The sequence below is a fragment of the Dromiciops gliroides genome, chromosome 1 (assembly GCF_019393635.1).
Source record: "Dromiciops gliroides isolate mDroGli1 chromosome 1, mDroGli1.pri, whole genome shotgun sequence".
Classification (NCBI taxonomy): domain Eukaryota; kingdom Metazoa; phylum Chordata; class Mammalia; order Microbiotheria; family Microbiotheriidae; genus Dromiciops; species Dromiciops gliroides.
Genome location: NC_057861.1, coordinates 73,214,990 through 73,359,168, shown reverse-complemented (window position 1 = coordinate 73,359,168; position 144,179 = coordinate 73,214,990). Strand labels below are relative to the sequence as shown.

General features: G+C 42.3%; 5 protein-coding genes across 7 annotated transcripts in view; 2 read left to right on the top strand and 3 right to left on the bottom strand.

Moving 5' to 3' along the window:
• Positions 1 to 25,217, bottom strand: part of LOC122745599 (DNA (cytosine-5)-methyltransferase 1-like) — a 42,589-nt gene extending 17,372 nt beyond the window's left edge. The window contains 18 exon segments of the mRNA XM_043990971.1: positions 1,296 to 1,312; positions 1,450 to 1,627; positions 3,234 to 3,295; positions 3,298 to 3,333; positions 3,335 to 3,370; positions 3,485 to 3,686; positions 5,943 to 6,055; positions 6,964 to 7,111; positions 7,976 to 8,073; positions 10,840 to 11,026; positions 12,918 to 13,105; positions 13,399 to 13,550; positions 15,269 to 15,361; positions 16,294 to 16,412; positions 20,235 to 20,344; positions 20,430 to 20,507; positions 24,381 to 24,441; positions 25,153 to 25,217. Of these exon segments, the coding sequence (XP_043846906.1) occupies positions 1,296 to 1,312; positions 1,450 to 1,627; positions 3,234 to 3,295; positions 3,298 to 3,333; positions 3,335 to 3,370; positions 3,485 to 3,686; positions 5,943 to 6,055; positions 6,964 to 7,111; positions 7,976 to 8,073; positions 10,840 to 11,026; positions 12,918 to 13,105; positions 13,399 to 13,550; positions 15,269 to 15,361; positions 16,294 to 16,412; positions 20,235 to 20,344; positions 20,430 to 20,507; positions 24,381 to 24,441; positions 25,153 to 25,217 (1,943 nt within the window).
• Positions 25,218 to 50,241: 25,024 nt separating this feature from the next.
• LOC122735397 (DNA (cytosine-5)-methyltransferase 1-like) lies at positions 50,242 to 98,390 on the bottom strand. The gene is given in 37 exon segments (XM_043976916.1): positions 50,242 to 50,331; positions 50,695 to 50,811; positions 51,225 to 51,332; positions 51,334 to 51,389; positions 53,272 to 53,335; positions 53,337 to 53,357; positions 53,359 to 53,469; positions 53,780 to 53,948; positions 55,456 to 55,640; positions 58,021 to 58,162; positions 60,520 to 60,802; positions 60,998 to 61,129; positions 61,583 to 61,673; positions 62,614 to 62,672; positions 62,675 to 62,805; positions 63,515 to 63,736; positions 65,597 to 65,770; positions 66,215 to 66,348; positions 66,461 to 66,662; positions 67,142 to 67,257; positions 69,787 to 69,934; positions 70,467 to 70,564; positions 71,480 to 71,669; positions 72,303 to 72,490; positions 72,751 to 72,902; positions 74,389 to 74,481; positions 76,469 to 76,587; positions 77,956 to 78,065; positions 78,760 to 78,843; positions 79,926 to 79,974; positions 81,538 to 81,578; positions 85,000 to 85,084; positions 85,499 to 85,571; positions 86,272 to 86,515; positions 86,731 to 86,838; positions 88,332 to 88,374; positions 98,071 to 98,390. Coding segments are annotated over 37 exon segments (4,497 nt in total). The 5' UTR covers positions 98,151 to 98,390; the 3' UTR covers positions 50,242 to 50,256.
• Positions 98,391 to 103,999: 5,609 nt separating this feature from the next.
• On the bottom strand, positions 104,000 to 113,039 carry S1PR2 (sphingosine-1-phosphate receptor 2). 2 transcript variants are annotated; one of them, XM_043975665.1, is made up of 2 exons: positions 112,878 to 113,039; positions 104,000 to 106,767 (listed from the first exon to the last, which is right to left on the bottom strand). In XM_043975665.1, the coding sequence occupies exon 2, from the start codon at positions 106,659 to 106,661 to the stop codon at positions 105,609 to 105,611; it is 1,053 nt and encodes a 350-aa protein (XP_043831600.1). In that variant the 5' UTR covers positions 106,662 to 106,767; positions 112,878 to 113,039; the 3' UTR covers positions 104,000 to 105,608. The 2 variants fall into 2 exon arrangements, with proteins under 2 accessions (XP_043831600.1, XP_043831601.1); XM_043975666.1 differs by lacking the exon at positions 112,878 to 113,039 and adding an exon at positions 109,210 to 109,322.
• A 10,607-nt stretch (positions 113,040 to 123,646) lies between these two features.
• MRPL4 (mitochondrial ribosomal protein L4) lies at positions 123,647 to 130,420 on the top strand. 2 transcript variants are annotated; one of them, XM_043967349.1, is made up of 10 exons: positions 123,647 to 123,954; positions 124,182 to 124,321; positions 124,741 to 124,798; positions 124,882 to 125,044; positions 128,805 to 128,856; positions 128,950 to 129,067; positions 129,207 to 129,313; positions 129,534 to 129,643; positions 129,994 to 130,067; positions 130,211 to 130,420. In XM_043967349.1, exons 2-10 carry the CDS (start codon positions 124,313 to 124,315, stop codon positions 130,354 to 130,356), a joined length of 837 nt encoding a protein of 278 aa, XP_043823284.1. In that variant the 5' UTR covers positions 123,647 to 123,954; positions 124,182 to 124,312; the 3' UTR covers positions 130,357 to 130,420. The 2 variants fall into 2 exon arrangements, with proteins under 2 accessions (XP_043823284.1, XP_043823198.1); XM_043967263.1 differs by lacking the exons at positions 123,647 to 123,954; positions 124,182 to 124,321 and adding an exon at positions 124,483 to 124,624.
• Positions 130,421 to 133,366: 2,946 nt separating this feature from the next.
• Positions 133,367 to 141,451, top strand: LOC122737109 (intercellular adhesion molecule 1-like). The gene is given in 10 exon segments (XM_043979553.1): positions 133,367 to 133,523; positions 134,145 to 134,420; positions 138,503 to 138,568; positions 138,571 to 138,837; positions 138,983 to 139,273; positions 139,384 to 139,626; positions 139,775 to 140,020; positions 140,721 to 140,776; positions 140,778 to 140,819; positions 140,821 to 141,451. Coding segments are annotated over 10 exon segments (1,641 nt in total). The 5' UTR covers positions 133,367 to 133,456; the 3' UTR covers positions 140,908 to 141,451.
• The last annotated feature ends 2,728 nt before the right edge of the window (positions 141,452 to 144,179 follow it).

The following is a 144,179-nucleotide window of genomic DNA, read 5'->3' as shown; positions in this document are numbered from 1 at the left end:
ACCTGCAGGAAAGAAAAACAGTTAAATCTATTTTATTATCAGCCAGACTTTAGAATTTAGAATTCCGTGATAGAGATGCTATTCTATAGTCTCGAGACAGTGGTCAAAATAGCTCAGCAGTACTTTCACAGGGGGCTATCAGCGACTGTGTTGACTCCTATTCAGAGGATTGTCATTTTTTGGTATTAAGTTGACCAAGGTCCATCAGCTAAGTCAGGATATGTTCTGAATCTTGGGGGTGGGGGCAGGACAATCCTATAACAAGTACTTTGCTGATTCTCAGTTGGACTGGATTCAGTGGCACAAATGACAACTTTATGATTTTTTAAATGTCTAAGTAGGTCTTCTTTCTTGGGTAAGGTCTCAAGAGTTCACACTATTGGGGCAGCTAGGTGCACAGTGGATAAGCACTGACCCTGGATTCAGGAGAACCAGAGTTCAAATCCAGGTTCATACACTTGACACTTATTAGCTGTGTGACCCTGGGCAAGTCACTTAACCCTCATTGCCCTACCCCCCCCCCCAAAAAAGAGTTAACACTATTGATTTGATTGGTTTTTATCTGGTCAGTCAATAAGCATTTAGTAAACACTGTGTTCTAGGCACTGTGCTAAAGGCTTGGAATACAAATAGAAGCAGACAGACATACTACCCTCAAGAAGCTTACATTCTTATGGTAGGATGAACGTTTTATCTGATTTAAGTGAAACTCTAATTTCCTTCAGGTTTCAAAGAAACTCTATCCCAGCAAGAGTTCATTGGGTCTCTAGAAGGATCTGTCCTCTAGAGTCCTTCACTCACACCTTGGACATGGATAGGACATAGGACCCATAGCCCTGAGACACGTGATTTACATTGGCTGAAGAAACTTTTCTAATATTGCCCTCCCAAAATGGCAACAGGAGTAGTTAGAAAAGAAACTTATACATTTAAAACTCTGACTTGGCTATTTCACTCCCAAGTCCTGGTTTCTTCAGGAATCAAAAGGAAATAACCCCTCATACACCATCCAGAGTGGTCAAACACAATAATTGCATTCATGTGTGTGGAGAAAGTGCTACATAACAGCTAAACATTTATATAGCACCTACTATATGTCAGGCACTGTGCTAAGCACTTCCCAATTAGTATTTCATTTGATCCTCGCAAGGACCCTCAGAGGTAGACATTGACCACCAGAAAAGGTCAAATTCCGAGTCCTGTTGCTCAATTTCACCATTGCTCTTTTATACAAATTCTAATCAGAGCCAGTTCTTCAGGGAATCCTAACTGCTTGGATTTATTTTTGACGTTACATAATACTTGATAGGAGCTGCCCAAGATATGTAAAGGTAATCTATGCCAAGTTCAAAAATGATTCCTGATATTGGACAGATACTACAAACCAATGCTTTCCCATCATGACTGTCACAGAGATACCCAATCAGATAAGTTAAAATAAGTGAATACTAACAGAAATCCAAAAGCCTCAGGCATTAAGAAAATACTATCTCCTCTCCTGTACTGTACACCATTGTGCGTTGCCAGGTTGTAGAATATTTTGCCTTCGACTTCCTCTAGAGGCTCAAAGACGCTGCGAGTTGCCATTTCTCTCATTTCAGACTGACGGACACAGCTTGCACAGAATCTGAAAGCAAGGAAAAAGACACTTGGTGGTCAAGCTAAAGATTTAAGTGGAGGAGAAAGGAGAATAAGCATCCAACTGTTTTTAACTAGAGCTTTTCACACCCTCCCAACCTTGATTAATGTGGCTAAAAAAAATGTTCCATCTGCTCCTTTATGAAGTGAAAATGCCTCTAGTTCCCAAATCAAAGGTATAAAGAATTCTTAGGTACCTCTATTGAATCAATTTTGTAAAATAGATATGAATTTATGTAAGCAGGTAAGACATAGAAGTAATTGAAGAGAAATTAATTGGTCTCCTGTGGGGATTAGATAAGACAGAAAACTGGTTTGTAATCAGAAATTCTAACAGGAAGCCAACCTGGTTGTTGAGCTGGATAAGCCTCCAAGAGGGAATTGTTTAGGATGGGGGGGGGGAGAGAAACATTCTTATGGAATAATATCCCTGATCTTCTAGGGGAATTTTTAATAAAAACTGTTCTTACAGATTGAAGCATACTATTTTCACGTATGTAGATTGTTGGGGTTTTTTTTAGTCGTTTATTGTGTTTTTTCCCTTTTGTTCTGATTCTTCTCTTATATCATGACTAATGTGGAAATATGATTAACATGAATGTAATTTCTAATCTATATCAGGTTGCCTGCTGGCTTTAGGAGGAGGGAGGGAAAGAAGGGTGGGGGAAAATTTGGAACTCAATCTTTTTAAAATGAATGTTGAAAGCTATCTTTACATGTAAATGGAAAAAATAAAATACTGAGAAAAAACTGTTCTAATTATAGTACATCAGTAACTAGAGTAACTAGGTGGCACAGTAGTTAAAGCATAGGACTTATAGTCAGAAAGACCCGAGTTCAAATCTAACCTCAGACACTTACTAACCATGAGACCCTGGGCAAGTCATTTAACCCTGTCTGCCTCAGGTTTCCTCATCTGTAAAATGAGCTGGAACGAAGTGGATAGAGTACCGGCCCTGGAGTCAGGAGTACCTGAGTTCAAATCAGGCCTCAGACACTTAACACTTACTAGCTGTGTGACCCTGGGCAAGTCACTTAACCCTAATTGCCTCACTAAAAAAAAAAAAAAAAAAAGAGCTGGAGAAGGAAATGGCAAACCACTCCAGTATCTTTGATAACAAAACCCAAAAATGTCCGTCACAAAGAATTGGACCCCCACTGAACATATGAACAACAAATATCTCCTCTCCAAAAAAGGAGAATTTGTCTGGCTAGCTGATAATCACTTTGGGAGTAGGAGAAAAACCATTGTGGATGAGTGCTCATCAACAGTACTAGAACCTACACATACAGATTCTTCAGGGTTACCTCTAGAACCCTAATGGGAACAGTAACCAACTATGGTTCTGGGAGACCCTGCTCACCAGTGCCGTGGGGATGGGTAAAATAAACCTCGGTGGGGGTAGTTCCTTTTCACCAGAGGTAGGCAACAACTTTAGGAACTGTTAAATCCCCTTTGCTATCCTGGTATGTGCCTGATAACTTTTTTCTCTTGAGATTTTCATCAATGTCTATCTTGTTCCCAGAAGCCTATAGCTTTGTGATGGTACAAAGGAGCCTTTGACAGTGTGAACATTCATTCTGGTAGACCTCACCCATACTCGTTTTCCTCTGGAGTTTCAATCTTTGGAGGAGTCCTCAACCCTTGCATAGTCTGGGGTCATACCACATCTGGTAGAAATAGGTTTTGCCATCAGTCTTCAATCATTTTGAGCTCTACTTCTGACCCCCCCTGTGGAAATTTTTTTAAAGTCATTTTTTTTCCTTCCATGCATCGAGTTAGAATTTTTAAAGTTATCATAACTAACTCGAACACCCATGCTAAAATCATAAGGTTTGTGCTTACCTCCATGGACCAGTTTTCTGAGGGAGCTTTATAAATAACATTCACTTTGCTATGGATATAGCAGAGCTGCATATCCTCACATTCATCTACCAAGAAGAGCTCCAGAGGGTCTGACGTTGCCCCAAGGACAGTATCTGCCCCAGTACAGAACCAGTGAGCATGAAACATCTGTTCGTTGTCTTCTTGCCACAATGCAGTGATTCTAGAATCAGAAAGACAAAGTCAGATCTTTAATTTAGCATACCGTGCCCTTTCAAAGCAAAGGTTCTTCCTTCCCCACTTAAGTGGTATAATTCTTGAATAGAAGTAATAACTATGAGAAATAAATTCAAAGCATGAATATAAGCAAAGAAGAGACTTATCTCCAGTTGCTGATGTGATTTCTGTAGGTGCCCCCAAGTCAGCTAAGAACCTAAAAATAGCAGGCTACCAAAAGACAATCACTACCATCCAAATATAGTATTTCCATATAGCCATCACAGAATCCAGGAGGAAGTGATAGGAAGAAAAGTCCTATTCAGACCAACTACAAATATACAAGGTATCTGAGAATCCATCTACCAAGACATTGAATGCTTATAAATACATTATATATTATATGTGTATATATTCACACTCTTTAAAGAGATTAAAAAAATACAAACAATCTTGAGGTTTCACCTTAATTCCTGCAACTGGCAAAGATGACAAGAACTGTGGGATGATAGGCATACTAATACATTGTTGGTGAAGTTGTGAAATGGTATAACCATTGTGAAAACAATTTGGAATTATTCAACTAAAATGATTTAAATGTTCAGACACTTTGAACCAGAAACTCCCAGTACTAAAACTTATACCCCAAAGAAGTCATTGATAAGACCCCATATACACCAAAACATTTATAGAACCATTTTGTGATAGAAAAGAATTGACAGGGGGCAGCTAGATGGTGCAGTGGTTAAAGCACCGGCCCTGGATTCAGGAGTACCTGAGTTCAAATCCGGCCTCAGACCAACTTAACACTTACTAGCTGGTGACCCTGGGCAAGTCACTTAACCCCCATTGCCCCCGCAAAAAAAAAAAAAAAGAAAAGAATTGACCAAAAGAAAAGAAAAGAAAAGAAAATTGAAACAAAATAGAAACTCTTCAAATGGAGAATTTCTAAAAAAAGATTTTTGTGGTACATGAATATAATGGTATATTACTGTGCTGTGAGAAATGATGTGTATGATGAATACAGGGAAGCAAGGAAGTATCTACATGAATTGATACAGAGTGAACTAAGCAGAGCCAAGAAAACACACAATAACTATAATAACATAAATGGAAGAACTGCACACCAAAAAAAAAATCAGAAGCTAATGTAACAAAATTATAAAAGATTAAGCATGACTTGAATGAAGAGATTATGAGAGAACATCCCCAACTCATCTCTTCATGGATGTAGGAAGTCCATAGGTGCTATACCATTGCTCACATTTTTTAGAGTTTTTTCAATATGTTGATCAGTTGTGTTGATTTTTCTTCTTTGTGTCTTTTAAAAAAAGACAATTTGTTATTTAAGATAGCTCTTTGTGAGGGGACTCTGGGATAGCTCTGATTATATAAAAAATCATCAATAAACTTATTTTGAAAGAATAAAAAATAAAAAATGACTTAAAGACATTCAGCACTGTATGGTTAGGCTGTGCCCACATGCTACAAATGTTCAATAATACCTAGGTTTACAGATTTAGTCATATGCTAAATTACCAAAGGAACATTCTTCAGTTAGACAAAAAAATCATTCCTATAATCTCAAGATGGCCTGGGGGAGTTGGAAAATGCTCCCAGATTTCTAATTACTTAATAAAGCTGTAAACTATTTGGCACCAATTTTAAAAAACTCAAATAGTTCAAAGAATCTAAACAAGGAATACTAAACAGAACTCAATTACTTAGTCTTCAACGAACCCAGAAATACTTTTCGGGGAAGAACTCCTTAGCTGACAAGAATTACTGTTAAAACTGGAAAGCAATTTAGCAAAATTATATAAATGTTTAGGCAACATCTTGTGCCCACAACAAAAATAGATATACTAGAACACTAGAAGGTTTTACCCTTGAAATGTTATAAGATAGAACAGAATCCTTGTGACGACTGGGGGAAGGTTTTTAGCTAGGCAGTTACAAAGATAAATTAGAGATATTTTTATGTGAAATCAAAAAACTGCCTATACCAACAAAGCCAAAGCCACTAGGACAAGAGGGAAAGAAGTCAATATCTTTTCATCAAGTATTTTATATCTAAAATATGTAGTGACCCTGGCAAACATAAACCCCATAACCATTCCCCAATAAATGGTCAAAGAATATGATTTTTAAAAAAGAGTTACTTAAGTGTTTTCCCTGCCCAAGAAATATGTCTAAACACTTGGAATGGGGAATACACAGCATGGGGAAAAAAATAACTGGAGATGAGGCATAAGATACAAACCTAGCTAGCCATAATGGTTTAGTGGGGTCATCAGGACTGATGGTTACGCAATCTCCTACTTCCAGTTTTTCGGAGTTAACGAATACCTTCTTATAGTAGTTTCTCTCTCCGTCCTGTAAAATAATATCACCAGATACCCAATTTTGTATTAATTCAGTAGAAAGCTTCAAGAATTCTGCTTCTGATCCCATATTGGATGGTCTTCTTTCTCTATCTCTTATAGAAGTTGAGAATTTATAGCTGTCCTTTCCAATTTAAAAGGCTCAGGATCGCAATTGCCAGATGCCAAAAAGTGATATGGGCCCATTTCTGAAATGGATTGGTTTGATGTCTAAGACAAATATTTCTTCTCCCCAGCTACGTATACGGTATGGAAGAAAGCCTTGCTCCCCCTTCCCCCTCAAAACAAATGTTCTGAAGTAACCTTCATTAAACAAATAATTTAGTGTCCCAAAGGAAGACTGGCACTCAACCAAGTTCCTTACTCTACTGCCAACTCTGATGCAAATAACCCAAAAGGAAAGAAGAGTTAATTTTCTAAGAAGTTGAAAAACAAAGCAAAACAAAACTTGGCAGCCCAGAAAACCCTCATTTAAATTCATCTTAATTCCATTTCTATGGCTATTCACTTTGTCTGAAATAAGGTTTGATTTTTTTTTAATTATCAATAGCAAGTTGATCTCATCGTACACCCTTCTCCCCTTCATTTGTACAGGTCAATATAAGGTTTGTAAAATATTTTCCTTACAACAATTCCTGTGAGGTAGATAATGCAAGGATTATCCCCATTTTTGTTTAAAGGTGTACTGACAGAGCTGGTGAGCCAAGTGACAGAACTTCAAAGAAGGATAGATGGGCCATGGGCTAGCACTATTTTTATGGCAGAGGCTTTGTAATAGCCTACAAAGATACTACTCGGCAGTTATGCAACCTTAGGGTTAAAAGGAATGGGTTAAATTTGGCATGATGTCTTTTGTTAAAAAAAAAAAAAAGTAACCACTGATAATTTTCTAAATATTACATTGATTGGAGCTCCAATCCAGAAGATCTTAGTCTTGTTCGTTTCTTTTCTTCGGTTCGTATGTTTTCTTGGGTATTCTTCTATAAGAACATCCTCATCGAGTTCTTCTTCATCCTCTTCTGCCTCTTTCACAGCTAGATTTGGGCACCTAGAAGATCACCAGTACTCATGTTTAGTTTTGAGAGTGGTCTCTGGAAATTGTGACCATCAATAATCTGACTAGGTTTTTTTTTTCCTTTTAAGTCTTTATATAAATAGACATCATGGCTAAAGAACTGGAGAATTGACCTCAAAGTTGGAAACACCTGGGTTCAAGTCTTGTCTCATACCCAAGGTATGACCTTTGGCAAGTCACTTTCAGTTCTCTAGACATCTTTGTAAGATTATAAGTTGCTAAGAAACCTACACTGGTAGAAGTTTCTAATACCAATGACATCACAGGTTTATTTCCCAACTTTTTGTTATTTTTTTTTTAAATAAAAGTCTTATCGAGGAATGTCATACTGATCTCACTCCACATGCTTCCCTGGGAACGCATTGCCAGGGCACCAGGTTCTCAAAGCTTCTACTAGCTGAGTAAGGATGAACACTAGCGTATCCTACCACACTGTACAGCCTTCAAATAGAGACCCAAGGATGGGCTACAAACTGATGATCTAAGGCCAGCCTAGTTGAGAGAATCCACCCCCCATGTTTATCCTCAGGATAAAGTCTTTACAGACAGTTCTTGAACACTGTAGAATCAGCTTTAGAACTGGAAGGGACATTCAAAGGTCATCTACTCCAGTCCCCTCATTTTATGAGAAAGGAAATGGAGGTCCAGAGATGTTAAGTGATTTGTTCACAGGTCACACACTGGGTGACTTAGACAGTACTTGGGACCCAAATACAGTATTCTATCCACTGCATCTTGCCATTTGCTAAGGCATAAAAAGACCACCAACTTCATTGGTGAAAGGAATATCCATGACATAGGTGACTATCAAGGAAACCCAGATTGTTACAAACTTACCTTCTTCGTAGGCAAGCCTGCTTGCTGCGCCCGCTGCCACCAAATTTAACCATATCCTTGCAGGCTGTGCATATTCCACAATCAGCCTGTTGGCAAACCTAAAAGAAGCAAGGGTATCTATAGTGAATAAACCATAACTAATAAAATTTATATTAAAATTTTACATATGTCTATATTTCTATTATATCTTGTACCGTGTGTGTGTGTGTGTGTGTGTGTGTGTGTGTGTGTGTGTGTGTGTGTGTGTGTGTATGTATGTCTTTCTTGGTCTGGAGTGGCAACAGTGACTTGGAAAATCATCTTGAGACTCATTCTAAAGTCCTCTTTGGGAATGGATTGGTCTCATTTTCCAGAGTAGAGTTGTTCACATCGTATGTCTGGATCTCCTTGGGCTGTCTGGTAAAACCTATGGACCTCTTCTCATAAGAATGATTTTAAATGCATGAAGTATAGAAGATTTCAAAGAAAACCAATTATATTGGAATAAAGATGTAATTTCCCCCCTATCCACATTCCCCCGAAACCTATAGAATCCTTCAAATGATGATTCTAGATGAACAAATCTCTCATCCTTTTGTGAGGAGATCCTTTGGCTGGGGCTGGGGGGGGGAGGGGCACAAAAAGTGGTGATCAAATAGAGAGATACAGACCCCAGGTTAAAAACTGTTCTAGACCACTTAGTACATTTGGGTTTTTTTTTTTTGAAGTTGTATGATACTGTCATTCAAGATTCCAAGATTAATAGATAACACATACACCCCAACCCTTTCCTTAACCATAAGCATCCTAGTTTGTTTTGTGGGCACTGGGATGCCCCAAAATGGTCGATTACATATTAACTAAGCTTTTAGGTAGCTGTTTTTAAGCAAATTGATGGCATAGTGGATAGAAAGGTGCACCTGGAGTCAGGAAGACATTGGTCAAATCTCTGCTTCAGTCTATTAGTAGCTATGTAACCCTGGGCAAATTACTTCGCCCCAGTTTATCTCAGTTTCCTCATTTATAAAGTGGGGATCATGATAGTGCCAGCCTCCCAACGTTGTTGTGAGGATCAAATGAGATAGTGTGCTTAGCACAGTGCCTGACACATAGTAGGCACTTAATAAATGCTCATTCCCCTTTTCTTCCCTATTTTTCATATCAATGTTTGAGAAGTTTGTTCATTCAGAACCACAGAACCATAGTTTGTAATAAATAACCTGCATATATCCATTCAACATTTAACATAGGGATATCTATGTGACCTAGAGATACAATGCCACCAAAAAAAAAAAAATGCAAGAAAGGAGACCCAAGTCTCCCTTATAACTATGATGTCAGTGGGTGAAATTCTTAAAGGATAGAGATGCATTCCAGTTACATGGAACTGCATGAAAGTCATTATTAACCATGTGAGCAGCTAACTTGGAATCAGAAAGACTCTTCTTCATGAGTTCAGATCTGGCCTCAGACACTAGCTGTGTGACCCTGGGCAAGTCACTTAACCCTGTTTGCCCCAGTTGCTCATCTATAAAATGAGCAAGACAAAGAAATGATAAACTTCTCTAGTATCTTCACCAAGGAGATCCCCATATGGGATCATAAAGACTTGGACAAAATGGAAACAACTGAACAATGTTGTTAGCCAGAAGGAAAAAAAAAAGCCAAATGTGTTCAAATGTGTGGAAGGTAGGGGGTTGAGGGAGCTATAGTTAGCCTTTATAATTTCTTTACCTCCAATTCTGTGATTCCCTGGTATTAGGATTCCTTTGACAGCTTCTTAGCTAGTCTCTGTCTACAATCCTTTCACTTTTTAACTATAGTGATAGCACTGTCTTTATTCTTTGTCACCACCCTACGCCAAAGGATTTTAGTGTTGAAATGTTTATGCCCTCTGGCCTAGAGATCTCACTACTATGCATGTGCCCCAAGGAAGATGAAGATAAAAACCAAAAGGTCTCATTTATATAAGAGTATTCAGAGTAATATTTGCTGAGGCAAAAACTGAAAGCAAGGTAGATGCCCATAGACGGAATGAATAAACTATTTGTGCTTCACAAAAGATGATGAAAGTGACCAATGCAGAGAAGCATAGGAAGATTTATATAAACTGATTTAAATTCAAGTAGAGGACCAGGAAAACTTAGCACATACACAAACCCCAAGTAAATGGAAAGAACAACCAAAACAGGATTTTTGTGGAAAGGCTCCATGTACACCAATATATTTATAGCAGTACTTTAAGTGGTAGCAAAGGATTGAAAGCCAAATAGATGCCCATTGATTGAGGGAATGGCTAAACAAGTTGTGGTATGTAAATGAAATAGAATATTACTATGTTATAAGAAATGACAACCATGATAAACATAGAGAAGCATGCTACCTGATGCAGAGTGAAGTAAGCAGAACCAAGAAAATAAGACGTACACACAAAATCAAAAGTGAATGTTGGGGGGCAGCTAGATGGCACAGTGGATAGAGCACCGGCCCTGGATTGGGGAGGACCCGAGTTCAAATCAGGCCTCAGACACTTGACACTTACTAGCTGTGTGACCCTGGGCAAGTCACTTAACCCCCATTGCCCCGCAAAAACAAAAAACAAAAAACAAAAACAGAGTTCGCAATCTAAAGGGAGGACACAATATGCAGATAACTACATACAAGCTACATGAAGGATACATTTATGTGGTATGCCAGTTTTTTTCTTAAGATTATCCTGTAGGAGATTCTACAGGGAAAATGTCATACTGCCTGATGAGCTACTAAAGCCAATTGATCGGCCTTAACTGTTATAAGGGAGAATGCCCCAAAAAAGTAGCAGATGTAAAAGCCAGAGATGTATGGGACAGAAGGATTCTCCACAAACCAAGTTAAATGTACATTACCTCACAGATACCACAGCGCCAACGCTTCACCAAAGACTCTACATCTTCTTTTCCCTTCTTGTCAATTTCCTCCGAGAAGACACTATCAAAAATCTGGTAGACAAGATTGGTGGTGGTGGCTTTGGTGGGAGTTTTCCCCTTTTTCCCTTTGGTAGTGTGCTGCATGGCTTGCCGCCTTGCAGCTCGTCTAAGAGGCAGAAGAGACAGGGACAGACACACACACACACACACACACACACACACACACACACACACACACCACGGAAGCAAAATGAAAAGTATGTTTTGGTCCATGGGTAACAAAGGGTCAACATGCTAACAACATTCAAAGAACAAAATACAGCCCAATAAGGAAGGAATTGAGGAGAAAAAAGCCTATTCTTCTAGATAACTAGTATTTTTTTTTCTACAATGAGAAGATAGGTCTATTTTATTTCATCTAAACCACAATTAGGCCAGAAAGATCATATCTTATCATATTCTACCCAGAATGGGTTACAGGGGAGTTAGAAGGTTTATCCCAATATGCCAATGCCAGGGAAGCGGACATAAACTTCCATCTTCCCCTAGAACAGGTGTTCTCAACCTTCTTTGTATCATGGATCCCTTGGGCAGTCTAGTAAAGCCCATGAACCCCTATTCAGAATAAGGATTTTTTTCACTGAAATTTTATAATTGAAGGAAATGCTAAGGTTTCAATTAAAGGTTAGTGAAAAAAATCAAGATGTAAAATTTTCCCCATCAGAGTTCATGTGCCCTTTGGGAAGATTCCCAACTAAAGCTAATTTGATCAAATTTATTCCCATGCTGATAACTTACCTGATTTTAAAGCATAGTTTGCAAAATGAAGTTTACTCTATGTACCTGCTAGTGATCAGTAATGATGCTGGAGAATAAATAAGATTACTTTCAGAGGGGAAAGGTACTACTAGAACAGAATGTCACATATATGATCTAGGGTCCCTATAATTTTGTGAGAAGATGGCATGGGGTTCATCTATGTTGGGAGAAAGATTTTTCTAGAAGTGACTGATCCCCCCTTTTCCCCCTTTTCCCCCGTTATACCACTAACACACAAATAATGTATTTTAGCCAAGTTAACAAAAAAGGTGAATGCCAAATGCTGGAGGTGCTGTGGGAAAATAGGCACACTAATGCATTCTTGGTGGATCTGAATTGTTCCAGCTAGTTTGGAAAGCAATTTGAAATTATGACTAAATAGCTATTAAACTATTCATGCTGTTTGACCCAGTGATCCCACTAGGTATACTCAAGTTATATTTATAACAACTCTTTATTGGTGGCAAAGAACTGGAAACTGAAGGAATGCCCATCAACCAGGGGATGGCCGAACAAATTTCAGTAAGTGTGATGAATGCTATTGTTCTATAAGAAATGAAAAAGAATGGGGGAAGAATAGCTAGGTGGCACAGTGGATAAAGCACCAGTCCTGGATTCAGGAGGACCTGAATTCAAATCTGGCCTGAGACACTTGACACTTACTAGCTGTGTGACCCTGGGCAAGTCACTTAACCCTCATTGCCATGCCCCCCCCCAAAGAAAGATAGTTCTAGAAAAAACTGGGAAGACTTGTATGAATTTATATCAAGTGAAGCAAGCAAAACCTGGAGAACAATTTATATATGATAACAATACTAAAAGGACAAACAACTTCAAAAGGAGTTAGAAACCCTGATACAATGGAACCAATAATAATTCTAAAGAATTTCATGATGAAACAACCTACCCTACTAGAGAGGGAAACGATGGATTCAGAGTGCAGATTGAAGTGTGTGTGTGTGTGTGTGTGTGTGTGTGTGTGTGTGTGTGTGTGTGTGTGTGTAAAATACACACATATGTATGTGCACAAAGGTATACTTACACAATTGATCATGATTGATGTGGAAATGTGTTTTGCTTGACTATACATTTTCATAACAGGTTTGGGTTTCCCCCACCCCTTCCTTAATGATGAAGGCAGGAGAGGTAGGATGGAAAGAATTCAAAACTGAAAATAAAATTGAATCTAGAAAAAAATAAGTTAAAAACTAAATGATCTAAGAGGTTACATTGCTTACCTTTGTCCCAGGGTAACACCAGCTAAGCTAATCACTTCTCTCATGCAGGGTGCAATAATGATAGGCTCCTCATAAACGTCTCTGGCCTCATCATAACTTTGTACTTGATCAACTATAAATTGGGAATGACGAAGAAGGGAATCCTCTGTGAATCGACTAAAATTCAGCCCAGGAGGAGGAATTGTTGACTTTATAAAAGAAAGAAAGTAAAATGTTGGGTGGAGGGGAGAGAAGAGACAGGAGTCAAGAATGAACCATTTTCCTTCGTCAGAAAAGGAATCATACTATATCTTATTTTTAGTTGGGGGTGGGGGGAGCGGGAATCCATACCAAGCCCCAAAGGAGTTACCCTGGGACAATATTTGAACTTCTCCATTTTGATTTTCAAACTAGAAAAACAGGAACATTTGAAAGCTCAAAGTTGTACTGCAACTTTCTAAAGAATCTCCATAGGAGAGTGTTAAGGACTTGGGGCACTCACTTCTATCTCACAGATAAGGTCTTCATAAGAGGCATTAGAATTTGTCTGCAAAAATTCCACAACTGTTTTACTCAGATACATCTTCTCATGCATCAGTGAAAAGATGGGGTCATATTCCTCACTGGGTTCCATCAGAATATAATCAGCAAAACCTGGAAGAGTGGAATTTTTAAGGATGCATCAAGAGAAATTATATCATGGGGCAGCTAGATGGCACAGTGGATAAAGCACCGGCCCTGGATTCAGGAGGACCTGAGTTCAAATCTGACCTCAGATACTTGACACTTACTAGCTGTGTGACCCTGGGCAAGTCACTTAACCCCCATTGCCCCACAAAAACAAAACAAAACAAACAAAAAAAAGAGAAATTATATCAAACATTCAAGAGATCAGAATTCAGATCGAATTGGTCCCAAAGGACCTTGATCACAGCTTCTCAATTGGAAGGTGGCAGACCATCAATACAGATTATACAAGCTGTCGGATAGGGTTTTTGTGTTTGTTGGCTTGCTTTAAGTGTTTGGGGTACAAAGGGAGAGTTCTAATTGGGGAGGTGAATGGAGGAATTGGGAAATAGATAGCAATGTAACAAAAACAGAAAATATAGGGGTTTGGGTTCTCCCTATATCACCCAGGCTGGAAATATAATGGCCACTGCAGGGCCCAAAGCCAATGCTGATCAGCATAAAAGCTTTAACCTGTCCATTTTTAAAAGTAAGCCAGTTTCAGTGGATAGAGCACCGGCCCTGGAGTCAGGAGTACCTGAGTTCAAATCCGGCCTCAGACACTTAACACTTACTAGCTGTGTGACCTTGGGCAAGTCACTTAACCCCAATTGCCTCACTAAAAAAAACCCCAAAAAAACCCAACAACAACAAAAGTAAGCCAGTTTATTCTTCCTTAGCCTGCCTGGTAGCCTTCCACTCCCTGGGAGAATCATCATATTTGTTCCAGGTTTAGTATGGACACCCAGTCAACTTGAACCCTATTGTAGCTCAGTTCTCCTAAACTCAGGAAATCCACCAGCTTCAGCCTCCCCAACAAAAGGGGCTACAGTTGTGCATAATCACTCTTGGCTCCAAAATGTGTTTAAATTTGACTTTTAAAATCCAATGGGGGGGCAGCTAGATGGCTCAGTGGATAGAGCACCGGCCCTGGAGTCAGGAGTACCTGAGTTCAAATCCGGCCTCAGACACTTAATACTTAACTAGCTGTGTGACCCTGGGCAAGTCACTTAACCCCAATTGCCTCACTAAAAAAAAAAAAAAAAAAAAAATCCAATAGGGGAGGGGTAGCTAGGTAGCACAGTGGATAAAGCACCGGCCCTGGATTCAGGAGGACTCGAGTTCCAAGCCAGCCTCACACACTTGACACTTACTAGCTGTGTGACCCTGGGCAAGTCACTTAACCCCAATTTCCTCACTTAAAAAAAAAAATCCAATAGGAGGACTATGTAGAAGAAGGACAGTTTCATGGTTGTCATTTAAGCAAATTAGAGTGAATATTTAAATAGTGGAATTGTGGAAACATAGCTCAGAACCCATCTTTGAACCACTATAGTGTCTAAACAAATGCTTAAGAACCTAGGCTTCCATTCAGGAAGTCAAGGGCATAGTTTCCAGGTAGAATTTGATTGTTATTTGAATAGAGGGAAAGTTTGGCTCTTGTTTGACACTTTAGTTTCAGTTTATTGATAGGTCAGAATTCTGAGACCGTCAAATTGTCCAGACATGATATATTTTGTAACTCCTGCATGAGTTCTTTTTTGGACATTAAAACTATTTATTGAAATGTTTCTAATACCCAGGAAGGTTTAAAGGACTTTGTATAGATTAAAAACTTGGACCTTTGAAGTCCTCTTTCAAGATACCTGTTGTGAAGCCAATAAAAGCTTTATCTCCCCCATCATAACCAGTAATCCACCATCCATTTATAGGACCAAGTTTTTTGGCTCTGATACCACCTAAAGGAAAAAAAAACAAAACAAAAATGCATACTTAATACTTTTTCTCTTTTAATAAAGAGAAAACCTTAAACCTCAACTCTGATATGAGCCATAAGTCAAATGGCCTAGGTTTTGAGAGCAGTAATAACTGATACTAAAGTACAACTGTGATACTCATATTCAGCTGGTAGAAGTACAAGAGAAACAAGAAAACAATGCTGGCAGGGCTGTGGAGAAACAGGCACATTATGACATTACTAGTGGTGCCATGACTTTGCGTAGCCTTTAAAAAGCAATGTGATAACATGGAAGAAGCCAATAAATTGGCCATAGACTCTAATCCACCAATCCCTCAGATTGAGACTATGCTTTAAAAATGTTATTAAAAAGGAAAGGGGAGAAAAAAAAAAGGGGGGGAGCAGCTAGGTGGCGCAGTGGATAAAGCACCAGCCCTGGATTCAGGAGGACCAGAGTTTAAATACGGCCTCAAACACTTGGCACTTAACTAGCTGTGTGACCCTGAGCAAGTCACTTAACCATCATTGCCTTGCAAAAATAAAAAATAAAAATAAATTTTAAAATATTTAAAAAAGAAAGGAGTGGGGATAAAGGGAAGGTGGAGGTGAAGGGTGGGAAAGTAAATAGTGTACTACATAAGAATAGAATAGGTAGTACTACGAATGACAAACATATTGAAAAAATAAGGAGTGAAGTTGTATAGAACAAGTTTTATGTTGTTATCCAACCACTAGCTACAGATGCCAACACCAACAGTAACCAAATCCAAACATATATCAATTGACCAAAAAAGGACACAGAAATGACATTTGTAACTTAAAAATCCAGAATTACGCTTCATTTGGAGTTTATGGCTTTGCATTATTTCTGGTTTATAGTTCGTGCTTGCTTTTATTGAATAGTTTAAATGAATGTAAAATGTGTATCCTTACCCTCTGGACTTGAGTTTTCATCATAGATTGGTTTTACTATACCACTGAAGAAGAGTTCTATGTTCTTCTCAACTAGGCCTGTATCGAAGGGGCACAAATGGCCCATTGAGTCATAAACACTGGTGAGTGGGAAGGAAAAAAAAAAAAAAGACACATGTAACAACTCACAAATTTAAATCAAGTATTACATTATATAAGTTAGCTCCTTTAATTTTTGTTTTTGTTTTTGTTTTTTTGTGTTTTTTTTTTTTTTTAGTGAGGCAGTTGGGGTTAAGTGACTTGCCCAGGGTCACACAGCTAGTAAGTGTTAAGTGTCTAAGGCCGGATTTGAACTCAGGTACTCCTGACTCCAGGGCCGGTGCTCTATCCACTGCGCCACCTAGCTGCCCCTGAAGCTGGATTTGAACTCAAGTCTTCCTGACTCCAGGTGTAATACTGTATCTAATTCAATACCCACATGCCCTTATCTCTCTTACTAGGTTATACCGTCACCCAGAGCAGGGATTGTCTATTTGTTTTCTTACTCCCTGTGGTACCCAGCTTGGTATTTCACCTAACAGTAGCCACTCAAACATTTGACAAATGAAGAATTCCTAGCACTGACAAAAGGAAGGCAACCTTCAGCCTGCAGAGAGGAATTTGGCTCTGTTACATCCTTGGGCTTCCTGGGCAAGGACCAAAGAAAATACTCTGGTTTATAGCAATTTTTACCAGAGAAAATTGAATATAGTGACATTATCCTTAAAAAAAAAATCCACATGGGGGCAGCTAGGTGGTACCGTGGATAAAGCACAGGCCCTGAATTCAGGAGGACCTGAGTTCAAATCCAGCCTCAGACACTTGACACTTAGTAGCCGTGTGACCTTGGGCAAGTCACTTAACCCTCATTGCCTCGCAAAACAAATTAAAAAACCCAAAACAAAAACCAAAATCCACAATAAAAGGGTAGTTTTCAATCTAAGTCCTTTGGGAAAGTGTCCCTTTCTTTAGTTCTCATTTTATAATGGCCACAACTTTAAGTAATTTTATAGTTCATGCTTGCATTTATTGAATAGTTTAAATAAATATGAATTTATACAAAGATAGTTTGAGAAAAGAATCTAAGTTTTGACTTAAGCCCTGAATGTCCTACCACCTCCTTTCTTCCTTGGGTTATATGACCTTTATCAGAAAGAAAGGGAGGATTAGTGGGGGATTTGAGTCTCCTATAAGAATTAAATAAATCTAGCCACAAAATTAAAAAGAAAGAAATTAAGGAGGTGAATAGGATGCTAGAAAGTTTAGATATGATAGATGTCTAGAGAAAATTGAATAGGGAGAGAAAGGAATATACCTTTTTCCTCAGTGGTACATGGCACATATTCAAAAATCGACCATGCATTAGGGCACAAAAACCTCATAGTGAAATGTAGAAAGGCAGAAATAGTAAATGCATCCTTCTCAGATCATGATGCAATAAAAATTACATGTAATAAGGAACCGTGGGAAGGTATACTGAAAATTAACTGGAAACTAAATAACCTCATTCTAAAGAATGAGTGGGACCCAGCAATACCACTTTTAGGTCTTTTTCCCAAAGAGATCATGGAAAGGGGAGAGGGACCCACATGTACAAAAATACTTATAGCTGCTCTGTACGTGGTGGCAAGGAATTGGAAGTTGAAGGGATGCCCATCAATTGGGGAATGGCTGGACAAGTTGTGGTATATGAATACAACTGAATACTATTGTGCTGTAAGAAACAATGAGCAGAGGGGCAGCTAGATGGCGCAGTGGATAAGCACCGGCCCTGGATTCAGGAGTACCAGAGTTCAAATCCGGCCTCAGACACTTACTAGCTGTGTGACCCTGGGCAAGTCACTTAACCCCAATTGCCTCACCAAAAAAAACCAAAAACAAAAAAAAAAAAAAAAAAAAAGAAAGAAACAATGAGCAGGAGGAGTCCAGAGAAACCTGGAAGGACTTGCATGAACTGATGATGAGTGAGATGAGCAGAACCAGAAGAACACTGTACACAGTATCATCAACATCGAGTGTTGACCTACTGTGATGGACTATATTCTTCTCACCAATGCAATGGTACAGAAGAGTTCCAGGGAACTCATGATGGAAGAGGATCTCCAAATCCAGGGAAAAAAAAAAAAAAAAAAAGAACCGTGGAGTATAGATGCTGAATGAACCATACTATTTTGTTTGTTTTCGGTGCTGTTTTTCTATTTTGAGGTTTTTCCATCATTGCTCTGATTTTTCTCTTATAATATGACTAATGCAGAAATATGTTTAATGTTATTATGTGTGTGTATGTATGTATATATATATATATATATATATATATATATATATATAGCCTATATCAGATTACCTGCTTGTCTAGGGGAGGGGAGAGGGAGGGAGAAATATCTGAAATTGGAAAGCTTGTATAAACAAAAGTTGAGAACTATCTTTACATGTAACGGGGAAAAAAATACTTTATTAATTAAAAAAAAATAAAGAATGAGTGGGTCAGACAACAAATCATAGAAACAATCAATAACTTCATCCAAGAATGACGATAATGAGACAACATGCCAAAACAAAGAGAAAGAGAAGATCAATGAATTGGGATGCAACTAAAAAAGCTTAAAAAAAAAAAAACAAACACCAAATTAAAAATCCCCAACTGAATAATAAATTAGAAATCCTGAAAATAAAAGGAGAAATTAATAAAATTGACAGTAAGAAAACCATAGAATTAATCAATAAAATTAAGGGCTGATTTTACAAAAAAAATAAAATAGATAAACCTTTGGTTAATTTGATTTTTAAAAAAAGAAAATAAAACCAAATTACCAGTATCAAAAATGAAAGGGGTGATTTCACCACCAATGAAGTAGAAATTAAAGCAATAATTAAGAACTATTTTAGGGGCAGCTAGGTGGCACAGTGGATAAAGCACCAGCCCTGGATTCAGGAGTACCTGAGTTCAAATCCGGCCTCAGACACTTGACACTTACTAGCTGTGTGACCCTGGGCAAGTCACTTAACCCCATTGCCCCGTGCAAAAAAAAAAAAAAAAAAAAAGAACTATTTTGCCCAACTGTATGCCAATAAATTTGACAATCTAAATGAAATGGATACATAATTACAAAAATACAAATTGCCCAAGTTAACAGAAGAGGTAATAAAGTCCTTAAATAAGCCCATATTAGGAAAAAAAAAATTGAACAAGCCATTAATGAACTCCCTAAGAAAAAATCTCCAGGGCCAGATGGGTTTACAAGTGAATTCTACCAAACATTTAAAGAACAATAAATCCCAATAATATACAAATTTGGTGGAACTCCTTCACTTATTTTCCCAAATTCCTTTTATGACAAATATTGTGTTGATACCAAAATCAAGCAGAGCCAAAACAGAGAAAGAAAATTATAGACCAATTTCCCTAATGAATATTGATACAAAAATCTTGAATAAGATATTAACAAGGAGATTACAGCAAGTGATCACCAGGATAATATACTATGACCAGGTGGCATTTGTACCAGGAATGCAGAGCTGGTTCAACATTAGAAAAACTATTCATATAATCAACCATATCGATAAAAAAAACTAACCAAAATCATATGATTATCTCAATAGATGCAGAAAAAGCTTTCGACAAAATACAGCACTCATTCCCAATAAAAACACTAGAGAGCATAGGAATAGGTGGAGCTTTCCTTCAAATAATAAGCAGTATCTACCTAAAACCATCAGCAAACATTATATGTAATGGAGATCAATTAAAGGCCTTCCAATAAGATCAGGTGTGAAACAGGGATGTTCATAATCACCAGAAAGAAAGGGAGGAACCCATTATATGTTCAGCTAGCTATTTGTAGGCGTCCTGAATACTTGGGCTAATCAATCCAAGCACCAAAGAACCACCTACCTCCCCTTTCCTCACCCCCACTCCATATTACCTGAAGTAGGTTATTTTATGTTGTGGGAAATAGTCGTAGCTCTCAGTGCCTGGTTTGTCATCTTCAAAAATGCATAGCAGTTTGTCAGCCAACACCTCTGGTTCTTCCAACTGAGAGAAGTTTCAGAGTTAGACAGAAGAAGGGCCAAGATGGAGATCTGCTGTCCCCCTCCTTCCAACCCACAACCAAACTCACAGCATCATTGGGGTCTCCCAGGAAATGTTTCAGATCAGGGTCATCCAGATACTGCAGACACTGTGGACACTGAGGAGACTGAAGAGAAAGGTCACACACAGCATTCAGAAAAATCGAGTTGCCATTCCCTACTACAAAGCACTGGAGCCGGGTCCTGTCTTTAGGTAAGCCCAGCTCATTCTGATTGTCAGTCACTCACAGCCAGTTGTGTGTAGGGAATAGTGTGGATCACATTTCAAATGTACTAAAGGGTACATTTTGAACAATATAAATCTTTTCCTAAGAAAAGGAGCCATCCTCCAAGTTAGTCCTTGTTCCAATCTTTTTTCCCTTATAGTAAGGTACTTTTCTGCAATGGAACCGATTCAGAAAAAGGGGGAAAAAATGTTATTCCTTATCACCAACCCCTTAGCCTTAATTTTAAATTTGTGATCAAATTGCATTTCGATGTAGTCAAGGCTTGGGAAAGCTGTCTGAATCAAACTTCTGAAGTTCTTCTAAAGAAATTGCTAGCCCGTACAACAAGGCTATACCTAAGGGTTACACCCCTATTTTCTACCACACAGATATTTGCAGGGAGAAGAGAATAGCTAACATATATGTAGGCTTTAAGTTTACAAAGTGCTTCACATGTAATCTCATTTGAACTTCATGACTACCCTGTGAAGTGGGTGCTATTATCCCTTTTCACAGATAAAAAAACTGAGGCACAAAGAGCTCCTTATCCAGGGGTCACACAGCTAACAAGTATCTGAGGCAGGTTGGGCTATACCATCTAAGTCCCATATAAATATTGACCCTTCTCCCAGACTCCCCTCAGTGGTCTTCAGCTGCTTCCCAAGCCTTGTACCTTGTGTTTCTTTATCAGTGCCGTACTTCTACGTGGTTTGGTGGCAAGGGTGGGGATGACTGGGGAGAGTAAGTCAGAGGGAAGGATCATCTCAGAATATCCACTCCAGGGAGTTTCATTCTTCACAGAAAGAGCCTGGGCAAAGGAAGATTTCCTCCTCCTCCTCCCTGGACAGGCAAGGGCCTCTTGCCTAGAATTCCAAGGGGCCTATGTCCCCAGAAATAAACAACACCCCCAATATATTCATACTTGTGTAGTAGGGAAGCTTCAGCTTGTTTTGCTTCCTAATGTAAAAACTCTATTATTTTGTCCCTTTACTTACTACAGCATTAGCTGAAGGGGTGGAGAGGGAGTTATGAGACCGAGCTAAAAGGGCCCTTAGATAGCCAATCCAACCCCTCATAGAAACTTCTCTAGCACCAGATATTAAGCAACTTGCCTAATGTCACAAATAGTGGGGGGGGGGGTACCAGAACCATCTAAGGAATCAAAGTTAAGGTTCTAGGGTCTAGTATACCAGGGTGCATTAATAGTGAGCAGTTAGAAAAGTACTTTAAGGTTTGCAAGACATTAAATGTACCTTTTTTTTTTTTTGTCCAAGGCAATGAAGGTTAAGTGACTTGACTAGGGTCACACAGCTAGTAAGTGTCAAGTGTCTGAGGTTGGATTTGAACTCAGATCCTCCTGAATCCAGGGCCCATGCTTTATTCACTGTGCCACCTAGCTGCCCAAATGTACCCGATTTTGTTTGATCCATACTACCCTGGAAGGCAAGTACTATAATACCCATTTCATAAATGAGAACAGTAGAAATCTATCCCTCCTAAATTCAGTGTCACCCAAATAAGAAAAAGCCTACCTCTCTGGATGTTGAGGCTTTACTGGAGGGAGATTTTTTTGGAGGAGGTCTGGGAAGAAAAATTCAAAATCAGTGCTGAAGATACAATAGCTTGATGGAGGAGCTATTTTGAGTGGTGAAGTCTAGTGTTCTAGTCTGCTGGTGCCTTGCAAAGTCTGTTTCTGTGCTTCAGAGTCAGGCAGCTCTCCTTAAGTGCTTTACTATGTGACATGCCCCGTGCTTCAAAGAAAAGTGATTTGGTTACACTTTACCAAATTTGAAGTTTAGGGACAGAAGGGTTTGGTGCTTTAATGGAACCTTATCCTGACATAATAGATGGGACCCTGGTTCTCAAAGGTTCAAGGCCTCAATTAGTTTTAGAGTCAAAACCTAGACCAACCAGTCAAGCACAAGCTCTGGCAGCTTTTACCAAGTGCGGGGAAAGGTTTTGAGCATGAGAGAAGCTTGGCGAGTCCACAAATAGCAACTTTGCACTGATCAAGCTTTGCATTGATGGTGGGGATTCCCTAGGGCCATAAGCATTCTGTGCTGTGGGAAATGGCTGTAGCTCTCAAAGCCCCATGTCAATTAAATAATTAGTTGTGTCTAAGAAAAAAATTTTAATTTATGGTTTTGTTTTGGTGATTATCACCTTGGGAAGAACTCTGATAATAGCTAACATTGGTACAGTACCTTAAGGTCTATAAAGAACTTAATGAGTGTCCTTTTCTTTTTTTTTTTAAATCTTAAAAACTGAGGTACAGGTTATTATTATCCCCATTTTCCAGATGGGGAAATCGAGAATATGCCCAGAGTCACCTAGCTAGTCAAGACTCAGGAATAGGATTTGAACCCCCTCTTCCCTACAAGTCCAGTTCCTTGTTCACCACATCACCTAGCTGCCAATAAGAATTTTACCAAATGAAAAGAGAAGTCCAGAATTGGCTACAACTTTACAACTGTCTCAAATAATCTAGTTCCAATTTAGGTCTGAACCCCCCGATTCTCTGACTGCCTCTTCAAGTAGTGCAGTTTTAATACCCATGAAATCATACAAGAACCAAGGATATGTTCGCTGTTCTTACCTTTTCTTGGCTTGAGTCTTCATTTTCTTCTCATCTCGTCCCTGAAAGGAAGAAAACAAGTACATGTTAAGTGCCTACTGTGTTCCAGGTACTGCCAAGTCATAAACGAACCCAAGTCTTCCTAATTCCAACTCTCCTGTTCTATTCAGAGACACCTAGCTGCCTCTTAGATACAGGGACATGGTCCGTTTTCACCTGGCCTCTGGCTAGGCTCTCATTTCCTTTGGTCAAGAGAAATTTGTTCACACCTTAAAGAGGTCACAAGGCATGGATGCATCTTCACAGTTAAAACACCTTGTTAGCTTATTAATACTCCAATGTATCTCTTATCTGTCTTTTGCTTTTTCTGTCTTCAGTTGGAAGAGGATAAGTCAGTTGGTCAGATACCACAACAGTCCCATATACAATGTACTTCCAATAACCTTTTTATCATTTAGCTGGTTTTCTTACTCTTTAACTGAAACACTTCGAGACTTCTCTTCTTGGGAATTTTCCAGATACCTTTCCCTACTCCCCAAAAGCACCAGTGTAAGAAAACCACAAGACATGATCCAAGTGACAAAAGATGCTTGGACAGCAAGTTACTCACCCTAGAAGTCTCTTCCTCTGCTGAAGAGGAGTCTTCAGAAGACCATGATACCTTTCTTTTAATGACCCTGTCATCCAAAAGAAAGTCCTTGTTTAAAAGGAGGCATATTCTGCATAGCTACCAGCATCTTAGCTACTAACCAAGCTAGACACCTTTCTACCTAACTAGTTTTTCCAAATGTCTAGCCTATTTCACACAAAAGGAGATAAACCCAATCAACTTAGGAAGGCATGGTACAGTTTGCCTCTTCCCACCAACCAAGCCTAACCTCCCCCTCAAAAAAAAAAAAAAAAGTTTATAAAATGAAACCATGTAATAGCACTTGAAGATCTAGTCACAAAGCTCAGGCATCAATCGATCTTTGGAAGCAGAGGATCAACATGCCATGTGGCAGACTTGCTGGGTGAAGCCCAGCAAACACCCAAAAAAAAAAAAAAAAAAGTGGGAGAAGAGGAACAATGGAAACTGAAACTAGATTCGCCAGAGGTTGTCAAGATAACTGAAATTCTAAGTTTTCTACCAACATTCTAAACCAAAATATGATTTAGATCATTGCCTAGGTAAGACAGACCATTACTGATATACTCACCCCGAAGATCTCCTTGGTGTAGGAGAGCTCTTGGTGGCTTTTGAGAGACGTGGTGAAGACCCTGTTTAAAGAAGGCAACACAAGGTCATTGTTTTGTTATTTGTGGGGTGGGGTTTAGAGACTCCTACTCCCCTGACAGAGGAATACCAGCATGCATTTTCTAATGCATGAAGTATACTGACCCATCCTCTTTTTTTTTAATTTTTAATTTTTAGTGAGGCAATTGGGGTTAAGTGACTTGCCCAGGGTCACACAGCTAGTTAAGTGTCAAGTGTCTGAGGCAGGATTTGAACTCAGGTCCTCCTGAATCCAGAGCCGGTGCTCTATCCACTGCGCCACCTAGCTGCCCCTCCCATCCTCTTTTTTAAAAGAAAAATATTGGCTGATATCATTCTATACTTAAAATATGCTGAGAGTAACTACTATTGGCACTCTTGGCATATAAGAGTTCAAGGGGGAAAGGACTTGAATACTAATAGAAAGTATACTCTATGACAGAGTATTTAAACCCATTTTATTACATTTTATGTGACCTTATGAGCTCTTCCCAAATATGGTTAACTCAACTATGTCCTAGGAACTTTGTACATCCTACTAGAAGGCAAGTTTTATGTCTAAAAGAGCTCTATGCAGGGTAACTAAGGCTTAGCCCTAGAGCACCAACAGCACTAGCCATCTTTGAGTAGCTTAGAAAGAAGCTTTTGCATCAAGTTGGCAAGATTTATTACAATGGGAATCTATCAGTGCTTGACTTTTTCCTCCCCTGTCCTACCATTCCAATGAAGGCACTTGCTCTGGGTGCTGTTCATAGTGGTTGCCCCAAGAGTAAGAAGCCATAATTCCATCCGATACCCAAGAAGTTCTGTACCTGAAGTCACAGGAACCTAGGTCACAAATAATACAAAATATTCTCTCTATTCTTAGAATAAAGAGGGAAAATTAGTTCCTACCAGGATGAATGCTAGAGGTAGAATTGTAGAAATCTAGACAACATTTCCCCTGGATCCATTTGGTTGAAAGCTAGAAGCTTGCTCTCTCCTTCAAAATCAATGTCACATAAGTGGTCTTGAACATCAGATACACCAATGTTTAAGAGCCATTCCCAGGGGCAGCTAGGTGGCACAGTAGATAAAGCACCTGCCCTGGACTCAGGAGGACCAGAGTTCAAATCCGACCTCAGACACTTGACACTTACTAGCTGTGTGACCCTGGGCAAGTCACTTAACCCTCATTGTCCCACCAAAAAAAAAAAAAGAAAAGAAAAAGAAGTACTCAGAAGAGCCATTCCCTTTCATCTCACCATCTCACTTACTTCTGGGTAAAGACTGGAATTGAATCTTTTTTCCTCTTTTCCAGTCCATCTCTTCTTCAGAGCTTGAGCTTGAGTCTGAAAGCATTGCAGCACTCTTTTTCTAAACAGTCCCTTTTCTGATGACAACTAGGATCTTTTCTCCAAGGCCAATTCTTTATTTGGTGAGAATTTTACTTGAAACCAGTTATCCTCCCCTAGAATAGGGGAGAGACCATTTAAAGAGTAGTTAGCATGGCAAGCCAGGCAATTTTCTTCTGCACTAAAAGGAGGAGGGAGCTGTGTACCAAGTTGGACAGTAAAGACAGTTTCAGACAGTTTCTCTTAATCATTTCCTACCTAGCTACTTTCCTAGACTTCATCTCCAGAAACTCATTCAACAAGATGAAATCAACTCAGATTCACACCTCTTCCATATACCCTGCCCCTAGGATGTCCCCCCTTCCCTCTAACTGGAAGGGATGGAGGATGAACACAGATCAGATCCACCACTATTTAAGGAAGGAACCCAGTGAATTCTCATCATATCCCACCTGGCTGCTTTTCTGGACTTCATCTCCATAGATTTATTATTCCACAAGATTTTTTTTAAACCCTCAAATTTATGCCTTGTCAGATCATTTCTCTCCAACTTCATGATTAGTTAATGCCCCTTAGCCCCCACTTTTCAGCTTCTTTTTACGTGTTGTCTTCCCACCTCACCCCCCCTTTAGGCTCCTTGAGGTCAAGGATTGTTTTATGCCTTTCTTCATATCTCCAGAGCTCAGCACAATTCCTGACACACAGTAGGTGTTTAATAAATATTTATTAACTTCGATGCAGTTTAGACTCATAGTCAGACTGATGTGCTTACAGAAACTCATGCAATAGACAATTTCTCCTGAAGGGGAAAAAGGATAATCAGAGCTCCTCAAACTTGCAATACATGGGAATACAGAAGAGAAATTCAGTATTAGCATATAGCAACACTCCATGCAGACACAGAGGCACTCAAAATCTTGCTGGAAATGTTGCTGAACTGACAGCAAGTTCAACAGAATGAATGAAACCACAAGACACAGTAACAAGGTACTTCGGTGTGGATCACCACAATATCATAGGTGGAAAGGATTGAGATTACCACACCTTCCCCAGGCCTCAGTTTCTCCTCTGGTTAGAAACCAAGGGAAAAGTCTAAGGCTATGGGAAATCACATGCCTACAATGACTAGACTGACATAAAAAACTTAAGACCCCGAAACTCAGATCAATTTTAATGACTAGTCTCAGTCCTGAAAGATAAATTAGAAAATATACCCTTCTCTATGAGATGGGGAAGAGATATGTGTGTCCAGTGGCTTGGGCTGTTTCTCTCTTACCAGGAGGGCTATGAACAAGAAGGGACATGTAAGAACAAAGAGGTTAACAATACAAATATCAAATTAAATGAGAAACTGAACATTAGAACAAAATCGGTTTCTCTGAATAGAGTTAAACGAGTTAGGGTACTTATATCAACTGATTCATGGTGAAGTGAGCAGAACCAGGAGAATTGTGCAGTGACAGCAATATTGTTTCAATGAAGAACTATGATAACTAGTCTCAGCAACGCAATGATACAAGACAATCCCAAAGGACGAATGATGAAGCATAATATCTACCTCCAAAGAAAGAACTGATATTGATGGAACACAGACTGAAGCATGCTAATTTTCACTTTCATTTTTTTTCTTTTATTCAAGTTCCTATATAAAATGACTAATATGGCACATGTAGAACCAATATTTGATTGCTTATTGTGACCTTTTTTGAGGTGGTAACTGGCCCAAGAAAATGAACACTAATCTAGATCTGCTGGTCTGTTTTAAGACCATATTAAGCTCTTGCAAATTAGTTACTTGGCAGTAAGCTAGAGTTCCCCATAGCATAAGTTCCAGGGCTTACTGCCGTGGCTGACATATAGAAGGTACTTAATAAATGCTTGCTGACTTGCCTTGGTATAGGGTATTTGGAAATTCTGTTCTCTTTGGGGAAAAAAAAAGATGGCTCTGGAATTAGCTCTTAAGAAAAAAGCAACAAGGACAAAAAGAATAGTGCTTCAAAACCAAAAAAGCTTAGTATGGGAAAAAAATTCATCTTAGATAATTCTACCAGATATTATTCATTAGATACATGAACACCTTCTTGGAGAGAAGGTTAATGGCAGAATTTTCCCCTGCTAAATCAGTGAAGATCTCAAGCAGTTTTTTGTTTTTGTTTTTGGGGTTTTTTTGTTTGTTTGTTTTAGTGAGGCAATTGGGGTTAAGTGATTTGCCCAGGGTCACACAACTAGTAACAGTCAAGTGTCTGAGGCCAGATTTGAACTCGGGTACTCCTGACTCCAGGGCCGGTGCTCTATCCACTGTGCCACCTAGCTGCCCCAAGCAGTTTTTAATTTACATTTTATGGTAACTGACAAAGATGACAAAACCCTACAGCAGCAAAGCTAATGACTTCTAGTTTCAGTTTAGCGTAGTTTTAATTTAATTTAATAATTCAGCTTAGAATTATTTTTTTAAACCATCCACATTAATGTCAGCATTTATTTTGATATGATTTTATCTTCCAGGTAAATCACTGGTCCTGATCTTACAGAACCCCATGTGACACCCCTGGAAAAAGATTTTCTTGATTCTCACTGTTTCCTCCAGCTAGAGAGATGGGACGGCGCTATCATTAGGCTGGTCAACCACAAATATTGCATTTTTTTGGACAAAACAGGCACACTCACTATCTTGATTAAATGTCCTATTCAAGGTCTTTGTTCTAGGCCAACAGGGCATTGTGAGATTGTTCACAATATTTATGGCACCACCATGGTCTGAGATGTGTACCTCCCTACCAATTAGCTACAAGTGGGTCCTATATCGGGAGAGAATAAACTTATCTTGGAAGGAATTTCCTTTTCTGTTAAAATAGCCTCATCTTCTGACCCTTAAAGGGACCAAGTATACTTGTTAGAGTGCAGTTAGTTTCAGGTGCCCAAGGCATATCTTTTATTCAGCACAAAAGAAACTTAGGCAGACCCCCAACAGGATTATCAGGCCAGGAAAGGCTAGCAAAGGTAACCTCCCTATGTAGATTAAGAAGACGACCCACTCAATAACAAGTCAATATCAAGAGGTGACTTGGCACTAGTCAGTCCTTCATGAACCATTTGGGACATCAAGTGCTTCTAAGAACATCGGCAACTTCTTGGCACTTAGGTACCATGAGCAAAAGTTGGAGGGTAAAACAAACTAGTTGGGAAAAAAGAGCAGCATTTCCCCTGATTACTTTAAACCTCTAACACCTGCTGGCTAAATTATTCAACAGCTGTGACATGACTACAAATCACCTGAAAGGTTAAGATATCATAACTGTCCCATTGTCAGTATAGCCTGGTCAACACTTGGGAGGGGCAGAGGGTGAATGGAGTAGATGATTTACTGGTTGAGTGGTGATGACATCTGAAACCAAGAAGACAATAACCTAAACCCATTTCACTGTATATCACAAGAACTTCTAATCAACATTGAAAGTCCCTGCTACTGACAAATATGCTAAATTTCTCTACTATACAAATTTTCCTGTTCTCCACACTCAGTAGAAGTCCTGTAATATCTAGTAGTCATTATTATATTTTAAAATTCCACCTGTTGACCTTTATCTGTTTTGCCTCATTAAAGCATGAGGGTTTTTTTTATTTAAAGGGCCAACAACTATGAGGAAATAAAGTTTGCCATATTAATTATGAGGCTCTCAAATGCCATCTAGATAAAGATTAACATGGTGAGTGTTGAGTGCCTCAAAATGAAGATGAAGATGTGGACAAGCTACTGAAGAAAGAAAATCATTTTATAGCCAAATGGCACATGCCTAACCTGGATCTAGGCTTGCTCTAGGTAATTATACACCACAGCAACATTGTCCTTACACATAAGCCTACCACCTTGTCATAAGTAGGGTTTTACATTCACATGAAATCACCAGGGAGTATGGGGAGGGGAGTGGAGAGTGGGCTTTCTATGTATAAAGGAAAGCAACTGGACCTCAATGGAAATATCAATAGCAACAGTCTCATCCTGCTCAATTAAGTGAGTTAGTACCAGGCCCTAGCTCAGAATGGTCTTTATCCTGAAGAAAAGTCAATCACAGAAGTAACTAAGTACCAAAGAATCAACCTGCTGATTAGATCAAAGGAGTCTTTAGATGTGCTGAATACTCCAGTGGTACAAAGTGCTGATTATTGGAACAATTGATAAGCTATGTGTTAAGAGGCAACTGGTGTATGATAAAGTGATCAACCAGCTCCAGAAAATTCCATCTAAAAAGACATTGAACATGAGAGTAGATTCCATACAAATCTTTTCTATAGAATTTGTTTAAGGAAAAGGACTGGCTCAATTAGAAAGATTCAAAACTTAATGAGCTACTGGGAATAAGTTAAACTTTTTTTCTTTTTAAGGAAATTGGATCTCCCTATATCACCTAGACTGGAAGTGCAGGCACCACTCAGGCCCAGACCACAGTGATTATAACAGAAGCTTTAACCTGCTTCCACTTCTACCCCAGGCTAGTTCACTCCTCCTTATGCAGCCTAGTGGGCCCAGGCTCTCCAAGGTTCACTATACTATACAGGTGAACAAACACCCGATAGCCTTAAGCCCTACTACAACTCGGAATTCCTGAGCTCAAGCTATCCACCGGCCTCAGTCTTCCCCTCTCAGCATCAGGGGTTAGAAATATACACCACCATACCATGCCAAGTCACGTCCTGGGACAGCTAGGTAGCTAAGTGGATAAAGCACTGGCCCTGCAGTTGGAAGGATCTGAATTCAAATCTCATCTCAGACACTTACCATGTGACCCTGAGGAAGTCACTTAATCCCAATTGCCTCAAACATCCAAGGCCAATCCTTCCCACTGGACCCAGATGACTCTGGAGGAGAGTGAGGTTGGTGACCTTGCACAGCCCTGCCTCACTTAAATCCAATTCAGTGCAAGTTATATCACCCCACCCTCTTCAAGAGTGGCAAATGAACAACATCACAAGTTATGTGTCCTATAAACACCTCTTTCTTCATTTTTCAGGACAGATCCAAGGCTCCAAGTTAAGATTCCAGCTCTACTCTACTTGCTATGTCAGACTTTAGGCAAGCCAATCCACTTCTTGGGTTCTCAGAGTTGTTATACAAAAGAAAAAAGGGATTGAACTAGTTTGAAGCCCACTGTCTTATTGACATAAACCAACTGGTACAATCAACAGTAGTAGTAGACTGAGGTGATGGTACTCGGCACCCAGACTAAGTAAAACCTATCACAGATTTGGCCAAAACTACTCAAGAATCCAGATGAACCATCAGCTACATGTTTGACTGTGTTTGTGGATTGTAACGAGTGTAGAATATCTGAAATGACGAACCCTTCAGAGAGCTCTGAGACATGCAAAAGAATGGATAAGGAGAACCATTGACTCAGCTCCTTCTACATGGCATGTCTCTGCCTAAGGTTACCCGACCAGTTATTGACAGAGAACATGCACTTCAACTCTGGGCTCAGCCAGTGGACCAACCTAGGAAACCTTTCAGGATGAGTTCCCTCTTTTTTGGAACTAGGTTGCAAGGTAACCACAGCATAAGAGGGAAAACTGGACATTGCTAGGGGCAGCAGTTCCCAAAGAAGACCTTCACACTGCAGAGAAACAACAGCAAGGTTAACAGGCTGGGTTTTCACCACTCAATCCCAATAGATGTCAGGAACACCATTTTCATTAAGACCTTCCTAGTGACAGCATGCCTCTTAGAAGCAAGACAAAGAAGTTTGAATAGAACAGAAAGAGCCAAAGAGCCACAGACCAGAAGGGCAAGCTAGTATTCCAGGTCTTTGTCAATCTTCCCTACCCCACCTTCCAATCTTTTAAACACAGAATAGGTAATAATTAATAATGAAGACTTACTTACTGCTCTAGAATTTCTCTAATTCCTTGATAGGTTTCTAATTTTTTTTAAAAAAAGAGTGTTAAAATGCCCAATAGAAATCCAGCCAAGGCTGAATAACTGATTCTTTATCAAAGTGATGGGTGCCAAAAGGAAAATACCATCAAAACCAAAAACAGCACAGCTTCCTCTCGACTCCACCACCAAAAATATAGCAAAACTCAAAATCCACTGGATTAACAACTTGTAACAGTCTTGATGGGGCCTCTGCCCTGGTGGGATTTTAAGCTCATAGTGTCACCCACACTGGGGGCAACTCCACTTCCCATTGGCTACTGACCTTCCACTCAAGGTAAAATGCCATTCACCTGCATCTAGTCTTCTTCCTCCCAGCTGAAAGCACTTCTGTTCTAGCACTCTTAAGAGCCAACACAAGCCCTTCTTCCTCTTTGGAGAGAAACATTGCAGGACTGGGTCTCAGGGATCAAGCTACTAATATCACTTCTGTTTGACATATTAGGGTGGCTAAGGTGCTTTTCCCTGAATTCCTTGAAAGCAGGGACTGGTGGGTTTTTTAGTTTGCTTATTTTTATCAGTTTATTTATTTGCCTGTTGTTTTTGTTGCACTCCTAGCACTTGGTGCACATAGTAACTACTTAAAAAACGTTTGTTGACTTGACAACATTACCCCCTTGGCTTCCAGTCCTTGGGAGAATATAGCTCTTCTTTCAGTAGGATAAGCATTTAAAGCTAGCTGGAGCTATGGGCAAGAAACTAAGCTTGGGATACAAATAAATAATAATAATAATAATAATAGACTGATGTGGTCTACTCTAGAGCTGCTTATGTGCTAGGAATATAACATATAAACAGAAGACAACCTGATAAAGGAATGAGATGGACTTACAGCCCCTAGGGCATCAAAAAAGTTCCTCTTCCCATAGGAAGCGAACTTCACCTGAGATGAAGTTGAAGGAAGCTGGGGATTCTATAGTAACTCGGGTTCCAGAAGTACTGTACTTACTGTACTTGTGTGCTGTGTGTCAAACTGTGCTAGGTACCTGGTGGGGGGGGGGGGGTCACCGGAGAGAGAGAGAGAGAGAGAGACCAAAAACACAAAGTCCTTGCTCTGGAGGAGCTCACACTCTTCTGGGAGTCGGAGGATGGTCCCTAGATAAATAGAGATGAGAAGGGAGTAGATACCAAGCATGGAGGTCAGTCTGGGCAAAAAAGCAAAAGATGAAATCCTGGAATTGGGAAAAAGGAAGGAGGTTCCTTTGACCAGAAAACAGGAGTACCATAATGCAAAATCGGCCTGGGGCAGACTGGGAAGGGCTTTGTTGTTTGGATTTACATATTAAATTGAAGAATTGGTCTTCTATCTTAGAGACAGTAGGAAGCCACTGATGCTTCTTGAACTGGTCTCCCCTCTCTGTGAGGAAGGGTCTGGAACAACCACAATTCATTCATCCACTGGATTTGACAACACCATGGCTTGGTGGGAGTATCTCTCCTCTGCCCCGTTGCCTCCATTTTCATCTCCTTTGTAATGTGTTGTCTTCCCCAGTTAGAAGGTGAACTCTCCAGGGCAAGGATTATCTTTCCTTTTGCTTGTATTTGGATCCCTAGTGTTTAGCACAGAGCCTGGCATGTAGTAAGCGTTTAATAAATGCTTGTGGACTTGACTGTGTAAATGCTGAAGGGATTTAGAGCTACTGTTCTGGGCTGATAAATTTGAGAGGTGTAGATGATGAACTGATTTTACCTTATTCCCTGGATTAGGGTCCTAGAGGGAGCAATGGGGAAAATATGGAGTCCTCATGAACACCAATCCTTTCAGAATGTGAGCAGTCAAGGTATATTGTTTGAAATAGCCCTCATAGGGGACGGCTAGGTGGCGCAGTGGATAAAGCACTGGCCCTGGATTCAGGAGTTCCTGAGTTAAAATCTGGCCTCAGACATTTGACACTTACTGGCTGTGTGACCCTGGGCAAGTCACTTAACCCCCATTGCCCCAAAAAAAAAAAAGAAAAAAAAAAAGAAATAGCCCTCATAAATTTGGTTTATTAATTATTTAATGTATGAGCCTTCCCTCCTGGCTTTAATGACATCAGGACTTTTTAAAACAATCTTATTTTTGTTGTTGTCTTTTATTTTTGCCACTTTCACTTTCATTTCCAAATATCTTCCTCTCTCCCCTATGCAGTGACCCAGCTCTTGTATTTTACATATATATATATATACATATACATATACATATACATATATATACACACACACATATGAGGAGGGGGGGAAAGTATTTTGGCAAAGCAACACACCAACTCTTTCTGTCAGTTTCTGTAATATTTCAATTCTATAATCTCCACCTCTGCAAACAAGAAAGGTTCATTTTCCCAACTATTTGCCATGACCCAGCTCTGTCATAATTACACACTTGTATTTTTTTATGTTTGTTCTTTCCATTTACATTATTATAAATCACTTTCCATATTGTTTTCCTAGTTCTGATGACTTCATTCTTTATCACTTAATTTAAATCTTCTTCTTCCTATTCCTGTTTGTGAACACAGATACAATTTGTCTAGAACATAGTGTAAGGAGCAGTAAAAAGAAGTAAAGTAGGCTGGAGCCAGATTAGGAAGGGCTTTGTTATTTGAATTTATTTTTTAAAAATCATACACACACACATACATTTCAGTCAGCAAAAATCTACATTTTCTTCCTCACACTCCAACACCCTTCCAAATTAATAATGAAAGAAAAATACCCCCTCCCCTTTATAAACATGTATGGGAAAGCAAAATTAATTTCCTTATTAGCTGTATCCAAAAAATAAAAAAAAATTCACTCTGTACTCTGAATCCTTCATCTATCAGGTGATAGGTAATATGTTTCATTATTAATCCTCCGTAATTATGGCTGGTCATTATACTGATCAAATTCCCTAATTCTTTCAAAGTTGTTTGTCTTTACTATATTCTTGTTATTGTATAAATTCTCCTGGTTCTGTTCACTTCACTCTGCCTCAGTTCATGTAAGTTTTTCCAGGTTTCTTTGAAACCATCCCCTGCATCTTTTCTTGCAAGACAATTGTACTCTATCACATTCACATACCATAACATGTTTAGCTATTCCAAAGTTGATGAGCACCTCGTCAGATATACATTCTTTGCCACCTCTTAAGAGAGGATACATGTGAGGTTGTGGTATGATGCTGTAAAAATGGTGTCAGGAGTACTCAAATTTTAAAAGGTCTTTTTTTGTTGTTGTTTAGCTATGTTGGGAAAAAGAGGGAGGAGCAAAGGAGAACTAGGTTTTCTGCCTGGGGAGTATAGAATAATTGACAACTGAAAGAAGGTAAAGCTGTTCAACTCTTACTTTGGTTCTGGTTTCTCTACCAAGAAAAAGGATCTTTGGGCTGAAAAGAACAGAATAAAAAGAGCAAACAGGAAGTTGATGCCCAAGATAAGTTAGGCATCACCTAGTTAACCTTAATGAAATCAAGTCACCTGGCCCAAATGAACTATATCCTGGCAAATGGGATGACTGGACCATGGCCAGTGATGTTTGAAAGATTATGGAGACAAGCAGTGTGGAAGAATTGGAGAAGGGTAGATATCTCTTAAAAAAAAAATAGGTTTTGGGAAGAAGAGTCTGGAAAGTATAGACTGGTGAACTTGATATCAATTCCTGGGAAAATTCTAGAACAAATCAATAAAGTTGTTACTAGCAGGTGTTGCTAAGGAGAGCAAAATTGGCTGGTGCTCTCCCTTCTTATTTTCCCCTTCCTCCAGGGAAAGGAGTGAAATGGATTCCTCCCAGACCACATCTTTCTCCACCCACTAGGGCAGGTTCAGCTCAGGGCCTTCTCTTGTGGCTGTCACTCTCTCCTCTGATTTCTTCCCTCCCTTCCAATAAGAGGCAGAGACTTTTTGCCTCAGGGACCGTCACAGCACCATGATGACTCTGCCTCCATCTGAGCCATACTCAGCTAATAATAGCAGGATCATTTATGCCCTAAGGTAAGAAAGGGGGTTATTTTAAGAGGCTGATGTAGATGGGTAGGGAACTCATCAAAAGCTTAGATTTTTTAAAAACGTCCAAAAGATACATACAGAAGATATATTTAGAAGATACTAAAGCCTTTCTTTGCCCTTTGTGGGAATTTATAGTATTATTAACAAAATTAAAATAACAGCTCTTTATGCACTCAGGCAGCACCTAGCAGCCAAGCTGAAAAGGCTACTTTCCAGTCAGTTACATTCTGTAGAGACAAACAACCAGAACACTTCCCCATTTGGACTCTCCCTCCAAGACCAAATATAATCAGGAAAAATCACATTTCTAGGTTGATCACATATGCTTTATGTGAAAAAAAAAAACAGAATCAGAATAAAAGAATAGTTAGGATAAAGAAAAAAATCATAAATGGATGCTTATAAAACAAACAAGAAGTGGGGGGAGGGAGCTAGGGAGATGGAGAAAGAGACAAGGAGAAACAGAGACACTGACAGGGAGATGGAGAGGAAGAAACCTGGTTGAATTTTCTCATATGTTCAGTTCACCCACATTTCCTAGAGATATTTCTTCATGATCATGACCTTAAGTGGGGAAAAAGGCAAACTTCTATGACCATGGGGCAGTCTTATCCTTTGTTTTCCCACTTTATAATTTAATATTTTATACTTCCCCAATTCCATGTAAGAAGTTTTCAAATTTTGAGTTCCAAATTCTCTCTCTTCTTTCCCTCCCCACTGAGAAAACAAGAAATTTGACAGGTTATATGTTTGCAGTCATGCAAAATATATTTCCATGTAAGTTATGTGAAAGAAAACAGACCAAAAAAATAAAGAAAGTATGCTTCAATCTGTATTCATATTTCATCATTTCTTTCTCTGGAGATGAATAGCATTTTTCATCATGTCCTTCAGAATTGTTTTGGATCATTGTATCGCTGAGAATAGTTAAGTCATTCACAGTTCTTCATTGAAAATTATTGTTGCTATTATATACAATGTTCTCCTGATTCTGCTCATTTCACTCTGCATCAGTTCGTGTAAGTCTTTACAGGTTTTTCTGAGAGCATCCTGCTTCTCATTTTTCATAGCACAATAGCATTTGATCACAATTACATATAATAACTTTTGTACAACCATTCCCCAATTGAAGGGCATCCCCTCAATTTTCAATTCTTTGCCATGATTAAAAGAGGTACTATAAATATTTTTGTGCTTAGAGGTCCTTTTATATATATATATTTTGTGAGGCAATTGGGGTTGTGACTTGCCCAGGGTCAGACAGCTAGTAAGTGTCAAGTGTCTGAGGCCAGATTTGAACTCGGCTCCTCCTGAATCTACTGCGCCACCTAGCTGCCCCCTTTTCTATTTTTTTTTTTTTTTATCTCTTTGGGATACAGACCTAGTAGTGGTATTGCTTGATAAAAGGTATGCATAGCTTTATAACTCTTTGGGCATAGTTCCAAATTGCTTTCCAGAATGGTTGGATTAGTTCACAACTCTACCAGCAGTACATTAGTGTCTTAATTTTCCCTCATCCCCTCCAACATTTGCCATTTTCCTTTTCTGTCATATTAGCCAATCTGATATATGTGGGGTGGTAGCTCAGAGTTGTTTTAATTTGCATTTCTCTAATCAATAGTGATTTAGAGAAATTTTTTTCATATGACTATACTTCATCTGAAAATTGACTGCTCATACCCTTTGACCATTTATCAATTGAGGAGTGGCTCTTATGTCTATAAATTTGACTCAATTCTCTATATTTGAGAAATGAGGTCTTTATCAGAGAAATTTGCTATAATTTTTTTCACAGTAATGATTACTATATATTTACCTCTATCCTATCCTATCCTTTTTTTTTTTTTGAGGCAATGAGGGTTAAGTGACTTGCCCAGGGCCACACAGCTACTAAGTGTCAAGTGTCTGAGGCCAGATTTGAACTCAGGTACTCCTGAATTCAGGGTTGGTGCTTTATCCACTGCGCCACCTAGCTGCCCAACCTCTATCCTATTCTACCCATTTATTCTATTCTCTCTCTCTCTCTCTCTCTCTCTCTCTCTCTCTCTCTCTCTCTCTCTCTCTCTCTCCTTTTATCCTGTCCATTCACAAGTGTTTTACTTCTGACTTTTACCACCCTCAATCTGCCCTTGCCTTCTCTTATCCCCTCTCCCTCCTACTTTCTCGTATGTTAAGATAGATTTCTGTACCCAACTGAGAGTGTATATTATTCCCTCTTTGAACCAATTCCAATGATAGTAAGGTTCACATGTGCCCCCAGCCCCACTTCCCCATCTTCCCCTCCACTGTAAAATCTTTCACACTTCTTTATGTGAGATAATTTACCCCTTTCTACCTCTCCCTTTCCCTTTTCCCATTGTATTCTTCTTTCCCACGCCTTAATTTTATTTTTTTAAATAATCATCCCATCATATTCAACTCACACCAGTGCCTTTGTCTTTTTTTAGCCCTTCTCACTGTCCTAATCATAAAGTTTTTAGGAGTTACAAGTATCATTTCCTCATGTAACAATGTAAACAGTTTAACTTCATTGAATTCCTTATGATTTCTCTTTCCTGTTTACCTTTTTATGTTTCCCTTGGGTCTTGTATTTGAAAGTCAAATTTTCTATTCAGTTCTGGTCTTTTCATCAGGAATAATTGAAAGTCCTCCATTTCACTGATTAACCATTCCTGCCTCCGCCCCCAAGGATTATACTCCATTTTGCTGGTTAGGTGATTCTTGGTCGTAAACCTAGTTCTTTTGCCCTCTCAAATATATTCCAGCTAGCCCTCCAATCCTTTAATGTAGAAAATCCTGACTATGGCTCCATGATATTTGAATTGTTTCTTTCTGGCTGCTGGCAGTATTTTCTCCCTGACCTCTGGAATTTGGCTATAATATTCCTGGGAGTTTTCATTTTGAGATTTATTTCAGAAGATGATTGGTGGATTCTTTCAATTTATATTTTACCCTCTGGTTCTAGAATATCAGGGAAGTTTCCCTTGATAATTCCTTGAAAGATGATGTCTACATTCTTTTTTTTATTTACCATGGTTTTCAGGTAGTTCAATAATTCTTAAATTATCTCCCCTGGATCTATTTTCCAGGTCAGTAGTTTTTCCAATGAGATATTTAATATTTTCTTCAATTTTTTCATTCTTTTGATTTTGTTTGTTTCTTGATGTCTCATGGAGTCATTAACTTCCACTTGTCCAATTCTACTTTTTAAAGAATTATTGTCTTCAGTGAGCTTTTGTATGCCCTTTTCCATTTGACCAGTTCTACTTTTAAGGAGTTCTTTTCTTCAGTGAATTTTTGTTCCTCTTTTCCTTTTGGCCAATTCTGCTTTTTTGAGGAGTTTGTCTCTTCAGTTAATTTTTGTATATCTTTTTCCATTTTACCAGTTCTTTTCAAGGCATTTGTCTCTTCATTGGATTTTTGTGCTTCTTACCATTTAGCCTATTCTATTTTTTTAAGGTGTTATTTTCTTTAAATTGTTTTGTTCCCCCTTTAACAAACTGCTGACTCTCTTTTTCATGATTTTCTTTCATTCCTCTTATTTCTCTTCCCAATTTCTTCTTCTGCCTCTCTTATTTGATTTTTAAAATCCTTTATAAGCTCTTCAATAGCCTGAAGCAAATAGATATTTTTCTTTGAGACTTTGGATGTAAGAGTTTTGATTTTGTTGTCTTCTGAGTTTGTGTTTTGATTTTCCCTGTCACCATAGTAACTTTCTATAGCCAAAATCTTTTTCTGCTGATTACTCATTTTCCCCAACCTATTTCTTGACTTTTAACTCTATACTAAAGTGGGGCTCTGCTTCTGGAGTGGAGAGAAAACTGTTCTAAGCTTTAGGGGTTTTGTGCAGTTGTTTTCAGAAGTAATTCTGCAAAAACAAAAACAAACAACTAGCTGTGTGACCCTGGGCAAATCACTTAACCCTCATTGCCCTGCAAAACAAAAGCAAAAACAAAAACAGAAGTAATTCTGGGTGAGGCAGCTTGGTGGCGCAGTGGATAGAGCACCGGCCCTGAAGTCAGGAAGACTTGAGTTCAAATCCAGCCTCAGACACTTGACACTTACTAGCTGTGTGACCCTGGGCAAGTCACTTAACCCCAGTTGCCTCACAACCACCACCACAAACAACAACAACAACAACGAAGTAATTCTGGGGACCTGTAAGTTTTCAGTTCTTCTAAGGTGGTATGATCTACTCTTTTCTCCCCTGGAACTGTAACCAAAATCCCACCTCCCCTTGTAGATGCAAACTTTGGTGTGCTAGTATTCCTCCTCATCCAGGGACTGAGACCCTAGACTGCAACCCAGATCCAAGTATGGGCAATGCAACAGAGTCCTGCCCCTGATGCCAACAAAGGGACCCTAGAAACTGCCACTACTGATTTAGTTGTCTCTAAGGCCTACTGCTGGTTTGCTGAGGTCCAGCCTATGCTGCACTGCACTCCATTCTCACCTGATGCAACAGACCTTTTCTGCCAACCTTCTAAGTTTTCTTGGGCTGGAAAATTGTTTCACTCAAACATGGGAAGACTTAAGTGGACTGATGCTAAGTGAAGTGAACAGAATCAGGAGAACATTAAATACACAATAACAGCAACATTGTGCAATGATCAACTGTGATAGACTTGACTCTTCTCAGCAATATAATAATCCAAGACAATTCCAAAAGACTCATGATGGAAAATGCTCTCCACAACAAGAAAAAAGAACTGTGGAATCTAAATGCAGATTGAACCATACTATTTCCACTTTTTTCTTTGTTTTGTTTTTTTGAATTTTTCCTTGTTCTGATTCTTTTCACAACATGACTAATGTGGAAATATGTTTAATGTGATTGTACATATATAACCTATATCAGATTTTTTTCATTCTTGGGGAGGGGGAAGGGAAGAGAGGGAGGGAGAAAAATTTGAAACTCAAAATCTTATAAAAACAAATGTTGTGGGCAGCTAGGTGGCGCAGTGGATAAAGCACAGGCCCTGGAGTCAGGAATATCTGAGTTCAAATCTGGCCTCAGACACTTAACACTTACTAGCTGTGTGACCCTGGGCAAGTCACTTAACCCCAATTGCCTCACTAAAAAAAAAAAAAAACAAAAAAAACCAAATGTTGAAAACTCTCTTTACATGTAACTGGAAAAAAATAAAATACTATCAAGACTGGAAAAAAACATTGTTTCACTCCATTCTTTTGTGGGTTCTGCTGTTCTGGAATTTGTTTTAAGGCATTATTTAAAGGTGTTCGAGGGGGTTTTGGGGAGGGCTCAGGTAAGTCCTTGCTTTTTTTCCCATGCCATCTTGGCTCTACCTCCCCAGTCTTATCCTTCTGATCACCATTGATGTTCTCTAAGTGCCAGGAAGGGGAAGATACTACCTGCTACTGGTGCCATCATTCCTGATAGCACTGTCTACCCCTCTGTTCCCTCTACTAGATCTTCTACACTCTCTACTTTAGCCTCTTTCAAGCTTCCATAAAGTATAATTCTGAATGGTACAGACCTAAATCTCATGATATTCCTTTCTAGGAAAAGGAGCATATAGTATAAATCCCAGAATTCTCAGCAAGGGTTTCTATCACTTCCTCCTCCCACAGGGAAAGAATTTGTTACAGAGATGAATGAACAACTAGAAAAATAGGCAGTGATTAATTACAAAGAGCCAGCATGGTTTCATGAGGAGCAGGCTGTGCCAACTAACTTTATTTTCTTCTTTATAGAGTTCCTAAACTAACTAATGTTTCAAAAAGCTTATCTAGACTCTAGTAAATTAGCCAATATAGCATCTCATACTATTCTTGTGGAGAAAACATTGAGATGTGAAATAGATAATCATAAAGCTAGATGGATTTGGAGCTGGTTGTATTCAAAATGTAGTTGGTTAATAGTTTAATGTCACCTTGGCAAGTCTCCAATAGGATCTGTGCTTGGTTCTGTGTTAACATTTTAATCTTGGATAAAGGCATAGATGGCATACTCAACAAATTTTTAGGTGATTCAAGGCTGTGGGGGATAGCCAGTACATTCAATGACAGGATTAAAAACAAAAAAAAAACCTTGACAGGCTTGAAGATATGGCTAAATCTAATATAATCAAATTTAATGAATAAATGTAAAGTCTTACATTTGGGTTCAAAAAATCGACTTCATAAGTACAGGATTGGGGAATCAGGGTTAGATGGCAATTAATCTGAAAAAGATCTAGGGGCTTTAGTGGACTAAAAGCATACTGTGTCAAGCAATGTGAGATGGTAGCCAAAAAAAAGCCTGTCATCTTGGGTTATATTTAGAAACATAGCTTCTAAGAACAAGGAGGTGATTGTATTCCGATGGCAGAGTAGAGATACCATGTGACTAATCAGTTGGGGAGCATCCAGGGAAAGCAACCAGGATGACATAGGGGCTTGAGTCCAATTGGCTGGAAGAATCTGGGTTTTAGCCTGGAGATTTGGGGGAGACATAATAACTGTAAATAAGTATTAAAAGTGTCATCATAGGGGCAGCTAGGTGGCACAGTGGATAGAGCACTGGCCCTGGAGTCAGGAGTACCTGAGTTCAAATCCAACCTCAGACACTTAACACTTACTAGCTGTGTGACCCTGGGCAAGTCACTTAACCCCAATTGCCTCACCAAAAAAATTAATAATAATAATAAATAAATAATTTTTTTTAAAGTGTCATCATGTAGTAAAGGGTTAGGGTTTGTCCTGCCTGGCCCCAGAAAGCAGAACCGGGAGCAATGGATAGAAGTCATAAAGAGGAAAATTTAGGCTTCATGTCAGGAAAAATTTGCTAATAAGTCATGAACTATCAATAAGAGAAGCTGGGATGTGGTAAGTTCCTGGTCATTTAGCTCTTAATTATATTTCTGCTTGGCATGAATGCACCATAGCAATATTGGCATATCACATCTAATACAATGCCTGGCAAATAGTAGGCATGTAACAAACATTTCTTGGATTGAATGTTCTTTATTTCAGCAGGAATTCCTGTCCTGAAGTCACTCATCTTCATAAGTTAAAATCTGGCTTCATATACTTACTAGCTGTGTGACCCTGGGCAAGTCGTTTCACCCTGTTGGCCTCAGTTTCCTCATCTGTAAAATGAGCTGAAGGAAATGGCAAACCACTCCACTATTTCTGCCAAGAAAACCCCAAATGGGGTCATCAAGAGTCAAACATGACTGGAAAACAACTCTACAACAAAAATGTGCCAGGCACTGAGCTAAGCACTATCAGTGAAGAAATGTATCTGCACAGATCTGCCAATATTCTGCCACCTATAGTCTGTGTATTGACCATGCCAAAGAAGCTAAGTGACTTGCTTAGAGTAACTCAGAAATTATGTATTAGAGGCAGAATTTGAACTAAGAACTTTTATCTGAGTGAGACTTTATCCACTATACCAAGATGCCCTATATCTATCTCCAGAATACTGGATGTCTAAGATTTCATATGGTTAACTATAAAATACAAGACCTTGAGGAACTTAGGAGGAGGATAGACTCAGGATAAATACAAATAAGCTTAGAAGATATTGGAACAAATGTTTAAACTGTTTACCCACCACAGGCAGTGTGACATGGGATGAGGGGAGTGGATGCATGCAGTGCATGGGGTGAGAAGGACTGAGCTTGAGACAAATCATATCAGTCTCTGTTCTGGCCACCAGATGGTCCCCAAACCATTCCATCTGTCTCCTTTTACAAAGATGATTTGTCCCCCATGTCTGAAGTAGATTTCTTCCTTAACCTCTTAACTAAGGATTTAGCTGCCTTCAAGGTTGAATTTAGATGCTATCTATGGAAGCTTTCCTGATCTCTCTAGTTGTTCATTCTCCCAGTCTGAAAATGCTGTACTTAAAAGCTTGCCCCCTCTACCCACAAACCTCTCTTCCCCCAGAATAAGTGCCTTCAGAGAGTATCTTTCATTTTTAAGTCCTTAGTACCTGGCACAGTGGCTTACAAATAATCACTTAACAAATGCTTGTAGGACAGGCCCTGACTCGCATTTTATTAAACCTCATACTAGCCACATCCCTGAACCCTTCAGTCATCCTTCCTCATCTGTAAAATGGTTTTCTGAGGAAAAATATTCTATAAATTCTAAAGCATTATTTACAACCCCAACTCCCATCATCAGAGGTCCTGAAGCAGGTGGAGGAAAGGCAGTGAGCTCCCGAACTCATGACACGATCGCTCCAAAAAACATCCAAATGACGCCATAGGAAAATGCCCGGAGCAGCAAAAGTCACAGAAGAATGTGCTGAAATCATCTTCTAACCAAGAATGGCTTGGAAGGCCAGAAGGAGGGAGCTGCTGTGCTGATACAGGAGTCAAGCCCAACCCCACAGTCACCCTGACACAGATCCAGTCCCAGGAAGGCCTCACCAGAAAAGCAGACCCCCAGAGCCTCTGAATCAGCTGAAGCGCCAGTGTTGTCTGGAACTAAGCTCACAGTCTGGTGAGTGGGCTGAGCCCTGGGCAGGGGGGGAGACTACAGGGGTCTATGCTGGTGCTAAGGCAGAACTTGGATTTTATACCCCTGCTGAGAACCAGGAGGTAGGCTCGAGTAGCAGTGGCCCAGGTGGGAGAGGGGCACAGGCTCATCGGAGCTAACAACCACAACACACAAAGCTGGTTGATTAGCAAGTTGGTCTGGGGTCATCGAAGGACCAGGGAACAGGCCAGGCAAGTGAAGAACCTGATTCTCCCTAAATCATACCACCTAGGACTTTTTTTTTTTTTTTAGTGAGGCAATTGGGGTTAAGTGACTTGCCCAGGGTCACACAGCTAGTAAGTGTTAAGTGTCTGAGGCTGGATTTGAACTCAGGTACTCCTGACTCCAGGGCCAGTGCTCTATCCACTGCGCCATCTAGCTGCCACCATACCTGCGATTTCTTAAGCTTGGGATACTGCAGCCTAGAAACAGTGCCCCACTTTAAGGAGCTAAAAGTCTAGTAAAAGAAAGGCAAGATGAGCAGACAGAGAAAGGTGAGGATCATAGAAAGTTTCTTCAGTAACAAGGAAGACCGAGGGGCACCCTCAGAGGAAGATGTCAACATCAGGGCCCCTATATCTAAAACTTCCAAGAAAAATATGAATTGGTCATAGGACATAGAGGTGCTCAAAAAGGACTTTGGGGGCAGCTGGGTGGCGCAGTGGGTGGAGCGCCGGCCCTGGATTCAGGACTGCCTGGGTTCGGATCCGGCCTCAGACACTTAACACTTACCGGCTGTGTGACCCTGGGTGAGTCACTTGACCCCAATTGCCTCACTTAAAAAAAAATTTAAAAAAAAAAAAAAAAAAAAAAAAGGACTTTGAAGATAAAGTTAGAGAGGTAGAGGAAAAAATGGAAAGAGAAATGAGGGTGATGCAGGAAAGACATGAGAAAAATGTCAACAGCTTGAAAAGTCAAATCAGCCAAATGGAAAAGGAAGTACAAAAGCTCTCTGATGAAAATAATTGCCTAAGAATTAGGATTGAACAAATGGAAGCCAGTGACTTTATAAGAAATCAAGACACAATAAAGCAAATCCAAATGAATAAAAAAATAGAGGGCAATGTGAAATATCTTCTGGGAAAAATTGCTGACCTGGAAAGTAGGTCCAGGAGAGATAATTTGAAAATTATTGGTCTACCTGAAAACCATGATCAAAGAAAGAGCTTAGACACCATCTTCCAAGATATTCTCAGGGAAAATTGCCCTGAAATTCTAGAAGAAGAAGCTAAAATAGAAATTGAAAGAATCCACCAATCACCTCCAGAAAGAGATCCCAAAAGGAAAACTCCTAGGAATATTATAGCCAAATTCCAGAGCTCTCAGGTCAAGGAGAAAATATTGCAAGCTGCCAAAAAGAAAGAATTCAAGTACTGTGGAGCCCCAGTCAGGATAGCACAAGATCTAGCAGCTTCTACATTAAAGGACCGGAGGGCATGGAATATGATATTCCAAAGGGCAAAGGAAATGGGATTACAACCAAGAATCACCTACCCAGCAAAACTAATCATAATCTTTCAGCAGAAAAAATGGGACTTTAATGAAAAAGAAGACTTTCAGATATTTGTGATGAAAAGACCTGAACTGAATGGCAAATTTGACTTTCAAATACAAGACCCTAGAAAACCATAAAAAATTGGAGCTGGGGGACATAACTGGGGTCGTACAGTGGGCAACTGTCTTGTGTCTGAGGCCGGGTTTTGGCTGGGATCCCCCTGGGTCCAGCGGTGATGATTTGTCCACTGTGTCATTTAGCTAGGTGATGACATCTTTAGGGTTAAATTGAGGAGTGAAGGGAATTCACTGGGGGATGGGGGAAGGGCAGAAGTGAAATCCTACATGAAAGTAACAGGAAAAGGCTTATGGAGTTGGGGAAGAGATGGGAGAGGAGCAGGGCAGTAAGTGAATTTTACACTCATCAGAAAAGGCTAAAAGATCTTAAACTCATCAGAGTTGGCTCAAGGAGGGACTAACACACACCCAACTGGTGGAGTAATCTGTTTAATTTGGGCAGTAAATGAGCCTAACACTCATCAGAATTGGCTCAAAGACCTCAATCTCATTATTAATTGGCTCAAGAAGGAATAATGTACACACTCATTGGGTGGAGCAATCTCTCTAACCCTGCAGAAAATAGGAGGGGAAGGGATTGAGAGGGGCAAAGAAGGAAGGGCAGAGTGGGGGAGGGACAGACAGAAGCAAATACCTTTTCTTGTTTTTTTTTTTTTTTGTTTTAGTGAGGGCAAATTGGGGTTAAGTGACTTGCCCAAGGTCACACAGCTAGTAAGTGTAAGTGCCTGAGGCCGGATGTGAACTCAGGTACTAGTACTCCTGACTCCAGGGGCCGGTGCTCTATCCACTGCGCCATCTAGCTGCCCCGAAGCAAATACCTTTTGAAGAGGTGATAGGATGAAAGAAGATGGATAATAAATAAATATCATGGGGAAGGGAATAGGATGGAAGGGAACACAGTTACAATAGTAATCATGAAAAAGAGAAAAGGGGGGAAAAATTGTACAAAAAAATATTTATAGCAACTCTTGGTGGAGGCTAAGAATTGGAATCAAGAGAATGTCCATCATTGAGGAATGATGGAAAAAGCTGTGTGTATATGATTGTAGTGGAATGGTCTTGTGCTACAGGAAATGACAAACAGGATGATCCCCAAAAAACCTGAAAAGACTCATGAACACCGATGTATAGTAGAAGTGAGGCAGAGCTGGGAGGATATTGTACATAGTGACGCAGTATTGTTCAAGGAGCAATTGTGAATGATTTAACTACTCTCAGCAGTGCAATGATCCAAGACAAATCCCAAGGAACTAATGAGGAAGCTTACTATGCACCCCTATAGAAAGAACTGATAAAAAGAACACTTGAGGATTGTACATATAGAACCTAATTGCAATCTTGTGGAGGGGGGAGGAAAGGGAGGGAGTGGAGAAAAATTTGGAACTCTAAATCTTATGAAAATGAATGTTGAAAACTACCCTTACATGTAACTGGAAAATAAAATAAATGTTTGTTGTGAGGTCTTGAAGCCAAAGCTAGATTATCCCTATGAATTTGATCAAATGAAAAGAAGTCCCTTGTTTGTCACTGGAAAAGTTTTAGAAATTCTGAAGTGCTTATGTCCAATATATATAGAGAACTGAATCAAATATACAAAAATAAAAGGTCATTCACCAATGGAGAAAATGGTCAAAGGATATGAACAGGCAGTTTTCAGATTGATGAAAATTAAAACTATCCACAGCCATATGAAAAAATGTTCTCAATCACTACTGATTAGAGAAATGCAAATTAAAACTACTGAGGTACCACCTCACACCTATTCAATTGGCTAATATGACAAAAAAGGAGAATGATAAATGTTGGAGATGTGAGAAAATTGGAACACTAATGCACTGTGGGTGGAACTATGAAATTGATCCAACCATTCTGGAGAGCAATTTGGAACCATCCCCAAAAGGCTTTTAAAACTGATGCACACTCTTTAACCCAGCAATACCACAAGTTCTATATCCCAAAAAGATCATGGAAAAGGACCTACGAGTACAAAAATATTGATAGCTGCTCTTTTGTGTGTGCATGTGCTCTTTTGTGGTAGTAAAGAATTGAAATTGAGGAAATGCCCATCAATTGGGGAAGGGATGAACATGTTGTGATATATGAATGAATGTAATGGAATACTATTATGCTGTAAGAAAGCATAAGCAGGAGCATTTAGGTGGCACAGTGGATAAGAACACCAGCTCTGGAGTCAGGAGGACCTGAGTGTCAAATCTGACCTCAGACACTTGACACTTACTAGCTGTGTGACCCTGGGCAAGTCACTTAACCCCAATTGCCTCACGAAAGAAAGAAAGAAAGAAAGAAAGAAAGAAGATGACAAGAAAGAAAGAAAAAAGAAAGAAAGAAAGAAAAGAAAGAAAGAAAGAAAGAAAGAAAGAAAGAAGGAAAGAAGGAAAGAAAGGATAAGCAGATGGACTTCAGAAAACCTGGAAAGACACGAATTGATGCTTAGCGAAATGAACAGAACCAAAGAGAACATTGTACATAGTATAACAACGTTTTGGAATGATCAACTGTGATGGACTTGGCTCTTCTCAGCAATGCAATGATCCGAGACAATGCCAAAAGACTTATGGTGAAAATGCTCTCTACATTCAGAAAAAGAACTATTGAGTCTGAATGCAGACCGAAGCATACTATTTTTCACTTTTGTTGTTGCTTTATTGTTCTTGTTTATTTTTTCTTGCATTTTTTCTTTCCTGTTGTTCTAATTAATGTGGAAATATGTATATATACTAATGTTAAATGTATAACCTTTATCCATTGCTTACTGGCTTCGGGAGCAGAGAGGAAAGGAAGGGTAGGAGAAAGAATCTGGAACTCAAAAAATATCTTTACATGTATTAAGAAAATTAAAATAATTTAAAAAAAAAATTATGGGGCAGCTAGGTGGCGCAGTGGATAGAGCACCGGCCCTGATTCAGGAGTACCCGAGTTCAAATCTGGCCCTCAGACATTTAACCACTTACTAGCTATGTGACCCTGGCAAGTCACTTAACCCCAATTGCCTCACCAAAAAAAGAAAAAAAAAAAAAGAAATTATGAGTGCTTCATCGGAATTATCATTAAGTTCTCACATATATGGGAAACCCAAACCAAAGTTGATTCCCATGTAGGGTAAATTTCCTAACAAAGCCATCTGAAAATTGAGATGGGCTGTCATGAAGGGGGCAATTCCCTGTCACTGAAGTTACTCAGGCAGGGACTTGAACATGTTGAGGACCATGTTTGAGGGATGACTCATCAGTCAAGGCTAACCCATGATGGTCAAGGTCCTTTCTAAAGCTGTGACTCAAATGAACTTGTCCAAGGTACTGATAAGTAACATACTAACTAGGGTCAAGGGTCTGGTGAGGGAGACCAAGGTGTCCAGTCCAGGAATAGGAAGGAGAAAACAAGGCCAGGAAGATACTCCCACACTAAGCTTCCTGAGAATCATTTTTAGCAGCTAGAGAAAAAAATTCATTTTCCTCTGAGTAACAAAAGCAAAGCAATGAACAGAGCCAGAAATAACTTTCAGTAACACAGGAACAGGAATGATACAGGATAATTTATAGGAGAGATTTATTTGAAGAAAGATTACAACATATAAAAACACATAAAGTATTAATTTCCACTTATATAAAGTGGTAGATTATTTAATACAATGCTATATAAAAACAGATTTAAAAATCCAGAATGCACAAAGGGCACCGCACAGTTGATCACTAAATGATTATTAGTTGATAATCTGAACATCACAAAACAGCTCAATGTCAGCCAAGGAGACAAACACTGTTCACGAGGACCGCGAACAAAAACAGATGTCAGCATGTTCAAAAAACAGTCAGTGCATGTTGGAGATCTGGTGCCAGAAAGGAGGATGGATGAGAGATGCAAAGGCTAATCCGTGGACTCTAAATTTTCTTGTTTGATTTTTCTGAGGAGAAACAAGTTGAAGACATATTTGAATAAGGAGGGATAGAATTTGGAACTCAAAATTTTAAATAAAAATGTTTATTATTATTCTTTTTAAAAAGACATTTGAATAGAAAGGGACAGCATACTATGTTGACCATCAAATATGGACAGTTTAAATTCTGGGATTAAATAACAAATCCTATTAATATCTGAAAATGTTAACACCGACAGCAACAGTTGATAATGACTGACTACACACACACACACACCACACACACACACTCCCCCTCCCTCCTTCCCTCCCTCCCCCCCCCCCTCTCAAAATAGAACCTACAGTTCCCTCTACATGGTAGGCCCTCTCTTAAGACACACGCAGGATAAGGTCTTAAGAATCCTCAATCTTTACCCAGTAAAGGAAGCCCACCCATAAGAGGGACAATCCCAAGTGAGTTCCCCTACTATGACCTATAGTCCCTTGAGCTGAGACTCACTGAGCAATGAGGGGAAGAAAAGGGGACAGCTGAGCTACCACATACTACCCCCTAAAATGTACCAGCAAATAATCCATCTCACACACCAGAAAGTCCTCTAGCCACACTGGACACCTACCTGTGGCTTTCTCTTTCAGTCCGGCCACACACTGAGCTTGATCTCCAGGCCTATGGCTTTGGCAAGGGGTGGAGGCACTGCATTACCCACCTGCATGGGGAAGGGGAAAGAGAATTTGGTTTGTGCAATAGCTCTTGTGCCAAAAAGACCCCAGTGAACATGTTGGCTGGCTTTTCAGCACTGTGTCAGGGGACAGCAGCAGTCTGGACCATGTTTCAAAGGACTTGAATCAGGGTGCCATTCTACCCCAAAGTAGATTCTACCATGCTTCAGTCTGTTTTTGAGTGGGCCACTTCAAACTTTCTGGTGGGAGAGCCAAATGCAATTTATATCAGATATTCTCTTGGTAAGAAGACACTTCATTATTTTCAAGTGTCAACTGCACTAAACAATGACAGAATTCCTGATGAAGTGCCTTCCAGCAGCCTCAAAGGAATGGCGGTTAACACTGACCTGTCTGTGTTTATCTAGGATGTTGCCAAACAATCTGTAGGTATCTGGGAATCCTTGGGACCGGGCACACTCCCGTACACTCACAACTCGGTGCTGTTCTGGGTGAAGTACTCGACCCTGTGGACACAAAAATTCCTGCCATCAGCCACTGAGCTTTCCTTTCATTAGAAAGCATGAACTTTTAACTTAAAGGACAGTAGAGAAAAATAAGATTGCTGCCAACTTTCCTTCCTGTAACACAATGGCCAAAAAGCAGGATTACTGCTTACAAAAAGCTTTTGGAGAAGACCTCCTGGCATAGGGATCTCCACTGGAACATGGATTATTGGAAAGGGGGTGAATGGGAGGAAGTGGCAATGAAAACAATGCTCTGCCACTGAATAGTCCCCCCAGGAATGACAGATGGACCTCAAAATGTATGGCCACTTGTGGAGCAGCTCTATGGTAAGTAGTGGTTGCAAACATTTTTAGGCTTCACGATGGTGGGAAAATGGGCGAATTCCACTTCCTCCCACGGACATGGTCCTTACCTGCTTGCCCATAGGTTCAGGATTCGTAACTGTGGGTGCTGAAGAAGCATCCCACTCCAACCTTCCTAGACGCCCTGCCCAATGGTTGTGCCTGTTCCCAGTGTGAGGGCAGGCACCATGGAATCAGGGTGTTGAACTGTCTATCTGCAGGATCACATGGTTTACCTGAATGGAAGAAAAACCAAGCTGGAATTCAGTGGTAAATGGATATTTGGTATTGATTGATCATTACAATGAAAAGGAATACTGGGTTTACAATAGCATCTTTCACCAAAGATCAAGACAAGCTTCAAATGAATAGGACCTGGTCACATTAAAGGATTGAGAGTGGAAGGACATACTTTTCACACCTATATACAAGCAGAGAAAGTTTTTTTAGAAAATAAAATCTTTGAGGGGCGCTAGATGGCGCAGTAGATAGAGCATCGGCCCTGGATTCAGGAGTACCTGAGTTCAAATCCAGCCTCAGACACTTAACACTTACTAGCTGATAATCTGACCCTGGGCGAAGTCAACTTAACCCCAACTGCCTCACTAAAAAAAAAAAAAGAAGAAGAAGAAGAAGAAAATAAATTCTTTGTGTATATATATATAACCTATATCAGATTGCCTTGCTGTCTTGGGGAGGGGGGAAGGAGGAGAAAAATTTGGAACTAGAAATCTTATGCTGAAAATCAAAACAAATAAACTCTCAAAACAAACAATAAATAAATGAATGAAGAAATGGGTCTGTGTGTGTGCTTTTTTTTGTTTTAACAAAACCTACATTTGCCAATGTACCCCACCCCCACCCCAAGGCAGAGAAGTCTTAACCAAAAATGGATAGATGTGGTCATAAATATAAAAGGGCACAATCTGGATTATAAAACCTAAAAAGCTGTTCAACCAAAGAATCGAGGAGAGGAGAGAGGAGAGGAGGAGGCGAGGAGAGAGGAGAAGGAGAGGAGAAGGAGAAGGAGGAGAGAAGGAAGGGAGAGATGCAGTTAGATAAGAGAAAATATTTGAATAGAAAAAATATCTTTGCATAAACTATTTCTAACAAAAAGCTAATTATCCAAGATAATATAAGGAATAAACTAAAGAAAAGTCACTAAGCTGCTCATACCTTTTGATCCAGTGATTCCCCCGCCAGTACATATACCCGAAAAAAAGTCATTGATAGAAAAGGTCAGAGGATCATAAGATCACAAACTCAGAGCTTGAGGACTTTGATTATCTATCTTGTCCAACATCCTCACTTTACAGATGAGAAAAAGTGAGGCCCCGAGGAATGAGGCAGAGTTTGTTCAGGATCTAGAGCTAGTGAGTTTATGGCATGATTAGAAGAAAGTAATCTCAGCAGCGGGGCAGTAAAAACAGGAAATAAAATGAATGCCATAAATTGGGGTAGATGTGCCATAAAAAATGACAGATGAGCAATGTAGAGAAATACTGGAAGACTTATCTCAAGATATGAAGAGTAACAAAAGCAGAACCAAGAGAACTATAAACATGATGATTACAAAAACAAACAAAAAAACCAAACCCTGTTGAATCCTAATGACAAATTGTAATGAATAATCTTGGTCTTAGAGGACTGATATGGGCATATTTCCTCTTGGTAGAGGGGTAGGAACTACAGATGTAGCTAGTATATGGCACATGTCAGATGCAGTTGCTGTCTCTGTTCATTTGATTTAAATGTTTTGTTAAATGGAAGGGCTTAATGGAGGAATCATATGGATTAAGGGAAAATAATTATGATGTATTATCAAAAGGCAACAATAAAACTTTAAAATGTAAACTATGATAAAGAACAAAGTCTGAAAAAGCCAGTAAATTATTGTTGGTCAAATGTATTGAAATAAGACCACCAACCTCCCCCCCCCCGCCCACACCCTCGAATATAATGTTCTAGGAAACATTTCACTCTCCTCTACCAGTAACTCAGTGATCCAAGTGTAGCTAGGTAATACCGAAGATCATTTAGAATCATTGAATCAAGAAGACTGTCCATTAACTCTCACACCCTTTTGAAGAACATCCCAGAAGGAACAAGGCTGCCTACCTTCTGCACAGGAGCAGACACCTCTGAGAGCCCCAGTGCTGCTACGCCCACTCTTCTTCTCATGGGTGGGTGTATCGTAATTTCCTGGGTTGTAGTGCCGTCTGAGAGACGGACCTCAATGTTAGGCAGGTCACGCCAATCTGATCCTGGGGCGAGGGGAATGTGTCTCATGCGGCCAGCTACCAAAGCACTCATATCCTGCAACCCAAATCACCATTACCTTTCCATCATTATCTCAAACCCTCTTCCCACCCAGGTCTATCAGGACATCAATAAATCAGATTCTTAAAAGTATTTTAGAACTTAAAATCATGCATTTTAAAGCATAACTTAGAATATTTACCTCATTAAAGTGACACTGTGAAGTACTTTTTCTTATGGGAATACAACTATCACAGCGAATGATAACTATGAATCTAAAGCATGTAATGTTTTTAAGACCAGATCCAGCTAGACCAATGGAAACATGTGAAATGTTAGAGTCCTGCTTTCTTACAGGTATTCTCACCTTGCAAATATGATCCCTGAGGATGGGCTGATATTGTGAGCCCCTGATCTGCCTTTGGAACCAGGACTGAGGTTCTCCATTGTAAGAGATTTCCGGGCAGAAGCACATTCTAATCTCGGGGAGGTCTGACATTGTGTCACGGACAGTGGATCGGTTCGGAATGGAGCGAGTTCATTCTGAAATACAGTGCAACCACCAGTGGAAATTTAGATTCTGAAAACTGTTTTGAATCATATATCATCAATAACAATGCAGAAGAAGGGAAATGCTGCTTTTGTAGTCATTCTATTACAGAATCTCTTTTTTCCCCTTCAAACTTCTCCTGTTTTTCCTCCTACCTGACCATTTCTTGTCAATCTCCTTTGCTGGACAATCATCATCCATGCCTCACACCCTTGACAAGAGTGCAACCCTGGGCTTTGTTCTGGGTCCTTCTTTCCACACTCTCTTAAGAGGTGATCCCCTTTCTTTCTACAGTTCAACTAAGACGATGATTCCCAAATCTATATATCCAGGTTTCACTTCTCTCCTAAGCTCCAAGCCCATATCTTGATGTATATTTACACCTATCTGAATGTCCCCTTAATACCTCAAACTCAACATGTCAAGTAGCAGAACTTAATTCCCCCCCCAAAATCCACCTGTTTTTTTAAACTCTCCTATTTCTAGTAAGGGCACCACATGTTGGCAACTTCAGTGTCCTCTTCGAGTCTTCATTCTCCCTCGCCCCCTATATTTAAGCAGTGCCATGGGCTTTCTTGTAATTTGGCCTCTTCTCTCTCCTCAAATGGTGCCACCCTGGTACAGGCTTTTTTCACTGCTCAAGTATTGCACTAACCTCCAAGCTGGTCTCCCTGCTTCCTCTCTCTCCCCACATAGCACAGTCTAACTCTCAATGTCACTCTCTCGCTTAAGTCTCAGTGGTTCCCTATATTGTCTCTGGAAAAATTTTCTGCCAATTCTGCACGGCATTGGAGCCGACTTCCTAATCGCCTCCAGCTTATCTTGGCAGCCTGATTTCACATGACTTCCCCCTCATACTCCATCTTCCAGCCAAACTGGCTTGTTTGTTTCCTGTGCACCACATTCCATGTCACGTGTCCATGGCCTCATTCAGGCTGCTTCTCTACTTAGAAACACTCTCTGGACCAACCTACGTCTTGGAATTCCCTGTTCCCTTCATGCCTTACCTGAATACGCCTCCCCTGATGCCCTTTCCTCTGGTTGTTAGGTGATCTCTCCCAACCTTGAAATTACCTTGTATATATTTTATATCTATTTAGCTGGGAATATCTTGTCTCTCTCCTACCGAACATAAGATCCTTGTGGGCAATGGCTGTTTCCTTTGACTTTGTATCACTCAGGGCCTAGCAGAGTGCCCAGCACACAGCAGGCACTCAATAAATCAGAGTTCAATTCTTGACTACAGAGTGTATAAAATGAACACTGCCACATCAGACAATACTAAGCAAACTGGCAAGAGGATAGGCTGCCGTGAAAGGCAAGAGCATTCTGTTACTCTGTACCGCACCACACTTCTCCTCTCCTTCCTTTTCATCCAACCAAGGACCTAAGGCCTACCAGTGACACCTAACAAACAGCTCTGAGGATTTTATGTAAGATTAAAGAGCTGGCTGACACCTGCAATAGGGATTGGTTCCTAGGACAAATGGAATACTTCTGCATTCCTTTACCTTGTTATATTGCTAACAAATTTTTTGTCATCCACCACTACACTGAGCTGGCAGGCTCGGGGTGCGAATACATGCAGGGGCTCCGGAAACATGGGGAGTTTCTCGCCTGGGGCTGCAGCCAGGATGATGGCCCTTCTTCGAGTTTGAGCAACACCATACTGGCCAGCCTGGACACAGAAGACAAAGCATAAATTCTACAAAGTTAGCCCAACACACTAGACATTATGTAAAGTAAAGGTTATCTGTATTTTTGGACTCTAGGTCTACCTGTTAAATGGAAAAATCGCAGAGTATGCATATTAAGGGAGATGTTGGCTTAGGAACAAAAGTTAAATTTATTGAATTTTATTACTTATGTCAACCACATGGTTTAGAGTTAATGCTGAAATTATATGAATTTATCTAACCACATGAAAGCCCCCTACCAGAGTAGGTCACTTTAGATCATCTGCTTGTGGCACTAACCAGAAGCTCTTTCTGTTTTAAAAATAATTTTGCCATGTCTTTTGTTTTTACATTAATCATATCTGCATATATCCTACCACCCCTGGAAATGAACCCTCCAGAATTGAACCCCTCCCTTGTAACAAAGAAAATAAGTTAACCAAAAACACTAATATGGTGACCTTGATTGTCAATCTGCCCTACTAGTGCCCCACCTCTCTGGCAAAGGAATGAGGATAGATTTCATTTTCTATTCCTGAGAACTATTATTAGTTTTTCATTCCCTCAGAGTTGAGCTTCCTTTTAGTAATAACTATCATCTCTTAACAGTCTCTAACATTCAAAACAGAGTAACTCACCATTACTTTCATGTTAAATGACTTGCCTTTAATTAATTTGATCATTAACTACCTAGCCCTCTAACATAACAAAAAAAATCTGATTTCTATGTCATCAGTAATATTCATACCCCATAAAAGTTATGAATCTTATAACACACAACACAATAAACTCAAAACAGATATGTGACCTCAATTTTAAAAGTCATGACCAAAAGAAATTAGAAGTGAGTCACATAAAGTACCTTTCACAGTTATGGCTAGGGGTGAATTCTTAATGAAAACAAGGGGGTTCACAACAAATAACACAAATAATTCTAATTACATGAAATTGAAAGAGCTTTGATACAAACAAAATTAATGCCCACTGGGATAAGAGTGAAAGCAATCAACTGGGGAAAAAAGCTTTTAAATAAACACATCTGATAAAGAATCTAATATCTAAGATATTAGTTAGAAAATGAACAGAAATATTTAGAACCAAAAGCTATTCCCCAATAAACAAATATTTAAAGGATATAATAATCCTCAGAAAGAATTGGCAAATGATTAAGCACCATAAAAAAGTTGCTCCAAATTACTAACAAGAAAAAATGCAAATGAAACAAATGCTGTTGTTTTTCTCTTATATTTGAAAATTAGCAAGGACAAAAGATGGAAATAGACAATGTTAGAGGGGTTGTGTCAAGTCAGGTGTGCTAATGTATCATTGACAGAACAGTGAATTTGACCAATCATCCTGAAAAGCAACTTAGAATTATGCTAAGATGGCTAATATCCTTACCCTTTTACCCAGAAGTTCTACATATGCCTCAAGGGAGGCAAATGACTTAATAAACTTTTTTTAAAAGCCCCATACACTCCAATATATTTATAACAACATTTTTTGTAATATCAAAGAATCAGAAACAAAGTAGATGCCACAAATTGGGGGAATGGTTAAAACAAGTTGTAGTGCATGAATGTAACAGAATATTACTCTGTATAACAGGAAAAGATGTATGTGATAAACACAGAAGTATGGGAAGACATTTGAACTGATATAACATGAAGTAACAGACCTAAGAATACAATAAACACTAAGTGGAAAAGAACAACAAAATAATTATATTGTCAATATTGACCAAATTATAATGATCATGCTTGAAAAACGCTCAAAAAAGGGATATATATGAGAAGGCACCTTCTTTGTAGAGGTAGGCAGGAGAACACTATGGCTATAAGATACTGCATACAATGTCATACTTTTTTGATGTATATGTTGGTTCTACAAAATTTTATGGTGATCTTTATTACAAGAGATAAATTTCTAGAAGACTTGCAAATAAAGGTGATGTAAAAACAATTTCTTTTTTAATTAAAGAAGACTGATTTAGGGTCAGAGGCACAACTACTCTGGACAGAAATGGGTCATCTTTATGATGGGTCATCTAAATGATAATAGGTATTAGAACTTCTTGAAGTATCACTATAAATAAGCTTCACTTCTTCTATCAAGATCCTGATTAGCTTAAGAAAAAAAAAGATGTGAGAAAAGATATTAGTTGAGAAAAAAAGCTACAATTTTATTTCACCTTAAGAGAGAAATGGTTTGGATGATGTCCGTAACTGGAGTCCATTCTAACACACACTGATAGAAACCATGAGAAGCAGAGATAGTAAAAATAAGGAGCAGCACACTCAAGAGCAGAGATGCAGAGGTGCTGGCTACAACAGCACCAATTTTCTTGGTTACCTTTGTCTCCCCTGTATAGTCTGAGCATACCTGTAATACGCCAAATGTGCACTGATATCCCATTCGAACCAGACATCGGAGGGTCAGCTTGAGGACCATGGAACGTTTGAATGACACAAAGTTCCTTACATTCTCTAGTAGGAAAAACCTGGGTCTGTAGTAATCACAGTAGCTGTAGGAGAATGGAGATGAGCTGAATAAGATCCTTTGCAAAAGGGAAGAATGAAACAACTAAATCCCAGACACCTTTATTGCTGAGTAAACCACTTGACTGAGCTTTTTAAGAGACGATGTGGGGCAGCTAGATGGCGCAGTGGTTAAAGCACCGGCCCTGGATTCAGGAGTACCTGAGTTCAAATCTGACCTCAGACACTTGACACTTACTAGCTGTGTGACCTTGGACAAGTCACTCAACCCTCACTGCCCAGCCAAAAAGAGAGAGAGAGAGAGAGAGAGAGAGAGAGACATAATGTGATAGAATAACCCACATACTTTGAGTTCTCACTATTGCATGTCACATTTAAATATGCTCTTGAATTGAACTTCTAGAAATTGAAATAAACTGTAAAGCAGCAGTCATCAAAACCATCCGGTATTAAAAAGTAGAGAAGATCAATAGAACAGACTAGATAAGAGAGAAATAGAAACTCAATAACTCAGTGTTCAATAAAACAGAAAACATAAATTAGTTAAGAAAGAATTTCCTAAAAACTGCTGAGGAAACTAGAAAGCAGTCTGGCAGATACTAGACTAATACCATATTCCTTCCATGAGACATTCTAAACAGATACATGACTTTACTATTCAAGATCATACTATTAAAAAAATCAGAAGAGAAACACGCCATACAACTTTCACAGCAATAGGTAAGAGACATATTCTTAACCAAAAAAGGAAGAAAGGCAATTACAAAGATAAAACAGATAACTGATTACAAAAAATTGAAAAGCTTGTGCACAGACAAAATTAATGTACATAGGATACAGATGGGGAGGTGGAAAAAATAAACATTTAGATAGAGCCTACTATGTACAGGCATTGTTCTAAGTACTTTGCAAATATTATCTCATTTGATCCTTACGACAACTCTGGGAGATAGGTGCTATTATTATCCTCATTTCACAGATGAGGAAACTGAGAATGAGGTTAAGTGACTTGTCCAGGGACACATAACTAATAAGTGTCTGAGGCCAGATATTAACTCAAATCTTCCTGACCCCAGGCCCAGTACTCTCTACTGCATTATCAATTGCCACTATCTGCCTCTAATGGAAAGGGAAACGGTTGGACAGAAGAAATCATTGTATCAAATTTCTCTGACAAGGGTTTGGCATCCAAGGTAAACAAATAATTAAATAAATTCTAAGACCAAGAGCCATTCCCCAATAGGTAAGTGGTGAAAGGATATAAACAAACAGTTTTCAAAAAAATCAAACTAAACAACATGAAAGAATGCTCCAAATCACTCATAAGAGAAATGCAAATCCAAACAATTCCAAGGTTGTTGTCCTGCAAATTAACAAAGATGAGAAAAAATAGTCAATTGGTTGTGACAAGATAGGTACAGGGCAGCTAGGTGGCGCAGTGGATAAAGCACCAGTCTTGGATTCAGGAGGACCTGAGTTCAAATCCGGCCTCAGACACTTGACACTTACTAGCTGTGTGACCCTGGGCAAGTCACTTAACCCCCACTGCCCCTCAAAAAAAAAAAGAAAGAAAGAAAAGATAGGTACACATTGATGAACTACTGGTGGAACTATTGGTACAACCATGTTGGAAGGCAATTATGGTATTTTGGAATGCAAAAAAGGGGACTTAAAATATCCATACCCAGAGATTCAAGATTCCATTGCTGGGCTTATACTCTAAGGAAGCCTTTGATATGAAGAAAATTCCCTTATACATCAAAATATTTATAGCAGTACTTTTTATGACAACAAAGAATTGGAAACAAAGTAGATGCCCACAGATTGAGAATGGCTAAACAATTTGTGCCACAAACACAATGCAATATTACTGTAATATAAGAAATGATCAATATGATAAATATAGAGAAGCAAAGAGCTACATGAACTGATGCAGAGTGGAGACAAGAAAACGAAATACACAATGACTATAACAACATAACTAAAAATGAACAATCATACCCCCCCCCCCAAAAAAATCAAAAGTGAACATTACATGACTTTTTTCTGTAAAAAATGCTAGTTGTTATATGAGGTGACTCTCTGGAAGGGGGAGGAAAAAAGATACTGGAGAAAACTATGATGATATATAAAATAAGAGACAGCAATAAAGTTATTTTGAAAGATTGATTGTCTTTTTGCAAACAAGTCTCTCTGTAGCAAATTTCTACACATGAAAATGGAAAGGCTGAGCCCCTATGCTCCAAGAAGTAGAGACTTCTTGCTCTAGAGTGAGGACACTAGGAATGTAAAGGCTCCCCATGCTTGCCACCCCCCCACAGGAAGCAGCAAGTAAAGACTACAAGGTAAGAAGAGAGAATTATTATTCCCCAGAGCCATTCACCTGAGGAAGGAGACAACTAGGGAGTTCTTAAACTTGGAATAAGTGCGGGAGTTGAAGCGGTTCATGCCACTAAACCCTTGGCAGGGTGGGCCACCACATAGCATTTCTACATCTCCTTTCTGAGGCAGCTTCTGGCCCAGGGAGTTGGTCTTCTCCCCAGACATAACCAGCTTCAGGAGAACATTACAATCTTCTGTGAACACAGTAGTCCCAGGATTATTCAGACGGAATGCCTGGGCTGCAGGCTCCCACATTTCAATGGCCCACAGTGTTTCAGATATTCCTAGAGAGGGAGAAAAAATATTTCAGGAGTTTTTTAAGGAAGATGTGCTATGCATGCCATGCATTTTTAAAGCAAGAAAAGTTTCTTTAGCTAAAAGGATGAGACAAAGAGTTCAAGAGCCCTTAGAAAAGAACTCTGCAGAAAAAAGAAAGGTTCAAACTGCAACCTCCAGGGGCAAAAACCTGCTGCCTTTACCTGCTTGGTGAAAGCCTTCAGACAATCCTCCACAGCCAGAGAACACATCTAGGGTGCGAAGTTTGGGCAGCTTCACTTCTATTGTTTCCTGCTCACTTGGCTCCACTGCTACAGATTTTCCCCTGCTTTTGCCTGGAGGTAAGGAGATGCTCAGTTTATTAATTCACAATTGCTAACCCCAAAGTTACACCAAACACTGGGATTCCACTTTCCCTAGAAACTCTCAATGCCTTACTATTTCAAAGGGAATGCCACAAAATACAGAATATGAAAAAAGGAGGGACCTGATGAAACGTAGTGATTATTTCCAAAAATTCCTTAGGAAATGGCTTGCAAAGTAAATTATGAAAACTGTTAAGTTTCCTTTGGATTACAAAACAAAATTGGAGAAATCTTTGAAAATAAGCCTAGGGGGGCAGGTGGGTGACGCAGTGGATAGAGCAGCGGCCCTGGAGTCAGGAGGACCTCAGTTCAAATGCAGACTCAGACACTTGACACTTACTAGCTGCATGACTCTAGGCAAGTCACTTAATCCTCATTGCCCTGCAAAAAAAGAAGAAAAGAAAGGACTGGAAAACAACTAACCTTTCCCCTTCCCTTTTCCTTTTCCTTTATTCCTAGGACTGCGGGCATGATTTGGAGGATCTTCAAAACTTTTTGATTTTGCATTATATGCCTAAAAGGACAAAAATCTGACATTAGTTACTTCAAGTAAAAGAATAAGTCAATACAACAAACATTTCCATCCGTGTCTCAGGGAAGAATGAGTTGGAAGGGACTTCAGAGAGCATACTACCCAACTTCTATAAGAATTACTCCATAATATAGCTGATAAGCAGAAATCTAATCTCTTCTTCAAAATCTAGTGATGGGGAACTCTTCATATTCTACAGTAGGCCAGACATTCCACCTTTAAATATTTAGTCTCCTTAAAATGTGGTATCCAGGGGGCAGCTAGGTGGCACAGTGGGATAAGCACCAGTCCTGGATTCAGGAGGACCCAAGTTCAAATCCGGACTCAGACACTTGACACTTACTAGCTGTGTGACCTTGGGCAAGTCACTTAACCCTCACTGCCCAGCCAAAAACAAAAAAACGAAAAAAAAGTGGTATCCAGAACTGAAGACAACATATGTATGATGTGACCAAGACAAATTACTGCAGGATTATCATCTCCTTTAAGATACAGATTCTATCAACATAGCTGAAGATCAAATTGGTGGGTTTTTTTGTTTTGTTTACTATCATGCTGCACTGCTAACTCTTCATCAAGATTTAAATGCTCTAAAATACACAAGTCTTTTCTCATTTACTGTTGTCTGTCTATACTACACTTGGGTTAAACTAAAGTCTTACACTAATACATTTATTCTTTTTCAATTTATTCTTTAATTTGGTCCCATCATTTCAGCTTGCTGAGATCTTTTTATGCACTGATTTTTTTTCATCCAATGTATTAACTCACCCTTCCTCCCAATTTCGTAACCTGTGTAAACCTGATGAGCCTTCCAACACCCAAATCAATTCAAAAGAAAGTTGACTGGACAAGAGCCAAAGATACATCCTGGGGGCACTTTATTAGACTTCTAAGAAAACACCAACTTATTAATCATCACCTCAAGGAAATAGAAGCGATCTGAGCCACCAGCAGAATAATCCTGAATACATTCTGTAAGTCTTCCCCATACTCTATGATACAGCGGCCTTGCACAGCCTTGAAGTCCACAATTGCCTCCTCATCACTCCAGTATAGCAGATTAATATCTGCATGATGACTTGCTTTCATAGATTTGTGGGTATTTTCTGGTCTGTAACAGAAGGAATCTGTTACAAAATACACCTCTAGAAAGAGTGTATCTAGAGGGGTGTCATAAAACCCAAACCCCCATCCCTCAAATCCCCTCTACTGCCCTTCACTCTCTACCCACCCAACATTTGCCATTGGAAAGGAATTCATTGCAAGATGCCCCAGTTTTTAGCCAACAGCAAGAAAAGTTGTATGGCGTGGCTGTTGTCTTACAGTAACTAGAACCCTGAAGGAATGGGATGTAGGATAGCTAAGTTTTGATAAAGAGTCAGGTTAAGTATGTGGACGATAAAAGATAAGATAAAAAAGCTTAGTGGTTGTAAGAGACCCAGGAATATAAGGCTATGGCACAAAGGCAGAGCTTGAGCAGCTGTTAAAAAACATCAAGATACCACAAACTGGCAGGGTGTTGAGGAGAGAGGAAAGGGTTCCAAAAGGAAAAGGGAAACCCTTGTCTTCTTCAGATTTTGCCTAGGCTGATCCTGAAGAAACAAAGGGCTTTGCAAACTGTAGTACTAACATCAAACTACTGACACTACCAATAATCACTGGGTACTCACTGAGTCTATGCACCATATTCTACTGTCCAAAGTGCTAAGGAAAATCTCAATTATTTGAATTTGCCATAGAAATGTTCATAACTAAGCACTAAGCAATTTCTTGGAATTTTGCCACTTGCATGAGTTGTTAAATTGAAAATGACTGCCCACCTATAGAATTTGTTAACTCTGAGTTTGATGTCTGCTTCATTTGGCTTGCCATTACTTCGTTTGTTACAAAAGATCTCTTTGATACGGCCGATGCGATATGGGTCAGGGGCATCCTGGTTGCTGCCTTTAATATATTCTGAATATTTCCGATAATGTTCTGGGTATAGTTCCTCATCCACAGACTCCTTCTTTGATCTCTTGGTTGGGCTACACAACTTCATGCTGCAGAAAGTAAAGCAAACTTTATCCAGGAAGATCAAAATAAACACAACATTTTAAAAGCAGACACAACGACCCTTGCCATATGATTAGTTTGGTTTTGGTTCCGAGAGTTATTGTATCATAACACTTTTTAAAGCCACTATGTATGGCCAACAAAAAGCACTTTAAAGACTTAGTTTTGTAGGCTTTTATCACCTGGGGAAAAATAATTAAATACATTATTATTCTGTTAGATATATTCACGTTTGAATCTACATTTTCATGCTAGAGTTTCTATTCCCCAGTCTACATTTATGCAGAAGGCTGTGGTCAAAAATAACTCCTGTCTATGCTTTCACGGGGGCTATCATCACTGGGTTACCTCCTATTCAAAGGGACTTGGCCTTTCCTATACCTTAGATAACAAATATCTCTCATCTAAGTTAGGTCATATACATAACCCTGAGGAGGAAACTACTACCATCTACTCCAATAAACAGTGGCACCATTTTAGTCTGGACTAGAGTCAGTGGCATGAACAGCATCTCTTGCTCTCAATTTTTAAAATTCCCTAATAGTTTCCTGTCTTAGGTAACTTGCTTGAGTTCACACATGTGTTTAATTAGCTTTACTCAGCAGGATGAACCTTTCATCTAACTTAAAGGAAGCTCCTTATTTCCTTCAGTGTCAAATAAGAAAACACCAGCAAGCGTTTATTGGGCACCTATTAGAGGGATCCTCAATCACAGTCCTCCACCCATGCCTCACTGTGACAGGATGATCCCATTAAACCCTGACATTTAGCAAGGTCACATGATCTGTGCTAGTGGCGAAAATAGCCACCTGGGTGAAACTGTAGAGGACTGGAGAGAGAGCTAACAAATAGAGCTGGAAAAGATATGAGCTTAAGAATCAAGAGATGCGGCTTCAAGTTTCAGATTGGTCCCTTCTAAGCCTTAGTTTCTTCAGCTGTAAAATGAAAACAATCCTTGCCTAGACTATCATTCAAAGTAGTAAAACAGAACAAACTGTGTTCTATGAAAATGCTACATCAACATAAGGAACTATGCGCTTAGAATGCCTGCTCTGTTTCACCAATGTTCTTTGGCATAAACTCTAACTGGAGTCAAGCAAGTTTGTCAAGTTCTTAAGGGTATCCTCTACTGAGAAATCAATTTATTTAAGCCAATGGGATAGGTAAGACTACCAAAGATGTAAAAAGACAGCCCCTTAAGCGAAGAAACATACAATTCCTGATGTAGAAGGGAAACCACAAGCCACTTTACTTTTCAGCTAAGTCACTCCCAGAGATGTATTTCACATGATATGTTTAAGTAGGAATTCCGAAGTCCAGAACAAATTTAGGAGAGCTAACAAAGTAACTCAGGCAAACATGAATGTCTTGAAAATATAAATTCCAGGGGCAGCTAGGCGGCAGAGTAGATAGAGCACTGGCCCTGGATTCAGGAGGAGTTCAAATCTGGCCTTAGACACTCGACACTCGACACTCACTAGCTTTGTGACCCTGGGCAAGTCACGTAACCCTCACTGCCCCGCAAAAAAAAAAAGAAAATATAAATTCCAGGGGGGCAGCCAGGTGGTGCAGTGGATAAAGCACTGGCCCTCGATTCAGGAGGACCTAAGTTCAAATCTGACCCCAGACACTTGACACTAGCTGTGTGACCCGGGGCAAGTCACTTAACCCTCAATGCCCCACAAAAATAAACAACCCCCCAAAAAACCTCCATATTTGAAAAACCTAACTTTGACTTACAAGGGGAAGATTTTTTATATTTAAATCATGCTCTGTAAAAATAACTTCTAATAATTTCATAAAGATATAGAAATAAGATATGGCTACACAGATAGGTGAATACTAACTTAAATCCAAAAGCCTCTGGCAAGAAGAAGACTCCATCTCCCGTCCTATACTGTACTCCATTTTTCATCGCCAGACCATAGAGCACCTTGTGGTCTAGCTCCTCCAGAGGTTCTGTTACTCTGGGGATTTCCTTCTGCCTCATCTCAGCGAGCCGTGCACAGCTTATACAGAACCTGGAAGAGAGGGATCAGAAAGCCAGGTGAGTGTTGGTGATTTAATCAAAAGAGAATCAAGACCAAATGTCCAACTCTCTGCTGAATTTGTCCTGGTGGAGGTGATGATTTTAGGAAAAGGAGGCAACATCTGCTGCCCTGAATTCCCAAGACTTCATAACTCTGGTCTATTCCCATGTTCTTCAATATTCTACTACTCCAGTGGATAAAGCACCGGCCCTGGAATCAGGAGGACCTGAGTTCAAATCCGACCTCAGACATGTGACACTTACTAGCTGTGTGACTCTGGGCAAATCACTTAACCCCAATTGCCTCACCAAAAAAAAAAAAAAAATCTACTACGCTAGCAAACATAACTCCTAAAGTTCTCTGTGGCAAAGGTCAAGGACTGAACTGAAAACACAGACTTCAGGCTAACATATGCCTTCATTCCTAAATACTCACTTGTATTTATTATCCTCTGTAGGTTGGATCTTTGGAGGAGACTCGAACCTTGCATAATCTTGATCATACCACATCTGGTAGAAATAGGTTCTGCCATCATCTTCAACCATTTTAATCTCCATGTCCAATCCCCCCTTAGAGATAAGAGAAAATGGGTTATGCATGCATTGAATGTGAACATTTTAAAACAATAGAGTGTAGTAGCTGGCTAAAGGGCCAATGCTAAGTCACAAAGTTTGTGCCTACCTCCATAGACCAGTTTTCTGAGGGAGCTTTATAAATAACATTCACTTTGCCATGGATATAGGAGAGCTGCATATCTTCACATTCATCTACCAAGAAGAGCTCCAGGGGGTCTGACGTTGCCCCAAGGACAGTATCTATCCCAGCACAGAACCAATGAGCATGAAACATCTGTCCACTGCTGTCTTCCCACAATGCAGTGATTCTAGAATTTAAAAAGAAAAAAATTCTAATTGTTTAATTAAAGAACATTATGTCAGGGCAGCTAGGTGGCACAGTGGATAAAGCACCGGCCCTGGATTTAGGAAGACCTGAGTTCAAATCCGGCCTCAGACACTTGACACTTAATAGCTGTGTGACCCTGGGCAAGAAGAAGAAGGAGAAGGAGAGGAAGGAGAGGAAGGAGAAGGAGAAGAAGGAGAGGAAGGAGAGGAAGGAGAAGGAGAAGGAGGAGAGGAAGGAGAAGGAGGAGAGGAAGGAGAAGGAGAAGATTATGTCACATTTACAAAAAAGTGCTATTTAATGCTTTCTCCTCTAGGAGAGACCAGGACAGAATACTATGTACATGTCAATCACGATCTCTAGGTCAGATATTTTTGCTTCATCGTTTTTAATTTGTCACAAGAAAGGATTTAATCTGAAAGGATAGGTGGAAAAAACTAAGAAAAGAAAGGCAAAACAAACCTTGCTAAATATAAGGGTTTGGTGGGATCATCAGGACTGACAGAAACACAGTCTCCTACTTCTAGAGTTTCAGAATCAATGCACACTTTCTGGTAGTAATCCTTCTTCCCATCACTCTGTAAAACAAAAACATTGATTATAAGACCCAATTTTATATATAATGACAGCTCAGTTTCTGACCCTATAATAGGGGCAGCCAGATGACACAGTAGATAAAACACTGACCCTGGATTCAGGAGGACCTGAGTTCAAATCTGACCTCAAACACTTGACACTTACTAGGTATATGACCCTGGGAAAGTCACTTGACCCTCATTGCCCCACCCCACCCCCCAAAATCAGAAGGGAAACAAATAACTAGGGTGGGGGGGTGGAGGAGAAAGGATTCTTTGCAGCAAGTTTCTCTGATAAAGATTTCATATTAAAGCTATAGAAGGAAATGATTTAAAATTTAAAAAAGTAAGAGCTATTTTCCAATTGATAAATGAATGGTTAAAAGAGATGGCTTTTAATAGAATCTTTTATTTTTGGGGGGTGAGGCAATTGGGGTTAAGTGACTTGCCCAGGGTCACATAGCTAGTAAGTGTCAAGTGTCTGAGGCCAAATTTGAATTCAGGTCATCCTGAATCCAGGGCTGGTGCTCTATCTACTGCGCCACCTAGGCTACCCCCGAGGCAGCTTTTAGAGAAAAGAATCCAAGCTATCAGCAACCATACAGAAATTCCAAAAGTGCAAAATAAAGCAATTCCAAATTTCCATACTCATATCCATCGGACTGGCAGAGATGAAAAAAAGAAGAAAATGACAAATATTGGAGAGACTGCTGAAAAACTAGCATCCTAACGCACTGTTGGTAGAGCTGTGACTTAAACTAGACATCCTGAAAAACAATATGGAACTATGTCCCCAAAAGTCACCAAAGTGGTACATATCCTTTGAATTAGTGATACTACTATCAGGCCTAGACCCTTAAGAGATTTAAAAAAAAAAAAAGATGCATATGTACAAAAACATTTATGGCAGCTCTTTTTGTAGTTGCAAAAACTAACAACTAATCTAAAGGGCTGCCTACCTATTAGGAAATGGCTAAACAAATTAAGGCATATGATTGGAATGGAATATTATTGTACAATTAAGAAATGACAAAATGGACAATTTCAAAGAAAAATGGGAAAAACTTTATGAATGACGTAGGATGAAATGAGCAAAAACTAGAACAATTCATACGTCAAAAATATAAAGAAAAAACAACTTTGAAAGACTTTAGAATTCTGATTAATGTAATGACAAACCACAATTCCAGAAGACCCTTAAAGATAAGTATGCTACACACCTCCTGACAAGACAGCTGAGACAAACCAAAAGGTTAAAGTTACTGAGAGGTTAAGACAAAATGAGAAATATAGTTTTGGACGTGGTCAGTGAAGGAATTTGTTTTGCTTGACTGTGTGTATTTGTTATGAGGGTTTTGTTTGTCTTTATTTTTGTTGTAGTTCAATGAGGGCAGAGGAAGCAGAATAGTGAAAATTGAAAAAAATCGTAAAAATTAATATTGATTTTAAAAGTGCAGACATGCCCATGTGACTCCCTTACTCAATCAATACCAGTGGCTTTCTTTCTTTCTTTCTTTTTTAAAAATTTTTGCGGGGCAATGAGGGTTAAGTGACTTGCCCAAGGTCACACTGCCAGTAAGTGCCAAGTGTATGAGGCCGCATTTGAACTCAGGTCCTCCTGAATCCAGGGTAGTTGCTTTATCCACTTCACCACCTAGCTGCCCCTACCAGTGGCTTCTATTACCTCCAGGATAAAATAAAAACCTTATGTATTTAACATTTAAAGACGTTTACAACCTGGTCCCAACTTCTCTTTCTAGGATACACTGTACACATTCAAGCCAAACTGGCCTTCTATTTGTTCTTCACACACAACTCTCCATTCCATCTGTATGCCTTTACACTGTCTGAACCACATGCCTTAGAATGTACTTCCTCCTATCTCTATCTTACTGTCTCTCTCCTCCTTTAGGTCACAGACTTAGCTATATGAAGCCTTTGCTAATTCTCCTCAAATGTTTGTGGCCTCCCTCTCAAACTACCTTTCATTTAATTACTTTGTATATATATTTGTATTTATTCACTTTATATTTATTTTGTATATGTATATGAGCATGTCAGTGTAAGCTTCTTGAAAGATGGGAGTATATTTGCATCTCCAGGATAAAAGCACAGCGTTAGCATATAAGAAGCACTTAATACTGAATGATTCTAAAAAAGTACTAACAATAATCTCCATACCTATTTGTATATAGCAACTTGAGGTCTGCAAAGTCTTTTTCCCACAACAATTCTGTGAGATAGTGCAAAGGATTATCTATGTTTTTGTAAGTGGATGTAATAGCAGATCTGGCAAGGTAAGTAACAAAACCTGCTATTTTAATGGCAGAGTTGTTAGTAGCCTATGAAGAAACTTATTACTCAGAAATCTTCCAGCTGTTCCTATTCCCAAAAAACCTGAAAAGAAGTTATGCAGCCTTGAGGTTAAAGGAAGAAGTTAAATTTCCCACGGCTTTTTACCCACCTGCAACCTCCACATGCTAGAATGGAAACATTCTTTAGCATGAGACAAAAGAAACTTCTAAATATTACCTTGATTGGAGCTCCAACCCAGGAGATCCTAGTCTTGTTCTGTTTCTTTTTCCTCCCTGGAGCATTTTTTTTGGGTGAGGGCATTTCAGGAATGTTATCATCAAGTTCTTCATCTTCATCAGCCTCTCTCACAGCCAGATTTGGGCACCTAGAAAGTCACTGTTCCTCATTATAGGTTTTAGGAGAAACTTTTGGGACTAGGAATAATTCATGGTTAGAATATAGAATATAGAAAAACAAAGCTTCTTTCAAGAAGCTTTGCAAGTACAAATTATAAAACAGCAACTCTTTGACATCAGTCAAGTCTGGCTCTAAATGTCTCATTAGAAATCTAGGATCTCAAAGACCCTGCTTGCAGACTGAGCACAAGCAGGCCCTACCAAACTGGTGAGCCTTCAAGAAAAGGTCCAGATATGACCACACCGTGGTTTTCTGGAGACCAGCCTACTTAGACTGAGAGGTTCACCACAAGGTACGGCTACAGGATGAAGTGTTTCAGACCCAGGAGCTCCTGAAGACTGTCTTCTAAGGTATAGGAGTACCTTAGAAGAAGAGATCAAGAATTGGTCATGAAAGTAGAATAGGGAGAAGCCTTTTATACAGCGTACCCTATAAATCTGTTTTCTCAAGAAAAGAAAGCACCCTGTCAATATGGCTACCAAGGAAAGCTGTATTTTTACCTCCTCTGTAGACAAGCCTGCTTGCTGCGCCCACTGCCACCAAATTTAACCATATCTTGACAGGCTTTACATTTTCCACACTCAGGCTGTTGGCAAACCTGTAATAACCAAGAGTATCTATATTCAATGGCCATGACTAGAGCTAGCAAATCTATATTAGAAATTAAATTCATAAATATAAAAACTTGAAGGCCAGAAAAGGTCTTATTAAAAGGCAGATAATACAATGTTCTCCTAGGGACTGAATGACAGCACTGAACATTTCTCTTTAAGACCTATATACAGCTCCCATAATGTTACCCCATAAGTTGGAACTTGGGAGATAAAACTTAGTGGCCCAAAAAACCAACCAAACAACAACAACAACAAAAAAGAAGGCCAGCTAGGTGGATAAAGCACCAGCCCTGGATTCAGGAGGACCCGAGTTCAAATCCAACCTCAGACACGTGACACTCTCTAGCTGTGTGACCCTGGGCAAGTCACTTAACCCTCATTGCTCCACAAAACAAATCAAAACTTAATGGCCCCGGGACCACTCTTAGCTGACACATGAATGAGAAGAGTGCTGGGAAGAAATAGGATCTGCCTGTGCTCCCAGAGTTGAGGGCAGAGGCAGGAGGGCAGTCAGAGACAAACCTAAATTAGCTCGATAGAAAGTGCAGTAGAATTTCAAGCAGCTAAAAGGCTCACAAAGCACCATCATTATTAAAGATTTTTAAAACTTAACAACATTAAGAAATAAAAATTGTCCTTAAAACTATGTTTTTTCTGTGTCATCAAATACCTTGAATACCCAAAGACCTAATATAATATAATAAGATTATCTTTTTGGCTGTTGATATTTGATGCCCAAAGAAAAATATTTCTTTTCAAAGGAATAACATTCAGAATGAGTATTCTGTTCATCAAGGACCATATTTATAAGAAGTCTATGCGATGTGCCAAAGAAAGCTAAGTCACAAAGATTCTCCTTGCACTAACTCAAATTTGTAACTCTAGCCTACATGTGTTACCTCACAGACACCACAACGCCGACGCTTCATAGAATTCTCCTTATCATCTTCTCTTTCATTCTTTTCAATTTGCTCTGAGAAGAAAGTATCAAAAATCAGATAGACAAGCTTGGTGGTAGTAGCTTTGGTTGGTCCTTTATCCTTGTCTATTTTGGTAGGGTGTCTGATGGCTTGCCGCCTGGCAGCTCGTCTGAAAGTCAGAAACCATATTAGTAAGTAAGAAGAATGCTCTGGTGTAGAGGTAAAATAAAGAGTCGGTATGCTAATGATGTTCACAGAACACACAAAAATGGAACAATGGAAAAAATTTCTCTTTCTAGATAGACACATAGATTCAATGCTTGCATTGCAAAAACATTTAAGCCAGTTTCATTTCAGAAAAGTACTAATCTGGGGGGCAGCTAGGTGGCACAGTGGATAAAGCACTGGCCCTGGATTCAGGAGGACCTGAGTTCAAATCCAGCCTCAGACACTTGACACTTAGTAGCTGTGTGACCCTGGGCAAGTCACTTAACCCTCACTGCCCCACCAAAAAAAAGAAAAAGAAAAGTACCAATCTATCAGATCAAAAAGATCACCTTCTATTATACCCTGTCCAAGAAGTCATAGTAAGGAGGCACTAGAAGATTTTCCCCAAAATGCCAAGACCAAGGCAATGAACATACAAGGAACTGTATCTCCCCCTAGAGAGCTTGGTCTACCATTCACACTAATAAGTAATTTCAACATTTTACAGATTATCCTTTAAAATTAGAGAAGTTTTGTCTTGTGTGACTATTATAATGGATTGGTGGGGAAAGTTCTAATTCTTAACAGTCCTTACCTTTTCCCCAAGGTGACACCAGCTAATTTAATCAAGTCTCTCATGCAAGGCGTAATGATGACAGGCTGCTCATCACTGTCCCCAGCCTCATCATAGCTTTCTACTTGTTCCACCACAAACTGGGCATGTCGAAGAAGAGAATCTTCTGTGAATCTATTGAAGTTCAGTCCAGCAGGAGGAACAGTGGTCTTTTAAAAGGAAAGACAAATAAAAAACCAAAAGATAACAATCTTCCCCTGCCAACAAGCAAAGCTCCACTGAGTTTAAGGCTTTATAATGCAAACACTTCTCATAACTGGAAAAAGATCAGGCTGGGATCATGTCAAACTTCTCTCCATTTATTGATGCAGAATAATAGGAACAGGTTCTTAAAGAGCCCCAACTCTATTTGCTATTTCAATTAGCTTGGGACCTTGCACTGGGCATGTTAAGGACTGACCACACTTACTTCAATCTTATTGAGCAAATCTTCATAGCTGACGTCAGGGTTATTTTGTAAGAATTCAACAACTATTTTACTCATGTAGATCTTCTCCTGCATTAGCGCAAATATAGGTGCATATTCCTCACTAGGAGCCATCAGAATATAATCGGCAAATGCTAGAAGATAAAATTGATTACACATAGTGATGAAATGACAAACACTAAAGGCAAAAAATTCAGCTAAAATGCAATGAGCACCCTTGCTGTGAGCACCAATGAGGAATATACCAATTTTGAGATAGGACCTGTTTTCCAAAAGACCCTGAGATCCTTCTGGCTGGAAGATCTTGGATGAGGTGGTGCAGCAGACAGAGAAGCAGCCCTGGAGTGAGGAGGACCTGAGTTTAAATCCAGCCTCAGACACTTACTAGCTGTGTGACCCTGGGCAAGTCTCTTAACCCTGTTTGCCTCAGTTTCCTCACATGTAAAAGAGCTGTAGTAGGAAATGGCAAACCACTCCTGTATCTCTACCAAGAAAACCCCAAAAGGAGTCATGAAGAATCAATTATGACTGAAAAACTACTAAACAACAATAGCAGCAGCAGCAGGAGCAGTGTGGTGCTAAGAGGATTTTGAATCAGAAGACCTGCATTGACATCTCACTAAACCTCTCTCAGCCTCAACTGTTTCGGCTACAAAATGAGGTAGCTAAACTTGATGACAGGCTAGGATCTCTTCTAGCTCTAAATCTATCCATGATCCTCTGTGGGTACAAAATTTCAGATTCAGTCCCTGTATCAGTTTATTTTGCTTAACTGCTCTTTATTACAAGGGAGGATTCAACTGGGGCAGAAGGAATGCTACTTGAAGTCAACAGTTACATAAAAAACAAAAATGGAAAGAAAAAAGAATTTAACAAACTTTAAAATTAACACCAAAATGGAAGGAAAAAAAATTTTTAATAAGCAAACCAGGATTAATCACAGGCTTACTATGAAGTTTTTAAGGAAATACCAGAGAACCAGAGTATAGTTGGAACTAACGTCAAGTCAACAAATAAGCTAGTTTTCCATTTAAGGGTAGACCCAATTTGAATTAAATGAAAATATGATTTTCCCCCTCACCTTTGTCTCATAATTTTCAGATGGGTGAGAATTCAAGGGTGGGATGGAAAGGATTAAGCATTTATTAAGGACCTATTATTATGTGTCAGGCTTGTACTAAGCACTTTACAAATATTATTTCATTTGATCCTTACAACAAACCCTATGAGATAGGTGCTATTATTATTTATCATTCCCATTTTACAGTAGAGAAAACTGAGGCAGAGAGGGGTCAAATGACTTGTCCGGGGTAATATAGCTAGTAAATGTCCAAGGGTAGATTTACTCAGGTCTTCTTGACTCCAGACCTTCCAGCACTCTATCCATTGTGCTTCCTAGTTACATTTTATAAGCACAGACCAGCCTACTGAATTAGGTTACAGTACTTCCTAACTTCTGCAAACACTCAGTTTTGGTCATTTGAAGGCCCTTATCAAGGTGTTTCTAAGTCACCAGCAGAAGGACTTGGAAAATATTTTATAAATACCCAATGTTAAGAACTTTGATGCTTTAGTAAAATGTTGCCATGTGCTTCAAATTAATTCCCACTTTGAAGGTACCTGTGGTGAAGCCAATCAAAGCTTTCTCGCCACCATCAAAACCAGTGATCCACCATGCATTTATGGGGCCAAGTTTTTTGGCTCTGACACCACCTAAAGAAAAAACAAAGAATATAAATTTAAGCCATCTTTTTCTTTTAATGAGGGGCAAAGAATGTTTGAGGTTTGACTAATGAAAGCCAAAAGTAAAATCTCTTTATGTTCTGAATGGTTTTAACAACCACAACTAAAGTCTAATTGTGATTCCACATTGTTGTAAACTGGTGACCCTGGGTCTTTCAAGTATAGGCCAGGTAAACACAGATTCTACCAAGCTGGAATAATTTCTATAATAGATTTATTGGCAGACTTGTCATTAAAGGCTCCTTCTCACAAAGTCTGGTGGGTTCATCACCAAAAAAGCCAAAGCAATTCACAAAGACAATCTAATATATCTAGTGGTTACGATAATTGTCAATGCAAAGAGTATTTTATCAGTAAATTAATGGTTTCTTTTACTAACAGGTGATTAATTCACATTTAATATCAAATATGTCATTTCTAAGTAGTCAAACAGTCACCAAAGATTAGTCCCTCAGTTTGTTACTATAAATATGTTGGTAAACAAGCAAAACTTTCAAATTCTAACAATTCTCAACCAGAAATAAAATGTCTAAATGAAAAGTCTATTGCCCAAATGAGTGTACAATACTACAAAAAGAAAAGGGAACAATATTAGTCAATGATAATGAAAAGTTCTTTAATAAAAACAGAAAAAGATGGTAGGAGATAAAATGAATAAATTTTATTAAATAAAATATACACTGCAAAAAAGCAATATAATCAGAAGAAAAAGGAAAAAAAGACTAATTTTTATCAGATACTTCAAATAAAAATGTTTTCTTAAACATCCAAAAATTGAAATAATTTTTAAAAATATATTTCCATATGTGTAATGTGATTGTACATATATAACCTTTATCAGATTACTTGCCATCTTGGGGAGAGGATAGGGAAGGAGAAAAATTTGTAACTCAAATCTTATAAAAATGAATATTGAAAACCACCTTTACATGTAATTGGGAAAAAAATACTATTAAGATTGAAAAAACAAAAAATAAAAATCCATTTCCAAATAGATAAGAACTCAAAGACATGAACAGGTAGGTCACAAAAATAAGTTACCAAAAAGCACCTGAAGACTTACTCAGACTAATAAAGTACAAACTAGAAATGATTTACTGCCTTATAAGTTTAAAATTGGCAAAGATAATTTAAGATCAACAAAAATCAATGTTGGTGGGGCTGTAGAAAAATAGGCATGCTATGACATTGCTGATGGAGCTATGATATGAACTGCAGCAAGTTTTTAAAAGCAATAGGATAAGGGCAGCTAGGTGGCACAGTGGATAAAGCACTGGCCCTGGATTCAGGAGTACCTGAGTTTAAATCAGGCCTCAGACACATGACCTGTGGGTTAAGTGACCCTGTGCAAGTCACTTAACCCTCATTGCCCAGCAAAAAAAAAAAAAAGAAAAAAGGCCAATAGGATAACATGCAGTAAGCTAGCAAATTGTTCATAACCTTGAACCCACTGACCCCCCTTAGAATAGGGCTATTATACTCTTGACTGTTATCTAAAGAAGGAAAAAGTCTTGTTGAAATAAAAATTCATGGCAGGTTTACTTTGAATAGCAAAAGAACTGGAGAACTCTTATATGTACAACAATCAGGACATTACTGAAGAAATGGTTTATGGTAGAAGAATGTAATGGAATATTATTATACTATAAGAAAATGACAAATAAGCTAAAGACAAGAAATTATGAAGAAACATTGTGCTTTCCATTACTTTAGAAGCTGACTACAGAAATCAGCAGTTACTCTTTGTAACCAAATCCAAATATATGCAGATCAATCAGAAGACTCAGAAGCAACATATTTGTTATTAACAATCAACATGTCCTTCAAACATTTCTACATGATTGAAGTTCATGTCATTATGTATGATCTTTATTTAAACATTGGTTGATGGTTATTCAATTTATAATGAAAGCAAGGTCTGTCTGTCCAAATATGGCACCCTGAAATGTGAACTTACCATCCAGACATGGGTTGTCATCGTAGATTGGTTTTACTGTTCCACTGAAGTAGAGTTCTATATTCTTCTCAATTAGGCCTGTATCAAATGGGCATAGATGGCCCTTCTTATCATAAACACTAGTGAGGGAGGGAAAAAAGGACTTTTTTGTAACTATCCCACTACAAATTTAAACCAGATACTGCAGTACTATGAAAGCCGACTCTTTTAATTTAAAGGTATTATATTTGAGTCCTAGCCTCAGTAACCAATCTGATTAATAATCAAATCTCTATAGCTATCATAACATGCACATGTATCCCCCAACCAAGGATAAGAAAGCATAGCAAAAAATGTATACAAATAGTCCTCTTTAAGTAAGAGAGAACAGGAAAGGCCCATTCCTTTAGTTGATGCCTTTACTCTTGCTAGTCTCTCTTCCCCTGGAGAGGTATACTCTCCTGGTCATCGTGGCCTCCTTGAAGGCACTGATCATGTATGCTCATGTTTGAAGCCTTCCTTGAATTCCATCCCTCAAATGAGAGAATCACCTCTTCCTTTCAATTCCCATTGCATTTTGTATTTCTGATAATAACATTCATCTTACGAGAAAGGATAAAGTAACATGCCATGGCAGAAAGCCCAAGATTCTGTCCCAGCTCTACTATTTACTATCTGTGTGATAACCATAGGTAAGCTCCTAATACCCAAATTTCAGTTTCTTCACCTGTGATTGAGATACATACATATATTTCCTATCTCACAAGGTTGTTGTAAGAATCCAGTAAGAAGGTATAGAAAACACCATGTAACCATGAAAAGCTATCTATGGTAAATGCAAATAATCACTGATATATATATACACACATATATATAAAATCTCCCCTATTGGATTATAAAGTTCCTGAGATCAGGCTCTATTTTTCTTATTCCCTATAGTCCAACACTCAAACTTATCAAATGAAGAACTGCTAGCATTGCAAAAAAAAAAGGCAACCTCCAACCTGCAGAGATGAATTTGGCTCTCAGTTACATCCTTACTTAGACTTCCTAGATAAGGACCAAAGAGGACATTCCCATTAATAACTATAGTTATCAGACACATTATCCTAAAGACTCCACAGTATGGGAGTATCATTGCATGAAAATCTATTGGAGTGGGCATGAGGATAAGAAACTGGCTTTTCTCCCCCAATTTTTCTTCCCTTTTTAATCTCAAATTTTTAATAAGGCATAACTTAGAACTATAATATTATAGTTCTCACTTGCATTTACTAAATAGTTTCAATGAACAGAGAACATAAAAGTACAAGCAAATAAAATGGTTTTCTATATTTCTCCAAGCAAAGAACTAAATTTTGAGGCCCTAGATGGATTTTTCCCCAGTGGTTATGTAGAGAAAAAAAGTATCTCACCCTAGAGTCAAATGTTTTCCCTTAATTGAATCTGCCACAGTGATTAACACAAGAATCAAAGCCCCAACTTCATCTCTGCAACACCCATGTTACCTGAAAGATGTTACTCTATGCTGTGGGAGATCATCATAACTTTCAAAGCCATCTTCATTGGCATCAAAAATGGATAATCGTTCATCTGTTAACATCTCTGGCTCATCCAACTAAGAAATATTCAAGAATTATACAAAAAAAGCAGAATACTGTGAGAATACAAAGAGTGCTCAAACTTACTGCATCATAGAATAAGTCCACTTCAATTTATTTTTGTTATTTTAGCTTACCATACATTTTCCTAACTACTTAAAATTCTCTCATTTGTTCTTTATTTTTTGAAATCTTAAATATAGTAGGAACATTAAAAAATCTAATCACAGTAACTGTTAAGGCATCCACATCCTAGTTCCCACCTACCTTTCAGCTACTTCTTTCTATTAATCTGTTAGCTGTACTATTCTATTCGATCATCCCTGAACTTAATCGTACTTCTGTACAAATATAGAAACTTTTCCCCATGGCTAAGATGTACCTCTTCACCAAGGCTCAGTTCAAGTGTTACCTCCTCAGTATAGATAGAGGTCTCTGATCCCAACTGCACTCCAGGTTACTAGTGCTCCTCAATTTTCCTTACATTTTTCTTATTTACAGGCTATACATTTTCCTTCCCAGCCCACATCACCAAATAGAACATAAGCTCATTTGGGGCAGGGACTGTTTTTGCCAGGGCAAAGACATTTTTTTCTTTTATATGTCTAATGCCCAGCATGGTACCTTACACACCAGTACTTAATTAATACTTGTAGGACTGACTGAAATTGGGGAAGGGGGGGGGGGGGAGAGAGCACATGAGGGACTTACTGCACCATCAGGATCTCCTTGGAAAAATTTTAGATCAGGGTCATCCAGGTACTGCCTGCAATCCATACACTTAGGAGGAGTTGACTACAGGGGATAACACATTAAGTAGCATTTAGAAACAATTAACAGTTCCCAATTTTTAGTAATTACATTAGAACCTGACACATTTACTGTTTTAAGACAACACAGATAAATCCTGATTTAGGCAAGAAAATTGTATTTTAAGTGTACCAATAAAAAAAAGGCATTTCAAACAATTCAGTAGTAAATTATTTTAGAAGGAAAATAAATCACACCTCAATTTAGGTTAAGTTCAGATTTTCTTATAGAGGACAATACCTAAAGGACAAAACAAGAAGAATACTCCTTTTTGAAACTAAATTTATCCCAAAATACTATCCCCTAACACTAACCACTTAACTAGTTTCAAAAAGTAAGAGTGAGTTGTAATTAGACATTAATCCTAACTCTTGGAAAAGGTGTTTGAAGTTTGGTCCTTTGGGTCCAATGGTCCAATGGTCCAATATTATTTACTGGGAGAGAAACCAGGTAATTTTACCAAGTACCTCCTTGTGTTAAGTCCTATTATTATTCTGAGGTCTTCCCTACTACAGAATTTGAACAGTGATAAGATTTTCAACTAAAACGATCCTTATGGGGGCAGCTAGGTGGCGCAGTGGATAGAGCACCGGCCCTGGATTCAGGAGGACCTGAGTTCAAATCCGGCCTCAGACACTTTACATACCTACTAGCTGTGTGACCCTGGGCAAGTCACTTAACCCCAATTGCCTCACCAAAAAAATAAAAAAAAGATCCTTATAGATTATCTGATCCAACCCCCTCAGTTAACATAATAGGAAAAAGGACTCCCAAAAAGGTCAAAAGACTTGTCCAAAGTTGCCCAGTAGTAAGTAGCATAGCTATTTTAGTTCTCATATTCTGGGATGTATGCACAGGAATAATGCATTTTAAAAATTCACGAGGGGCGGCTAGGTGGCACAGTGGATAAAGCACCGGCCCTGGATTCAGGAGTTCCTGAGTTCAAGTCCGGCCTCAGACACTTGACACTTACTGGCTGTGTGACCCTGGGCAAGTCACTTAACCCCCATTGCCCAGCAAAAAAAAAAAAAAAATTTCACGAGTATATCCTAATTCAGACAACTTACCTTTACAGGTAATACAGATTTGCCTTGAACTACTTCTTTTATTTCAGATCTGTGGAAAAAGCAAAGCAAGATAAGCGATGAAATTCAACACTAAAACTTGACTTCTGATAAATAGCTTCTCAGTGAGAATTTAATTCCTAATCCTATCTCTCCTACTGATCTATGTGTAATCCTAGGCAAGTCTCTATTTCTGTTCTTCATAGAAAATGCTCTAGTTGCAGTTTTTATAAATTCAGAAACTAAAATAGTATATAATACCATTAGTAGAAACCCAGCTAGCTAATCTCTCAGACTTTAGAAGTCTAATCTGATGCTAGTGGTCTAAAGATTTATGGTGGAACTGTGAATTGGTCTAACCATTCTGGAAAGCAGTTTGGAACTATACCCCAAAAGTTACTAAACTGCATCCCCTTTGAGTCAGTAATACCACTAGTAGGTCTATACCCCAAAGATATAAAGAAAAGGAAAACAGATCTCCATATATAAAAATACATATAGCTGCTCTTTTCATGATGACAAAAGAATTGGAAACTGAGGGAATACTCATCAATCAGGGAATAGATGAACAAGTTGTGGTATATGAATGTGATGCACTACTGTGTTGTAAGAAATAATGAATGGGATAGTTTCAGAAAAACATGGAAATACCTTCACAAATTGACGCAAAGTAAAGTGAGCAGAATCTGGGAAAGTACTTATACAATAACAATATTATAAAGATAAACAACTTTGAACAATTTAGGAATTCTGACCAATCACAATTCCAAAGAACTCATAATGGAACAAGCTATCCATCTTGAGAGAGAGCTAATTGATGGAAGAATATTTTCTTTCTTTTTTTTAGACATGGCTAATATGGAAATTTTCATTGCTTAACTCTAAATAGTTTTAACAGTTTTGTTTTTATTTTTCTTGCCTTCTTGATGGTTCGGGGGGGAGGGGCAGAGGGGAAGGAAAAAATTAAAAACTGAAAATTAAATTTCAAAGAAAAAGTTTATTAATCTATGCTACTCAAGAACCAATCCAAAGAGCCTTCCAACTAAGCCCAGCTATACACTGTATCTGAGGATCAACCTAGTTAAGGAGAAGACTGGTAACCTGATGATGACTTCTTTGGGCACAGCAATTTATGAAAAAGGGAAAGACTGTCGTCTGTACTAATAGAGGTACCTATACTTATGAAATTGAAGACGTTTCCCAAAGTATCACAGTGCAACTCCCCTGTTTTACTAACAAAGAAAACGAGGTCAAAGATGACAAGAGACTTGTCCATGTTCCCACAGTGATTTGCAGCAGAAATGAGACTGTGAGTAACTAGTGTACACTCTCTTCACTGCACCATGCTGCTAGGCTAAGTAATAAACACTAGTTTTCAAAAGAAGGATACCATTCACTTTTATAAAACTGAATTATTTCCAAGAATTAAGTTAAGAATCCAACCCAATAAAGTAAGAAGTCCACTTTCTAATGTCTTTAGTAATGCCTCAATTGATATGGCTTCTGATTAGCCCTAACCTCTTACTAGAAATCCCCTGGTTATCCTTTCCTTGCACCCCAGAGTAAAATAATTTCAGAAAACACGAGATCAGCAAAAAACATTCACTCTTCTTACCCTTCTTTGACTTCAAATTTCATTTTCTTTTCCCCTTGTTCCTAAAAGAGAATAGTTAAAAATGAAAAGGTAAAAAATTTCATTAAGAGACTATGCTTGCTCTTTTGGTTCCTGACCTCGCCATGGTGGGTCGGATGATAGGGTCTCTTAGAAATAGTTAGATTTTTACCTTTCTCTCTGATCCTAATGCTCTTTAATAAATACTTAAACATTTTAAAAAAAGAGAGAGACTATGCTTGGGGCAGCTAGGTGGCGCAGTGGATAGAGCACCGGCCCTGGAGTCAGGAGGACCTGAATTCAAATCCGACCTCAGACACTTGACACTTACTAGCTGTGTGACCCTGGGCAAGTCACTTAACACCAATTGCCTCACCAAAAAAATAAAAGACACTATGCTTAGAATGGCACCAGAGCCAACAAGGATTTGGTTGGTGCCTGCTACTAGAGACTATGGGAAATGTAAAGACAACAACATACTCCCTGATCTCAAGTAGTTAACAATCTAGTTGGTGTGAATAGTATATGTATATATGTACATAAACACACAATTATATGTGTGTGTACACATACATGTATATGTGTGCATATATATATTTCCTGCATGAAGGTGCTGATACTGACTAGAAATGCTACAGGAATTACAGAGAGAGAAAATGAGAGTTAGAAGGAATCTCCAAGATCCCCCACCTGCCACGCAATGAAGGTATCCCCCCTTCCATATAATATTTCAAATAGACAGTCCAAGACACACAGCACAGAAGCGGGCTTCTAACTGTTCTACTTTTGATTAGAAACCTAAGTTGTGATCTAAAGTGGAAATCATTCTTTTTTGGGTGGGGGGGCAGGGCAATGAGGGTTAAGTGACTTGCCCAAGGTCACACAGCTAGTAAGTATCAAGTGTCTGAGGCCAGATTTGACCTCAGGTACTCCTGACTCCAGGGCCGGTGCTCTATCCACTGCGCCATCTAGCTGCCCCCGTTATATCTGTATAGTACTATAGGCTTTACAAAATATTTTCTTATGTGTTATAGAGAAGTCGGGACTCTCATTTTCCATTTGAGGAAAAAGATTCGAAGTATAATTTACTACTAGTCATACAGCTAGTTAGCAGTGCAGTCATGTCTAGAATTCATATCTGACAGGCCAGTACTCTTTATACAGACTTTTTATAAAAAAGACTTCTCACCTATTTTTAATCTCAAACTCCCAACTAACATCTTCAGGTCATTCCTAGGGCTGAAATCTTTACTTGACCCTGCCATTTTCTCAAGATATCATCAGTCTACATCTTTCCTCTCAGTCATACTGTTGGGAAAAGTTATTTAAGCTGGCAGTCTTTATCCCCTCATTGTCCACCCACATTTCAACCCTTCAGAAGAAGCTGGGTTCAATTCCATAATTCAAGTGGAACTACTATCTCCCAAAGTAATTTATGATCAAAATGCTAATTCCAATAGTTTTCTCAGCCTTCAGCCTTCTTGGAACCCCCCAACCCCGGGCAATAAGGGATAAGTGACTTGCCCAAGGTCACACAGCTAATAAGTGTGACTTCTCTATCTGTGTCAAAGGCATTAATGCCTTTCATTTGCCTAGCTCTGCAACCCTGGAGTCATCTGCAACCCTGCACTCTCCCTTACCCTCTGAATCCAATTAGTTTTCAAGCCGTGTCAACCCCATTGCCACAACATCTCTCAACCCTCCTTCTTTCTCTTCATAAGGCCACAATACAAATCACAACCTCTTTTACCTCTCACCTAGACTATTGCAATAACCTTCTGACTGGCATCCCCATCTCTAATTTCAACGCTCTTCAATCTATTATCCATATAGCTGTTGAACTTTTTTTTTTTTTGGCGGGACAATGGGGGTTAAGTGACTTGCCCAGGGTCACACAGCTGGTAAGTGTCAAGTATCTGAGGCCAGATTTGAACTCAGGTACTCCTGAATCCAGGGCCCATGCGTTATCTGCTGCGCCACCTAGCCGCCCCTTGAACTGATATTCTTAAAGCATAAAACTGAGCATGTCACTCTCCTGCTCAAAAAGCACCAATGGTCCCCCATATTGGCTCCAGGATTACATATAAACTCTTTGGCATTTAAAACCATTCTCAAGCTGGTCCTACTTCATCTTCCCTGGAGGATTGCTATTTGTCCTTCATTCTCAAAAAGGGCCTGATTACTCCTTACTTCATGACCTTACACTCCAAAGAAAACTAGTTGAATTGCTATTTCCCATATATGATATTCCACCTCTTGAGTCTGTGCCTTAGCATAGGCTTATCTCCATGACTAGATTGTTTTCCCTCCTCACCTTCACATCTTGGAATTCCTAACTCCCCTTATGACTCAGCTCAAGTGCCACCTCTTCTTATAGGAAGATTTTCCTGATCCTCCCAGGTTGTAATGCTTTTCACCTAGCATTCCTGTAAATTTACTCTGTGTAAATATGTGGATATGTGATATGTACATCATGCACAGTTATGCGGATATAACATCTATAATATAAATTACGTACAGGTTATGAATATAAATTATATAGCTATATATGTTCTATATACATCTGTATACACACTGTTTCCTCAAGGGAAAGAACTGTTTCATTCATGGATTTGTATCCCCAGAGCCTAGCAGATGCTAAACAAACTTCCTGAATTGAATTAACAGAACAAGCAGCAAAAATTAAAAGTTCTGATTTGATAATGTGGGTGCTTCTTACCCCTTTCTCAGTCGATGAACATTATATATACTTCAACATAAAGTATATTATCTCGGTTTCAAAACCCTATCTAAGTGGATAGAGCACCGGCCCTGGAGTCAGGAGTACCTGAGTTCAAATCCAGCCTCAGACACTTAACACTTACTAGCTGTGTGACCCTGGGCAAGTCACTTAACCCCAATTGCCTCACTTGGGGGGGGAAAAAAACAACCCCTATCTAAGGAATAGAGAAACTCAAGAAGCTGCCAATTTGGGAGGTAGGTAATTCCAAGGAGTACTGCCTACCGTGGTATATACTCCTACCTTCATATACTAGCAACCATCCAGCACAACATTATTACAAAGAAATCAAGTGTGAGGTTAGAAGAGATGGTCTGGGGGGCAGCTAGGTGGCACAGTGGATAAAGCACCAGCCCTGGATTCAGGAGTACCTGAGTTCAAATGTGGTCTTAGACACTTGACACTTACTGGCTGTGTGACCCTGGGCAAGTCATTTGGTCCTCATTGCCCCACAAAAAAAAAAGAAGAGATGGTCTGAAATTTCAAGAAGCAATTACTTTCAATAGCCTACAAATACAAGAATAACTTTAAATCAACAACAACAAAATTCTCCTTGTCTAGCATTACTGAAATTCAACATGATATCCTCATCATCAATAACTTAATATGTCAGTTTCCCTACCAAAAGGGTCATGCATACAAAACAAAAAGCTGTAATTGGTAAACTTTAAGATTCTTCAAGTTACCTTTTCTTCAAAATCTTCTTCCTTCTCTGTATTCATTTCTTGCTTTATTTCTCCAGTTGCTCCATCTGACTTCCGTTTGCTGGATCTGCCATTCAAAATGCAACAAGTCCCAATATGTAAAGGAAGCAAACTCTTTGTATCTATACTAATATGATACTGCTCCCACAACTCAAGAGAGCAGCATCTACAGGTTTTAAACTTCCCTTGTTAACAAAAAGGTACACATAATTTCATGATGACTAAAATCTCAATCTGTTTGAAAGTAGTCTTATAAACTGTCTCTATTTTCATCCCCCAAAAATGACTTTGTATAGGAAGATGTTTTTAACAACACTAAAAATCCACTCACATCCCCTACAAAGGGAGAATGAGTACCTCATAAGTTACCAAAATCAGTGAAATCCCCCAAATCCCTTCCACCAATATTCTAACCAAAATAATATTTAAATCACTATTTAGTAAAGAAAAGTTGCCTAATTATGGCACAGTCCATACTGACCCTTTTGAAAACAGAGATACAATAGTAGGTTGCTTGCCAGAGCTTCTCGTAACCCTTGAGCTAGCTGAAGATTCTGTTTAAAAAGAAAGTCAAGGTAAACCCTTATTATATAAATGAAAATAGCACCTGGTAACAGTTTTTTTAAAAACCTAAAGGACAGAAGTTTAATTCTTCACCAACATGATCAAAACATTAGAGAAAAAAGAATGGAATGAACAACATTCTATGAGATACAGGAGATATGCTATTTTTCATCCATTTAATTAATCATACTAGCCTACGAGATTCCTGTAGAAGAACAAAATACCACATTGCTGTTTCTGATGCATCAAAATCAAGCCAATTCACTGGTCCATTTTAACTGGGATGAAATTGCATTACATTATTTAACACTTAGTAGTAAGCTCTACAAAAACTTAAGTGAAGAGTTTTAGGCTGACAATGCCAAAGACAGCATTTGTGGGTTTTAAAAGAATAAGCAGTAGGTTCAGACGTACACAGAGGTTTCAAGCCTATTTTTTATATTCTATATTGTCTAATGAATTCATACTCACAAGTAAATATTTGTTTACTATTACTGTTCAAAAAGACCTAAGTGTTCTATCTTAAGATCTGTTTTGTACCTGACAGGAGTAAAAAGGATCCAAAGAAAATAATCACTACCCATGGACAAATTCTCCCATTTGGTTGGAAGCTGGAGTACCTCCCCTTCAAAGGCAATATAACATTAAAATTGTTATAAGTAATATGTGCCAAAGTTTAAATGAGATTACTTTTAGCCTCGCCATCTGATTTACTTCTTCTGGGTTTTCTGGTTTTTGACAGAGATGCTGATGATCCAGTAGCTTCCTCCATCTCTATAGTACTATCTTCTTCGATACTTTTCTCAAAATCGTCGTCACTTGTATAAGTACCGTTTTCTAAACAACCATTCACTTTTAGATTAAGAGTATGGTCTCCGTTCTCCAAAGACAATTCTTTATTTAACAGGAATTTTACTTTTGCCAAGTATCCCTCCTAGAGCAGGATAGAAACAATTTAAACAGTAATTAGCATGTGATCACCTATAATAAACCCCAGGTACTTTCTATCTACTCTATCACTCTAATATAAAGAGAGGTCAAGCAAAAGCTTGTGAAAAAGGTTCTCTCTCTGCTTCCTTCACAAATATGCAAATACATAAGTAAAAGAAATTGCAATGTTAGAAATGGGACACTAAGAAAAAGACTTACTTCAGAAATCTCTTCTTTGTGCAATTTGATCTCCAAGTCAAATAATTGATGCTGTACTTCTGCTTGCAGAAATTCATGCAGTAGACTTAATTTCTTCTTAATAAACTCCTGGAGAAAAGAGTGACGATTTAGAGTCTCAAGAACTTTTCAAACATTTGAATGCAAAGACATAGTCGAATAATATTAACAGCACACAACAAACCAGACACACATGGCACTCAACAGCAAAGGCATGATACAGATCCATTATAAGGCACAATAACACTGTACTTCATAAGGATCACCACCACACCTATTATGAAAAGAATGAAACTACCCTAGGGCATACCCTCTCATTTTAATATAAAATATAAGAAGAAAATTAGAGGGGGCAAAAGTGTAAGGATACGGAAAATGAAAATCCTATTTCTATTAATGGAGTTAGTGGGTCAAGCTAATGGGCTCAAGGAAGTCTTAAGTTATCAATTAATTGGAACTTTTGAAACTGCTTTAAAACAATAATTTTTAATTCAACTATTCCAAATGAGGGTTAGTTGAATACATAATAGTGTTCATTACAGCATAGGTTTTGGCAAAGTATTTGGAAATCTAGTCTCTTTGAAATATGTCTGGGATTAGCTTTTGGGGGGGGGGGAGATGAGGGTTATGTGACTTGCCCAGGGTCACACAGCTAGTAAGTGTCAAGTGTCTGAGTCCGAATTTGAACTCAGGTCCTCCTGAATTCAGGGCCTGTGCTTGATCCACCGCGCTAACTAGCTGCCCATGGGATTAGCTTTTGAGGATAACAATGACAAGGATATCCAGATCAAATTTCCCTGGATAGAAATTCCTTCCACCTGTTAAGGGTTAAAATTCTAGCTAGTCTGTCTAAAATATCTAATGAGTGGTCGCCAATAAATTATAAGCTTTAGCAAGAGTTAGATTTTTAAGCATTTATTAAGGAGAATAAGAATTTGGTAGAGAGAGAAAGGCCTAGATTCCTATCTATTAAAGGGAGAGCACATTTCTAGCTCCCTTCTCCGCCAGCGTCCGCCAGTCTCTTCCTCCTCCCACTAGTCCGCGTCACTTCCTGATACCAAAGAAAAGACTCCTGGTCTTGCCCTCAAAGACCTTCGCTTCATGGGCAGAACTCTTCTACAGTAAGTATCCAGCAGGTGGCGTTATTCCAATCGTTACACACCAATGCAAAAATGGCAACTTTCTGTAACTCTTCTTCTTAGAGAGCTCCCTGAGCCAACTTGTTTGATCTGCCCATGATCAAACTGCTAGTATGTATCAGACTTGAACCTACCTTTCTGACACCAAGGTCAGCCCTCTAGCCACTACACCATGCTGCCTCCCTTCTTTTTGTTAAAAACAAACCAAGGGGGCAATTAGGTGGCACAGTGGATAAAGCACTGGCCCTGGATTCAGGAGGACCTGAGTTCAAATCCAGCCTCAGACACTGGATACTTACTAGCTGTGTGACCCTGGGTATTGCATTGAAAAACAAACAAACCAAAATGATACTGCCCATTAAAAACTAAATAATCTATCTTGGATATCTACAAGTAAACAGTCCACTTTAAAAAATAAACAAAAATCATGTAAGAAGGAATTACCTTTTCTGTAAGAATATCCTCATCTTTTTCTAAATCTTTAAGCCTGAAAGAAAAAAATATAGTTGTCATATTACAATTTATCCTATAGCCGAAACACAGATATACCTGCTAAAACCCAATGAAAGTAACAGAAATATACATTCTTACAACACATCTGGGCCAAGAATGGTGGGATAAAAATGGACATCAAGTCCATAAGTTCCAAAAAAGAATGCAATCAAGAGTACCAGAGTACACCATAACATCACCAACATACCTAGTGAGGCCATATGCATTCTTTAAAAGTCAAAAGGTGTCCAGTGTATACTTTATCAATTGCTACAAATGAAACCTAAAAGAATACTCTCCTTTGCTGGTTCATCATCCATCACACCCCCTAACTATAGGTATTCCCAAAGCTTTGTCCTGGACCTTCTCTTTTTCTCTTTATGTTTTTTCCTTCATGACTTTGCTAGCTCCCATGGGTTTAATTAACTTCATGAAATAATTCTCTGATCTATAATCAACCCCTGACTGGGATCTCTCTCTCAAGTGCCAGTCCCACATCACCAACAGCTTACTGGACACTTCAAACTGTATTTAAGTTCCCTACATATCTTAATCTCAACATATCTAAAACAGAACACATGAACTGATGGAGAGTGAAGTGATCAGAACCTGAACAATTTATACAATGGATTTGTTGTCATTCAATCACGTCTGACTTTCTGTGACCACATCTAGGGGTTTTTTGTTTGTTTGTTTGTTTTTTGGTGAGGCAATTGGGATTAAGTGACTTGCCCAGGGTCACACAGCTAGTAAGTGTTAAGTGTCTGAGGCCAGATTTGAACTCAGGTACTCTTGATTCCAGGGCCGGTGCTCTATCCACTGCACCACCTAGCTGCCCCTTATCTAGAGTTTTCTTGGCAAAGTTACTGGAATGATTTGCCATTTCCTTCTCCAGTGCATTTTACCTATGAGAAAACAGGCAAACAGGGTCAGGTTACCTGCTCAGGGTCACAAAGCTAGTATATGAGGCCAAATTTGAATTCAGGTCTGACTGCAGTCACTCAATGTGTCATTTTATTTTTTGTGACTACACTTAGTCATTACAAAGAAGGGATTTTTTTTAGGGGGGAAATTGGGAGAGAGAATTGGGAAGGCAGTGACAACAATAGGAAAAAAGGGGAAGAAAACAAAACCAAAAAAAGAATGTCAATGAATCATTTAAAAACAAAAACAGGGGGCAGCTAGGTGGTGCAGTGGATAGAGCACGGACCCTGGAGTCAGGAGTACCTAAGTTCAGATCTGGCCTCAGAAACTTGACACTTACTAGCTGTGTGACCCTGGGCAAGTCACTTAACCCCAATTGCCTCACTTAAAAAAAACAAAAACAAAAACAAAAAACCAGGGAGCTGTGTGACCCTGGGCAAATCACTTAATCCCCATAGACCCACAAAAACAAAAACAAAACAACAAAACAACAACAACAAAAAAAATCAGGGGAGCAGGGGGCAGCTAGGTGGCGCAGTGGATAAAACACTAGTTCTGGATTCAGGAGGACCTGAGTTCAAAGCCAGCCTCAGACACTTGACATTTACTAGCTGTGTGACCCTGGGCAAGTCACTTAATCCTCATTGGCCTGCAAAAAAACAAACAAAAACAAACAAAAACAAAAACAAACCAGGGGAAAGTTCAGAACAAACATCTGTATTGGAATTACCACACACAAAATACACACAAAATTTGAAATACACACAAAGACTCCCCCATGCTGAAGAGAATGGAGATATATGGTTTCACATCCAGTTCTCTTTTTCTGTTCTTTTTTATACCCAGAAATGTTTGTGTTTGTTGATGCTCATCAAGTTTGTAGTAATAAAAAGGAAAATTAAAGGCAGGAATTCTAAGTTTTTAAGCCCCCAACTCCCCTTCCCCCATCTTGTTAACTTCCATAAATAAATAAACAAGTGGATGAACAAATAAATAGCTTCCACTTTTTTATTCTGAATGTACTTATATGTATTTATGTCATCTTCTCCAAAAGAAAATAAAGTTCTTTAAAAGTAGAGACTGTGGGGCAGCTAGGTGTCGCAGTGGATAAAGCACCGGCCCTGGAGTCAGGAGTACCCGAGTTCAAATCTGGCCTCAGACACTTGACAATTACTACCTGTGTGACCCTGGGCAAGTCACTAAACCCTCACTGCCCCACCAAAAAAACAAAAAAAAGATTTAAAGGCCAAAAAATAATCTCACTGATTAGGTCACTGTTTAGTAGTGAGACTTTAAATATGTGCTGAATACTCCAGTGATACAAAGTGGTGAGTATTGGAACAATTGAAAAGTTATTTGTGTTAATGAGACAACTAGCTTATAACAAAGTGATCTCCAACAACCTGCAGCATTCCATCTTAAGAAAAAAAATATCAAACACAGGAATGGATGTCAAACAAATCTCTTCTCTCAGTCATTAACCTATGGAATTTAAGAAAAAGGAAGGCATTAAGACTGGCTCAGGGGCAGGTAGGTGGCGCAGTGGATAGAGCACTGGCCCTGATTCAGGAGGATCTGAGTTCGGGTCCAGCCTCAGACACTTAACACTTACTAGCTGTGTGACCCTGGGCAAGTCACTTAACCCCAATTGCCTCACCAAAAAAAAATTAAAATAAATAACAACGACTGGCTCAGGTGAAAAGATTCAATGCTTAAGAAGCTGCTGGAGATAACAGGTTCCAAATTACTCAGGACAAGTTGATAGGAGCCTGCACCTGGACATTTGCTGATTAGTAGAAGTAACAGGAGATTTGGAATCCAAGGACCTGGGCTTGGAATGAGTTCTGTTAGTTGTTATCTGTGTGACTTTTTTAGAGACACTGCCATTCACACACCTTTTGGTCCCTTTATATGAAAAAAAAGGTAATGGATTGGATGATCTCTAACAGTCCCTTCCAACTCTATTATCTTACTGATATAAAGCAATCAATACAATTGATGGTGGTATGCAAGCTGAGGAGATGTAAGGTCCCAAGACCTACCACATATTTGAACAGAACTGCTCAATAACCCAGATTACCACCAGCTACAAATCGGATGTTCAGGACTATATAGTAGCAAGTGTACCAACACTGAAATAATGTACATACAAAGAATGGATAGCATGATACCCATATAGCTGTTGCACAGTAAACAGAACTGGGATGATCACAAGAAATTAAAAAAAAACAACAACCCACAATGCTTCAGGAATGCATTAAAACAGATTTAGGTTGCCTCACCAAAAAAAAAACAAAACTGATTTAGGCAATAATTGCAGATTGCTGAAAACCAAAAATACTTACCCTTTGTTATTTCTTTTTTTGTTGTTGTTCGTTTGTTTTTTCTGAGGGGCAGTGGGGGTTAAGTGACTTGCCCAGGGTCACACAGCTAGTAAGTGTCAAGTGTCTGAGGCTGGATTTGAACTCAGGTCTTCCTGAATCCAGGGCCAATACTTTATCCACTGTGCCACCTAGGTGCCCCTACCTTTGTTATTTCATTTGATTTTTAGCAATAGACTTTGAAAGGGCAGGACAAACTAGTTAGCTTCATTTTCCTGAGCCTGTCTTTGACATGCCTGAAGTTAAAAGCTAGCCAGTGACAGAGCATACAATTAAAAGAAAAAAGGCAAATAGACCATCCTATAATAGTACTATCATATGCTCTTTTACAGCTAGGGTTCAGGGCAAGCACAATCTGAGGCAAAACTGAAAATAGCCATAGGTTTTGTAAAATGAGAGCAGCAGTCCCCAAGAAAAGGATAACCATCAAACCTAAGCAACAAAGAAAAACACCAGTTATACACTGAGTTTGTCAGCTTTATCCAAAGAGACAGGATATAACAAAGGCCGCTACTATCAATTTTAATAAGGTTATTAATACATACTGCATATTATACTGCTACTAGGAATGAGTTTTAAATCAAATTGAATCAAAACATTAATTACTCTTCATCAGACTAATAGTACTGAGAGGATGGTCATCATCTATCTTCCACAGACAAGATCCCATGCATGTGGCTACTTTTTTTTTTTAAGTGAGGCAATTGGGGTTAAGTGACTTGCCCAGGGTCACACAGCTAGTAAGTGTTAAGTGTCTGAGGCCAGATTTGAACTCAGGTCCTCCTGACTCCAGGGCCAGTGTTCTATCCACTGCGCCACCTAGCTGCCCCCATGTGGCTACTCTTAAAGAAAGCTGCCTCTCCCATCAGAAAGTATACTTGCCCTGGCCACCATATGAACCAATACAAGGTACAAATCTCTCCTCACCCCCCTCTACGACAGTGCAATGTTGTAGAGATTTGTTTTAGAGAAAAACTGACCAGTAACAGTCACCAGGAACTATGCCTTGAAGCTTCTGGTAAGCAGGATGCTTTCCTTTTGGGTTGTAAGGCTTGGTTCTTCTGCTTCAAGGTAAGACAGGCTATATTTTTGAGAGTAAAACTCATTTTATTGGTCTCTGCTTATCTTTGTAGGGCTGGAAGGATAGGATATATAGAAGCATGTCTTGAACTTTCAGATACTAAGTTGATCTTAGTTTGATCCTTAGGCTTCCAGCCTAAAGTTTCCAGCATTCTAACACCCCTGTAGGTCACTCTCCCAAAATAGAGAAGGGAAAAATAAAGTGCTCTCATTGGCACCAGTCTTTCAAGCATGTTAACAATAATCAAAATATTATTTAAGCAGCAATTACTTATAAGTTTTGTTTACAAATACTTCAATGACTGAAGTAAGTTCTTCTTAGAAACTAAACGCTGTAAAATGTGCATTCTTTAAACACACAAAGCTTAGAAGCAGCAAAAGGTTTGGGGAAAAAAGAAAAACATATTTTCTTATAACTTTTTAAATAGCTTCCTAAACCTGTAAGGATACAACTTTAAAAAACATCATTTGCTGTTCAGTTGTGTCTGACTCTTCATGACCGCAATTGGGGTTTTCTTGGCAAAGATACTGCAGTAGTTTGCCCTTTCCTTCTCCAACTCATATTATAGATGAGGAAACTGAGGCAAATAGGGTTGAGTGACTTGCCCAGCTAGTGAGGCCACATTTGAACTCAGGTCTTCCTGACTCTACGCCCAGTGCTCTATGCACTGCACCGCCTAGCTACCCCAAAATATAAATAGGGGTATAGTAAAATTTCAACATGGTTGAAATTTCACTGAAGGAGTCATTTTGTACAGCTGAGTTTACCTACCGTAGATATCAAAGTGTTTTATTGTGTCATTTGTGATATTAAGTCTGTACAATGGGCAAGGCACTGCACTGGTACACCTTCCCAGCTTTCTTTTTTTTGGGGGGGTGGGGGCAATGAGGGTTAAGTGACTTGCCCAGGGTCACACAGCTAGTAAGTGTCAAGTGTCTGAAGTCGAATTTGAACTCAGGTCCTCCTGAATGCAGGGCCAGTGATTTATCCACTGTGCCACCTAGCTGCCCCTTCCCAGCTTTCTTAATTTGAGAATACTGAACCTAATAAGAACCATCAAGGTCATCTATCTCAATATCTGAGATTGTGGAGTAATACAGTAATCCCCCAGGGCCCTACAGACTGAAGTGAAGTGGGGCTGTTTGCCTCTTTTCTAAATGGCTCCAAATAGCCATGTATGTTAAATTCTCAGTTCAGTTTGTTTAAATAACTTGTGACCTTCTGTGAGTACCCACACACCTAGCAACTCCTCTTGTCCTTCTAATTTCTAGGTTTTGAAGTCAGATTATCAGGTTTCTTAGAATTATGTATGTTAAAAGTAAACAGAACCTGAGCCCCTGAAAAGGTATTATCCTAGAAATGCATAAACTTTATAGTTCATGGATTTCTAAATTTAGTTAGCTTTTCCCAGCAGCTAGGTGGCACAGTGGATAGAGCACCAGCCCTGGAGTCAGGAGGACCTGAGTTCAAATCCAGCCTCAGACACTTAACACTTACTAGCTGTGTGACCCTGGGCAAGTCAATTAACCCCAACTGCCTAAAAAAAAAAATTTAGTTAGCTTTTCTCAGAAGCATTTTATACTACATGGTATTAGTCTTTATTTTGATTATATCTTTTTTTTTTCTGGTGAGGCAATTGGAGTTAAGTGATTTGCCCAGGGTCACACAGCTAATAAGTATCAAGTGTCTGAGGCCAGATTTGAACTCAGGTCCTCCTGACTTCAGGGCTGGTGCTCTATTCACTGCGCCACCTAGCTGCCCTCTAGTCTTTATTTTGAACAAGTGAAGCTCTCCAGTAAAAGTTCTGGATATCTGAAGTGTTAGTGGACATAATTTAGGTATATAGGTATATATACCTATATGTGACCCTGGGCAAGTCACTTAACCCCAATTGCCTAAACCAAAAAAAAGAAAAAAAATCAAAGACAAGGGAATAGGGAAAAAGAAATACTGATAATCCTCCTAAGTCTATACAATCCCCACTCACTTCCAGTTCAGCTAATTCAAAAGAGCAGGGCTCATATGTTAACTCACCACCTGGGGTCCATAGCTTAGACGGAAAACGGCCAGGGCCTGCAGGACAAAAAATGCTAAGAAAGAACCTCTTTCTTGTCTCCTGCTGCAGCTCGCACCACCAGAAAAGAAAGTCACTCCAAAAGAGACTGAGCTCCCCTCAGTGAGCATTTACTCTCCCTCCCCCAAAAGGAGAGGTCCTTCAAAACTGCCTGTGGAGAGTGGCTTCTCCTGCTGGCATCATCACTCAGGACAGGAGAGATGTGGCCCATCCCAATCAGTCTGCCAAATTCCAACAATATTACCATACCCCCTCTTTGTTTCTGTGAGGAACACGGGGTGTTTCCTTGATGAAACACAACTACAATTATGAGTATAATAACTTACAACATATACAATACATTAGTGCTCTCTGGAGGTCCCTTCCAGTTAGATTTATATATTAATGCCTGAAAATTAAAATGATACTGATGCTATTGCCACTTTGTTCTTTAAAAGTCATTTCTGAGTTCCTACTTGCCACAGAATATTGAACAAGAATTAGATTTTGTGTGGATAGTTATAAAGATCCCAGGCTTAGGGGGAGAAGAGACTAAGATAATTAGAAGTAAAATAATTATGTTGATATTAAGAAAGCAAATTAAATCATTTAAAGATCAATTAAAGGCAGGAAGGACAGTGTAGTAGAGTCAGAAGACCTGTGATCCAGTCCTGATTCTGATATTAGCTTTGGAGGCCCCCTTTTCTTTCTAGGATTACATATGCTATTTATTTAACAGGGTTTCTCTGAGGAAAGCACTTTCTAAACTAAAAAGCACCAAATAAATGTGAACTATGGGTCTATCCTTAGTCCCACTTCATCACTGGAAGTCTTTAAGCAGAAGCAGGACAATCACTTACCAGGAATGTTTAAAACCTGACACCCTTGGTAGTGGTGAGACCAATGATCAATGTCCCTTCTAACTCTTCATCCCTGATATTCTAAGGGTAATACTAAAATGAAAAGTGCTTCTTCTGTTTTCTCACTAAACCATGTCTATTAGTTCAGTCTGGCATCTGATATATGTTTTATAAAAGAGAAACTGAGCAACTTGTGACCGAATGAATATGTAAGGATTTTCTAACAAAGCAATCCAAAAGTGAAATGGTCATCAAGAAGATAGTAAATTTCCTGTCAACTAGAGGTATTCAATACAGGACTCATTAGAGATGATGATGACAGGAAAGGTCATTAATCAGTCAGGAACTAAGTCTAGAAGACTTCCAAGGTCCTTTCTAAATCTATGATTCAGAGTAACTTGCCCAAAGTTATATAGATAAATAGCAGATACAGAACCATAACAAGCTCTCCCAATTCCTAATCCAACAATTAACAAAACTCAGCAAAATTCTAAATATTCTCATTATTGTACTTCGAATACTGATATGCAGTGATCCTCAAATTCTATGAAAAATTGTTAAAAACCTTCACTTAGAATTATTTTAAGTTGAAAACCTAGTGGTGATATCAAGAAACCAGAAAGAACTTGCTTTAAGGTCTCCAAGCACAATGTTTAAAATGTTTCTATACCATCTCCCAAAAACGCCAACTCTAAGCTCATCAACTAACATTTAAAACTCATTCATATTTTTCAATGCCTTGATGCAAATAATATCAAAGTATAATTAAGTGGGGTTTTTTCCTGGTGCTGATTTGTTTCTCCCTTAAAACAATATTTAAAATAACAAATATCAAGTAATCATATACCTAATACTACACTTTGAAGATGTATGATACCGAGATCTTACTAATCATAGCAACTCCTTTGTGATGTGTTTTCTCCTCTGTGAAATGGGAACAAGGAGAGAGAGAGAGTTTGTTGCTTAAGGTCACAGGGTGAGTCACTGGAGTGCCAGGATAAACTTGAAGTTCTTGGCTCTAACCACTAAACAATACAAGGTGACAAACGAATCTCAAAGCCACCCAATAAGAATAGACTACCTTTTAAAAATGAGGTTACACTCGAGGTCCATAGAAAAATTTCTGCCAGAGCAGATTAGGCAGCTGACCTCTGCTCTAGTCACTAAGAAATGCCTCTTAACAGTTACCTCACCATCTTCATAATCACCTTGCTCGAGGATGGAGCCAAGAAAAAGGAAAACTGTAAATTACAGTAGTAAACATAGTGATCAAAGGTTCCACATTAAGGACATTTTAACTAATTAATTAATTGTAATTGTAATAGCACTGGAAAGAGAGCAAACCAACAGCTAGATGCCTGATAAGGGCCCTACCCAGAGAACTAGCATTTGCTATCACAATTACACACAACAGACACAAATGCACGGCTACCAATCAATTTGCGGGGAAACACGATAAAATAATACTTCCAAATGAGTGACTCCGTTATTAATTTCATGAAAGAGACCGAAGATAGCCCAAGGGGACATTCCACATGTCTTTCAGGCACTAGGGACAAATGGATGAGAAATACAACGTCGGTTCAAATCCTGCGGTAGGGGAATCCATGCTGGGGCAGTTCTCCCTTCTCCACCTCGTGCCCCAAGAATGGATGCCTCGGGAGGGGAAGCTGGAGCAAGCCCACCTCAACCGGGAGGATGGAGGGGGAAGGAGAGCCCAAGTGCCTTTTCAAAGAGACCACTGGGAACTGGGGAGGCCTGCGCCCCGGTTCTCGCGTGGGTCAAACGCGGCCTCCCCAACAGCAGTCCCACGCCCCAGACGATCATTCCCGGCCCCCGCTGGAGCACGAGCAGACGATGGGGGGGGGGCCCAAGCGGGGGCGGGGGCTGCACTTCCTGTTACTGGCACCGCCGGACCCCAGCGCCTCCGCCTCCCTGGGGCTCCCCCCCCCACCCCCAGCCCGCCGGGCTCCAGCTGACAGCCCCGCCCGGGGTCCAAGGCCAAGGCCGAGCAGGACTGGGGGTCCCCGGCCAGGGCCGCCCCTCTATCTCCTCACGCACCTCCAAGACGGTACACGGCGTTTTGGCGCCAAATGTCCCGGTGAGCGGGGAGGGCGGCGGCGGCAGCTACGCCGGACGGGGACCTCGCGGACCGACGCCCCCGAAGGGACCCGCGGCCGCGAGCCCAGCCAACGGCCAACCGCCGGCGCGCGAGAGCCCTCCACTCCGCCCCGCCCGCCTGCCTGCCTGCCTGCGGCCCGCCCCCGCCCCGACGCGGGGCTCCGGCCCCGCACCGGCCCGGCCTGTCAAGCGGCCCGCGCGCGGCTGCCCCGGCCCTGCCCGGCCCAACGCGCGGCCCGAGCCCCGGCAGTGCGGGACGAGCGGCACTTACCGTCTGCGGACTTCCTCCGGCAACGAGAGCGCGGGCGACCCCGGCGCGGCCACCGGGGCCGGGCCAGTGCGGGCGGGCATCTCGCGTGTCCGGCCGTGGAGCAGGGAGCGGGGCCCGGAGAGTGGAAGAGAGCCGGCTCCGGCGGCGCAGGGGCTAGCGCGCGGACGGCCGGCTTTTCGCGCGGAAACCAGAACCGCCGAGAGGGGAGGGGGAAGGGGGAGCGGAGCGGAATATACCAACTGGGAGGGGGACAGCTGGCCGGCGACGGGGAGGGGGTGCCGGAGCTACCATTCCGGGAAGGACTGTACCAAACGTAAAGTCCTGGCCGGGGGGGTATTTGGGAATGAAGCCCCCACCCCCCGCCCCCGCCCCAGCTACGACTCCCCTCCCCTACCGGGCAGTCCCCTCAGCTCCCCGCCCCACGCAACGCTGCAGGAGGAGGGTGAAAGAGGAGGTCGCAGTATGTCATCCCGTGGTGCCCTGAGAGGAGAACCGGGTGGCCTGTACCATCGGCGGCAAAGAGGGAGGGGGAGAAGAAATGGATTGTTCCAACGTGACTCTCGGGAGCACCAGGGCAAGGATTAGGGGAGAGGAGAGAGACAGCCATTAGACCCTGATGCCTTCGGGGAAGGATGGATCCTGGAGACCCAGGTTTATCGCTAGAGAGAAGCTCAAACTTGTCCGCCACAGTCTGACTGCTTGGCCTCTGCATGGAGTCAGCCTGTTTGGTCAATCACTGCCTACAGTCAGCTTGTCTTGTCCAGCCATTCAATCTATTTTGTTAATCCCTGACTACAGTCAGACTGTCTGCTCAGCCCCTGCCCACCTCAGACACTTACTAGCTGTGGGACTCTGTGTAAGTCACTTAACCCCAATTGCCTGAAACATCCAGGGCCATCTCCAGTCGTCCTGATAGATATCTTGCCACTGGACCCAAATGGCTCTGGAGGAGAGTGAAGTTGGTGAACTTGCACAAACCTCTGTTGCCAGGAAATAGGGTAGGGAGTTTGGGAAAGGGGTAGGGGTTTGGGGTAAGTGTTCAGGTTGGGGTTCTTAGGAATTCCTCTTTAAAGAATTACACCCTGGGGCAGCTAGGTGGCGCAGTGGATAGAGCACCGGCCCTGGATTCAGGAGGACCTGAGTTCAAATTCAGCCTCAGACACTTAACACTTACTAGCTGTGTGACCCTGGGCAAGTCACTTAACCCCAATTGCCTCACTAAAAAAAAAAAAGTAAAGAATTACACCCTCTTGCACACAAATCCAATAGAATAAGACAATAGTTTATTTAGGGGGCTGGGGAAGGGAAACCAAGAGAGAAATCCTTGGACTTCTTCCCATGGGGAAAAGGCATGGCACAGAGCTTGGCTCTGAGATACCATTATCCTCGAGCAGGAGGCAGGCAGATACTTTTATAGAGGACTGATGGTGGTCTGATGAGATGAATGTCCGATGTGGAAAGTTCCCCTACTGAGGGAGGACCATCCCCCACTGGTGGTGGCTGGGGGAATTGGGTGAGGGGTGGCTTCAGATCTCTCAAGCCATCTCTCTCCTCCACAAAGGCAGCAGCCACACCTAATCTTATCTCCTCAGGGATAAGGGAGACTGGAATGAAGGGTGGTGGTCTCGGAGCTGGCTCAGTCTGATCTGGTTCCACTTATCTCTTTAGGTGTGTCTGTCCTTTGGTTTAGTTTCTCAAGGAAAAGGTTCTTTGATGTACCCCAGAGAACTTCTGGGGTGCTAGGCCCTATAACACCTTCCTCATTTAAATCCAATTCATTGCAAGTCTTGGCATCACCTCATGTCATCCCCCCTCAACCAAACATTGTATCTTGTCAACCATTGCCTAACAATCAGACAGTGTCAGCCAGCCTGACCTGTTAGTGTCATTCTGTTCAGCATCAATTAACCTGTCTTATTTAGTCAATGTAGGGCAACATAGAATCCTAGAATTCAGAGCTAGAAGAGACCTTAGAGATTTCATCCAACCCCTTATTTTACAAAGGAGATAACTGAGGCAACCAAGTAAATCAACTTGTCCTATTGGGATGAGTCAGCCTATCAGTATCAGTCAGTGAAATTCATTCATTCCTATTGTCCATGTGATGAAGCTGGGTCCCTAGGAGTCAGCAGACCCCAAAATCTTATTGCCATTTGTGAGAAAATAATGGGATTTGGCAGATACTCAAAGGCCCACCTGGAGATTAATCTAAACTGATTGAATTAAGCGAGAGTGATTGACTTTGCTGATTAGCCTACTTCAAGTTAATTAGATTGTAACCACACCTGGCTAGCCCTTAAGAAGGTATTGTTCTCAGAAGCTAAGGACTTTGAACTCAACTGGAGACCACCTTCAATGGACCAATGGATCTGGATGACGTTAGCCAATCAGCTTGAAGCAGTGTGTAAGAACCACCTATGCTCTGGACCTATAAAAAGCTTCCACATTGAGTTTGCTGGAGAGTTCATGGTTGAAGCAGGCTCAAGTTGGAGAACTTGAGGAAGAACCAGACCAGGCTGGAACTCTAGGCTAGATAGGCCTTTCTTAACTCCACGTGTTCTTTTTTTCCCCTAATACCTAGTATGCTTTAATAAATGCTTAATGCCCAAAGACTGGTGCTAAAGCTTCTAATTTAAGGCAACCACACATTAGATTTTTTAGACATCACATTTAGATTTTAAACATCACATATTGATTGAGTGATGCCCATTCTATTAAATGTGTAGCTAAGGAATCTTGAAATTACTCAGGAGAAAGCTGCAATAAGAAAGCATACTGACAAGCTAAAGTACCACCCCCCCAAAAAAAATACAGACTTGATCTGGGTCCCCAGGGTGTTTTCATTATTAGGCTCAATAATATTACTGTTCCCCATTTTCAGAGATTCTTTCAAAAGTTCTGGGCTTGAGTCTGAAGCCTCCCCTCCTTTTTTTCTTCTTGGTCACTGAGGGAAAGGAGGGGAAGCTATGCAGTGGTCTGGCATTCTAGGCAGTTGGTGAGTGAGAGGTTGTCCCTGCCTAGCCTGGGTGGAAAAGAAGTGCAGAACTAGAAAAGGCTTCACGCTACCACTACCGGAGGGTTTTCACTTTGAACAATGCTTCCTGTTCCCAATTACAGCTGCCTGCTGTGTTCCCGAGGGTAGAGGCAGAGTTCAGAAGTGGAAGTCAAGAATCTGAGTCTCAGCCAAACCAAGGTCAGACACAGTAGGAAATGTACATTGCCAATGACATAGTGGTCAGTCAGCCAGGAGACCAGTGGAGCTGAGTCACTGACAGTGCAGTAAGGTTACTCACCCACATGCACTGGCAGCATTACTGAGCTCCCTCTCCCAAAGGTAGAGGACACGAAATGTAAAGTCCAGGGGCCCAGGACGGCTAGCACCTCCCCTTCTCAGCCCAACAGAACCAAGGAAGAACCCAGACAAGCAGTCCTGCAAAGTGTCTGCTCCTGGGGCAGCTAAGTGACGCAGTGGATAGAGCACCGGCCCTGGAGTCAGGAGTACCTGAGTCCAAATCCAGCCTCAGACACTTAACACTTACTAGCTGTGTGACCCTGGGCAAATCACTTAACCCCAATTGCCTCACTAAAAAAAAAAATAAGTGACTTGCCCAGGGTCACACAGCCAGTAAGTGTTAAGTGTCTGAGGCTGGATTTGAACTCAGGTACTCCTGACTCCAGGGCCGGTGCTCTATCCACTGCGCCACCTAGCTGCCCCTGGGCAAGTCACTTAACCTTCATTGCCCTAAAAAGAAAAAAAAAAGTGTCTGCTCCTGGGTTTTGCCTGACCCTGTTCCCACACCTGACTCAACAGACCTGTAAAGATGAGTTTTGCATAAAAACCCCAAGAGGCTCTCACTGAAATGCAGCAGAAAAAGCCAGGTGGAATACCCCCTCTTACCTGCTGAACTGGGTATTCTAGTCTTTTCTGGGGCCCAGAGAAGCCTTGAGAGGTGTGTGTATGGAAGGGTTGGGGGATAGGCTCAGGTTCCCTGACCTAACCCCAAACCATGACATAGGGTGTGGTCCCAGACTTTCTCCAGAACATTTTGTATCTATGCTCAGCTCCCCACTTTTTTCTGGGCTGGGCTTAGAGGAACCACTCCCTCCAGAAAACTGGAGGAAATGGGCTATTCCATGTTTCTCTGGCAATTTTGGGTTAAAGAAAGCTGACCCACAAGTCCTTTCTATTACTGGGAGCTGGGTCAGTGTTGTTGCCATCCACAGACTGAGGTACAGAAAAGAGAATGACAAAACTAAATGCGTCATTTTAAAGTGTGGGTTTCTAGGCTCCGCATCCAAGCAGCTTTTCAAAATTCCCCCCAAAGGGGCAGCTAGGTGGCACAGTGGATAGAGCACCGGCCCTGGAGTCAGGAGGACCTGAGTTCAAATCCAGCCTCAGACACTTAACACTTACTAGCTGTGTGACCCTGGGCAAATCACTTAACCCCAATTGCCTCACTAAAAAAAAAAAAAAGAAAAACAAAATTCCCCCCCAAGGTCCCCCAAATAACATGGAGGGTGAGTCCTCCAGAGGAGCTGCTCCCCAGTGCCTCTGGCCAAAAGCCCAAGTTTCTAAACAAAGTTGTCTCTAAACTCTCTGGCTTCTTGGCCTTAAGTGGGGTTGGAGGCACTGGGAGGGGTTAGTCTAAAAAAGAGCCGAGTGTCTGGGCCCAGAGGGGACTGTGTGTGTCAACATGTACTGGTTCTTTTTCTAAGTGTATCTGTGCGTGTAGAATAGCTGTGTGTATGCAGCACACTGTGTCTCCTTTTTTCTTTGCCTAGATACAGGTATACTTAGAAATAACTTCTTTGGGTTTGTCTCCTTCCAACCCTTCTGTGTCTTTGGTTGTGGGTTGCTGAGTGTTAACAGAAAGGTAAGGATTCATGACTTGGAGAATTCTTCTTCCCCGCTCCATCCCATCTTCCCTGAACTCTTCGGAGGAAATCCATGGTTCACCCTTAGGAGCTGCCTTACTCTATGCTCAGTGTGAATGGAAGGAGAAAAAGAAGTTTCCCTGGGACCCAAGAAGGAGGCCTGGCTGGGGAGGGGTTCTGGAGAAGCCACTTAGTGCAGCTAGCCATGCATACATCTGAGTATTTCTGTGCCTAGGTTGGAGTTGGCAGCCATTACCTTCCTGTGGGAGTGAGGGGATGGGGCAGTGGTGGTGATGGGAGATGGATGGAAAACCACTGCTCTTCTTTTCCCCCTAAATCCTGGCCTGTGTTGGTGGTTGCAAAGGATGCTAGGGGCCTGGATACCTGAGTTCTCCTCAACTGTCCTTGGCAGGAGGTAGTCCTTCCCCTGTGCTTCGGTTTCCCCAAAATCTTCTATTAGGCCTGAAGCGGGCAAAAAACTTTGTTCTAGAGAAATGCCCTGCTAATGGGGGGAGGTGGGGAAGGAATTCATCTCTTCAGGGAGCAGCCCAGTGTGTGTCCAACCAGCCTTCAGAGAACGTGGGGATCCAGATTTTCTCCAATGTCCATGCAGTTCCCCTATCCTGCTGACAAAACCACATGGAAAAGTCCCTGGACAGCAGCAAATGGTGGAAATCAATAAATCATTACAGTCAGTTTCCTTTGAGGGGTGACTACTCTGAGTGAAAGGACAACCCTGTGGGTGGGTCTGTCACTGACCTTCTGTTCTTAGAAGCCACCAAGATCCTGTCTTTGGAGTATGGGGAGGGGCCTGGCAGGAGCCAGAGAGGAGGAGGGTTTCTAGGGCAGCAGAGTCAACAACAACGACAGAGAGGCTGAGGAGAAAGGCAGGCTGGGCTTGAAGGGCCTCTCCGGCTCAGAGAAACCCCCCCCCCCAGTCAATAACCCCTGAATGTGTGTGTGTGTGGGGGGGCTCTTCCAAGCCCAGAAGATAAAAGTTTTAGCAGCAGAACCCAAGCAGAAGACGGTGCTGAAAGACAAGACGCTGAGAGAAGTCAAACTGAACCGTTTAATCAACCCAAGGTCAGGGTCTGAGGGAAGGGAGAGGCACGTGGGATTTCCCAAGTATGAGGGTCTGTCCCTCTCTCTGCTGTTGTTTTTATTGCAGTTGTCTTTGGCAGTCTTCTCTCTGAGTCCCAGGAGGGCCCTTCTGCCCCATTAGCGGACAATAGGCAGCATGTGAGATCCCTACCCCACCCCACCCCACCCCCAAGGGGAATGGCTTCCTCGTCATTCCACAAGAAGCATTTAGGACCGGATGGAGAGGTCTGCTTCCCCCTCCCCTAGGGTTACTTCAACAAAGACCAGAGAAACAAAAATGTGGAATATTCAAACTACAAGTTACAGAGGAAAAATGAGGGGGTGGGAGAGGGAAACACACACACACACACACACACACACACACGAAAGCTCTCGAACTCACACAGACATAAATATACATTTGCATTTGTACCGATTGATTCCCTTTCATCCTCAGGATTCCAGGGCTTCTCAGGGGAGTTGGAGGTGGGGTGGGCTGGGGAGGGGAGCAGCTCCAGGGCATTCATTCTTCCAACTCCCATTCAATATAACTTGAACTAGGTAGGAGCCAGCCTGCAAGGGTGAGAAGTCTCACATGTTCTAGGGGATATGTTCCCTTGCGGGGTGGGCAAAGGATGACTAAGTGGAGAGGAAAGCTGGGAGGGGCATAGGGAGCACTAAGCTTGGGTTCCATGATGAGAAAAGTATATAACCCCAGCTTCTTTCACTCCCCCTAATCTGGGATGTCAGGAGTACTCCCCTACTCCACAAACTGGTCTAACCAGTGAGGGGGAAAAGTGACAGATCTGCAGGGGAACCTGGCTCCTGGGGGGAGGCCTTCCACAGACTGGCCTCCTCCCTGTTCCCCCAATTCTCCAAATCAAGATTTTGGGACCTCAATATCTTCTCCCTTCAGTCTTTCCCCCCCAGTCCCCCCAACAGTGTACTGAGCCACAGAAGCCTAAGAATGGAGCTTGGCAGCCCTCCCCCTTCCCATCCTGTGATTTCCCAGCATGTGGTGGGGTGAGGAAGGGAAGGAGCTATAACCGTCAGCTGTCAAGATTTGGGGAAGCTGTGGGCTTATGCAGTTGGAAGGACAGAGAGGGAGGAGTCCCTGAACCCCTTAGAAATTAGAAGGGAGAGGCACAGTGGATAAAGCACTGGCCCTGGATTCAGGAGGACCTGAGTTCAAATGCAGCCTCACACGCTTGACACTTGCTAGCTGTGTGACCCTGGGGAAGTCACTTAACCCTCATTGTCCCGCAAAAAAAGAAAGAAAGAAAGAAAAAAGAAATTAGAAGGGAAAGGTGGAAATTAAAGGCATTAGATATTCACACAGGGAAGGAATGAGTATGGGGGGATGGAAAAGATGAGATGTCTACAGAGGCAGCAGTAACAGCCTTGGCCCACCCCCCCATACCTCTCTTACATCAGGCTCTTTGGGAAAGAGCAGTTTGTCCCGTCTCTCACCCCTCACCTTTCAGAGATCATGGGCTCTGACCCAAAGAATCATCCCCCCTTCTGGTTACCAATATGCCCTCTGGCACCTCCTTCTGACCCCACAGTCATATAATGTATCCCCTTCACACGACTGTGTTTCCCTCCATGAATGTGGGTGATGTGGGCATCTGTGTACCACGCTCCAGGGAGCTTGAGCTTCGAAGGGGCAAGAGGCAGTGCCCTGGGGTCCTTCCACGGCCCTGCCGGACTCGAGGCCCCCAGCAGCACAGGGGCCGAAGCACCTCTCGCCGAAGGTCTCTACTGCGCCATGTGTAAATGACAGGGTTGAGCAATGAGTTGAATGTGGCAAAGGCAAAGAAGTAGTGGGCTTTGTAGAGCACGGGGCAGGCACGAACAGGGCAGGAGGTGTCTAGCAGGAGCACAGTGAAGGCTGGCAACCAGAAAACAATGAAGACACCCAACACAATGGTCACCGTCTTCAGCAGTGCCAGGGTATGTGGTCCAGCCAGCTCTGCATGACTAGAGCGCACCACACAGTAGATGCGCACATAGAGGGCAACTATAGCCAGCAAGATGGCAGTGAAGACAGTCACCACAAAGAGGACATAGGACTTGGCATAGAGTGGCAGCACTGTGGAACAGGCGTCCAACTGACCTAGGCAGTTCCAACCAAGGATGGGCAGACCTCCCAGGGCCAGAGAGATGACCCAGCAAGCCCCGATCAGCAGCAGCATGCGGCAGCTCTTGTCACTACCATAGACCTTCACTTTTGCGATAGCTACATGCCGCTCAATGGCGATGGCCAGCAGGCTGAAGACCGAGGCAGAGAGTGTGATGAAGGCAGAGCCCTCTCGGGCAAACCAGAGCACCGGGGTCAGCTGCAGCGTCCGGGGGCCAGACAGCAGGGTATTGGCTATGAAAGCTACACCGGCCAGCAGATCAGAGGCTGCCAAGTTGCCCAGGAACAAGTACATGGCTGAATGAAACTTGCTATTCCGAGCAACAGCAGCCAATACGAACAGGTTCTCCAGGATGATGGCACAGCAAAGCAGGACAATGAAAGCTGAGGCTGCTTGGCGGGCTGGCGTGTCTGGGGGTGCAGGAGTCTCCTTGGTGAAGTTGTAGTGTTCAAACACCTTGTTGGGATTCAGGTAGTCTTCATAAGGGCTGCCCATGGCCAGCCCCAAGCTGGGGTGGGGTGTTGTCCCACACCCCACCCCCCACCCCCACTAAAAGCCAGATGCGACTCAGCAGCTCCTTGAGGCCATGGGGTTGTGAGAGCTGGGGAAAAGAAAACACAAATCAGTCAGCAACCTGAGAGAACGTGGGAGCAGGAAGCAGTGGGGGGGAAGGGGCAGCTGATATCTACTCCCACCCAGAGCCATAAATGACATGTTCTTAACTTTGGAGAGTAGGCATGGTACATTGCCTCCACTCGGGGGCAGGAACAGTGGCCTGCACTCCTAGATACTTTGCCCAGTGGTCCATCATCAGGGGCAGCTCCTCATGGTCCCAGTTTGGTTTAAGAGATTAGGGGTGTGGGGAAGCTAGGTGGCACAGTGGATAGAGCACCAGCCCTGGATTCAGGAGGACCTGAGTTCAAATTTGACTTCAGACACTTAACACTTACTAGCTGTGTGACCCTGGGCAAGTCACTTAACCCCAATTGCCTCACTTAAAAAAAAAAGAGATTAGGGGTGGCATCAAAAAGAACCAGGGACAAATTTTCAGTATCCCCTAAATGTGCGACTTGCTTAATTCCATTTCTCAATTTTTATTTATCACCATTCCTACCTGTTCTCCTTCTATCAAAACCTAGTTCAAAATTCAGGCTTGTGAGCAAGCCCATTCCTGACTCCCCTTCTCTCAATTTCTCCCTCAATACCCACAGACAATTTGTACTATGTCCATTAGTACTAATGAGTACAATATTTTGCTGCTTTGTGTGCTCTGGGTATTTTATCAGACATAAATTCCATTTCTTCACCCAAAGTGTGAGCTACCTGTAGAAATGGTCTTAGGGAGCAGCTAGATGGCATAGTGCATAGATAAAGCATGGGCCCTGGATTCAAGAGGACCTGAATTCAAATGCGGCCTCAGACACTTGACACTTATTAGCTATGTGACCCTGGGAAAGTCACTTAACCCTCATTGCCCTGCCAAAAAAAAAAGAAAGAAAAAAAGAAAGAAAAGAAATTGGTCTTTTTCTTTACTCTCCTCCCCAAGTGCCCAGGTCTGGACTTTGGCACACTGGAAATATGGCCCATGATGCTCCTTACCTGCCTGAGAGAGGGTGATATTGGGCTAATAGCACCCTTGTTAGCTGGTCCCCTTTTCTGCCTGCTCCCCTTCATTTCCCAGTTGGGACTACAGCCCCATAACCTTAAAGGCCCAAATGATAAGGCTCAGGGTGATTCCAGCTGGGCAGAAGGGAAGTCAGAGTGTAGCTGAGCTCTAGAATGCCCACTCACTTGTTCTTTCTTTTTTTTTTTTTTGGTGGGGCAATGAGGGTGAAGTGACTTGCCCAGGGTCACACAGCTAGTACATGTCAAGTGTCTGAGGCAGGATTTGAACTCACGTCCTCCTGAATCCAGGGCCAGTGCTTTATCCATTGTGCCACCTAGCTGCCCTCACTCGTCCTTTTCAGGGGTGATTCTCCCCCTCTCTTCGTTTCACTTGGGCCCTGCAGGCCAAGAGCTTGAGTTCATCCATGCCTGTCTATCTATGGAACTACTCTGAAGCCCCACCCCCAAACTTGAAGGAATCTGGTGGTAGAGACTTCCCTCTGGCCTTAGAAGGGAACTCTGATCTAAGAAAGGGACACACACGCTTTGTCCAGTCTTGTGCACTAGGGGGATGGGGATGAAGGGCTGAATTAGGGAGGAGACGGCTCTTTTTCAAAAACAACTCTTTGTCATCAGCAGGATGGGGGCCAGGGGAGGGGGGGATTGGAGGGTGAGCTCAGACAGGGTGTCCCAGGAGGATAGGCAAGAGGGGGGAGTACCCCTATGCTGAGATATATTCCAGATGTGCAAGGCCTCTGGACTGGGGTGGAGCCCAGACTCAAGTCATATCCGGTCCTGGGAACTGATGAGGGAGAGAAGACTAGGGGGATGGGCAGCATGAGGGAGATCATAGGGAGAGGGGGAGACAAGAGAATGAGAAGTTGGGGGGAGTGTCCAGCCTTCAAATGAGAAATTTCCAAACACAGCAAATGGAGATATTGCTCAGAAGGGGGAAAGAGAGATGTGCGTCAGGGACTGTATGGGCAGACTCTTGCAGAAACAGAGATTATGAGACTCCTGGCCCACCTCAAAACAAGAAGGGGCCTCCTCTAGGTGTACCGAGCAAGGGGAGAGGGGTGGGGAAAGAGAGTCTCTCCATAGAGAAAGCTCCCCAGTTCATCCAGTTTCATGCTCCCGTCAGACCAGCCTCTCCCATATAGGAGTGCAACTGTGTCCCGCCCTTCTCCCCACCCCCACCCACTCAACTCCTCTCAACTCAGTAGGCTCCACTCTATAACCCTTCCTTCCAGGACGGGAGAAAGTCTTGGAGTGGCTCCCATGGGTCATCCAATCAAGGTGGCAGGGAACCAATTCCCCCAAACTACATCATAACAAGAAACAGGATCCAGTGCCTTCCCTGTCTCCAGTAAACCAACAGGGCCCTTTCCACACACAGCCTGTGGAAACTGCAGCAATGATCCTGAGAGATAATGCCTACCTCAGAGACTGGGGCTTCACCTTGTGTGGGTCCCTGTGCCTTTCACACTAGTGCTGCTGTCTGAGTCTTCCCAGGAACCCCTTGAACTGGAACTTCCCCAGACTTGCTCTTTCAGCCATGCCCAAGATTGAGGGGCTGGCTACTGCCTGGGATAGGGAGGGGGGAAATCTGAGGCAGGAGAGAGGGCATCAGTCCTGGTTTGGAAACAGAGGAGGATTTGTCTGTCTCCCTCCCAGGACTGTGGCCCTGCCCAGCTCAGCTGACAGAGGCCCCTTGTTCCTAGGACTCGACCTGGGGCTCCATGACGTCCTCTGCCAGATGGAGTTCAACCAGAGGCAACTCTTTGCTGGAGCCCAGGCCCCTTGGCCCAGGACAAGACTTAGTGCCTGGTCTAAATCTGTGGGAAAAGTCCAGTAAAGGAACCAGTGCATCCTTTGGGCTATTTCGAAACCAAAGAGAGACCTATTATTTGACTATTTCCCTTTACAGAACTGCAAGAAGTCCTGCAGGTGACATCATCCCTTTGAATTCTCAGACTTATCCTTTAGCTACATTAAGAAGGCAAACAGAAAACGCTCAATTTCCGTTGAGGGGTGAATTAATGCCAATTTTAGACCTCAGAGTGGATAGACTCAGACACTGACTAAAAGAACTAGAGCCCAAGTGAACAAGCCTAAGCTTCTAAGACTGCAGCCTTCTCAGATTTCCTCCCCAGACCGCTCACTAACAACCCATAAAAGTTGGACCTTCTTGAATGCCCACTCTCATTGGTTGTTTTTACTATCTGTTGGATTCTTTCTCTCCTTCCAGGTGTAATGGACTGGAATGGAACTGCTGACATTCTCGAAGTGAATGGTAGTAAGAAAGGGAGGGGCCACAGACCTTATAGCTTGTATATGACCATAGCTAACCACTTTCCAGGACCCCAGGAGGGTCTAAAGATTGATTGACAATTGATTTCAGAAGTCACAAACTCATCAGTAGATTCCTCTTTCCTGCTCCCAAACAGTGCAGTTATGCATGTAGAAAGTTCAGGCCTTCCCTAAACATAGCCTTGGCCACCTACAGCCAGTTCCCACACCCCCGCTGCTGGTCTAGACCACTCCGGAAGTGAGTTAATCTGCTTCAGGGTCTCCCAGAGGGTTAGGAGACCTGGGGAGCAGAGGAGTCACAGATGGGGAAACCGAGGCGCTGACCGGCTGTATTTCCACTTCCCAACCTTATGGAAGAAACATCTTTGAGTCAGAGCCACCCCTCCTCCCTTCCACTTCTCCCTATCACGCAGACTCAATAGAATTCTCTGTGCTAAAGTTGAGACCCTCAGGTATGGAGGAGGGGGAGGAGAGTCAGGCAGATGCAGGCAAGGGTACTAACTAACCTAGGCTTAGCCCGGGACCCGAAGTTGAGTCAGACTCAAGCTGTAACCGTTTCCCCAGCCCCAACTCTCTCCTTGCCCGGAGCCATGCTCGTCTTCGCAAGAGTTAAAAAATCTTCCCAGAGCTGGCTCCGGAAGTCGCCAGACCCAAAATGGAATGAGGGGCCAGAAGGACAGAACTATAGCAGCCCAAGGAGGGAAGCGAAGAGAGAAACACAAACTTCTTGGTCTGAGCTCGGGTTGCAATTTTGCAGTTTGCCTATGCAAAGAGAGCCCTAGCCCAGTGTCCCCAGTGGGGAAGGGGTGAGGTGATAGGGAGTCATGCCTCCCTTCCCTTCCCCCCTCGACCCAAAAGAGCTGCACAAACCCAAGTCAAGCGAAGAGCTTAGACTATTAAACACGTCGTAGTTCCGGAGGGGGTCTGTCCCGGTCCTAGGGGACTGGTCAGAGCACCTGCCATGAAGCACATCCAGCTCCAGGCTCAATGTATTAGAAGGCGCCACTGGAAAATGCCCATTAAGACAAGGCGAGATTCTTATCTCCCTCTCAGGAGGCAGACGGCCATTCTTTGGTTCCCTGAGTACCTAGGCAGGAGCTAGCTGCAGAGGCCGACTTCGAAAAACCCTCTAGGGCCAGTAGAACTTCCAGGCTGTGTATTCCGGGCCGAATCTGCCTCCAATCTCAGGGTCTCCCCCGGGTGGAACCAGAGTGGCTGTTCTCTTTTCGGTCCTCACCGCCCCCCCCAGCTAAATCTGAGTGCATCTCCATGGTGACGGTGGCCCCGCCCCCACGGGGAGTCCACTTGTGCCTTATCGCGCCCCTGGAATGCTCGGTATCTGCACCGGGCCGCCCGGCTTATCTACGAGGTTGTGGCCTTTTAGCCTTGGGTTCTCCTCCGGCTCTAGCTCAGGCCCCTGCTCTTGTTCCAGGCGCCGGACTCCTTAGTTTTCCCCTTGGGGATGGCTGTCGCGTTGAGCTCAAAAATCCCTCCGAGTAAGACAAACCTAGCAGCCGGGCTCACTTTCCCCAGAGCCCAGCAATTCTAGGTCTTGGGGGGGGGGTCAGGGGAGGAGGAAGGAAAGAGGGGGCGGAACCAGGAGGAGCATGGGGAAGTGGCGAAGTGTCTGAGTCTCAGGGAAAGTTCTTCCATAAAGATAGGGAAGGGGGAAGGGGGAAGGGGAAAGAAATCGGGACTAGACGAACTCTTAAGCGTCACCCAGACACAGATCCTGGGGAGCAGATCCAGAGCCGAGATCCTGATATCCTAAGGGTTCTTGGTAGAGATGAGGCCAATTCCACTCAGGACCACTTCCCTAGGGCTGCGTCTTGGGCCCCGTGCCCGAGGAACATCTGACGGTCATGAGCCCCTAGGAAAGTCCCCGCCGCCACAGCTGTGAGTCAGTCTCGGGTCCATGGGGGCCACGCGGGGAGCCCGGGACAAGCACACGCCGAGACACCCTCAGTGACAAGCGCGCGTCCCCGGAGGCTCCTGGCAACGTTTCTTTGACTCCATGTGGTTCTCGTTTTCCCTCCCGCCATTCTGGGAAAGGGGAAGGAAACTGAGGCAGCAGGCAGCAAAGGAAGCTGGAACCAGCTGGACAGACGCCCCTGTTTCTGGGAAAGTTGCCTAGTCCCTTGTTCCTCAGTTCGGTGGACCTCAGAGGACTAGTCCCTCCCGCCGAACCCCTTTGGCAAACCAAGGGAGTAGGAGCTCCAGCCGAAACCTAGTGCGCCAGGTTCCTCAGCCCGGACCCGTCTAACATCGCCTGAGTCCCCACGAACCCCATCCCCGCCCCCATTCCGTTCACTGTGAAAGTACAGATTCCGCCTCCGCCTCCGTGAAGACTTCCTGCCATCCGAGAGGAGGGAAAGGGAGGGGAGAAGAGATGTGACGAGGGGGCCAGAAAGGAGAGTAGAGGGGCTTCGGAAGACTGGAAGGTCTCCGTCCTCGGATAAGGGGAATGGGCACAGAATTTCTCTCTGGACCCTCAAAGGTCACGTTAAGCTGGGGAGAGGGAAGGGGGGAAAGCCCTGGAAGCAAAGAGGAAAGCCCCCTTTCAGTGCAACGGGGCGGTGGGCCAAGGTGGGGGGGGGGAGGGAATTTGTGTATGCACGCGCCCTCACTCGGACACAGGTCCCCCCCGCCCCCAGATCCCACGGGGCCCAATGGGCCTGGGACCCGCGTCATCGGAGCCGAGGGGCTGGGGAGGGAGCCGGAGCAGGGTCCTCTGAGAGCGTGCTGCTGCCTCCCTCCTCTTTCACAATGACAATCTCCCGCGCGCCGCACGCTCACCTGGCTCCTCCCGGCCCGGCTCTGCCTCCGACTCTGCAGCCACCTCCCTCCCGCGGCCGATGCGGGCTCCTAGACCGGGCAGGAGCGGCCCAAGAGCGAAGTCTGAGTGCTCCTCGTGCCTGTAGCGCTCCCACAGCCGCAGCAGCTCGGGCTGGGGCTCCAGTAGCCTGCCCGGCTGTGCCTGGGTCTTGGGGCGGGGAGAGCCACCGCCTCTGCAGACTGCTCGCTCCTCCCCGAGCCCTTCCCCCTTTTCTCCTTTCCGGACGCGGCTCCGCCGCAGCCAATGTCTTCCAGATGTAGCTGAGCCCCGCTCCTCTGAAGAGGTGGGAGGGGGCCGCGGAAGGGGCCATAGGAGAGAGAAAGACCGCTAGGATATGGGGGTAGGGTAGGGATTGGCTAAGGGGAGAGAAATTGTTGTGAGGAGGCACAAGAGGACATACCTGCGAAATTGGAGCAGCGAAGTTCACAGCACATTCCCTTTCTGCCCAAGCTGTGGCAGTCTGGGGGGAGGGGGCGGAGGAAAAGAACTATGACTTCATTCTGGCCCTAGCCTAGGGTATCAATGCTAACCTTCCGAAGGCAGTTCAAGGGACAATGTCCCTTGTCACTCTCCCACTGGGAGCTATTGGAAGCCCAGGGCTCTAACCAGGACCAAGCACTCGGAACCACAGAAGAGAATATCCTTCCCCACCTCCCCCGACCCCACAGGTGCCCACTTAAGTGGTCATTCTTCTAACTCTCTGAGAACTGGATTGGTCCCATGACTTCACTGCCCACTCTTCCTCCTCCCCTTTGACACCTCCCGTCGGCCTCTAGTCTCCTGTTCTAGGATTCCCTGTTCTGGGAGCCTAGTGAGATTAGATTCCTCTTCTGTAGGCAGTCCACACTCATATCGGCTTCTTTCATCTAAACTGAACCCTTGTTCTCAGTCTAGTAATTTAGAGGGTTTCATTTTGTAGGTCTTTTCCCCAGTGAGCCGCCTGCAGTGACCTGGGAAGTGGAGGGGCCAAGAGGCACAGAGACATTTGATTTCAAAGGGTATACAGGCCATTGTAAAAATCTAGGAGAAAAGAGGGGAGTAAGTACAGAGAGGGGAGGTAGAGTTTGGCAGGAGGCACCAAGACTTCAATGTGCAGATTGGGTTCTTGTTCTGAAATGGATCTGCCCCCATGTTTATTCTACTCATGTTTATCTCCTCGGAGCTTCCTCAGGTTTGCTCAACCAGACCACCACTTATCTTTTTCTCAGTCTGGAGCCCTATTTGAGCCACAATTCTGTTACCACCATTTATTAGTCTCCTGCCTTCTAGTCTGAGTCAAGTAAGATTCTCAGTCTTCCACCTCCCCAGATTGGAGCCTCAACCTCAAAGTAGCCTGTTCCTTGGCCCAAACACAGCATCTACAAGCCCTCTAACCTCATTCCTGCCTGCCTTAGCTCAGAGGTGGATTATTTTCCTTTATTCCCCCCCCAAAAAAATAGGCTCCTCTGTCTAAAATGCTGACTTACTCAGCCTGTATTTTTTTTAAAGCCCTTGTAGATTTCCACTGTAAAAGAAGTGCAAGGGGCCAGGGCTGAAAGTATTCAGAGGCTGGGAAGGCTACCACTGTGGTCATGGAGGGACTGAATCTGGACCATATGGTAGTAGGGGAGCCAGACAGGGTGGTGTACATGGATGTCAGATCTTGAACAGCTCCAGACTGGGCCTCTTTCTGGGGCCCACTTGAGGACATTAGCCCTGAGACATTGAGGACATTAGCCAGAAGGAACAACCTCCAAGCCAGGTGGCTGGGGTTTCTCTCTTCCTCATCCCTCCTTGCCCAGCAGCACAGGTAGACACCAGAGTATGATGCAGAAAGATGAGTTCTCACCTATCCCCTGGAGATCTCTGAGCGGATATCCCCTCACCGCTTCAGGAACCTGAAAGCTGCTGAGGAAGTCACTCTGCTCCACTTCTGTCGCTTGTTTTCAGTCATCTCATTGTAATTGCGGTTCACTGCCTTCAAGTACAGGACTGGGGAGGAAGGAGACTGTGAATTCACCTTTGCCTCAGACAGAGAGAGAAATCAAATTCTCTCTCCACAATGGAGACCAAGACTGATCCCCCAGCTGGTCTCAGGGGCACAGTCTCAGACTCAGATCCATATATTGACTGGTACAGATTCAGGACAACAAATATATAGACTCAAAGACAGACATCCCCTACCTACAGGACTTTGGACTCAGACTCACAGACAATCCCAATTTCTCAGTCTCACAGACAAATAGATTCAAAAAGAAACACATATAAGATAGAAAGGTGTTAGTAGAAAATTGAAGACAGTACAGGTAAGTGAATTCAGAGGGTTGAATGAACCAATTCAGAGTGCTGAATGGGATGCCTTTTTTTTTTTGTAAAAGGCAATTTAGGTTGTGACTTGCCTGGGGTCACACAACTAGTAAATGTGCAAGTAATAGTTGAACTCAGGTCCTCCTAATACTCCAGGGCTGCTGCTCCTCCACTTTTGTCACTTTTTTCAGTCACCCCATTGTAATTGTAGTCCACCACCATTGCCTCTGGGTCCAGGAATGGGGGTAGGATGGTGAAATCACCTCTGCCCCAAGCAAGGAGAGGATTCCTACTCCCTCTCTATAAGAGGGATCAAGGCTGACCCTCAGGTGTTCTCAAGGACACAAAGTCTTAGGCTCAAACCCATAGAATGACTGACACAAATTCAAGGTCACAAGCACATAGACCCAAAGATGCAGACTCTCCTACTTATAGTGCTGCAGATTCAGACATCACACACACACACACTCAAAAACAAACAAAAAAAAACGGTGTGAACTAGTAGAAGACAGTACAGGGGCAGCTAGGTGGTGCAGCGGATAGAGAACCGGCCCTGGAGTCAGGAGTACCTGAGTTCAAATCCGGCCTCAGACACTTAACACTTACTAGCCGTGTGACCCTGGGCAAGTCACTTAACCCCAATTGCCTCACTAAAAAAAAATAATAATAATAAAAAAGAAGACAGTACAGATAGGGGAATTTGTAGAGGGCTGAATAACCTGATCCAGAGTTATAAATAATGCTATTTCCATGCCAACTTAGAGACTAGATGCCTCTAGCTGAGGGTCCTAGGGATGTGTCCTTTGCTCAGAATGGTTCAACACTGTTATCAGGGACTTAGATGAAAATGTAGAGGAATTCTTATCCAGTTCCTAACTGACTCAGAGCTGGGAGGGATAGCTCAAACAAGTCATAGACAAAAAGATGTGCCAAATCTCATCTTATTAAATCTAATAGGGATAAATGTAAAGTTTTCATTTGAGATTCAAAAAAATCAATTTCACAGGTCCAGGATGAGAAGAGAGACAACAGTTCATGTGAGAAAGAGACAGGGATTTCAGTGGACCAGAAGCTCAATGTGAACCAACAGTGTGATAATTTAGCAGCCAAAGACTCCAACACATTTTGTCCTCTGTACAATGAGGGGGTTGGACTAAAAGGCCTCTGAGGTCCCTTCCAGGTCTAGATGTGTGAGCCAGTGAACTTAGGCTGCGTTAATGGAGATGGTACTAAGGGTGAAACTGAGGAAAGTAGCAATCTCCCTGTCACTGCCCACTTTATCTGTGCTGTTTTCAGTTCAGGACACCATGTTTTAGGAAGGGCATTGGGACAATGATCACACAGGGAATGTTGTAGGTAAGATTCCTATTCAGGTTCAAGTTGGAATGTATGTCTTTCAAGGTTCCTTCTAACCCAGAGACTCTATGGTTCTCAGACATACAGACTCAGCCCTTCCAGGTCTGTCTCATGTGTCCCAGGTACAGAGCTCACTTAATAGCAATCTCAGCTAGGTGAACCACCAGTCCAGCCCCACCTATTTCCCTTAATACATAAAGAAGCCACCTGTGTGTTTGGAGAGGGGTAGAAGGGACAAGAAGTCTCCCTTGCCCTAGTCATTCTGGTTTGGTTTTGGTTTTGGTTTTTTTGCCTTTGGTGAGGCAATTGGGGTTAAGTGACTTGCCCAGGGTCACACAGCTAGTAAGTGTTAAGTGTCTGAAGCCGGATTTGAACTCAGGTCCTCCTGAATCCAGGGCCGGTGCTCTATCCACTGCGCCACCTAGCTGCCCCTCGCCCTAGTCATTCTGGACCTAGGACTTCCAAAATACTCTCTGTTTTAAGGTCTGAGTCCCTCTGGACAACTCCTGTAAAATTCTGATATATACATACTCCAAAGTCTAGCTGCTGGGGTGAGAGAATAAGAAGGATCTGTGGTCCTATGGTCCTTACGCCATTGGACATCCCCTCTTTAGGTTCCAGTATTTTCACTGAAGGTGGAACCAAGACCAAGATGACCTGACTCCAGTCCCTAGTACATCCCTCTTTGCCTGAAAAATGTTAGCAGATATCTGGCAGAATAGAGTGCATAGGGAATGATCCTGGGGGAGCAGGATCATATTAGGGGAGATGGTCAGAGCTACCACTTCCCAACATCCCCAGTGCTATTCTAGCCCCAAGTGACAACTGGATCCAGAATTGGGGGAAGGGAATGCTTGCTTCAGAGAAGATTTCCAGATGTTCTTCTTGGCACTCTAAAGGAGATGGGGGGGATGGAGAAATGGGAATTTGAGGGGGTGGGGCCCATTTTTGGCTGCAAGAGTCGTTGGGGAGGCCTTGAAACTCCAGCCCCAATTCTAGCCACGTCTACAACAGTGTAGTAATCCTGTTACCAGCCCTCAAAGAAGAATCAATCAACTCTTCGGGAGTTAGGGATGGACACAACATGAGCCCTTACTCACAAATATCTCATCTATTACCTCAGGCCCATACCTCAGGTCTTGTTTTCGTGAATGTGTGTTGGATCACACTTCATCTGTAAGTCTTTCTCATAACAATAACCCTGTGAAGTAGTTTTTACAGGTGAAGAAATGGAAGTACAGAGAGATTAAGGTGATATCAATTTGATGGGGGGTGGGTGGGAAGGGGGTCAATTATACCCCTCTGTGAAGATGACTTCCAAATTTATATTTCTAGCTTTCATCTCTCTCCTGAGATCCATCCAGTTCTGCATTCCCATTTGACTGCTCCAAATCAACACGTCCAAATTATTGTCTTCCCCAATAAACCTAAGTCTCTACCCCCTCCCAATTTCCTGCTTCTCCTCCTCAACTAGTTATCCTGGTTCACAACCTCAAAATTAATTTCAACTCTTTGCTTTTTCTCACCCTTTATAGTCACTTCACAAAATTCACTTCACGAGAACTAGATGGGGAGAGAGGGGAAGAAATAGTTCATATGAAAAAGATAACGAGATTTTAGTGGACCATAAAACCCAAAGTAACCAACAGTTGATGGTAGCCAAAAAAATCTAACCTGTTTATTCATCTGCAAAATGAGGAAGTTAGACCAGATGGCCTTTGAAGTCCCTTGCCTCTAGAGCTGTAATCTCATGATCTTTTCAGCTTCGTAAATTAATACAGAGCATCAGGAGTTAAAATGAGTTGCCAATGGGGCAGCTAGATGGCATAGTGGATAAAGCACGGGCCCTGGATTCAGGAGGACCTGAGTCCAAATCCAGCCTCAGACACTTGACACTTACTAGCTGTGTGACCCTGGGCAAGTCACTTAACCCTCATTGCCCAGCAAAAAAACAAAACAAAAAATTAAATAAAATAAAATGAGTTGTCAAGACTTGTTGATTCTACCTCTAGGACACTTCTCTCCTCTCTCCCTTTCTATCAAATGGTCACCAGTCTATTTCAGACCCTTATCACCTCTGAATAGGATACTGCAATATCACTCTTTTGGGGGCATTGATTTATTAACTTATTCATTTATTTTAGTTTTTCATTTAATTTAACTTTAGTTCCAAATTCTCTCCCCATCCCCCATTAATTAAGGAAAGAAAAACAAAACAGAAGAAGGGTGTCCCCTAGGACTGGAAGGAGTTAGAGTCTGGGATCATCCTACTCCAGCTCCCCCCTGCCTCTTGACCCCCACCCCCATCTCCCCAGTGCTGGATATCTGGTATAGATGGCCAGGTACAGGGAGCAAAGAGGCAGATTCAAATATGTATAGTCATGAAACACAAATTTCCACATGAGCCATGTCAAAAAAAATACAAAGCAAGAACAAGATAAAAAGAAAAGACAATACTCCTCAATTGCATTGAGTCCATTAGCTCTCTATCGGGAGGTAGATAGCATTCTTCCTCATGAGTCCCTTGGAATTGTGGTTGGTTATTGTGTTGATCAGAGACTGTCTTTCAAAGTTGATTATCTTTACAATATTGCTGTTACTATGTGCAAATTATTCTTCTAGTTCTGTTCCCTTCACTTTGCATTAGTTCATAGCCATCTTCCCAGGTTTTTCTGGAGCTGTTTCTTTTATCACTTCTTGCAATACAATAGTATTCCGTTGAACTGATATACCATAATTTGTTCAATCAGTCCCCAGTTAATGGGTACCCCTCAAGTTCCAATTCTTTGCCTCTACAAAAAGAGCTGCTATAAATATTTTGTACATATGGGTCTGTTTTCACTTTCTTTGATCTCTTTGGAGTATGGATCTAGTAGTGATGTCTACACTTTAGTAGTTTTTTGTGCAACTTTTGATATGTTGTCGTTCAGTCGTGTCCAACTCTTTTGGACCCCATTTGGGGTTTTCTTGGCAAAGATACTGGAGTGGTTTGCCATTTCCTTCTGCAGTTCATTGTGATGATTAAAACTATGAGAGACATGGTTTCTGAGTAATTTAATCATTTTATTCATAGGTCAGCAGGTTACTAATAAAAGGATTGTCTTTTACCATCTCTCTCAGACCAAAGACTCTTCATGGCAGTGGGGTCGCAGTTTATATATCCTTCTAACTTTTGGAGGTCCATCACATAGAAATCAAATCTATTTGGCTGATATGATTGGAGGTGTGTTATATTAAAATGAAGCCTGGGGACAGCTAGGTGGCACAGTGGATAAAGCACTGGTCTTGGATTCAGGAGGACCTGAGTTCAAATCCAGCCTCAGACGCTTGACACTTACTAGCTGTGTGACCTTGGGCAGAGAAGGAGAAGGAGGAGAAGGAAAAGAAGGAGAAGAAGAAGAAGAAGAAGTCTGGGGAAACAGCGACTTAGTTCACTCAAATCTCAATAAAAAAGAAGACATCAGAGAAAGAACCCTACCCAATCTGGTGGGGGGCATAATGGTTTCTACCAAGGTGTGGTTTGGTACAGGCTAAATCTCATCAGTAAAGTCCTTTAGCCATCTAGAAAAATAGATCTGTCTTCATCCAAGACTCCTCAACTCAGATGAATCCCACTTTCAAGGCGAATTGGATCTTGGAGTTGGTGGGGGGGCGGTGAAAGGACTAAGACAGAATGGGAGAATCACTGGGTTTCCCCGCCCCCCCACAAGATATTGGTTATAATTATTTCTCACATCATTTTGCAGATGAGGAAACTGAGGCAAAGAGGATTAAGTGACTTGCCCAGGGTTATACAGCTAGTAAATGTTGAAGCCAGATCTGAACTAAGAATATGAATCTTCCTGACTTTCAGGCTGGGCACTGTATCCACTGTAACACATAACTGCCCCCAAGAAATAGAGTTTCACTTTAGAGACAGATTATTAGTGCCCCATTTATTGTCATTGTGCCAACTAGCTGCCCTTTGGGCAACTACCTTAGAGTTATTTTAATTTTCATTTCTCTATTAATGATTTAGAGCATTTTTATATGTCAGTGAATGGTTTGGATTTTTTTCCTCTGAAAACTTCATATTTATAACCTTCAACCTATTTATCAATTGAAGAATGTCTTGTTTTTGTAAATTTGATTTAGTTCCCTATATATTTTAGAAATGAGACCTTTATCAAAAAAAAATTACCTTCAATAGTGTTTTACTTAATCTCTTTGCTTCCAACCCTTCCTTTCTCTAATCTATATTCCACATAGCTGTGAAAGTAATCTTTCCAAAGCAAATGTCTGGCCAAGTTACTTCCCTGCCCAAGAATCTTCAGTGGCTCCCTATTGCCTCTAGGATAAAATACACACTCCTTAGCTTGGCATGGAAAGCCCTTCATAATCTGACTCCAGACTACTTTTCCGAACATTGAATACTATTCCCCTTCACAGAGTCTACATCGAAAACAAACTGGCTTCTTTGCTGTTCCTTGAACTCAGCACTCCATCTCCTTCCTCCTTGCCTTTGCACAGGCTGTGCCCTCCTTCCTTCTTGAAATCTACTCCCACTTAACCTCTGCCTCTTAGATTCCCCCTAGTTAATAGTCTCTTCTCAAATGATCTTGCATTTACTTATCTGTGTACATGCTGTATCCTCAGTAGCATTTAAGCTACAGAAAGAAAGATAAAAGAATTTTACATTTCTCTATAGACTAAGTCTAGTATATAGTAGATTCTTTTTTTCCTGATAAAAGTATTTTATTATTTTCCAGTTACATGTAGAGATAGTTTTCAACATTTGTTTATATAAGATTTCCAATTTCAACATTTTCTCCCTCCCTCCCCCCTCATCTAGATAGCTGGTAATCTGATATAGGTTATATATCTATATCTATATCTATATATATCTATATCTATATCTATATATATATAAAATAGCATTAAGCATATTTCTGCATTAGTCATGTTATAAGAGAAGAATCGGAGCAAAAAAGGAAAAACCTCAAAAAAGAAAAACAACAGCACCAAAAACAAAAGAAATAGTATGGTTCAATCAGCATCCATATTCCACAGTTCTTTTTTCTTTTTTTCCTGGATTTGGAGAGCCTTTTTTTTTTTTAGTGAGGTAGTTGGGATTAAGTGACTTGCCCAGGGTCACACAGCTAATAAGTGTTAAGTGTCTGAGGCCAGATCTGAACCCAGGTACTCCTGACTCCAGGGCGGATGCTCTATCCACTGCGCATGCTCTATCCACTGCGCCACCTAGCTGCCCCAAGAGCCTTTTCCATCATGAGTCCTTTGGAACTTTCTTGTATTGGTGAGAAGAATCTAGTCTATCACAGTTGATCAACACATAATGTTGATGATACTGTGCGCAATGTTCTGGTTCTGCTCATCTCACTCATCATCAGTTCATTCGAGTCTTTCCTGAACTCTTTCTGCTCATCGTTTCTTACAGCACAATAGAATTCCATTACATTCATATACCACAACTTGTTCAGCCATTCCCCAATTGATGGGCAGTCCCTCAATTTCCAATTCCTTGCTACCACAAAAAGAACAGCTATATATATTTTTGTACATAGTAGATTCTTAATAGGGCAGCTAGATGGTGCAATGGATAGAGCACCTGGCCTGGGGTCAAGAAAACCTGAGTTCAAATCAACTTGCTAGCTATGTTGATCCTAGGCAAATTACTTAACCTTGTTTGCCTCAGTTTCCTCATCTGTCAAATGAGCTGTAGAAGAAAATGGCAAGCCACTCCAATATCTTTGCAAGGACAACCCCAAATGGGGTCATATAAAGTCCAACACAACTTAAACAACAATATTCTTAATAATGCTTAACTTAATTCTCCCCCCCACCCTGGAAATTAGTGTTAAGTGACTAGCCCAAGGTCACACAGCTAGTACATGTCAAGTATCTGAGGTCAAATTTGAACTGAGGTCCTCCTGAATCCAGGGCCAGTGCTTTATCCACTGCACCACCTAGCTGCCACCTAATTTAACTACCTAGGGTCACACATAGATGGGATTTGAAGCCATGTCTTCCTGACTCCAAGTCCAGGACTTTTTCCTTTGTACTGCCATGTTGCTTCTCTCAAAATCACCAGACAAAAATGAGGGATGAAGGGAAATTTAAAAGTTATCTATCAAACCCATTCCTGAGCAAAAATACTCTCTACACCATTCCTGAAACTTCTATTTAAAGAAGTTCATCTTCTGCCCATTGTTTTCCAACCCAAGGCTATCCTTCATCTACAGTTGCTAAGGCTTGGCCCACTTCATTTCTGTCACACACACACAATCCTTTCCTCCCCCACCCCCACCCTCACCCTCACATACACTCCTACCCCCAGGAAACAGAAATTTCCTCAGCCTCCTTGGCTCCTTCACATGCAAAACAGGCTGGGGTATTCCCCCTGGGGATCTTTCCTTTCCTCCTGCACTACTTTTTTTTTTCTTTTTCTTTTTCAGGGCGATGGGGGTTAAGTGACTTGCCCAGGGTCACACGGCTAGTAAGTGTCAAGTGTCTGAGGCCAGATTTGAACTCAGGTACTCCTGAATCTAGGGCTGGTGCTTTATCCACTGAGCCACCTAGCTGCCCCTCCCTCCTGCACTACTAATGAACATAGTGGGGGAAGGGTGGATCCTAGGACTGGAAGGAGTTAAGAGTCTGGGATCATCCTACTCCAGCTCCCCCCTGCCTCTTGACCCCCAACCCCATCTCTCCAGTGCTGGACATCTGGTATAGATGGCCAGGTACAGGCAGCAGAGAGATAGATTCAATATACAGGCTCAGTGTTTGGGCCCATGTTGAAGCTCTAGTCACACTCCTGGAATTTCTCGTCTTCCAGCTTGGCCATGGTGGAGGGTGCAGAAGTGAGCTCAATTGTGGTTAGGGAAGGGACTCCTACCTCCTTCAGCAAACTATATCTTTAGTCCTGAGTCTCTATAAAGCCTCAGCTTGGTGCCCTGCCTCAGTCTCCCTGAAGGAATATAGTCGGGATGCCATGAGGAGGGGGTCATGTGGACAGATCTAGTTAAAGATTGACTTTAGAGTCTGCAACAGCCTGACCTTTGGCTCTGTAGCCCACACTAGGCTGGGGAGAGAGAGAAAGATAAGCAGCTATCCTTTGAGTGCTAGGATGGGAACGTTGGAGTTTGGAAGAGGGTGAGATCAACAACTACTCCTGATAGGGGTGAAGGAAAGCCTGACCACGTTGATCAAGGAGGGTCCACCCTGTTTACAGTGACCCGAGAAAGCGCCATACTGATCACCCTTACTGGAGAAGAACTGCACAGACTACATGAAGCACCCTAACCCCAATGAGGGGCTGCACTGAAGGGTGCAGAACTCCAGTGACCTTGAAGGGACTAGACCCAACAGAATGATGAGGCAGAAGCTGGAAGGCGTGATGTAAGTGGGGAGTGCGTGCATACTCTTAGTAAAGGGGAAGACTTCATTTAGAATCCTCATTCCTGCACCACTACCAAGTTGCATGGCCTTGGGGGCAAATGTCTTTCTCCCTCAGGGTCTCAGTTTCCCTATCTGAAAAATAAAGGGGTTGGGGCAACAAATGTCAGAGGTCCCTTCAGTAATGTCTGTAGCAACGTTTCAAACTTCTCTATTATTCTAAATTAAAGCCTTAGGTTCTGAGCCCAGGACACCCCGGTGGACCAGGAGGGAGAACAGCGCTGATTGCAAAAGAGGAGTGGATCAGAAGCTCCTATTCCTCAGATGTCTCAGTTAGGCCCCGCCCCTTCCCCGCCTAAGGATGGACTGGGTGAGGTCACAAGGAGAAAGCGTAACTGGGCACTGAGAAGGCGGGGCCTAAGTGGGGGCGGGGGGCTGAGGGGGGCGGTGTTGAACACCGCCCTGCCCAGGAGTTGTGCCTTCCCCTGTTATAGAGTCCAAACTTTCCCGCTCACAATTCGAGCTCTAGATATCTGTCGCTCATGATGTCATTTCCGGGCGCCCCAGGAAGTTCCCCTCTCGTTGGGTGGCGGAGCCGGTTGCAGCTATGCTGCTGGTCCGGGCAGCCTGGGGGGTCTTTGGACCCGGTCGGGGCCTAACCCCCGCACGAAGGGTGAGGGCTGGGCCGAAATGGGCCCGAGCTGGGAATAAAGGGAAGGGGTCGCGGGAGGTAAGAGGGCAGAGGTCAAAGGTCACCTGGGCTCCTCTCATCGCCTCCTCCCCGGACAGGCCCTGTCCGCGCTGACTGGCGGAGACCTCGCAGGCCCGGAGCATGTGTTGACTACAGGTTAGGGGGGTCACTAGGGAAGGGGCGGGTTCAGGGGACAGAGCGGTGCGGGGTTCCTGCTCATGCCTATACCCCCATCTTAGGACCTCCAACCCCCGCCGGTGTCCCCCTGCTCCGCCGCTGTGAGCTATCGGTTCCCGTGCACCAGACACCGGTGCAAGCCTGGGTGGAATCTCTTCGGGGCTATGAGGAAACGCGCTTGGGCCTGGCTGACCTGCACCCCGATGTGTTCGCCGTGGCCCCCCGGTGAGTGCGAGGGGACCCCACCCTAACTCCCATCCAACCCATATATTAAGTGTCCACCAACTCAGTGCTACGTGAACTGGGTTACAAAGACAAAGGGAAGTACAGTTCCCGCCCCCTACAAGCCAGCATTCTGTCCCAAACCTTCCTGGACAAGGTATTTGTGGCCCCCCAGCCCCAGTCTGGTTTGAAAGTCACCTTCAAGGACAAGCCCCCTACCCTCACTCCTTTCCCTCATTTCTGTAGCCTCTGGAAGTCATACCATCGTGCCTAACAGCCCACTACCTATTAATACCCCTTTGGGTATTAAAAATATTCACATTTACCAAAATTTGCCATTTGCTATCACCTTGCCCAGGTACCTCATTAAAGCATAGCAGGAACCCTGTTATTTTGTTTTTGGTGGGGCAATGAGGGTTAAGTGACTTGCCCAGGGTCACACAGCTAGTAAGTGTCAAGTGTCTGAGGCTGGATTTGAACTCAGCTCCTCCTGAATCAGGGCTAGTGCTTTATCCACTGCCACCTAGCTGCCTCCAGGAACCCTGCTTTTGAAAAACTTTTTAAGGGACAGCTAGGTAGCGCAGTGGGTAAAACACCAGGCCTGGATTCAGGGGGACCTGAGTTCAAATTCGGCTTCAGATACTTGAAACTTACTAGCTGTTTGACCCTGGGCAAGTCACTTAACCCTCATTGCCCCACAAAAAAGGGGGGGGGCTATTTAAGGATAATACAAACTCTGGCAGCTCTTCCCAAGCTGGGAAAGGTGGTAAGATTTCTTCACTGTTTACTTTAACCTTTTAATTTTAATGGGGCTGTGAAATGAAGCTTCATGCACATGTCAGTGCCTTTCTTTACTCACAGACTAGCACCTTAGCTCAGAACACCTCTTGCCTGAAATGACTTCCTAGTTGGTGGTTGTGGGAGGCTGGGACAAACATTTATTAATCACCTTCTATGTGGTAGGCAATGTACTAATCACTTTACAAATATCTCATTTGAACTTCACAATAACATATGGGTAGATGGTATTATTATCCTCATTTTACAAATTAGGAAACAGACAGAGGTTAAGTGACTTGAGACCATATTGGAATTCAGGCCTTAACTCAAGGCCCTGTCCTATCCACTTCACTGCCTCCCTGCCTACAGTCTCTCCCCTAAGCAATCCTCTTATCACACAGCTGCCAGGGTGATAGTCCTACAATACTTGTCTGACCATGTCACTTCTCTGTTCTATAAACTCCAGGAGATCTGATCTCTAGGATGAAATATAAACCCCTCTGCTTAGAATTTAAAGCCTTATACACAATCTAGCTACAGTCTACCTTTTAGTCCTCTTCATATATTCTGTGGTCTAGCCAAACCGGACTTATTGCTATCCTTTGCTCAGGGTCTCCTCTCTTCCATCTCTGTCCTTTGGACAATATCCATCACCTCATTCCTGGAATTCCCTCCTTCCTCATCTGGTGTAGAATCCTTAGAAGCTATCAGAGCTCAGCTTAAGCATCAGCTCCAACATGAGGCCTTGCCTGGTTTTCCACAGCTGATGGTGCCTCCCCACAGGAATTACCCTGTATTTTTTTTTTTTTGTGGGGCAATGGGGGTTAAGTGACTTGCCCAGGGTCACAAAGCTAGTAAGTGTCAGGTGTCTGAGGCCGGATTTGAACTCAGGTCTTTCTGAATTCAGGGTTGGTGCTTTAACCACTGTGCCACCTAGCTGCCCCATCCTGTATTTATTTTATATGTACTTATGATATATGTTTATTGTCCTGCCTCACAAAATATAAGCTTCTTGAGGGTAGGGACTTTCACTTTTGTTTTTGTATCCTTGGTGCCTAATGTAGTCCTCAGGACCTAGGATATATTTAATAAATGTTTATTTCTTTGAGTTTTGGTTTTTTTTGTGGGGCAGTGAGGGTTAAGTGACTTGCCCAGGGTCACACAGCTAGTAAGTGTGAAGTGTCTAAGGCCAGATTTGAACTCAGGTCCTCCTGAATCCAGGGCCGTTGTTTTATCCACTTCGCCACCTAGCTGCCCCACTTAATAGATGCTTAAAGGGCACACAGCCAGTAAGCTCAGATTCAAGTCCAGCACAAGGCTTTGAATTCAGGCCCAACACATATATTTTTTTGAGGATTAGTCCCAGCTAATTAAAGAGAAATTTGTCACCTGGGAGTTGGCTGAGAAATTACCCATTTTTCAGCTCTTCATTGAACCATCTCTGAAGGCAGAGACGAGAGAGAAGAATATTTGTCAGTGGAGAGGAAAACACAGGGGTGAATCCCCAGGTTCTTGTTGAATAATACAGTATGATATTCTAGCTTGGAAAGCAAGGTCTCACCAAGCTATATGGGAAGAAAGAGAAATCAGACCACAGCTAGTGAAGTGTGATTGGCTCGGTGGTGGAAAATAGATCTTGTGAGAAAGCTCAATTCTTTTTTTCTCTTACCAGCTCTCTCTGCAACGGTCAGAAAGCTTCTGGAATCCCCCTGAGAGGTTTGACTTACTTCAGGATCACAACAGCCAGTAGTGTTAGGGACTAGAAGTTTTCAAGCAAAGGGTAGATGGCCCCTTGTTGATGGGTTGTACAAGGGGACGCATGCTAGTTTGGATTGGGTGCCCTTCTCTGATTCTGTGAAAGTGTCCTGTGTCCCATTTCTTTCCTATAGTGCTGCTAAGTCCTCTGTAAATGTTTATTTTTGCCTAATGGCCCTTAGGAAAACCTTAACCCAGACTAAGGCAACTAACCCCCACCCCCACCTCTGTACACTTCAACAAGCAGCACTATCCTTTGTGCTGGGAATGAAAGAATAAAATGAAGCAGTCTTGCCCTAAAGGGGCTTACATTCTTTTTTTTTTTTTAAGTGAGACAATTGGGGTTAAGTGACTTGCCCAGGGTCACACAGCTAGTAAGTGTTAAGTGTCTGAGGCCAGATTTAAACTCAGGTACTCCTGACTTCAGGGCTGGTGCTCTATCCACTGCGCCATCTAGCTGCCCCTAGGGGCTTACATTCTACTGGGGGATTGTACACAGAGATACACTGGAGCACACACATACATAAGTAAATGCAAGTAGATTTGATAAAGGAGAGACCAAGAAAAGCTTCCCAAAGAAGGTGACATCTGAACTGACCCTTGGAAGCTGAGAATTCTGAGATAGAGGTGAAGAGGGCTTAGGGACACAGCCTGGAGGACTGAGATCAGGGAGCAACAAGGAGAAGTATAAAATGTTTGGAAAGGAGGTTGTCCGCAGCCAGACTGTGCAGGGCTTTAGATGCCAAGCTGAGGAATTTGTTTTTTATACTAAAGGCAATAGGGAGCCACCAAAGATTCTTGACCTGGGAAATAACTTGGCCAGACTTATACTTGAAGAAGATGATTTTCATAAACAGATGAAATTCATTGAAAGATGTCCTAGAGAAGGGAGAGGTGAGAAGCAGGAGACAAGTTAGGAAGCTACTGCAATTTGCCATTCAGGGTTAACGGGCCTGAGCCATGGTAGTCATCATTTAAGTGGAGAGGTGGAAGGGGTGTCAGTGGAGGCCATATCAATCAATCCTATCAATTTATTGGATATATGGAGTGAGAAAAAGTTGGTGTTGACTTCTAGGTTGTGAACCTTGGTGGAAGGTGTCGGTGGTTAGAGAGAAGTCAAGGAGGACAAGGCCTGAGAAAAGGCTATCGGCTCAGCAATAAAAATATCTCTTGGGGGCCATTTGATCAGAGTTCTCTGCTCTTACATATGACTGTTCCTTCTTCTCAGGCTGGATATTCTACATGAGGTTGCCATGTGGCAGAAGAACTTCAAGAGAATTGTGAGTGTCATAATAGTGGGTAGGAAGAGTGCAGGGTAGGAGTGGACACTGTAATGATTCCTCTCTCTTCTTTTCTCTCCCTCCCCGTAACAGAGTTATGCCAAGACCAAGACACGGGCAGAGGTGAGAGGTGGTGGGAGAAAGCCCTGGCAGCAGAAAGGCTCAGGCCGAGCTCGGCATGGGAGCATCCGTTCTCCGATCTGGCGGGGAGGTCAGTCCTGAGGATTTGGGGGTGTTGAGAAAAAGGCACAAAAACATTTTTGGAGCCCATGAGCCAGTGTCTGCTGTAGGAATGCACTGGGCATTTATCAGACTCTCCCTTGCTTCCTCTTCCCCCATCCCCACTACAGGTGGTATTGCCCATGGTCCACGGGGTCCAACTAGCTACTACTACATGTTGCCCATGAAGGTTCGAGTGCTAGGCCTCAAGGTGGCCCTGACAATCAAGCTGATGCAGGTACCGACTACTGCCCCTCACCCAGATAATGGGAGGTGGGCTGGAGCTGTCTTATCCCTTGGGAGTGACTCTGGTGTTCCTGGATGGAGCTGGAAATCAGGACTCTGGCATTCTGATACCTGGCAAGGGCTTTGATGCCTCTTTCCTGTCCTATAAACCAGAATGCCCCATCCATGAGAGGGTCTAGTTGTTGAAGGCTGACTTAACTCTGACCTCTCAGGATGACCTTCATGTGGTAGATTCCTTGGAGCTGCCAACCTCAGACCCAAGATACTTGTTAGACCTGGTTCGACACCGACGTTGGGGTGACTCCGTCCTCCTTGTTGATGTGTGAGTGGTGCCTATGGGCAGTGGGAGTGGTACCAGTCTTCCTTGGCTCAGTTTCTCCTAGTCCAACTGGGGCTTCCAGCTCATGATTGGGTGGGTGGAGGGTCAGAAGGGGCCTCTTTATTTCTGGGCATTTTTTTTTCTTTCTTTTTTTTGTTTTGTTTTTTGGTGAGGCAATTGGGGTTAAGTGACTTGCCCAGGGTCACACAGCTAGTAAGTGTTAAGTATCTGAGGCTGGATTTGAACTCAGGTCCTCCTGAGTCCAGGCCTGGTGCTCTATCCACTGGGCCACCTAGCTGCCCCTCTGGGCATTCTTTGAGATAACTTGCTGCTTACCCAGCTCTGTGTTTCAGGGATGAGGAGATGCCCCAGAACATCGTTTCTGCTGTATCCAACCTGAAGACCATCAACTTGGTGCCAGCAGTTGGTGAGTGGCTGGGTCTGAGTGGTTTAGCTTGAAGACCCCACTCTTTAGAAGGCCTCCCTTCCTGAGTAGCTGGCCTGTGACTTAGCCCAGATCCTGTGTGAGGAAACATCTCCAACCTTGACCTCCCTTTTCTGTCCTCACAGGCCTCAATGTCCACAGTATGCTGAAGCACCAGACCCTGGTCTTGACTCTCAGCACCGTTGCCTTCCTAGAGAAGAAGCTGTTATGGCATGATAAGCGCTATACACCCCTCTACCCATTCCGCCTGCCCTACAGCGACTTCCCTTGACCCTCCATGGTGACTGTGCTTCTCCATTCCTGGCAGCGCAGAATAAAGAGTCTTTGCCACTTTGCCTCCTGCTTTCACATCTTTGATAAATCTGGAAGCCAAATTGCTCCATTCTGGCAAGTGTCTCGGAGTTCTGGTTCTGGCTCTGGCCTGCCTCCCCACCAAACACCTCCCTCATTTCCCTTCCCACTTGGGGCTCTTCTCCTTAGGCAGTCTCTCTTTTCCTCCAACAAGGGTTAGTCAGTGTATCAAGCCGCCTGGCACCCCAGAGGAAATCCTAATTTTCCTTCCCCCCCCCCCCCCCCCCAGCTCCATCCTGCTTCCTATCTCTCAACTCTATACCCTTTTGAGAAGAGAAGTATGCCTTCACACCCTATGGACAGCAGAACATTTGTTTCCTTTTCTTCCCTTGCTCCTCCCCCCGCCCATTAAAACTTTGGTTCTGGAGGGGGGGGGGGGGTTTGAGGCAATTGGGGTTAAGTGACTTGCCCAGGGTAACACAGCTAGTAAGTGTCAAGTGTCTGAGGCTGAATTTGAACTCAGGTCCTCCTGAATCCAGGGCCGATGCTTTATCCACTGCACCACCTAGCTGTCCAAAACTTTGGTTCTTAAGAAAAAGGGGGCAAGGCCAAGCAGCCAATAAAGGAGAAAGGTGAGACTTCCTTCCTTTCTCCCCTCCTGCCAACACTTAATAGATGAGTTGAGAATTGGGACTTGTGGGCACCTGCCCTCCTCCAACTCCTATCACTTGATTCTTGACCCCTGCAGGCTTCTAGTGCTTTGTCAGGGAAAGAGCCATGGAAACCTGAGGAGTGACAAGTCAAGTCCTGCCATCCCAGTGCAGCCACATGGGGCCGCCCTTGGCCATGAGTCCCGGGGTTAAGGTTCAGCTACTGATTGTTCAGTTTAGCTTGGGGAAATTTTCACCTAAAAATAACCTGTACATTCCGACCTCACAGCTCAGGATTTTCCAGACCCACAAACCTGAGCGTGGGTTTCCCAAATCCCAGATCTCATGGTTTGATTAATTTTCCCATGCTCTTCTCCCTCCCAACATCCCACCCTCAAAATTCTATCAGAGACCATGCAGTGGGTTAGGGAGGAGGAGGGAAAGGAATGGGGTGATTGGAGCTCCTTGCTCAGGGACTTGATTAGGGAGTGGCCGAGTGTCTCACTTTTCCTGCCTTGGGAGGTGAGGGAATTTGGATTGGAATTAGATTGTTTGTTCAACTCGGGTTGCCACTCCAGGAATGAAAGGGGGGCTGGGGCGGGCCCCTCTTGGGGTCTCCGAGGAAGTGAGGACTGCGGAGATGAGGACACAGCCCTTCAGTGTCATTGCGTTCCCGGTATAAGTCCCCCTCCCCTTCCTTTTCTGCTGGGAGACCTCTTTGCCCTGTGGACACCATGGCAACAACTCAGTGTGGGTCCCACAACAGGAAACTGGGGGAGGGGGTAAGACCTAAGACTCAGTCATAGGAGGAAGGGGAGAGCTGAGGTGTCTCAGCAGTCTAGCAGACCCTCCATCAGAGATAGGAAAGGGGCCCCTAAGCTTCCGGAATCCATGGAGTTCCCCTCCCGCAGGGTTCCCAGTTCTGCAGTAGGTAGGTGAGCAGGAGAGGGGGGGAATGATCCAGCCCATCCTTGCAAGGGGCCTCTGAGATGGGGAGGCCGGACCCCAGGCTTTCTGTCGCCCTTTCCACCCACCAGGCCTACTTTCAGCAATGCTGGGTTCCAGCAGCTCCAATAAACCAGTGCTGGTTCAGGTGCCTGCTGTCCCCAATGTATCAACGGTTCAGGGAGGAGGAGTGTTGGGTTGGCCCCTGTTTGAGTTTCCAGGGAAGCCTCGGCTTCACCCAAGGTGTCATTGCATTCCCCATGTAAGTCTCCCTCCACGCTGCTCAAGCCCCTGGAACACAATCTTTTCATCCTTTGCGCCTCGATTTCCCCCTCAGGATAGCGACACCTTGCTGTGAGGGTTGAGGAAAGGGGTAGGGATATCTCCCTTCCCTGACGACCGTGCTTAGTTATCCCTAGGCGAATCATTCTGGGGGCCAGCTCAGCGAGTCATTGCAGAAGTGCCTTCTTCCTCTTTCTCTGAACTACGTTGTCGCCCCCGGTAAAGGGTAATTTAGTACTGACAAATGTGACGACAGCATCTATAAGGGACCAGAATGGCGAATAGACTTGGTTGTGACCCTGGACTTTCACAGGGACGTTCCACGTGACTTGATGCTTCCCCACTGCCTCCTGCCCACGGCCACCTAACCAGGCTTCTGCTGAGAGTATGAGGGTGACTGCTAGAGGCTCCAGCACTTCTCGGGAAAAGTTCCGCATTCCGCAATCAGTGTTGGGGGGATGGGGGCGAAGGAGAAGGGCCACGAGGTCTACACCTTCTTATACTTCACAGAGCCTGGAATTCCTGGGTCCTGTCCCAATCATCCTAGCTCCCCTGTTCCTTATCTGGTCTAGCGACCCCCCTCCCGGGGGTCAGTTAGAAGAGTCCGGGGTCAGAACACAGCCTTCAAAAATAAAACCAAAAACACTAGGGAAGCAAATTCCGGATCTAAGCAAAGAATACATTTTGAATGGGCCGGATACATTTAAAATCCTGAGTGGATTAAAGGAAAAAAAGGTTATATATATATATATATATATATAAAACGGTAACCAAAAGATTTGCCGGACCGTCAATCTTACGTGGGTGAAGGTGCACCAAATGTCATATTTCTCTTGGATATGACTCCCAGCTCCACCCCCAAAATCTGCTACTGGACCCCTGTCTGGCCTCCAGCCTACCCCCCCTCCCACCCCCGATGGCCCGCATGCAGTTACTTTACTTTGGAAACTCCTGACCGGGTGGGAGGGACTGATCCCCGATGTGTTTCTCCCCCCGCCCCCCACATCCCCCCACCCGGAAATACCGGGCAATTCGTTTGGAGGGGAAGGCGTGAGGTTTCCGGGAAAGCAGCACCGCCTTCCCCCTCCCTCGCTCCAGTCCAGCCCCTAATCATCAGGGGAGATCATAAAAGGAGCCTCGCACCCTGGCTTCACATTCTGCCCTCCCGCTAATTCCGGCTCGTGCTCTGACTCCCGCGCCAACATGCAAGTCCACAAGCCCCTACCCGCTCTGACTGCGCTCCTATTCCTGCCCTCACTCTTACCCTCAGGTGAGACCCTTGATCTTGCCTAGCTCTTTCCCATCCGCCTGGTCTCAGATCGCTGGCTTTGACTGGGGAGGGACGGTCAGGAGAGCTGCCGGGAGGAGGAGGCACAATTCTTAGTAGTTCTGGCTGCCATCAGCCCCGAAGCTGCAGTGACTGCTCTGGGTCAGGACTGAGGGTGGGAAGGAACTTCAGAAACTTTCGAAGCCTCAGACTTCAGGTGGCAGTCACCGCTCGCTGATCCGAAGAGAGTAAGAGGAGGAGGAGAACGCGGGCAGACTGAGTTGGGCTGGGAGGGAGCCTTGTGCCTCGGGGTCCTAAGGCCCCCCGTCCCCATCTTTTCGTCATTCCTCAAGCCTTCTCCCCCCCTCCCATTCCCTCCAAGGGGCGAAGTCTGTGGTCACCCTTGGCAGGGGAATTCCAGAACTTGGTTCCCCTCAAGGAAGTGCAGACAGAGTCAAAAGCGCCCAGGCTTGGGGTGGGGCAAACCCGGGGGGAGTTCCCTTCAAAACTCCAGAGATTAGTTCCTCGGAGAGCGAGTCAAAATGTGTGGGTTGAGGGGGGAGGGAAGATAGAAGTGACTCCATTCCCAGGGCCAGACTCAAGACCTGGGCTGTGTCCTTGCAGGAGCCCTGGGGAACCCTATCAGGACGCAGGTCTGGGTGGATCCCCCAAACAGCATAATCCCCGTGGGCAGTTCGGTAGTGATGAACTGCAGCACCGACTGCTACCTTTCCGAAATGATCGGCCTGGAGACTAGGCTGGCGAAGGTCTTGGAGAGCAACGGGACGAACTGGATAACCTTCAGGCTGAGTAATGTGACCCAGGATAATAGTCCCCTATGCTTTGCCAACTGCCCAGGGAAGGTGCAGGGCAGCACCAGGGCCAACATCATGGTTTATGGTGAGTAAAATCGAGGTGCTGATGGAATCGTGGGACTAGGGACTCTGGTATGGGTGGGGAAGGGTTGAGGAGGAGTGGGAGGAGTGTTAGCTGAAGTAACAGGGAAGGGGGTGAGGTGACCCTTTGGGGGCATGCTGTTAACCTGGCTTGAGAGAGTGACTAGCGGGAAGAAAGGGTTGAGTCTGGCAGACAGACAAATACCCAGTCACCTGAATCTTTTCTTAGGAATTAATTTCAACAAAACAAATATTGAATGCTACTGATTCTATGCCAGACTCTGAGAGAGGCAAAAAGGAATGTGAAACTGGATGAAGCAGGACCCCTGTCCTGGGGGGGGGGGGGGCTCACAGCCTTGGAGCTGAATCTGTGCAGATAACTCCAGTTTGATAGGGAAGCTTGCCACAGGGAAGTCAAAGACCAAGCAAGAGTTGTCAGGGAAAGTTCAGAGGTCACATCCAGAATTGGCGTGATCAGGAATGAACGGTGGAACATGAGAGATGCCCCTCTCCTCCTGTGACCCATTCAGGCTCCTACAGACTCTGAAGCAAGCTACCTTAAGGAGGACTTAAGCCACTTTCCCCCCAATTCTTCACACCCCCAACTTGATTCTTTCCAAATTCAGTCAACAAACATTGAGCATCTACTGTGTTCAGCAGATTGGGCTGGTCACTGGAAGAGATACAGACTGAGATAAAACATAGGCCCTTCCTTGCCCTTTATACATTATTATCTGATAAAACATTATTTGATACCCCGACATGGGCTGGAGCATAATGGGCATATAGCAGAACCAGATTGTGGAAGGTCATAAAATGCCAGGGTGAGGAGTTTTGTCTTTATTTGTTAGGTAAGAGGGAGCCATGGAAGGTTTTTTGAACAAAGGAGTGATATTACTAGATCTATCCAGAAGGAGGTTTGGGGGGGATGGGATTAGGTGGGAGGAAGCCATGGAGCAGAAAGAAAGGGAAGAGCAAGAATGTAGGTGTGAAAAACCAGTTAGGGAGTTCTTGCAAACTTTCCTTTACACGAATAATCTGCCCTGACAGTCTTGAACCAGAGTATGCTTGCAGCCTGTATGTCCCAGCTACTGAGAGTAAAATTTACTAGGGAGCTCCCTCCTAACAGTAGTACCACCTTCCACAGCTCTTCTGCAAAGAAATTTGAGCCTGGGGCAGAGTGAGCCTAAAAAGTTCTTAAGGCAAATTGGTACAGTGAATCAGGACAGACTGCTTCTGACACCTTCCACCTTCCTGTCTGAGCTGAAACCAGAATTCCAGTCTTCCGTTCAACTCTGTTGAGATCCCCTATGGTCCCATCTTTCCTCTTTGTCCAGAAGTGTTTACATGCCTATTGAACCTAACCTAGCTCCCTCTTTTCCACAAGAATGGGGATTGGGATAGGGACTAAACCAGTAATTTCATTGGGATAGAGAACTCCTTGCACCAAATTCACTATTCTACAAGAATGTCATTAACTATCTTTAAACCCTTTGCAAATGAGAACACATAACTCCCAGGTTAGCAAGCCCTCTTGAAGAATGGACCATGGGGCGGCTAGGTGGCGCAGTAGATAAAGCACCGGCCCTGGATTCAGGAGTACCTGAGTTCAAATCCAGCCTCAGACACCACACTTACTAGCTGTGTGACCCTGGGCAAGTCACTTAACCCCCAATGCCCCGCCAAAAAAAAAAAAAAAAAAGAATGGACCATGACCTATTCTTGATAAAGCCATGATGACACTAACCACTGCTTCCTTGTTTTGTTTGGTTTTGGTTTTGGTTTTGGTTTTGGTTTTGGTTAGGCAATTGGGGTTAAGTGACTTGCCCAGGGTCACACAGCTAGTAAGTATCAAGTGTCTGAGGCTGGATTTGAACTCAGGTCCTCCTGACTCCAGGGCTGGTGCTTTATCCACTGTACCACCTAGCTGCCCCCTCAGCTTCCTTTTTTTAGATGCTCTCGAACCATCTCTTTAATGATTTTTGCCAGGAATTGAAATCAAACTTATTTTGTTGTTGTTGTTGTTTTAAATGAATACCTTTTGGGGCAGCTAGGTGGTACAGTGGATAGAGCACCAGCCCTGGAGTCAGGAGGACCTGAGTTCAAATCCAGCCTCAGACACTTAATACTTACTAGCTGTGTGACCCTGGGCAAGTCACTTAACCCCAATTGCCTCACAAAAAAAAAAAAGAAGACCTTTTGCTTTCACACCTAGTAAATCTACAAGTGTACCCCTTCCCTTCCCCTAGAACAGAAAGCCATTCACCATAATAAGAAAGAACAAATAAAAAAGAGGACAAAATTGGAAAGCCATTCAGCAAAACCAACCAACATATCAACTGAGGCTACAGCATATGTAGTGCTTCACATCTATAGTCCCCTGCCCCTTAGCAAAAGGAGAAAAGTGCCTTTTCTCATTTCCTCTTTAGGCCTAGAGTTAGCAAATTCTATTCCCTGTAGTTTGCAAATTCTATTTTTCTAGAGTTTGCAAATTCCATCCCTTCTTAAAATTCAATTCAATTTTATTTTTAGTTTCAAAGTTGCTCCCTCCTCCTACCCTGCACTCTACCCATTGAAAAGGCAATAATACGATACCCATTATAAATAAAAAAGAATATAAAACATATTTCCCCATCAGCAATGACCTCCCTTTTTTGGGGGGTCGGAATTGGGGTTAAGTGACTTGCCCAGGGACACACAGCTAGTAAATGTCTGAGGTCACATTTGAACTCAGGCCCTTCTGACTCAAAGGCCAGAATTCTACCCACTCATCCCTCCTCAGCTGATTTCCCTAGTTAAAATTTTAGTCCATGGAGTCTTACCTATCCTTTTGCCTGAAGCCTTGGAAATTGGCTTTCCCCAGATCAAGGTTTCACATCAAACTCTGTCCAGTTTTCTTATTTCTATTAGAAATTGTAAGACGTGGTGCTTATTTTCCCTTCAAAGTTTCTATCATTTCCACTCTCAGAAACTTATTTATCCCTGTTAGTGAAAATCACATCCAGAATTGAATTTTCCCTTGTTGGTTCCCTGATCTTTTTAAAATTAATTTTTTTCTAATGATCAAGTATTTATTTTTTTCTTTCTCTAACTTTCCTCTTGGGAAAAAACACAAACATGACCTTTGTAACATATATTCACAATCACATCAAACATTTCCCTATTGTGCATGTCCAAAACTGTATCTCATTCGCAATATTTAGTCCATCACTTCTTGGTCAGAAGTTGGTTAGCAATATTTATCATTAATCCTCCAGAATCATATCTGACCATTGTGTCCATCAAAGTTGTTGTCTTTAAATCCCTCAAAATTGTTCATTTTTACCATTTTATTTGTTACAATATAAATTGTTCTGCTCACTTCACTCTGCCCCAATTCATGCAAGCCTTCCCATTCCTTACAGCACCATCATATTCCATTACATTTATATACCATCATTTGTTTTGTTTTTGTTTTGTTTTTGTGGGGCAGTGGGGGTTAAGTGACTTGCCCAGGGTCACACAGCTAATAAGTGTTAAGTGTCTGAGGCCGGATTTGAACTCAGGTCCTCCTGAATCCAGGGCCAGCGCTCTATCCACTGTGCCACCTAGCTGCCCTCTTACACCATGATTTGTTCAGCCACTCCTTCCCTCAATTCATGGGCATTCACCTTAGTTTCCACCTTAGTTCTTTGCTTCCTCCATCTTTTAAAGGATGATTTTCACAGAAGAGAAAACTGAAACCCAGAGAAGATAAGTAGCGTGATCATGTTCACACAGTAAATGGCAGAACAGAATTTCTCACCACAGTCACCTGGCTCCCCTTTCCATCAGACAGCTAACAATGACAGAGGTGTGAACAACAGAGGCAGCTCAGGAAAGGGGGACCAGCTGTGTGACCTTAGGCTAGTCACTTTCTTTCTCTGGCTTTAGTTTCCTTCTTTATAAGATAGATACATAGATGATGGATGGATGGGTGGATAGCTAGAAGCTCCATTCAGCCTGCCCCATAATGCAAAGCAAAAGCCCTTCTAGAAGGGGCAGGCTGGTAACCAGTCCATACCCCTTTTCCATTTGACTATTCCTACTTCCTTCCCTACCCTCCAGAGCAACCAAAGAACGTGGAGTTGAATCTGGAGCCTTCTCGGGAGCAGTCCTCTCTCCCCTGGATCCCCGTGGTCAGAACTTCACTTTAAGCTGCCATGTGACAGGTGGGAGACCTCGGGAGAACTTGCAGGTGGTGCTGCTTCGGGGAGCCCAGGAGATAAGCAGACAGTCTGCCCCAAAGAATACCCTGGACACAGTCATCGTCAAGTTCCAGGCCATAGCCAGTAGGGAGGATAATGAGGCAAACTTCTCCTGCCACACTAAGCTGGACCTTCGACCAAGGGGATTAGAACTTTATGAGAACAGTTCAGCCCTGCTGACGTTCCACACCTTTGGTAAGGGGTTGGGGAGAAGGTTGAAGGGCAGGCTTGGGGTCTGGGTAGGGGGAAGAGCAATAAGGGCATACATTGCTGGTGACTTTCCTTTCCCAATTCACTGGTCTCCATCTCTTCTCTCTCATTTTTCTTCCTTTTCTCCAAGCCCTGGCACCAGAACCCCCAGTGCTTAAGACCCCTAAGCTCCTGGAGGCTGGGACCAAGAAGCAGGTGACATGTGAGATGGGCAAGGTGTTCCCAGTGAAGAAAGCCCAGATACAACTGTCCTGGGGAGGACAGAGGCTGACTCAACCTCTCATTACCCGACTCGGAGATGTGCTAAGGGCCACAGCCACAATCATGGGGGAAGAAGAGGAGGAGGGTGATAGAGAGCTGACCTGCATTGTGAGCCTGGGGAATGAAACTTGGAAAGTATCAGAAGACGTGACAGTCTACAGTAAGGATGGAAAGGGATCAGGCTGGGCCGGCCTGCTTGGGGGGAGGGGCAGGAGGAAATGAAAGAACTGATGGGGGTGAGGATCACAACACAGGCCTCCTCTCCTCTAGCCTTCCCACAACCTCGTCTTATAGTCCGTGAGCCCATCCAGGAGGGAAATCAAGTGAACTTGACCTGCGAGGCCCAACCACCAGCTCAGGTGCTGATTAAGGGGGCTCCACCTCATGAACCTGACAGGATATCCCTGATAGTCCAGGAGAAGGACAACGGGCGCTTGTTCACCTGTCAGGCCATCATGGAATTGCGGGAAGAGAGACTCAGTAAAAACAGCACCCTGAAACTAAATGTCCTATGTAAGTGAAGACCCCTTACCTCTTTGCTACCCAGACTGACCTTTCATTCACTCCTCTGGCTGTTCAGAGGTCACAGTGTATGTGTATGTTTGGGGGAGGAGGGGAGGGACAGGGGGGCACTCAGTACTAACAACCCTGGTGTCTATAGTCCCCCCAAAGCTGGAGAAGGAATGCCCAGAAAAATGGAACTGGTCTGAAGGGGCTGAAGAGACCCTACAGTGCACAGCTAGAGGAAATCCAGCCCCCATCGTGAAGTGTGTCCCACAAAACCAAGAGATGGGGATGCCACTTGGGATACCCCAACGCGTCATACGAGCCTACAATGGCACTTACCGCTGCACTGCTAAGAACTCACTGGGAGAAGTCTCCAAAGTCGTGTCAGTGGTTGTAGAGTGTGAGTGACCAAGGGGCTGATCAAGGAGGGAGGGGAGGACGGATCAAATTCAGGAATAGGACCTTGCTCAGAGGGGGCTGGGAACAGAATAAATTTCATCTCCGAGAAGGCAGGAAAGCTAGTTTTTCTCCCCCCTTTTTATCCCCTTGTTGAGCACAGTGCCCTGTAGTTTCTGGATAAATGACTATTCAATGGAATGGGTGCATGGGCGCAACATTTTAGGAGGGGCATAGACACAGTAGAGAAACCCAACAAAGGCTCTGCAACTGGGGAATTGTCTGAAGAAACTGGGGAGATTTGACCTGGAGAAAAGAACATGGAGGGATGGATAGACAGGGAAAACCATAACTATTCTCCTATCTGAAGGGCTGAAGTAGGAAAGGATTATACTTGTTCTGCCAGAACAACATGAGGGGAGCAACAGAGAGGAAGATTTAATGTCAACATGGTGGGGGTCGGGGTGGGGGGAGGTGGGGGACTTCCTAAAAATAGAATGGGCTGCCTCAGGGATGAATTCCTGGTCACCTTCAGTGGAGGTGTCTAAGCCTAAAGGATTGGTGCCTCCCTGTCATGGAAGCTTTAATGAGGGTATTTCCCCTCAGAGGGAATTTGCTAGAATTTCCCCTGAAGTCCTGTTCAATTCTGGGGTCTTGAGCAAGACAGGGCCACAGAATACTCACTGACCCATCCTTCCTTCTAGTCCAGGATGTGAACCCATTGCCAATTATCATCAGCATACTGGTCATCCTGGCGGTTTGTGAGTTTTCTGAGCTTCTTTGGATATCTCTATTACCGGGAAGCAGCGGATTAGAAGTTATGAGCTGAAGAAGGCACAGGAGGCTAGAGCCATGAAGCTGATCAGCCCAGAGGCCAAACACTGCCCCTAGAGGGGACCTCACCCTCTCCTACACAAGCACTTTTTTTGGAGAGTCCAAGGACTGGCTAACTCCTTGTGGGAAGAAACTAGGTTGTAGCCCAAACCCTGAAGCCAGGGCCAAGAAAGCTTCTTGACACTCTTTCTGGGTCTCAGGACAGCATGTGAGATCTTGCTTGATCTCTAGGCCTCCGGTAGCCTGAAGACCCTTTGGAGCCACATATTAAACTGGTCTGGGCACACCTGGGTGATGGGAACAGGACTCAGGAACCTGAGCAAGGGAGTTGTGGGATGGAAGAGACTGTGACTGACTACTGATCACCCAAGTGTGAGAATAGACCCGGGGATGTACCCGACGACACTGACATGGGAATGTAAGAAGACCCTGTGGAGTCTTGGACCAACACATAAGGGGAAACACTAGCTGAAAACTGCCTCAGCACTTTGGAGCTGGAAAGGGGGAAAGCCTGGAATAAGATAGAGAGGGGTGTCCTCACCCATAGCTTGTTGTCTTCCCTACTCCTACCAATAAAACTTGACCAATGTCTCTGACTCTACTTCTGGGGCAACCAACAACTTGTCTCAGGTCACCACCCTCCTGGTCCCCAGGCCCTTATTACCTAACTTTGGACATGGGGTGTGATGTGGGGGGTATCACTGATTGTAAAACAAGGCCAGCAGACATACACAGTACCTACTCATAAATGCACAGGCCCTGGAAAACACACACACACACACACACACACACACACACTCATGTACAGAGTCAACTCCAAAGAGTTCCGGTAAAGAGGGTGGGGCTGATAGATTGCTTGAATTCTGAAGTTCTGAACTCCAGCCGGGACAAAATAAATGAATGAATGAATGAATGAAGGGAACAGATGACCAAACTAAATCTGGCATCAACAATGGTAAGTCTGGGGAGCAGAGACCCACTAGGCTGCCTAAGAAAGACTGAACCTGCTTATGTTGGAAACAGAGCAGGTTGATGGCTCCTTGCAGGGCCATTAGTAGCTACTGACTTTCCAGTCCAGGGGAAATTAAGACAACCTGTCTCAGAAACAAACAAAAAGGCCACATGGCTGGTTTGCTAATGTGTTTCCCAAGATGAAGCACCCAGAGATGAACATAATACATAGAAACTGATGGGTCAAAGTGATGTAGGAGGCAAAAAAGGGTTAATATAAAAATATAAGACCCAAGCTCTGATACAGATATTAGCTCTAAAAGGGAGTTAGATTCCAGTTAATGGATAACTTATGTTAGGTTCTCATACCCATAGTGATCAACATCCATAACGGACTAGAACGGGTCAGGTCAAAATAACAATAAAGGAAAAAGACAACCTATAGAAATTCTAATGAAAATTATTATATTTTGAAACTAGCCATGGGAATCAGAAAGAGACATGCACAGAAAAGGCCAAATTTGTCCCCAGATTCACGTTATGACATGTAAACCCCCAAAACACACCTCCACTCAAAAAGGTACCCGTCTCGGGGGTTGGCTTAGGACCCCAGGAATTCCAAATTAGGATAAGCCCTCCCCTGTAACACCCCTAGGTGGAGAATATTAGAGTGAGTAGGACAGGCCCTCTCCTGTACCTCCCCAAGGTGGAGATTATTATAATGAGACTGATAATCAATTTATCTATACTATAAATATAACTGTCTTTCCTTTCCTTCTTGGAGAGATACCTTTCCAATATTCTGGTTCACTCCCTGTGGTCACCCACAGTATTGCAATAAAATTTAGGAAACTCAGTCTCTGAGTCTTGTAATTCTTTTGGGACAACTCACAATCAATTTGACCCCAAATTCCAGCCCACAGCAAAAGGACATTATGAGTCTCACCTCCTTAGTTGAGCTGAAGACTTTTTTTTTAAATCTTAAAAGTTTTTTTTCCAGTTACATGTAAAGATAGTTTTCAATATTTGTTTTTATAAGATTTTGAGTTCCAAATTTTTCTCCCTCCTTCCCTCCTCCCTCCCCAAGACAGAAAGCAATCTGATATAGGTTATATATGTATAATCACATTAAACATATTTATGCATTAGTCATGTTGTGAAAGAAGAATCAGAAAAAAAGGGGAAAACTTCAGAAAAGAAAAAAAGTAGAAACTATATATGGTTCAATCTGCATTCAAAATAATTCTGGATGTGGAGAGCATTTTCCAACCTGAGTCCTTTGGAATTGTCTTGGATCATTCTATTGCTGAGAAGAGCTAAGTCTATCACAGCTGATCATGGAACAAAGTTGCTGTTACTGTGTACTATGTTCTCCTGATTTTACCCACTTCACTCAGTATAAGTCCACTTAAGTCTTTCCAGGTTTTTCTAAAATCTGCCTAACTCATCATTTCTTATAGCACAATAATATTCTGTCATATTCACATACCACAATTTGTTCAGCCATTCCCCAATTGATGGACATCCCCTCGATTTCCAATTCTTTGCCACCACAAAGAGAGCTGCTATAAATATTTTTGTACATGTGGGTCCTTTTCCCTTTTTTATGATCTCTTTGGGATACAGGCCTAGTAGTAGTACTACTGGATCAAAGGATATGCACAGTCCCATAGTCCTTTGGGCATAGTTCCAAATTGCTCTCCAGAATGGTTGGATCAGTTCACAACTCTACCAACAATACTTTAGTGTTCAAATTTTGCCACAGCTTCTCCAACATTTTATTATTTTCATTTTTTTTCATATTGGCTAATCTGATAGGTGTGAGGTGGTACCTCAGAGTTGTTTTAATTAACATTTCTCTAACCAATACTGATTTAGAGCATTTTTCCATACGGAAATAGATAACTTTGATTTCTTCATCTGAAAACTGCCCGTTCATGTCTTTCGACCATTTCTCAGTTGGGGAATGACTTATGAGCTCAAGACTTTCAATTCCATCTTATTAGATTTTACTGGAATGTTCTAACTTGTCAAAACCTTTTCGTAATCCTCTTTCATCCCTTGTCTCACCTATTACTCTAGCTTTGTTTCATGTCCAAATTTGATAAGCAGGCCAAAACAAAAACTTAAATAAAAGCTCTTATCCAAGTCACAGATAAAAATGCTAAATAGCCCTGGCCAAACACAGAACCCTGAGGCCCTTTGCTAAAGACCACTTCTGAATGGTCATGGAGCCATTAGTCACTGGCTTTTGCATCTGGCCACTCCACTCAGCTATCTCTGAATATACTTAATTTTATGATTGCCCAGCTTTCCATTTCCAGACCATGTGGTTTGGTGCTGGAGCAAACTCACAAGGGCATATACAGTATATTTAA

Bases quoted from the DNA above. Each gene is read 5' to 3' on its own strand.
- MRPL4 (XM_043967263.1), top strand. From the start codon at position 124,559: ATGCTGCTGGTCCGGGCAGCCTGGGGGGTCTTTGGACCCGGTCGGGGC. The intron at 125,045-128,804 runs GTGAGTGCGAGG...CCTTCTTCTCAG, and splicing joins GTGTTCGCCGTGGCCCCCCG to GCTGGATATTCTACATGAGG. The intron at 130,068-130,210 runs GTGAGTGGCTGG...CTGTCCTCACAG, and splicing joins CAACTTGGTGCCAGCAGTTG to GCCTCAATGTCCACAGTATG.
- S1PR2 (XM_043975665.1), bottom strand. From the start codon at position 106,661: ATGGGCAGCCCTTATGAAGACTACCTGAATCCCAACAAGGTGTTTGAA.